The sequence below is a fragment of the Perna viridis genome, chromosome 4 (assembly GCF_037379345.1).
Source record: "Perna viridis isolate PV_CMFRI_1.1 ecotype Kerala chromosome 4, ASM3737934v1, whole genome shotgun sequence".
Taxonomy (NCBI): Eukaryota; Metazoa; Mollusca; class Bivalvia; order Mytilida; family Mytilidae; genus Perna; species Perna viridis.
In genome coordinates this window covers 9,668,285-9,812,463 of record NC_142448.1, presented here as the reverse complement: position 1 = coordinate 9,812,463, position 144,179 = coordinate 9,668,285, and the positions used below count along the sequence as shown (strand labels likewise).

General features: G+C 32.9%; 6 protein-coding genes across 12 annotated transcripts; 2 read left to right on the top strand and 4 right to left on the bottom strand.

The window, feature by feature from the left end:
• Window positions 1-29,626: 29,626 nt before the first annotated feature.
• LOC148618774 (uncharacterized) lies at window positions 29,627-56,286 on the bottom strand. Of its 2 annotated transcripts, none has more exons than XM_088577971.1 (2): window positions 56,191-56,286; window positions 29,627-31,642 (listed from the first exon to the last, which is right to left on the bottom strand). In XM_088577971.1, the coding sequence occupies exons 1-2, from the start codon at window positions 56,206-56,208 to the stop codon at window positions 29,840-29,842; spliced, it is 1,821 nt and encodes a 606-aa protein (XP_088434097.1). In that variant the 5' UTR covers window positions 56,209-56,286; the 3' UTR covers window positions 29,627-29,839. The 2 variants fall into 2 exon arrangements, with proteins under 2 accessions (XP_088434097.1, XP_088434098.1); XM_088577972.1 differs by lacking the exon at window positions 56,191-56,286 and adding an exon at window positions 33,210-33,300.
• On the bottom strand, window positions 39,094-41,123 carry LOC148618775 (uncharacterized). Its single transcript, XM_088577969.1, has 2 exons — window positions 41,048-41,123; window positions 39,094-40,393 (listed from the first exon to the last, which is right to left on the bottom strand). The coding sequence occupies exon 2, from the start codon at window positions 40,281-40,283 to the stop codon at window positions 39,510-39,512; it is 774 nt and encodes a 257-aa protein (XP_088434095.1). The 5' UTR covers window positions 40,284-40,393; window positions 41,048-41,123; the 3' UTR covers window positions 39,094-39,509.
• On the top strand, window positions 55,564-80,163 carry LOC148618773 (uncharacterized). The gene is made up of 12 exons (XM_088577970.1): window positions 55,564-55,698; window positions 60,462-61,143; window positions 61,565-61,678; window positions 61,927-62,014; window positions 62,442-62,562; window positions 63,083-63,332; window positions 63,686-63,809; window positions 65,797-66,013; window positions 66,191-66,355; window positions 67,960-68,092; window positions 69,974-70,052; window positions 76,796-80,163. The coding sequence occupies exons 2-12, from the start codon at window positions 60,476-60,478 to the stop codon at window positions 78,245-78,247; spliced, it is 3,411 nt and encodes a 1,136-aa protein (XP_088434096.1). The 5' UTR covers window positions 55,564-55,698; window positions 60,462-60,475; the 3' UTR covers window positions 78,248-80,163.
• LOC148618772 (uncharacterized) lies at window positions 71,393-99,595 on the bottom strand. 5 transcript variants are annotated; one of them, XR_015921441.1, is made up of 14 exons: window positions 99,541-99,595; window positions 98,840-98,935; window positions 97,364-97,412; window positions 96,125-96,180; window positions 95,360-95,438; window positions 94,929-95,052; window positions 93,797-93,972; window positions 91,854-92,072; window positions 91,456-91,644; window positions 89,862-90,023; window positions 89,286-89,388; window positions 86,556-86,742; window positions 75,665-75,732; window positions 71,393-71,705 (listed from the first exon to the last, which is right to left on the bottom strand). XR_015921441.1 is itself a non-coding variant. In XM_088577976.1 (13 exons), exons 2-13 carry the CDS (start codon window positions 98,918-98,920, stop codon window positions 71,697-71,699), a joined length of 1,434 nt encoding a protein of 477 aa, XP_088434102.1. In that variant the 5' UTR covers window positions 98,921-98,935; window positions 99,541-99,595; the 3' UTR covers window positions 71,393-71,696. The 5 variants fall into 5 exon arrangements, 3 of the variants coding, with proteins under 3 accessions (XP_088434102.1, XP_088434100.1, XP_088434101.1); XR_015921440.1 differs by lacking the exons at window positions 71,393-71,705; window positions 75,665-75,732 and adding exons at window positions 84,077-84,213; window positions 86,078-86,178; XM_088577976.1 differs by lacking the exon at window positions 75,665-75,732.
• A 14,990-nt stretch (window positions 99,596-114,585) lies between these two features.
• LOC148618771 (eukaryotic translation initiation factor 3 subunit D-like) lies at window positions 114,586-133,693 on the bottom strand. Its single transcript, XM_088577968.1, has 14 exons — window positions 133,503-133,693; window positions 128,964-129,009; window positions 125,352-125,491; window positions 124,248-124,333; window positions 123,653-123,719; window positions 122,955-123,076; window positions 121,314-121,446; window positions 120,329-120,607; window positions 119,826-119,908; window positions 119,009-119,138; window positions 118,336-118,478; window positions 117,662-117,854; window positions 116,948-117,090; window positions 114,586-114,716 (listed from the first exon to the last, which is right to left on the bottom strand). Exons 1-13 carry the CDS (start codon window positions 133,623-133,625, stop codon window positions 116,968-116,970), a joined length of 1,668 nt encoding a protein of 555 aa, XP_088434094.1. The 5' UTR covers window positions 133,626-133,693; the 3' UTR covers window positions 114,586-114,716; window positions 116,948-116,967.
• A 250-nt stretch (window positions 133,694-133,943) lies between these two features.
• Window positions 133,944-142,843, top strand: LOC148618770 (uncharacterized). 2 transcript variants are annotated; one of them, XM_088577966.1, is made up of 5 exons: window positions 133,944-134,090; window positions 137,202-137,295; window positions 138,348-138,507; window positions 138,945-139,085; window positions 140,514-142,843. In XM_088577966.1, the coding sequence occupies exons 1-5, from the start codon at window positions 133,969-133,971 to the stop codon at window positions 140,657-140,659; spliced, it is 663 nt and encodes a 220-aa protein (XP_088434092.1). In that variant the 5' UTR covers window positions 133,944-133,968; the 3' UTR covers window positions 140,660-142,843. The 2 variants fall into 2 exon arrangements, with proteins under 2 accessions (XP_088434092.1, XP_088434093.1); XM_088577967.1 differs by lacking the exon at window positions 133,944-134,090 and adding an exon at window positions 136,569-136,672 and having other exon boundaries at window positions 140,514-140,808.
• Window positions 142,844-144,179: the final 1,336 nt, after the last annotated feature.

The window sequence follows — 144,179 nt, the reverse complement described above, 5'->3', positions numbered from 1 at the left end:
AGATTATCCAACAAATTCTATGGAGTTGGAGTTTACCTTGGATTATACCCAGGTGTTTAATGGAGTCCTTGCTTCCCATGTGATTTCCTTCAGTTTCTTACACTCTTTGCTGCCATTAATTCTTTTTAATTACCCTTTATTTCTTTGATGTTAAAATTAAAAAAAAAAGTTTTCAGTGTAGTTACTTAGATATAACTTGATCAATATGAGCGAGATTGTTCAGCATTGTCGTGCTTAACATTTTTTTTATCCAAAACATGAGATGCCGATTTCGCAAGTTAACGATTGCCAGAATTGGCTATTTTGATCACAATTTGTGGGGAACTTCTTGTGTCAAATACATGTTTAATGCACATTATAGTACAATCTATTTGTAGGTGTACCGTTGTTGATTGTATTGTTTGCGTTAAGACTTAAATTTTAAGGTTTAAATTTTGTAAATCAATTATAAGAGGTTCAAGATCGGTATATTTCTCATAATCAATTTACGCAATTTATTTTGTAAATAAGAATTTAATAACCACTTGCCAATAATACTATACAATGGATTTAAATTACAGAATTTTCCGGATGTTCAGTTCCGTATAAACACAAAAACGCTAATTATCTTTATTTAGTATAGTTTAACTATAGATTTCGCTTATATTTCATTGAAACAATTATTTATGTTTTTGGTTCTCTGTACAGTCCAGATTCAAGTCTCCTTCTTATTGACAAATAATCTTTATTATCTGATAGGCTTACTTTAGATTGTTAAGATTGGCGATAACATTTTTTCATCGCATTGGCATAAAGTCTTACAGACATTTCTTTTCAGAAAAGAAAACCATTAAAAGGATGTCGTTATTTTAATGTTTTTTTTTCTAATAAAGGCCTTACTCTCACAAAATATTCAACTATATTTAAAATATAACACGCATTTTCAAGATGTGAATAAAGAACTGATTGACATTTTGAAAAACTTGAAGATTGATAATGTTAATTAATCCCATAGTTCCTGGTTACAATAATTCATTGTACAGAGCGTATCTTATATAATTTGAATTGACAGTTGATTCTGATTTTATCATATGAACTTAAATGTGAAAAGAACCTATTTATATCTTTGTAAACTGTTTTCATCTATTTCATTTTTTCAATGGGTACATATTGTGCTCCTCTATTCGCTGACTTATTCCTTCACTCTTCTGAGGCTGACTTTATTGCTGATTTGATCCAAAGGAAGGAACATCTTTTAGACAGTGTCTTTGATCTCAGCTTCCGCTGTATAAATGACGTATTATCGTTAAACAAAACCAGTTTTTTTGGATTTTATACATCGCATTTACCCCAAAGAACTTAAAGGGTACTACAGACACTGTGAAGTCAGCCTCATATATTGACCTACACTTAGAAATTGATGGTAAAGGAAAACTATGATGACATTTCATTCCGTATTTTCATCTTTTATCTTTGGCAACATCACTTCAGCACCTGCGTATGCTACGTTATGTCAGAGTCTGCCGTAACTACGCAGGCTTTTTATAATGATCAGATTTCTTACCATTTGGCTGCTGAAACAGGGTTATGTTGCTAAAAGTACAGAAGGTTTATGGTCGTCAACACGAACTTGTGGATCGTTACGGAGTATCCATCTGCACCGTGCGATTTGTTCAATGTATAATAGTTTTCTTTTCACTTTCGTCTACCATGGACTTGACATTTTATAAGCAACTCGGCGGGTGTTTCTAGAAAAGCAGAGGACACTTACCCTACCGGTGCACCTGGCCATCCTCCTAGTTTTTAGTGGAGTCCGAGTTGTTGCTCATTTACTTTTGTTTCTTTGTACGTATTAAATTGGTTATTTTCAACTCCTTGTTGTGTGTCTGTTTTCTTGTCTGGTCTTTGTCCCTAAATTGTTTTTTTCCTGATTTCCACCAGTATCTTGGTTCCCTTGATTACTCTTTCAATGCTGTAGTCTTTAGGATTGTATGTGCTTAGAGCACCAAACTTTCTACCTAAAGAGATATTTAATTTTCTCACTAGGGTATGGAATAGTCGTACAGGCAGGGTAGGCATCATTGTTATGTATAGATACAACCAATCATTCAAGACCGCTGACCTGGGTTAGAAATCCTTGACAAATTGGACATATACATCCTCATATGTCCTAAATGTAAGGATAGACAAACCGAATCGTTCGACAAAATTGCGGTGATGGCTATATAATTTTTGTCATTTTTTGTTTCAGTCATGTGGAATAAACCTTGATTTATGATAATCCTTATATATATATATATAGTTCCCTCCGCGGGATTCGAACTCATACCGCTGGACTTAGTGCAGGCGGTGTTGCCATAGATGTCACAGAGGTACGAGTTCGAGTCCCGCGGAGGGAACGACCAAAAATGTGCATCGCAAATTTGACAGTTCCAACAACGTTGGGAATTTTTCAGACCTTTCTATAAATTCACATATCTTCCCTGTATCAATTTGATCCGATGGAGCAGTGTAGCAAATAGAGTTGTCACATTCTGAGACGTTTATATATATATTGCGTTGGAATATCATTTCATTCTCCTTTTTTCTGTTTTCTGTATTATTGATTTAGATTTAATACACATCATGAAAATATTGCTTCGTGTAGAATAATTATTCTTTCTGATTAAGTTTAAGTGCAGAACGTTAGTGAAATAGTATTTGTTTGAAACAATTGACCTCTTTAGACTTAGCATTGATTGTTACTTCAAACTTGACGGATAACAAGTAAGGCATCTTAAGCAAAACGCACGTAACTTAATATTCTTCATATTCTTTTTTTCTATTAAGAATTGAATTTTCCACTGAAGTACAAGTCCAACTAACAATGATGCGCAGCATGCAAAAAAATTCATTCTTATCTTTGCACAAAATATTTTGGCTGGAAAACTTTCAGAATGCCTAATAGACACTAATTTCAAAAATGGCAAAGCAAATTAGATTTGGGACGTATAGAGAAAAAAAAACACGCAAAAAGCATAAGATTTTAAATTGAAATTTAACAAGACTCTTAAATGATTATGTATTCATTTTTTTGTGACACTGTGTAAGTTTAGTTTATCTTTAGCCAATTTGTACGCAATTATTAAAGAGAAACCGACGACAATATCCCTTTTTCTCTGCTATGATAATAAAATCCCGGTCGTTACGCAATTACACGTGCTCTCCCATCGACTGACAACTTTTACTGATCAATAGTGACGTGATATGCCTTTTAATTCTAAAAATTAATTCACAAAAAAGCTACAGACCAACAGAATCAAGTTAGAAACATTCCTAACCAAATTAATTGGATTATTTAGAGTTTTTAAAATTCTTAAACTAACTCAAGATGCTGTTGGCAGAATAATGATGTTTTAAAGATTTGAGTGGGTTGTGATGAATACAGTTTATTAGATTAATAATGTTCACACGAAAAAAAAAATGAACATTTCTTGTATTAAAGGAGAAGACTATGTTATTGTGTATATAAATATCGAAACTAATCTGTTAAATGTTCATGAAAATTAAATTGAAACAAAGTAATTTCCTTTTGTTAACTAATTAATCGCGATTTGTAATAAAGGAATTTGAATTTCCCGCGCCTAATGGGCGCCACCATGACCGGATGAGCTGTGACGTCACGAAATCGGTTTGTAAAATGAAAGTATCTAGGTAATTGATTACGATGTCCGATGAAATTGCAAATTTGGGACTTTTCCCCTATAATTTCAACCCAAATAAACAGAAGAAGATATTGAGACACAACATATGAGCAAATGTCAGACAAAATTGCCGAACAACGGGATTTGCAGCTAGAAGACCAGGAAAATAATCTGATGGCTACCTCCGAAGAATGTTCGTGTTGCCGGTCAAAAAACTTTTAGAATATTCCTCTGTTATCATTCCTGCAATCGTAAGCTTAACAAGACAACATATTTTAGTGATTAGATAACCAGGATCGTAGAAATATTTATGGAATATTCTTTGTTTACACATTATTTGAAGTACTTGTATCAGTACCAAACCGACTTAGTGACGTTACGAGCCAATCGGAAGCTATCGGTAAAAATCATTAAAGTCTGCTTATGATCTTCCCTCAGATAGAAGAGTTCTGCAAGATGGCTATCAACATAGATTTCGAATTTTGCATAGCCCCGAGCAGTTCATAAAAGGGTATTTTGCATTAAAGGTCATTTAAGGTCACAGCGGTACGAGTTCGAGTCCCGCGGAGGGAACGACCACAAATTTTCATCGCAAATTTGACAGTTCTAACATCCGGGAATTTTTCAGACCTTTCTCTCTCTATATATATGGAGCAATGTAGTGAATAGAGTCGTCACATTCTGAGACGTTTGTATAATATTGATTTGTTGTGACATGCATCATTAATTTGATCCTCTATCCTACATAATAACATCTAAATGCACTGTCCCGTACTACCATACATCGTGTATTAAGTTACAGCCCCAGATTAATCCTACAAAGAGCAATGACCTGGCCAGCGAAAGCTATATTTTTCTATAGCCTAGCTGGCCGAGTGGTCTAGGGCGCTGGACTTTGTGTAGGCGGTGTTGCCATAGATGTCACAGCGGTACGAGTTCGAGTCCCGCGGAGGGAAAGACCAAAAATTTGCATCGCAAATTTGACAGTTCTAACATCGTTGGGAATTATATATATATATATATAATATATATATGTAAACAAAGAAAAAAATGACAATAAACAGTGCCAATAAAAGTAGACCAGAAATTATGCGCTTGGTCCATATAAATACCAAGAATACATATTTTATTGGGGGTTTTTAACGACCTTGAATACCAAAACAGGCCTCTCACGGTCGATGTTAGTGGGTTAGTAAGTAGAACCAACTACTGTTGGTGGAGGAGCCCAGCCTTCGGGATACCTGATCGAACAACTCTGTCTGAGTATGTCCTACTAGCGGCTGGGCTGCTGTGTAGACGCTCTGGGCTACTCCCAGACGTCACGTGAGTCTGGGAGCGTTTCTCCACTCTAACTGTCTTGGAAGAACGTCTACGGAAAAGTGATGTTTTATTGACTCATTTAACATCATTTATAAAGCTGATTATCCAATGAGAGAAGCATACGATATTTGAGTATTCCATATATAGTAAATGTAATTATCTTATGAATTTACATTTTAGGATAAAATCGCATATGTCAATGAGACGCAACGATCATATTTAGAATAAAGAGAGATTCACAATTTCATTATCATCCTAATTTTAAACAGCAGGGATGTATCATCTAACCCTGGGCCTGTAAGATTCCCTTATGAGACATGTATGAAACCTGTGGGGGGGATCAGAAATTTATTTTTTGCGATGGATGTGAAATATGGTTCCATCTCAAAAGTACGTTACTGTGGGAAACTGAGTACATAAGTTTATCAGATTCTGAGATTTCGATGATGAATGGTATTGCCGAAGTTGCTATATAGCAAATTGCTCGGACTTTTACTTTGACAACGAAACCATGGAAACGGAAAGTTCCTCGAGCAGTGATTATCTCCCCTTAGAAGAATATTTCTCATCATTTTAGAAGAAACTGAGTATTTTTCAACCAAAGACTGATATCTTAAACATGATTTGGTAAGAGACCTTTAGAGACGGGTTTCCAAATACCCCTGATCCAGGAGTCTGTTACGCAGATATTTATGCCGTTCAAGGAAATCAGATTAGTTAGTACTTGCTGTAATATAGCGAATCAATTGTCAAATATAAACACCATATGCAGGAGATGAAGGTATATAGCTGCACATGCTAGAAAAATTTATAATGTCAAAATTAAAGCCGTCTCTTTCATCATAAATCTTAGTGTTGGGATGACCATGTTGCCAAATTCGAGATGTAGGTCCAAAACAAATGCAGAACAAGCTGTTTCTGTCGTCTCCTTTATCTCGAGCTCTGGTGGATATGTTGAAGGTAACCATTTATCAAAAGAAGGGTTGTTGATGGACAATACATCATCAATATATCTGTATTTCAAGTTAAAAGATTGAACGTCTTTTTTATTTTTATTATTTACGCGATTCTGAAAATATTCAGTCTCGTATGAAATCAAGCATATCGCAAACCTGCTTTTCTGTGTAGCACACTGTGCCTTTCTGTGGAGTTTTAGTAAAATATGTGGATTTGTAACCAAGAACAACGTAATTTTTCGAAACAGTAAAAGGTTTACGAATATTAGTACGAGATTTCAATTCATCATGTGGCAACGTAGTGTAAAGAGCTGAGAAGTCACAAATTTGGAGAGAACTAATTTCCGAAAGCTGCGGGATTTTAGTTTTTGAATTAAATCTCTTTAGAATGTTTAAGTATCCACAGATGATTCATGCTACTTCGAGAGTAGGTGGTATTGCGGCTAGCCGATTGTTCATCCTTCACTGTGGCCAATATTTTTGTAAGGTGAATGTACATCTCCTTCGTGGAGCAAGATGAAGATCCAGCTATATACCTTTCTTCGTATGGACTCTCATGACGTTTGGGAATCCAATACAAGAGATGTAAGTCTTCACACTTTGTTTATATGTTGAGGGAAGACATGAGGGACTTATGGTTGTTTAGGTTTTTATCTTTGCCAAAAGTAGTGTGTTTGTATGTGGGATGTTACTATCAATGCTGAATTTATTAATAAGGCAATTGAGGCAATACAATGTTATTTGTCTGCTTGGACGATAAAATATTTCTTATGTAGTGAGGAAAATGATTCAAGTGTTTCACGATCGTTCAGTACGGACTTTTATTGACACATTTCTTGAGATTATCAATACGATTCCGTACGAACAATTGGATGATGCGTATCGAATCTGACAAGGATTCGATTTCTGTTTTTGGTTCTATTCTATCTTTATCCATGATCTAGCATAATTTGCAAGATCCATTATGGTTTTGAAATTAGGTTCCCAGTTGAGGTGCTATCATTCTCTGAGTTTTTACCATGAGAAACTACCTTACGTTACGGAGTTCATACTCAATAATATTCAAATCGCCTGTAATGACATGACCAGAAGGACTGTAATTAAAGAGAAACGAAGCACAGTCGCATGTCAGAGAGGACTTTAAGTATTCCTCAATGTTTTGGTTCTGCAAATGTCTTTTTATGGTTGAAAATATTACTACTTATTGTGGTATGGGAGCTGTAAGAGACAATAGGAACAGATTGATTTTTTGAAATATGGTGGAATTTTGGAAATTACCTTTTTACGATCATGAATATTTCTGATATTGATAGCACCAATTTCCATATTAGAAAACAAATAAATTTCCTATTGTCATCGTGAAGAGGCCAAGGTTTAACAGGTTTAAAAAGACGAACTTTGAAATATTCTATGAATAAATATAGTCATACTACATAATCATAACTTTGTAAATAGGAACTTACCGTTATATCTTCTTATATGTTCTCATTACTATATACTGATATATATCTGTTCGAATTGCCACGAACGTATGGAATACTTTAAGTCGTTAGGAAGATCTATTAGACAAGGATGGTTTCCGTCACCAACTTAATGACTTATCCATACTCCTTGCAATTAAACTTGTATTTATGCATTATTTTTGTCCTGATCAATGATAAAGAAATAATTTATGGTTAAATAAGAAGTTTTAATGAGTGTATTTCTAAGCTGGATTTTCTGATAATCAGGAAAAAAATAGTCTTGTTTAAATGATAATGAAATTAGATAGAAGCAAAGTCCAAGAAGGGATTTCAGCGACAATAAAAAACTAAAATGTTTTCTGCAAGAAGAAGAAGCTCCTCAATTACTTGAAATAATCGTCGGTTTTGGTTGTCGTCTGTGTTGCTGTTTTCACTGTGTACTTTTAAGTACCTTTGTATTATTAGACTCGTTTTCCTCTTTTGGTGTTCAAGGCTTTGTTTTGTATTCCACAGTGTGGACAATTAGTATTTTCACCTCTACTTCTTATTCTTTTTATTAATAAGGCATCTGGAACAGAGTTATGCAGCTACAGGATTAAAGTCATCACTACAAAACTATTATAGTCGTCATAATTAACTCGTGGACTATTATCAAAATGTATATCCATAAGCCCATGGTAATCTTTACTGTATCATGGTTTTCCTTTTTCGTCAACCGGATGTTATATTTTTGTACATTTCATGTTCTCTGTGTGTGTGTGTGTGTGTGTGTGTGTGTGTGTGTGTGTGTGTTTATGTGTGTGTTTTCTTTGTCTTGTAGTTATCATTGGATTATAATGTTCTATAACGGTTTAGTGACGATTTTTACGATAAAGCAAGCTTACGCCAAAAAGAACAATGCGTCCAATACGGGAATACTGACGTAAAACATTGAACTATAGTTTCTGGATGGTTTTGATGAGGTAAACCAAAGACATATTACAAGCTCTCTACAGTTATGGCGTTGCGTAATTGTAATGATAAAAAGCTTCGATAGTAAAAACATTCAATATCACAATTTTGCAACAGATATACAATAGCCAAAACAAACCAAAAGTAAGAGAGAAAAAAAAAACAAAAAACAAATCCATCCCTTGAAATTCCCATACATGTCATTATCATTATTTCTTAATACACGTTTATGTATTTGCCGTAAATAAGTTATTCAGTTTGTTACATACTTAGGAACAATAAATAAAAAAGTTTTGAAAATTTTAATGATGTTCTTCTAAATGCAGGTATTACTCTATCATCAAATTTAGGTATTAGGTGGAACTATACCTTGACGATTAAAAGCTCAAACGAAACAGTGTTGGAAATCAATTGTGTTATGCAGCCTTGTATACAATATAAGGAAAAATGGATATGTTGAATATGTCAAAAAGACAACAACCCCACCGGGACGAAAAGTGTCAGCTTAAGGCCAACCATGGGTCTTCATTCAAGACAAAAAAAACCCTCACCCTACTGTTCAGGCTGCAGCATGCAAACAATGACATCACCAATATCGGAATTTTTATTGTTTATAACTTCTCAAAGTATTTTTAAGGACGTTCGAGGCTGTAAAGTGTAAAAGATATGCTTTTTTATTTCTTGAATTGAGAAGATCGATATAATAAAACTACGGTGTCACAGTTCCTTCAGGAGCATAATAGGCATTCAAAATTAGGAGGAGCTTTTGCTTGTTTTACAAAGGAATAAATAGAGAAATTAAGTCTTGACATATCTATATATAATAAAGTAATCAATGGAATCAAGATCGTAGCGGAAATAAAAAAATGTAATCCAGGGAAAAAGACCAGACATGAAAAACAGACATATACAACAAAGAACATAAAATAACCAAAATAATACATAAAAAGTAACAAAAAGTAATGAGCAACTCGGACTGCACAAAAAACTGGGACCAGGTGCACCGGTAGGGTAAGCGTCCTCTGCTTTTCTATAAACACCCACCGAGTTTCTCATAAAAAAACAAATCCAGGGAAGACGAAAGAAGAAAGGAAAACTATGACAAGTTGAACAAATCAGTTTCTATGGCGCAAATGGATACATCGTAATGATCCACGAGTTCATGATGACGACCATAAAAACGTCTATAGTGATGACTTCAATCTTGTGGCAACCTAACCCTCTTCAAGCAGCTTAATTTTAAGAAGTCTAGGGTGATATAAAAGTCTGCGTAGTTACGAACAGCTCTGACATAGCGTACACTTTGGTCAATAGTTTCCCATGTCTAAGTGTAGGTCAAGATATGAGTCTGACTTTACTTACAGTGTCTGTAGTATCCTTTTTTTCAAATTCTTTGGGGCAGAAGTGCTATATCAAATCCCCGAAATTAGGACTGTTCAACGATAATACGTCATCTGTATAGCGGAATTTGAGTTTAAAGGATCTAGCTAAACGATGTTCCGTCTTTTAGATCAGATCAGCTTCATAAGAGTTATATGTTAGCAAGCACAATTTATTCCCTTAGGAATGGCGAGAGTTTGTTGAAAAACGCGTCCACCACACTGAAGATATATGGTTGTCGACTATTTTTTCTTCGAAGAGTGTGGTAGCAGTGTAGGTCTTATTACTGCTATTATTGTGTACGTCTACCTCTGATAATAAACAAACGATGTAATACGTTTTGCAGACAAATAAAATGTTTTGGGTTTTGTTCGCTGGTATGACAACATATTTGTTATATAGACAATATATGTAGACAATGTTTTTGCTACATCGGAGTCTTTGAAAATTTATGTAGCATTGACACTCATTTATCTTCTTTAAACTTTCATTCGTTCAAAATTAAAGACCTCACAGCCTTTACCCACACTCTGACAGAGAATCATTGTCGTCTTGTTCTCGTTTTATCCAATTTGCGTAGTTCTCTATCAGAACTTTAAAGTTATAATTTCAAATTGTAGCGTGGTTTACGGTACTTGGGATTTTAGGAAGGAACTTACGTTGTGATTCGTTTCCAATGATGTTTAAATCGCCAGTAATGACGTGACTGGAAAAACCATATTTGAATGGAGAGTTTTTGCAAGAACAGTCAGGTGTTTTAACCTTGAAGTCCTTAATCTAAAGGTCCTGCTATAGCCTTTTATAAATTGATAATTTTGGATGCAATAGGTGAAGTATAGGAATAATGAAATAATCGGTATTGATTTGTGTTTGAAATAGGATGGAGTTTTGTTCTTGACGTTTCTGTGATTGAGGATGTTACCCAAATTAATTGCATCTGTTGACAAACGGTAGTGGAAGAAATGATCGCTTTTCTTCATCTTGATCTATTTTTACAAACTGGTTTAAAAAGTCTGTGAAAAGCAAAATGATAGATACAGAAACAGGAGTGTCAAGACTGGTTTTGTTAAGGGAGTAGTAATATGAGAGGTATAGAATAGAGTTTAATCCGAATGTGTTGAAGTCCAAGAAGTTTTTGTAAGAAAGGAACGAGACCAGTTATGAAGACATCATGCATCTTAGGTGATGTATTGTAGCGATGGCCATGACTCGTTACCCGTCTTGGATTTTTGTCAAATGAATTACATTCATGTGATTGTTTTTCTCAAGTATTGGCTTGAAAGGTTTCCTATACTTTTGATGTTTCCATTGCACTCGTAAGGTATTGCAGTACCTAGTCTGCGTATCCAGTATTCTTTTCTTTCCCTACTGTGTATTTTCCTTAGGACAGGACTGTTTGTTGGATGGTATATTTGTTCAAGAATACGAATTTTCATTGAGACGATTGAATGATTCTGTTTATTAAAATGTTGATAAACTGTCGGGAATTTAGTGGTGTTAATTCCCGAACGATTACTGCACATTTGTTTAATTGTTCTAATTACAGATGCAATTTATGTACGATTTTGTTTGCATTTGTTTTACAAGCACAAATAGACTCAACATATTCATCTTCAAAACGCATAGGTCACCGACGATAAAAGAAAGATGTTTCGCATTTACTTATTCGTATCATCTTTTGGTGGACAAGGGATAATTTTATAACAACATACAACATGAAACTAAGCTTCATATTCAACTACAACTACAAGTATATCTGTGGGTATTGTTTTTGTTTAAGGTTATACCATGTCAGATCTCAGGGGGTGTTACAATTGTGACATTTTGTGTAAAAAGGAAGGTTGTACCATATTGATAATGGATAAAAATAAAATGATGCATAACAATATTGTGATAATTTGCACAATTAATTTCTAAGCAGAGATGTTTAAGAAAATAAAATAGTTGAAAAATAATTTGACACCATGGATAGAGAGGAAATCTAAAAAACAAATTTGCCGTCTTTGATTGTGTTCTATAAACGAGGTATTTACAGGAATTAAGTATTAACATCAAAGTCCAATGAAGCTATACATCTTTAACCTAAACTTTTGGTAAAACATGATGATACCAGAGCAATAGCTTTGTAAAATGAAAGAAAATAGGATATCATCTCATTATGACCATAACATAACTATAAGGTAATTTTGATCTGTAACCATGATAACCAGAATAGATCTTTTTTTCAAGTATAACTTGCGGTGAATGCCAAAAAATGAAACTTTCCATGTGAATTGAATGATATTAACATGATGAAAGATAAGCAACGTAGAAGATTAAAATAAAATAAAAACTAAGCTTTTCGTAAAAGGCGACTTAACACTGCTTAGAACCCTGGCCAGGGGCTATGGCGCTCTACCCACAGAGCAACTTGCTTGTGTGCCCCAGGTGATGGAGTGTAGTACCCTTGGCATGTTACATAGTGGTGCAACGTGTTGGGAAAGATGCCACGTACTTGACGTTATTTTTCCAAATCCAGGTTATACGCTGGTGCTTTTGTTGCGTTTCATCATATCCGTTCTTATTTTACTACACCAAATTGCTTTAAAAATATATTGAATTAAAAAAGCTTTCTGCTGAGAGTTTACAAATAATTGAAGTGACATGTATTTTCTTCAACGATTACATGTATAGATAAGCAATTATTTTAATGTTGAAATGTACTTAAAAATGTGCAAAAGCAGATGTAAAATATCGCAAACGCAATCTAATTAAAATTAGACCTATCAATCATTTCATTCAATCGAACAGAAATAAGAATGGATTATTGATAGATTCTACATGCAGTGACTGAATGGAACAGTTAATGGATCTGATTTTAATCAGATTGCCTAAAACGTAACATTTAAAGAGTAATCAAAGGAACCAAGGTACTAGTGGTAATCAAAAGAATGTAATCCAGAGACAAAGACCAGACATGGAAAACAGATATACACAACATAAAGTAACTAAATAATACATACAAAGTAACAAATGCAAATGAGCAACCACTAAAAACTGGAAGCATGGACCCGGTGCACTGGTATTGTAAGCGTCCATTGCTTTTCTAGAAACACCCGCCGAGTCGCTCATAAAAAGTCAAGTCCTGGAATATGGTTGGGAAAAAAGCATTCATTAACTAAAAGTTAAATGACGATTTCCGCCGGCACCGATAAAGTTAGTTTCATCCGCCGATTTGTTTGTTCAATATATCACTCTGCATTAATAAATGTTGTAAATGAAAATTAATCAAAATGTTTTCAATATATGTATAATCTTAAATCATTACGAGTACTTAAAGCATTCAAACATAATTTGCAGTCAACTTTAACAGAAACATGGCTTACAACATGCTCAGCAAGTATCGAAGAGCTTAACAACCATAAGTAGGTGCAAGTTTCTAATACCACTAACCTAATAGTTTCAACAAAGTAAATATATATTATATATACTGAGAAATATAGCTTAACACTGTACTAAATATAAAACAAGGCGAAAACTAGGCGAAAAATTTTTGGCTACTCAGGGCTATAAAAATCAAGTACAGAAAATATTTAAAACACATACTGCACATATTATAACACAAATTACTTCTCTTGATTCTTTATATGTGGCATTTCTTTTATAAAATAGCGGCAATGAAATATATTCAATAGAAAGCTTTAATTTCATTTTGTGATTTTTCTTTGGATAAAAGAAATGACAAGTTTTATATTGTTTTGGCATATTTGGAGTTGGATAATGTGTTTTGTTTTCAGTTTACAATCGCATTCTACCGACATGACATAACGATATTTGAATTATGTTTCATACATTTTGCCACATGATTAACTTATTTTTTTCTATAAAAAATAAAAAGTGAGTACTTCTTTTGTATTTAGAAATATTACTTCTATGGCTAATACAAACAATTTGTTCATTGAAAGAGTAATCAAGGGAACCAAGGTTATCCAAGGTAATCAAAAGAATGTAATCCAGGGACAAAGACCAGACATGGAAAACAGACACACACAACAAAGAACATAAAGTAACTAAAATCATACATACAAAGTAACAAAAGCAAATGAGTAACTCGGACTCCACTAAAATCTGGAAACACAAATTTTAAAAAGTACAATTTCAGAATGATATCAAATATTAAAGCTTCTTAAATGAGTCGTCTAGAGGCAATTATACATCCTGAAGCAACTGGGTCTTATGTAATCCAACAATGAATATTTCTTTAAATGCAAAGCATATGACACTTTGAATTTATACAGCATTACTATTGTTTTGAACCATACTCAGCATTACTGTTAATGTTTTTCCCCTACACAGCTAAAACTGTAAAGACTTTGACAAATTGATTATAAATTATAGCTCTTTCAAAGTCATAGTTTCTTAAGATGAACTCTTAACTTAAGAGGAATATTTTATATATGTTATATGAACCAGACCAATTTAAACCTACAAAAAGCTATGTCCTCATCGTATGTAATACGAATCCCGATTCTTTCCATGCGGGGTTGAGAACTACGGTACATCATGAGAATACAATAACTACACACCCCGTGTCATACCGAAAACTGCTTTTTAAATATAGCGTATTGGTTTTATGTTGAGACCCTTTGCGATAATCAATGTAATTACAAAAACAATAGTTTTCTTTAACGATTTAACAAAAATATCAGAGCCACATCCCGGTTTAGTCAACTAATTGGTTGAGTATTTAGCTTTACGCGCTTTGTGAAGAAAATTATCATAAAATATGGATTGGGAGTTACCCGCACGAGTTAATCGTTTATAAGTACATCTGTATTTGAGAATAAGTTCCTTGTGTCTGTTGAAAACATTTGTGAATGTCTTTACAAGCTTGTGAAATCTAAAACTTTGATGTAGTAAATTTTCGGTTGTATAAGAATTTATTTCTTTAAAATTAAAATCTAAAACATTGAAATAAATACGAGCAAATCGAACCAATTGTGATATGTAAACGCAAAATGAAGGTGACATGGGGACGTCACATCTCAAAACGGATTGTTAACAATGGGGAATTAAAAAATCTACTTTTAGCTTAAATTTTAGTATTGAGTTTTATACTGTGTAATGAATACTAAGATCAAGAAACGGACATTCTTTATTATAAATATTTGCTTTGTTCTAGGAAAGTTCTGCAGGATACACAAGAATGAATATTGAAGTTGTCGTTGTTAAGAGGCATACTGTGGAAGTACTATTGTTCATGGGGTACCAATATTCGTGGTTTTCGTTGGAAGATCAATCCACGAAATTTGGTTCCCATCGAATAGAGATTTCCATTGATGTGTATACTGAAAATCCCAGAACCACGAATGCAAGAATCTTGCGTTTCATCCCTTATCAACGAAAATTGGTATCCAAGAATTAAAGTACTTTCACAATATCTGATTTTTTCTACCAAATGTTGATTGGGTAGGTCTTTATCCAATTTACCCATAAAGTGTGATTCGTAACAATACAAAAAGGTTCGCAAAAAGTAGTGCATAATTAGTCCCTATGAGAATTCCAATACTTTGACAATAAACGTTACAACATGTTTCGCCCAAGCGAGCGAAAATGTTGTATTCTGTTCTTTGTTCTGACATAGGGGCATTTACTGTTTCCTTTTTATTCTTTTTTTTTTGTTTATTTGTTTGTTGTTGTTGTTTTTTTTTGTTGTTGTTGTTTTTTTTGTGTTTTGTGTTTTTTGTGTTTTTTGTTTTTTTGTTTTTTTTTGTTTTTAAGTCTTGATCCTTGTGTCATTTTCTGTTTGTTTTACGTATGTGTATGTGGTATCATATAGCTTCAATGTCGAATGATAATTTTTTAAATTGTGCTATCTTCCCACGCTAAAATGTCCTTAGATGTCCTCCTTTGCTAACATTTCCTTTACACGCGCTTAACCTCTAATACCATAGACAAGTAGAACTGCTCGAATGCTTAAAAAGCAAAAAAAAAAAACACAGAAGATTGGGTTAGAATAATAGGTTTTAGTTTTAGTAAAACCGCCCCCAACAAGCGCTATTAGATTGTTCTTTCAAATGCAGAGTTGAGTTTTGACGTTTTGAGTTTTTAACTATTGTAATCATTATGATTCTATATATGCTACTTCATTTCGGGCTTGTTTCATCAGAAATTCACCATTCACATCTACTCGCGAATTAGACTGGGTCTTCGATTTTATGAAGTCATTGATGACTTCGAATTTATAAATCCAAATAAGGAAATTAAGTGCTTAGATATTTTCATACTTGAATGTATTGCAAATTAAGTATCGAATAAAATCCGTAATAATCCTCACAGCAAAATATCATTCATATCCATTGAAGAGTCTCAAACTTTATTCGCCAATTAATTGTTATGAACACATATCACTGACATTAATGAAGTGGGTAATTGCATGGATCATGCATGGAAAATTCAATTAAGTCTGATAATTGAAATGCATATTAAGGTTAATTGAGATTATATCTGAGCTGCACAGTGCGTGGTTTTCCGTGACAGTGATCAGTTTGTACTTTATCGCTGTCATGTCATTGTTATTACAATGCTTTGTTTGTAGTACTTTAACGTGGATTGATCTTTGTTCATTAATATGTTTTTTCATCAATTTCATTTTGTCTTATTAATATTGTATAATCTGAATTTATTTTTCTGTTTTGTTATCATTATTTTTTTTGTTTATTTGCATATTTTGTAATGTATTATTTACTCTTTGTTTTGTTTATTGGTTGTTTCTGCAATAAGTCAAATAGAAAAAAAAACGGGTATGATGAAACGTAACAAATCCACCAACGTATAACCTAAATATACAATAGTAAAAACATTCAAACCTTTAGGTAAGCTGTGAAATGCCCGACATCAAAAGTAATAAAATCCACAGTAACATATCATTGACATTTCCTCAAAATCAAACTACAAAATAATAAAACACAAAGGCACATTAATGATCAACATCTCAGGACTCTAGACAGGCACATGAAATCTGCGGTGGGAATAAACTAGTTTTTATAACGCTTTGAATATCTCTTTTTAAATGTAAGGTCAAGCTTGAACTGAAACAACAAACAAACAAACATTAAAATTAACTCAATAATACACACAATTCTCTACATCGGATACCTTAACATACACCATATAGACATAAGATATCCGTTAACTACAACTACAATACAAACTATTAAAAGTACACCAATACGGGATTTAATGATCCTCAACTAGAAATATTGAACTTCGGCTACGTCTCAGTCCAATATGTCTAGCCTTGGACCAATAACTCAGCCAGTATGGAAAATCTTACGCAACAATACTATAAATATTCCATTACGAAAAAGGGTCCATCGTAGAAATGTTTTACAGTAAGAACTTATTGTTTCAAAAACAAGATATTTAACAATGACAATATGCCGATATTTATAAATAAATAAATAAATAAATAAATGTAACTATACTTTTAAAACATCTATTTTATCGATGTCTTTCCGTAGTCATATATTTATTACCGATCTAGAACTTTCCCCAATGCCAGACAACTTACTGTATATATGTGAAAGATTTGAAATTGTAAACAAAACACGTAATAAAGAAACGAAATAGCTTTTAAAATCAAGTTCTAGTATTCAAGAAAGACGTCCTTAAATTGTTAGCCTAGTAATTTAAGAACACAAAATATTGAGTTTAATTGACTTGCGGGGCAAACCAATAAGACAAAGTTTTACCAATAAGTATACTCATTTTGTAGCTGATGACATCTTTATTGGATTTAAATGAATGAATTGAAAGCATGATTTGTTGTTAAAGGAACGATGGATCTGATTCACATTCTAGATTGAAATATAAGATATGTCGAAACTGCAATTACGACATTGATTTTTTTCTGAAACATTGTCAGTTACAATGTTTTGAGAAGGTATGAAGGCCGTTTTAGCATGTCGTAGATAGAAAGTGATAAATTCGGAAGTCTAGAACTTATAAAGTACGCCATAAAGAACAGTGATTGAAACGAAGATATAGTGGATAATGCATATTAATATAAAGTAAAGCAAGGTATTAATTTGAGCTTAATTGAAAAATAAATTCCCTTTGTGCATTGAGCTCGGTTATTAGATTTCCCCTTGCCATTCTCAACTTAGTAAAAACCTATGTTACTTTATTTGTTCGCGCTTCGTCAAAAGTGACCCCAGTTGTTAAAATTGACCCTTGTTGAAAATTGAGAACCCCGCGGATATAATTGCTACTGATCGATAAAAGACAATTCTTTACCAGGATAAAAATATCTGAGATCAATAATTTTCATAAATCCTGTTTTTTTTTTAAATGCAAGCATGATGGACTTTTTTTCTCGACAACATATTTGTCCTGTGTGGCGTTTTTATTTCATATTCCTATATTTCACCCATAGCATCCAAAATTTTCAATTATAAAAGGCTATTGCAGTACCTCGAGATTGAGGACTTCAGGGATAAACTACCTCACTGTTCTTGCAAAAACTCTCCATTCAAATATGGTCCTTCTGGTCATGTCGTTACGGGAGATTTAATCATCATAGAAAACAAATCTCTGTGTAATATCCTTTCTAAAAGTCCAATGTACCGTGAACCACGCTCCATGAATTGGAATTTATAACTTCAAAGTTCTTATGGATGCCGTGTTGGTCTATGCAAGAAAATGGATACAACGAGAACGAGAAGACATTGATTCTGTGTCAGTGGTTAAATGTCGTGAGGTCTTTAATGTTGAAACGAATGAAAGTTTTAAGTAGGTCAATAAGTGCCAAGGTTACATAAGTTTTCAAAGAACCCGATGTACCAAAAACACTGTCTACTATACATGACAAATATGGTGTCGCACCAGCAGACAAAGCCCAAAACAACATTGCTTTTGTCAGCAAAACGTTTTACATCCAATGTTTATTATCAAGGGTAGACGTAGGAAATAATAGCAGTGATCATACCTATACTGCTACCGCACTCTCCATAGAAGAGATTGTGGAAAACCATAAATCTGTGCTATCCTCGTTTAGTCTCTCTGCCAAGGATGATGATTGTGATTTACCGTCTATGTACTGGATTCCTAAACTCCTCAAGAATCCATACAATTACGTTTCATAGCTGGATCTGCAAAATGAGCCACCAAACCTCTTTCAAAACTTTGACTTCTATACTCACAACTGTCAAAGAGGGTCTGCAGTCCTACCACAACACTTGTTACTCCCGTAGTGGTATTAATTCAATGTGTATCCTGAAAAATTCGAAAGATCTTTTGGAGAAAATCAGTTCAAGATTACTATCCGAAGATAACAGCATTAAAACCTATGATTTTTCAACACTGCATACTTCTATCCCCATACTCAGTTAAAATCCCGACTTAAAAACATTATACATCGTTGTTTTTCCAAAAAGATGGTACATCTAGATACAAATATATCGTTCTAGGTAGAGGTTCCTCATACATAAGAAATAATTCTAAATCATCTTCTAAATATACAGAGGAAGATGTTAACAAAATGCTGGAATTTTTAATCGACATTTTTGTCCAGCGTGGTGGACACATTTTTCAACAAACGGTCGGCATACTTATGGGAACAAAATGTGCTCCTCTTCTTGCTGACCTATTCCTTCATCCTTATGAGGCTGACTTTATAGCTGATCTGATCCGAAAGAAAGAATATCGTTTGGCGAGATCCTTCAATCTCAGTTTCCGCTATATAGATGACGTAATATCGTTAAACAATCCTAATTTCGGGGATTTGATACATCGCATCTACCCCAAAGAACTTGAGATAAAGAATACTGCAGACACTGTGAAGTCAGCCTCATATCTTGATCTACACTAAGAAATCGATGGTAAAGCAAAACTATTGACCAAACTTTCCGACCAACGTGATGACTTTTCATTCAGAATTGTCAACTTACCTTTCATCTGTGGCAACATCCCTTCAGCACCTGCGTATGGAGTGTTCATATCACAACTCATACGTTATGCCAGAGCTTGCCGAAACTACGCAGACCTTTTGTATCGCGCTAGAACTCTAACAAATAGGCTTCTGGAACAGGGTTATGTTGCTACAAGATTGAAGTCATCACTACAGAAGTTTTATGGTCGTCATCATGAACTCGTGGATCGTTATGATGTATCCATCAGCACCATGAAAACTGATTTATTCAACGGGTCATATTTTCCCTTCCCTCGTTTGTCTACCCCGGATTTAACTTTTCATGAGCAACTCGGCAGGTGTTTCTAGAAAAGCAGAGGACGCTTACCCTGCCGGTGCACCTGGTCCATGCTCCCAGTTTTTAGTGGAGTCCGAGTTGCTCATTTACTTGTGTTACTTTGTATGTATTATTTTCATTACTTTATCTTCTATGTTGTGTTTTTTTTCTGTTTTCCATGTCTGGTCTTTGTCCCTGGATTACATTCTTTTGATTACCCTATAACCTTGGTTCCCTTGATTACTCTTTAAGGATTGTTTCAAATAAAATGCCAATATATTGTATACTGGTAGAATCGTGACATACTTTAACATGTATTTTATAATGCTTTAAATGACAGATATGTCCTTTGCCTTGAAACACGTTTGATAATAAAAGTACTTTTTAATGTCATACCAACCTTTTTTACCTGTTTTTTTTTTATATTTATTTTCACTCTTTCTTATGTTTTCATGTTTTTACTTACGAGAGTGCAAGTCCTCTATTGTTCAAGAAATATGATAATATTTTTAATCAAAAATATTTATTTAAGTGTTCCCTTGTCGTATTAAAGTACTCACTATTGATACACTGCATCTTCAACATTAACAGAAAATACAGAAAATTACCAAGGAAGTGATTTTTTAAAAACAGGTGAAAAAGGACTAAAAGAGCTCTAAATGAATGAGGAAGTAATAAGTACAATTACACTTAGTCTTTGAATTTCTACTTTAATCTATGTAATGTGCATGACAATATATTCTTCCTAATGTTTTACTAATATATATTTGTTACCATAAGTCGATGATGGCATTGCATTGGTATAATATGTCATTTCCTTATACAATTAGCGTTTGTTCGCATTTGTGTGTCATGTATCCAAAATGAAGTATGGAAATTCCAGGTTTTTAGTGAATATCTTACAGCTTTCCTTAATGATATCGTTCAAGGTTTATGTTTGCATAATCCAAAGGTATCTTTTTTATCCCAATATTTATACAATTGTGAAACCATTGACATCTCTCTTTAAAAATCATATTCTTTTTATAAAGAATCATTAATCTTATTTTAATATATAAATTTGGGGAAAAAATCCAGATGAATTTAATACATTTTTTAAATAAATTTTAAATGCTTTCTGCATTTTTGGGTCGCTAATAGAATTAAATTCATAGATATTTAAATGTACGTTGCTTTCTTAAATTAAAGATTTTTTTTATTTTAAAGAATATTATTTTTATGAAGGTAGTCCGCGCAAAAATCAGGCAGTGGGTGGCACATGACCAATTGTGTTTATGTTCATCCATTTCATATCGCAAATGGTTTTGATTACCTGCAACAGTTAAAGAGAAATAAATTACATAGAAAGCATTTAATTTCATAAGAAAGGGAGATAACTCAATTTGTGCAAAATGTTGTTGCTTTCTTAGGGAATATTAAAATCTTTTTCTGAGCCATCCATTGTCGATTAAAAAAAAAATTCTTTGCACTATATGATTTTAATATTACATTGGAATGGAAAATTCAGTGGAACAAACTTTACCCTGTGACACCCATATCATAGAATATGCCTTAATGCCTTACCTATACATGGACAGCCTCTTTATATTTAAATTAGAATGTAAATACGACAATGCTAGAGTGGTTGTATTCAGCAAATTTTAATGTATGGTCATGTTAATGTTAATAGCTGCCACACGTAGTGATAGCGTAAATGTAATACCGTCAGTTTCCATTGAAAGCAGTCAGTCCACATGTCGGTTCGGGTTTTTAAGTGGTGATTTCTAGATAACAGATTTTCTGTAAAATTTTGTACAGTTGTTAAGAACTTTACATTACTTAAACATATTTCATGTTGGAATATGCTAGCCAGTTCAAAGGAATTTTTCAAAGTTTTACACAATTGTTGAGAGTTTTTAAAAAAGTACAGATCAAGTTAAATCTTATGCTGTTTCAATTTTTTTAAAAAACTGCTTTACTGTTGTTTTTGTTTTTGTTTTTTGTATTTTTTTTTTTGTTTTAGATTGAATAAGCATCGTCATGAAATGTCCACGTTTCGTATTGAGTGTTGTGAACTTATTTTTATGCTTAAGTGCCACATGTTGTTTGTTTTGACAGTGAGAAACAACGCGAACAGAGCTTGGCTTTTAAATATGTCGCTTACTTTAACCGTGAGCATGTTTTTGGTGCATATCATCTATATCACCTATGTAGGTATTCTCTCCTGAGTTTTTATGATTTCTATATTATCACATAACTTTGTAGACAGTCCTTTAAAGTTATCCATTAGCATAAGTTTTTATGCAGACTAACTTAACGAGGCGTACAAGGTTGCAATTAATTTCGCCTTTTGTATTGTATATTATTGTTCTCTTTTATTTCTATAATTGATCTCCTTTGTCCATTTGACATCAAAGTGTTTAAAGTAATAGCTTTTAATTCAGTTCTGAAGAAACTGGGACTAATTTATAGAATGAAGACCAACACTAACAAATATGACTGATTTTGAGACAATCGTTATCACGAGGAATCCAATTACACAGAGAAAATAGAATTGCTGATTCTATTTACTGTTCATTCTTAGTTGTCAGGCATACTAAATAGCTGAATATACTAACTTTATAACTGTTTTGCATTTCGTATTTTGCGTTTATCGACAGAAATATGAATATATGGTTAAAGACCAAAACGTTAAACTAATGTAAATGAAAGGATAGCTACAGCGCTGATTCATCACCCAATTGTAACGACATCACTTTGAACTTTAAATCAGGACCATTCATTGTTTGTACCTTTATTTACCTCTTTGTCACTATTTTCTAACGACTGTTGATTTTTTTTTTAAGTTTCAGGTTTTAATAATTGCATAGTGTGGACACAAATTAGGTGTAAGACGGTTCTTGTGTATTCAAATGCAAATAAGGAGATCCAGGATTCGTACAATAATCAAAAAGAAAATAAGAACAACGAATTTGTGAACGATAGCCACGTTTAAAAGGTAAAAAAGGAACTAAATACAACTAAAATATGAATAAAACGTAAAAACAAATTGATAATTGTGAGCTCAAATTTTCGGCCTTGCGGCACACAACAAAGAACATGAAATAACAAAATTAACACATACATAAAATTATCATAATCCGCATTGGTAGTGCGTAAACAGGGGTCGAGTGAACGTGTTGGATATTTTGGTGTTTGTTTTTGTTTTTGTTTTTGTTCTTGTTTTTGCTTCTTTTTTTATTTGTAAAAGGCCTCTATTACTATAACAAATTTATCTACTGTCTATGAACGTATGATTACGTCTCTGTTTTCTATTCATGTACGTGGATTTCAAAGTATTTGGATTGTCTTATATGTTTTATGCTCCGGTGATTTTGACGATATTTAATTTACAAAGCATGAGCAATAACAATTGTGTTTTGTGAGTGAAAGTATCATTACACCGCCATTCGATAGATCAAGGAGAAAAAAAAATAGGCAAATTGTTTAACAAAACAATCCTACAGATAGTCGTGGGAAAGCCTTTGAATATGACAACTGTGAAGTCTTTTGAAATAGTAAAGTAAGAAAATTAAGCTTAATTTACTTCAATGAGATATCATCGTCTATGAATACCAATATCATTAAGAAAACAAAGGATAGAGAAAACGTGATGTGTGTATGTATTGAACAAGAGTATGATTCTCATTAAAACTAGTACCTTCGTTTGGCTGATAATAATTCAGTGTAATTTAATTTCTTGGACAATGACAGTTGGGCAGTTGGTACTAAAGTCTTCAAATTTATGAACGTACTTTTATTTTAATATCAATATTATCTAACCATGACATTATTGTGAAAGGCAACATATTGATGTCAATGTTTTTTTTATCTCCTCTTCCTTCTTCTTTTTTAATAATGATTTTTTAAAGTAATGTCATGCTCTGTAATGAAAACATTGATATTAAGATCTTCTTTGTAAATATTACAAACATGCGGCCGAAAAAACGAAAGATCAACCAAGAACAGGAAACAAATGTATTCTTTGTTGAAACGTCTAACGTCAGTGTAGAAAAAAAATATAAGGAACAACGTCAAAAAATTAACTTCAATTTGATAAGTCTGATGATTGATGGGTTTTCTTCGGGAAAGCCTTTTTGTTTTGTATAACCGGTTTGGAACTGAAACGTCATTTCCGTTTTTTTTTTTGCTTTAGTTTTTTTATGTTACGTTTTGTTTTCCTTATATTAAGTTTTTTATATGTAATCTATTTTATTTGGATCCCTACTTTGTGTATGTAAATCGTCTTCGTTTCCAGTTCAAGCATATAACGTATTTGAATTGTCCAATTGTTTACGCTTCGGTAGTTTTTTACCGATTTTATTTCGATTGGTCAGATACATGTATAACAAAATAATTAAGTTTGGACAGTTTACAATCATAAGCCAGGAAACGGTTTGCAAAACGTCTTAACTTTGAACCAGATTATTTCGTGAAACCTGTTCAAAAACTAAATTAACTACTACCAATGATTAAAGAAATTCCGATCTCAATAAGAATTGATTTTTGATCAATGCAGTAAAATCGATGGCTGCGAAATATTACTCACATATTTCAATAAACATAGTAAGCAATTCTGAATAAAACCTTAATACTTTGTCTTTTCATCCTGATTTCTCCTTTGTATCCTATTTAAACATACTGAGTATTTATGCTTTCCCCAAAAAAGTTCATTTGGGCAATATATGTTTGTGTCGATTGGCTGAAGATCCCCTTTGTAAACGTAGCCGTATATGTACAATGATATTCAAGTCTAAACGCTGTCCAAGAGTCTTTTTCACTTCTTGTCATTGAGTTTGGTGATTTTCAATGAATATGTTTTAATATGTTTTTGGTAAACTGATTCAGTGCAATGTCATTTGGAGCAACTGTTGTCATGTCTGACATTTATTAAGAAAATAATAAAAACCATGTTGATTGTTGTGCAGGGAATATCAAATATCTCCACAACACCCAAGCATATTTTACTCTCTTTGTCTAATATCGCTATCAAGTATATCTTTTCTTTTGTCAACTGTTTGATTTTGCAAACTAAGTTTCAATACTTACAATCTACTTGACATGCATTTCTGTCTCCTAAAGACCTGTCACAAATAACCGATAATTTCGCCATTTTTTTTTACTATGGCTCTATTTTTCTGATGACGTCGAGCAAGTCTGTCGTGATAGCAAGATATCAAAAATTCTTGCGTTTGATAAACTCTCCTAATGATATCAAGTAATATACAATTAAACTTTCCGATCTTTTTCTTTTTTTTTTTTATCTTAACCTGATTTTATCCCTTGACTTGGCTTTTTAAATTAAGTTATCCAATAAGTGACTGTTTAAATGTACCGTCTGCAATAAAATACAAAGCAATACGAATAGGAATGACTAGTTCAGAACGTGTCACGTGATTGGTATAAATACAATTAATTCTACATTTAGTATTTAAATATTAAAAACAAATTTGTACATGGGACTTTTTTCGTTATATGATACCAAGTTCGTGACGGTTTTCCTAATCTGGTATTGTAAAAATTAAACCTTGAATTTATTTATCATTGTAAGATATGATTAGGGTGACCGAGGATATCTTTCAATTATATCGAATATATAAACATGACAATTCAGAAGAACCACAACCATTCGATCATCATAGTTTAAATCTCATATTTTGTTCGATCTTCATATTTTTAATCTCAGATGTTGAATTCATTCAAGAAGTATCAATAATTCATTCTAAAGCAAATAGAAGTGTGCATTTTAGTTGACCCAACGTCAAGTTCTTATTAAATTTCGTCGTGAACACTGCCCATGTATGTTAAGAGTTTGGAGAATAACGTGTAGTTCTATGTTTAACTGTGTTAACCCGTATATTGATAAAAGGTTTACTGAATGAATTAAAAACAGTATCAAATCAACAGAGGCAATCAAAAGAAAAAAGGAAATTGTGCTAGTTTTGTCATCTTTGTACATATTTACTTTGATATCATTTATCTTTTCAGCGTCTTTGTGTGTAGAGTACGGGCGTTTTGCATTTGCACTGATTTGCATTATACCTGCGCCGATTTTTTTCCATTACATGTAATGTACTGTTAAATAATTTTTATGATATTTTGCTTTTGAAGCAATGCAGACCTTTTTTTATATATTTTGTCAGAAAAAAATAATGCCCTATATATATGGAGTGTTCCCTTGAGTATGAAACACTAGGACATATAATAACAATATTCATCATGCATGTATTCTACAAATACGAAAATGGTAGGACCAAAATGCTGTTGACTATCCATTTAATTTGCAATGTAAACTTTATTGACTTATCATATAATTATGTTTGTTTTCACCACCTATTCACATATAGGTAGTGCCCCCCTCCCCCTCACACACACACACCTCCATGGAAATAGCTGACCCATTGTTTATGATAACTTACACCATATTTATATCATTTAACGTAGATGCACTCATTATTGTAAACCGTATCATTTTACTCGAAGTTAGTTAAAGCGAAAAAGTACATACGGTCTCAGTATCGTATTAATTTTCCCATAGACTTCTATAGTGAAGTGCATATTTTTAGGATTTAAAAAAAAATATATGTAAATTGAATCAATAAAGCTTTCACTTATGTAGCATTTCTAAGGACATGTGAAAAAATAATTTCCCGCAAAGAAAATAGGGTGAGTCCACGAAGATTGGACAGAAAAGTAGCATTGAACTATAAATAGCCATTTTCCCTACTTTCACTTTCGTTTTGCACTCACCAAACCAACCTTTTCAGTGGAACATTTTTATGTTATTATGTTAGATCTTCTTTTAAAAAAGTTCTTCATCTTACAGTGTGATGTTTGCTCTATTTTATAAGTAATTGTTCATATCTTTTGACAAAACATTAGTTTGTAGAGAGGCAAAAAGAAAATGCACTATATTTTTATAGCATCCATGCTTTGATGTACACCCGCTCAGGGATATGCAATACGATACTGGTACCATAACACACCACACAAAATGCAGTTATCTCCCTTGCAGCAGATCAGTGGTCGAGTTAAATCTTTTAAAGATCGTAGAAGATAGATAGAGTTTATTTTCACAATTTTCCTGGCGAAAGCAGGATATTTTTATCTAATTTTGAATGTGTCAGAGTTAAATAACATAAGAATGATATATTGAGATGTAGTTGGAATTCAAGATTTAGAATGTCTCTCTCTGTAATGTTAATGGTTTTTAAGACATATTGAATGGAACCTTCTAAAAACCTGTCATTTATAACGCGTATTGTATTGCAATATATTTTATCTTTTACACTGATGAATAAATGGAGTTCTTAATGCAAAAATTATTCACGTCTTTCTTTTAATCAAAGAATCGTATCGGCCTGGATTATTTCACTTGCTGACAAATTGGACATTGTTTTAAAAGACATTTTGTGAAATTAATTTTAAATGTCAACAGATCAAGGTCCATCGAGGAAATGCTACATATGTTTGGTATTTTGTTATTATATGGACAGAAGAAACCCAAATAAGATAAAAACTTGGGAACTTGGGAACAATCTCGATTTTATTCTACTGAAGTTATACTATTTCTTTGTTGATGTTTTCTATTTGGAGATAAGGTTAACTTTCAAACTATCATATTAACCTATACTTTAGTAAAATTTGATTTACAGACCAACGTTGTAGGAATTTGGCTTAAATGTGTGTCTATTTTTAATTCTAAAGTCTTGTATGAATATAATTGCAAGTATGTAACTGAACATTAACTACCTCTGTTGTAGCAGCTTGTGTATTTATTTAAAACATTAACAATTGAAGCATCTTTTCCAAACATTCCAAAACTGACTAAATCAACTTCAAAACTGAAAAACAATATTACAATGTAGTCTAAACACAATTCATTAAATAACAAGAAAAAAATGAATATATCGGCTTCGTTTTAGAGGTAGACGAAAAGTAAAGTAAAAATGCAGTATTTAAGGGAGTGTAAATATAGTCTGTCCTCACGAACGTAGTCTAAAATCACTATGAATGATTTCGGATGTACGCTTATTATATTCTCTGTTAGCCACTACATAACATAGTAACAAATGTAGGATTATTGCTAATCTTGACCTCACTTTAAAAGTCTCAACCTTGCAGTACGAAAGTTGTTGAACTACATTGTATGATAGTTTCGTATTTACTGCATCCATATAATAGTCCTAAAAATGATAATGTCGGATGTGTACTAAAGGTAAACGAAAAGTACAAATTGTAGTACGTCATATGCTGTGGTAACGTGCCTTCGAGTTCGAAGTTTTACTATCATTGTTTCGGATGTACAGAATACATCGTCGTTAATACAATGCATTCAGTTTGTTTTGTTTGTTTGTTTGTTGGTGTTTAACGTCAAAGCAGAAATATTTCTGCTATATTCAGACGATGAACATGAAATTGATGATAAAATGAACATGAAATGATGATGAAATGAAAAAGGGATGGGACACAATGGGGTTGAAAAATTTTGATTGCCACTGGAAATAGGGAGAGATGGGTAGGGTCGGGCTTTAGCCTCCTGTGGCGGAGCCCTATGATTCCTACTCCGGGAGAATACCACAGTAGGGTTCTTTAACGTGCGAGGAACGTGGCATCTTTCCCAATACGGTGCACCACTATGGTTTGCGGTCAGGTTTTCCGTATTATAGCCTGACAACCCCAGGATGTAACACGCCAGGGGTACCCCATTCTACCACCTGGGGCACACATCCCAGTTGCTCTGTGGGCAGAGCGCCCTAGCCCCCAGCTAGGGTTCTGAGCACTATTTAGTCGCCTTTTACGACAAGCTTAGCGCTGCTGTAGGCCTATTCTTTTAACACCCGGACCTGCACGGGGCCAATGCATTCAGAGCGAAAGGGGTGAGGTTGTGCTGAGATAATGAGAAGTAGTTGACCAGAACGGTGTTTTCTTCTGATCAACGTAGATCTTAGAAAATTTATTCTTTTTCCTTCCTTTCTTTCCTTTGGTGAGGTAAGCTCATCTGGATGTCTTCCGCCTCTTTCCCAGAAGATGGCCAAATAAATGCTCGTTCGAATCGAGTCCATTTGAAGTGTTCATGACAGAGGCGGATCCAGACACTTTGAAAAGGATGGGTGTTAGCCGGGGTTCCTCAGAAAACCGGGGGTTCTAGGACATCATTTGCAATTATATTTACATACACATATTCCTAATTGTAATTCCTACAGTGGATATAACCATACAGTTTTTTATGAAGCCCGGTATGAGAACAACTTATTTATAACAATTTGCATATCCAAATGATTCTGTAAACTAATTTGCATATAAAATAGACTTTTGTGTCAAAATTGAATTTTGTCACACAATATTGGGTTTTGTGATACAAAATTGAATTTTTTCTCACAAAAGTCAATTTTGTAACACAAAATTGACTTTTGTGATACAAAATTGAAAATTTGTAGTATGTTATAAATTTCGTTAATCAAAATTAATTTTTGTTGAACAAAATTCACTTTGTACAAAATTGAATTTTGAGTACAAAACCACAAGAGTCCCAAGCCATAAAAAGAATGGTTCAATGACACTAGCGAAAAAAAAAAAACAAAATTGTGAACCCCTGCTCACACAGAGAGGACCGAGGATGTAGCTGAAATAAATGAACAGTGGCCAAGAAAGAAGAACAAAAAAGTATTACATTGGGACTCGTCAAATAAATGTAGATGTTGGGATATACAGAGTAGTCAAATTGTGATTTCCAAACAAAAATGTTAATGTTATAGCCTTCAAAATTTGCCATATGACACAATACTTTGACGAAAACGACCGAGACAGGCATGTTTCATTGTATTATGAGTCGTAGAGCTACAAGTACGGTATCAACATTCTTATTCTTTGCATGCTGTTGGGTACAAAGTCCCTCCTCCAAAACTCTCAGTTTTTAATGATAACGCATCAATTTCAACACCATATTGATCTGTTTTAAGAGCCTCTATGTCAATTTTATACTCTCCTTTATTTAGGAAGACACCAGTGTTAAGCTTATAAGTTTGTATAACGTTCCAACCCTCTCCGCCTCGGAAACTTTCTGTCGTATTCATTGTTTCAATGGTTAAAGATTGCACCTTAACGGCAATCGAGTCCACTTTGCCATCGTTGGATATCATTATATTGTTCAATGAAAGCTTTACTTTGCCAGTGACACAGATAGTCTGTGTAATTTTGTTCCCTGTTGTAAGATTAACCGTCTTCTTTCCTGAAGCCTGTGATCTATCTTTTGTTCCCTGTGATGATTTAAGCTGGAAATGTTCAGCTTCCATTAAAAAGATCTTTTGAATAGGGCAGTTCCACCAGTTGAGAAGAGGACTTTTGAAATTAAAATTCAGTCCAAGTTTGTCTATTTCAACACCATAGAAGTCTGATTCGGTGGCTTTTAAACTAATTTTGTGTTTCCCTGTATTTAAAGCTGTCGTTGAGCTTAAGCTAATGGTCTTAAAGATGTTCCAGTTACGTCCTCCGTTAAAGCTCGTTTGTGTATTTATTGACGCCCGAGGAATATTGTCTAATGAAACGGCAATTGTATCACCTTTGCCGTCATTTGAATAGACCAATTTATTCAGACTAACAGAAGTATCGACGGCAAAGCAAATGCCTTTCTCTACACTCTCATTTTTATCTAAGTGTACAGTACGCCCATTGGAAGCCGATGATCTCATTTTGGTGTTCACATTCTCAAACTGTTCAGCTTCTATCTCTACATCAACTCCGCATTGCAAGGGATTTCGTTTGGTTGAAAATCCAATTATATTTAACGAGAAATAATCAAGCTCTACTCCAAATGCGTCTGCGTCTACTACCCGTAATGATAGTTTATGTTTTCCAGGTGTAAAGCGAATAGTTTTACCTATCGGTCCGACAGAACGGAAAACATCCCAGAAAAGGCCAGCACTACTTTCACCAACAGTATTGAAATCTCCGACTTTATTCCCATTAACGTCTATTCGGATGACATCGGAAGCACCATCGTTACTGTAGACTACCTTGTCAATAGTCATGTTTATAGGAGTGTCAATACAGATATCATAGGTTACTGACTCGCCTTTGTGAACGAGAACAGATTTCTTATTGGAAGCATTCGAACGCCACGAAAACCGGCTGTTTGTCAATTGTTCAACTTCAACAATATGTGAATTTCGTATTGTTTCGTACTTGGAGCACAAAACATTTTCTCGTATTGGCATATCCGGACAAGAAAGTTTAACGTAATCTATTTTAAAGTCACTCAAACTTTTGTCTTCAAATTGAAGAGTTAAGGTATATCTACCATTCATTAGATATAATTCTGTGCTACTATCCACAAAATTGTTTGGTCCTTGGGTATCCGAAGTTTTATGTATTGAAGCTATATTCCTATCGATGAAAACTTTGACATTCACTTCATTATTTATTTCCTTCGAGTAACGAAATCCAAGATCAAAATGCATTGGTTTGTCAATGCATATGTCATATTGTAGCGTTGAGTAGTCAGGCATGTGCAGAGCTAATCCATTTGATGCCCCGGACATCTGCTGGATTCTGGAACTTTCAGCTAAAGGAAATGTCTCTGCTTGTATGTATACTTGGGCAAGTATAAAGGTAAGATGGAGAAGAAGGATTTTAAGTGTCAGTAAATACTGCATGTTGACTGTTAGCTGAAACATAAAATGACACTGTAATTTACTTATAAGATATTTTTTTTTAAATTGTTATCTTATTCGATACACATGTGCAATGCAACAGGTTTTCACTGACGCATCATAATAGACATTTTACATATTATAAACTTGTCTTTGATCATGTAACATTAGGTGTGTAAGTTTTTAATAAGATGAAAGGTTTGGGTCAATTGATTAAAATAACTTTATATTGTGTCTTGAAACTTTACATTTGGTTTAAAAAGGCAAATTAAGCAAGTCTATTAATTGCAACGAATACTTCATGAGACTATTGATTGAACAATTCACATTTAATACCTTCTACAGCAACCTCGAGGTATATGTTGAACTGTCAAGTTAATTAGTTATATAAACAACTCGGAACACATAAAAAAAACACATCAAATTCGGCGTTTCCCTGAATGTTTCCAACAAGGCCTCCCCGCCCCTTCCCGTGTTTATAACTCTTATTTTACTTCACCGTGAGTATAATTTCAAATTTAATTGAATTAAACGATAGTTGATGCATAATCTTCAAGAAAGTTTTTTGAAGAAGACAAAATGACACGACCCAATATGAAAACAAATTTAACAAAAACATACTTACAATTTCACATGACGAAGTACACAAAACTTAACATATTTTCTTTGTAATAAAGGTAAACGAACTATATAAAACAAATCATTCCTGGGTTACCGAAATTGACTAATTACATTTTTATTATTGACATGGAAAACATATTAGGTTGGGCGCCTGATCAGTAACAGTACATGTTAAACAATAGACAAATAAAGAAAAAAAAGAATAATTCAACGTTATTTCCGGGAAAATTTTATTTGCTGCTAAATCACTTGCTTATAGAATTAAGAAGGTTACAATGCAGCTGGTCGCATGTTAAATTTCTCTCAATATTGCCCGAAGTTTAACTCTACACCGGATAAACTTGTGTCGTAGTTCATATGATCTAACAATAGACTGACACCAGATATATATTTCTTAGAGATGACAAGAACATTGTTTGACATGCTATCTTAAGTTAGACAATTATATCTTACTGTTTTAACTAATGTTGTGGATCGTCTAAATATAGCTAAAATATTGCTGCTCGGACGTTAAACCCCAACAAACAAACAAACAAACAAACAAACTGTCATCGCTGTGTGCAGCTCATTTAGCCATAAATACATTTTAAATACGTTTGTAAAAAGTTTAACGAAGACAGATTAGAATTGCGTCATTTTACTGCTTTTCATATTAAATATATTGTGTGACACGTTTTATCATAGGTATTTCTCTTCTAAGTAATAGATTGAATACCTACAACAGAGAATGTCTTACACGTGTCCAAGTGTGATGGTCAAACACTATTGGTATAGATAGGATTCACCCATCTATCCCCCCTACCAAATATTTACATGTGTATTGTTCCATGATAATGATAGAGAAACAATTACTCCTTCATTTAGAAATATGTCCAGGTATAATGGGGAATGCTCCGACATTAAACTGTGCCTATCAGGCTCTCAATAATCCCTCAAAAGATTGTGTTTACTAGTACCTTACCTGCCTGTACAATAAGAACGTAATAATCTTACAGTAAATGAATTCGGTTTAACTATTTAATTTGGTTGATAATCGTGATCGATGGATGTTTTTCCGCCGTGTTAAAAAAAGGGTGTAACACTGTCATCTAAACCAACATCACACCCTTTTTTAAACATACCTTACACAACGAAACCACATTAACCATCGTGTTACAATAAAATCCGTGTAGGTGACCGTGACGTCATTACAATCAAAGCCAATTAATGATTCCTATAAACGTTGACATAATCATGAAGGACATTTGAAGTGAATTTATATAAAAAAAATTTCTATTTCAAAATATTTGATATTCAAATAAATTGACATGTCTGTCTGTCTGTCTGTCTTTCCTTCTAGAACACACGAGCTTTAAATATTTAACTTCATTTTGGGAGGATTTAAAAAAAATCAGTTTGAAGACCTTTTCGGTGATTTACACTAATTTCATGTTTTAATCAGTTCTTATTTATTTATTATTTGAAAAAAAATATTGGAAGTATAAAACTATTATCATGTTTATTTGATAAAGTTCTGTAGGTTCCTTTTTAACATTGCATTATAACCGGTTTCAGAAAGTCATAACTGAGTTTTAAAAATATAATTTCGTATTGCTTCATGGGTTATATATAGCACTTAAGTTTCATACCTCTTGCGGACAACTTTTCATTCCATACCACTAGCAAAATCTCAATGTCCCTTAAATTTGCCGTACATTAAAAAAAACTGTGAACCCCAAATTCATCTACATTAATCATTGACTTGTATTTCTGCATGAACTTAATACCTTAATGTCCGCGGTCTTCAAGAAGATATTATCAACTTCAAAAAGACTGCATTATTACAAAATACTTCGATAGACTACCAATCGTAATTTGCACGACCTTTAAAACATAAAATTTACGAAGATTTGCTTTATCACCTACTACTATTATTACAGAATACCTTTTTGCATTCATATACCACAAGTCATTGTGTGTTTATATAAAAACAGGCAGCACTTGACTCGATCAAGTATATATGTAACTAATTAAAGGTACGCATTACACAGTAACGTTTTTGTTTGTCTACCCCGGACTTGACTTTTTATTAGCAACTCGGCGGGTGTTTCTAGAAAAGCAGAGGACGCTTACCCTACCGGTGTACCTGGTCCATGCTCCCAGTTTTTAGTGGAGTCCGAGTTGCTCATTTACTTTTGTTACTTTGTATGTATGATTTTAGTTACTTTATGTTCTTTGTTGTGTGTGTCTGTTTTCCGTGTCTGGTCTTTGTCCCTGGATTACATTCTTTTGATTGCCGCTATAACCTTGGTTCCCTTGATTACTCTTTCTCACAGGCGATACCACTCGGGGTGGGGGAGACGACGCCCCTTTTGCTCTACAATTTCCATTGAAAAACTTGAAATCACTCTTGCAACCCCTAACCCATTTATGGATCCCTTTATGCTTCTTGAATTATAAAAAAGACAACTACTGCATCATCAATCTCTGATTTCATTATTGGCTCATCAATCTGAATATCCGAATACTAGTAATTAATTTTTGAGTATACGAAATTCTTCTAGACAAAATAGAGAAATTGATGTTATTCACAAATTTTATGACATATGTTTCCTGATTATTACATGTAACCTGCTGAAAGGTAACATGACATATTGGAAAAGGTAGAATAACGAATTGGACGAGGTAACGTGACATATTGGACAAGGCACCATGACGAATTGGACTAAGTAATATGACTATTGGATTAGGTTGCATGACGAATTTGACCAGGTAAAGGTGCACTATACTGTTACATTAAGGCGCACTGTTTCGCACACCAAGTTACCGTGGTCAAATTTTGTAAAACTTTAAATAAAAAGTTGAAATTTGGTGGATATATTGTTTAAATGTATTTAAGCATTTATACATAGACAGATGTAATATATATAATGGTAAACAGGTGTAATTTAAAGGAAGAATGGTATCCGGAACGTTTCAGTTCCCTGCCGTATTAGGTTCTCTCCTCAGCATCAGATGGATGATTTTCAAAATACCTTATTTCGCACGAACTTTAGAACTAAAATTGTGAGAGAATGAATCGGAAAGGGTCTTATTATTTTTACCCTTTTTCCCTATCATCCTGTGGTAGTGTCTAAGTGCCTGCTATTTTATGAAAGAGTAATCAAGGGAACCACGGTTATAGCGGTAATCAAAAGAATGTGATCCAGGGACAAAGACCAGACATGGAAAACAGACATACACAACAAAGAACATAAAGTAACTAAAATCATACATACAAAGTAACAAAATTAAATGAGCAACTCGGACTCCACTAAAAACTGGGAGCATGGACCAGGTACACCGGTAGGGTAAGCGCCCTCTGCTTTTCTAGAAACACCCGCTGAGTTGCTAATAAAAAGTCAAATCCGGGGTAGACAAACGAGGAAAGGAAAACCATGACCCGTTGAATACATCAGTTTTCATGGTGCTGATGGATACACCATAACGATCCACGAGTTCATGATGACGACCATAAAACTTCTGTGGTGATGACTTCAATCTTGTAGCAACATAACCCTGTTCCAGAAGCCTATTTGTTAGAGTTCTAGTGCGATACAAAAAGTCTGCGTAGTTTCGGCAAGCTCTGGCATAATGTATTAGTTGTGATATGAACAATCCATACGCAGGAGCCGAAGGGATGTTGCCACAGATGAAAGGAAAGTTGACAATTCTGAATGAAAAGTCATCACGTTTGTCGTAAAGTTTGGTCAATTGTTTTCCTTTACCATCGATTTCTACGTGTAGGCAAGATATGAGGCTGACTTCACAGTGTCTGTAATATCCTTTATCTCAAGTTCTTTTGGGTAGATGCGATGTATCAAATCCCCGAAATTGGGATTGTTTAAAGATAATACGTCATCTATATAGCGGAAACTGAGATTGAAGGATCTAGCCAAACGATATTCAGCTATAAAGTCAGCCTCATAAGAATGAAGGAATATGTCAGCAAGTAAAGGAGCACAATTTGTTCCCATTGGAATGCCGACCGTTTGTTGAAAACACGTTCACCACACTGGACAAACATGTTGTCGATTAAAAATTCCAGCATTTTGTAAACATCTTCCTCTGTATATTTGGAAGATGATTTGGAATTATTTCTTACAAAGTATGAGGAATCTCTACCAAGAACTATATATTTGTATCTATGTGTACCATCTTGTTATGGAAAAACAACGATGTATAATGTTTTTAAGTCGGGATTTTAACTGGGTATGGGGAATAGAAGTATACAGTGTTGAAGAATCACAGGTTTTGATGCTATTATATTCAGATAATAGTCTTGAACTGATTGTCTCCATTAGATCGTTCGAATTTTTCAGGATCCACATTGAATTAATACCACTACGGGAGTAATAAGTGTTGTGGTAGGACTGTAGACCCTCTTTGACAGTTGTGAGTATAGAAGTAAAAAGTTTTGAAAGAGGTTTGGTGGTACATTTTGCAGATCCAGCTATAAAACGTTGTTTGTATGGATTCTTGTGAAGTTTAGGAATCCAGTACATAGACGGTAAATCACAATCTTCGTCCTTGGTAGAGAGACCAAAAGAGGATAGCACAGATTTATGGTTTTCCACAATCTCTTCTTTGGAGAGAGTGGTAGAAGTGTAGATCCTATCACTGCTATTATTTTCTACGTCTACCTCTGATAATAAACATTGGATATTGAACGTTTTGCAGACAAAAACAATGTTGTTTTGGGCTTTGTCTGCATATTTGTCATGTATAGTAGACATTGTTTTTGCTACATCGGGGTCTTGGAAAACTGATGTAGCCTTGGCACTCATTGACCTACTTAAAACTTTCATTCGTTTCAAAATTAAAGACCTCACGGCCTTTAACCACTCTGACAGAGAATCAATGTCTTCTTGTTCTCGTTTTATCCATTTTCTTGCATAGTCCTCGACGGCATTCATAAGAATTTTAAAGTTATAATTCCAATTTATGGAGCGTGGTTCACGGTACTTGGGACCTTCAGAAAGGATACCACGCAGAGATTCGTTTTCGATAATGGTTAAATCTCCCGTAACGACGTGACCAGAAGGACCATATTTGAATGGAGAGGTTTTGCAAGAACAGTCAGGTGGTTTGGCCTTGAAGTCCTCAATCTCGAGGTTCTGCAATAGCCTTTTATAATTGAAAATTTTGGATTTGATGGGTGAAGTATAGGAATATGAAATAATTGATATGGATTTGTCTTTGAAATATGGGGGAATTTGTTGGTAACGTTTTTGTGATGGAGGATGTTAGCCAAATTAATTGCATCTATACCTTTGTTGACAAACTGTAGTGGAAGAAATGATCGTTTTTCTTCATCTTGACTTTTCACACAAACTGGTTTAAAGGGTCTGTGGAAACCAATATCCAAAATGATGGAAACAAGTCTATATAATGATGAAGTGGGGTCAGAAACAGGAGTGTCAAGACTTTTTTTGTAAAGGGAGTGTAGTAGAGTGAGAGGTATAGAATAAAGTTTAGTTCTAATGTGATGAAGTCCAAGAGGTTTTTGTATGAAAGGAAGGAGACCATCTATGGAGACATCATGTAACTTAGGTGGCGTATAGTGGCGATGGCCATGACTCCTTTCCCGTCTTGGATTTTTGTCAAATGAATTCATCACATTTATGTTATTGTTATATTGGCTTGAAAGGTTTCCTTTAATAGTAATTGGCGGTTAGTTTTGGAAAGGCACTTCTGATTTGTACTAAAACTCAGTAATAATTTTTTTCAGTATGTTACCATGGCTACTGAATTTTATAACAAAATAATCACTAAATTACTTATAAATGACTTGAACCTCCACACACCAAGGATGTAAAAAATATGCACTTTTTTATGACAAAACACAATAAATTTTTGTGCGGACTGCCTCAAAACAGCTTTATTTCAACAAAATGAGACCAAATATTCAGAAATGACCTAACTGTATTGTACTACCTAACATGACATATTGATTAAGGTAACATGGCGAATTGGACTAGGTAACATGACAAATTGGACTAAAGAACATGACATACTAATATTGGACTAAGTAGCATGACAAATTGGACCAGGTAGAATGGCGAATTGGACCAGGTAACATGACAAATTGGACTAAAGAACATGACATACTAATATTGGACTAAGTAGCATGACAAATTGGACCAGGTAGAATGGCGAATTGGACCAGGTAACATGACAAATTGGATCAGCTAACATGACATGACAAAACCAATAACGTGGAACAAAGCATTTCATATTGACTGACGTTCAATTACTAGCCTAAATATGATCAAAACTGCCAATACGATGCAAAATACAAAAGTGGGTCAATACGGAATTTAGTCGTCCAATACGTCATATTGGCCTGGTTAAAATCCATATTGACCAATATGACGTATTGGAATAGTTAGTCAATAAAGACATAATTAGTCTCGTCTAGCAATATTGGACTTCGGCTATGCCTCAGGCCATTAACTAAGAGTGAAACCTCAGTAAATATGGCTAGCCTCGGGACAATAAATAAGTCAATATGGAAAACCTTACGCAGTAATACTATAAAGTTACAGCTATATATAGCTACTATATAACTTCAGGTCATCATTCATCCTTATCAGTTTTTCAATGGAATTTATTTTGGTGTCGCCTGTGAGAAAACATACAAAAAGATATTTTGAAACGGAAAACAATATCTGGATTCATAAACGGTAGATTTACATACTCTTAAAGATATTAATAAATCACTGTCACAGTTTCACAAAGCAATTTAACATTCTTGTCCTTTTTTTTGCTCAGAAAACATAATTGTACGATATATGACCGCAACGTGTCAATCAATTATAAATTCGTTTCATAAGAATTTAATTTAGTTTATTCTGTTGTCATTTAAAAATTCACAAAATTAACAATGAGTCTGACCTTTTCGCTGTATTAAGCAGTGCCAATGTAAGGCCAAAACCGATTTATTACAGAGTACAAACTACTAATTCAACAACTCACAGTCAGAGTTCAGGAGATGTTATACGACATTATAGCTTATAATTCTCTATTGCTGACACTGCTGTGGATTTACACACAATTTGTATAATTAAGGGTTGGATGTTATAAAAAAAATGAAAAAGAGAAAAATGTTATCCAAATTAAGGAATAAATAAGCAGAGGAAACAAAATAAAATAGAGAAAATATACTTCGAAGCGACACTTTCTCAATTTCTCCTGTTATAACTTAACGTACGTGTATTTGAAGTTATACACTTAAACCCGCTTATAAAATGTTATACAGTATGGCAGTTCCTCCCCATGAATTTGCTACAAGAAGACACTGTCTTGCCCTATCATAATGAATTGCTTCCGGGTAGTTTAAGCCATCACTTTGTCGGAGGATAACTTTCCTTTTCTTTCCATCACGACTTATTGAGACGACGTTATGAGATTCATAGCCAACCACAAAAATGTCCCCTTCGTTTAGACTCGAAATGGTGCAAGGAGAGGCTAGAATATCATCGTTGAATTGCCAAATTGGGCTCCCATCGAGATCACAGCAATTTACGACTCCCCAAAAGTTTCCAGTGTAATAAATTCGGTCTCGGTCTACAGTACAGTAACACCCCTTTTCTATAAGGACATCTACCTTAATTGTCCTAATGTGCATTCCAAAAAGATTTAAAACTTCTATTCCCTTCTGGAATAGGACGACATATAGTTTCCCGTCTGAATAAGAGACGCCCCAACAACTTTTATTGAACTTAATATCGTGGCAAAGTGTATGTTCGTTCATGTCAAAGATCTGAAGAGCCCGATATTTTCCAAAGGTTACAGCATACATCTCCGGTTTAATAACGGCAATATCGAAAGGTGTATATTGCAGTCTGATGTCTCGATCAAACGCTCCGGTCATGTGATGAAGAACCACGCGGTTATTCCCTTGGTCTACAAAAAGTAATTTTCCATTTGGCAGTGTTGCACAACTTTTTATCCACAAGTCTTCGGAACCCCTTTGAATCTGTACGATTTTCTTCTGCATCCAATTTGTATCCATTGTTGGGCGTACAAGTAGCGAATGCTTTGCGAGATTAATTCATTTTTATTAGAAATTTGCAAATTCACTCGGATAATATACATTCACTCGGATAATTCGCGATTATTTGCCTGGAATAAAAAAAAATATGATAGTTTCTTTTTTATTGGTAATCAAAATATGCTGCACTTAAAATTTTTCAAATAATTATTAATAATTTACCGTTTACATGTCATTCAGTGGCGAATCCAGGGTGATCGCACGGCGCAATTGTTTCAAGGTGGCCTTTGCAGTAACTGTTTCTCTTTTAATTTTTCATCATAATATTTCGATCTTTTTTCATCAAAATATCTTATAGACATGTTTCATGCAAACGACCGGCTTTAAAAAATGTTGGTGAAAGGGCACCCAATTTTTTTAATGTGATGGAAAATGGATTAAAAAAATTCAGAAAAATCTTTAAATCATGTCTTCTGCTATTATGTTGCTGTGCTTAAAATAAGTGACATTGTTTGTTACATTAATTAAATTCCTTGCATTTTTACTTCAACTAGGTCGATCATCGATTCCTAATGCGATTTTTGACCATTCCCCAAAACTATTTATTTGCATGAGAATTGTTTAAACATAATACGTTAACTGCTTTGATGTCGATAATTTATCCCTAATGAATGCTGATAGAATGTTCCAAACCATGAATACACGGTATAAGTGTTGACAAAAATTGAGATTAGACCTGATTCTTTCCCCTAGAGTAAACGAAATAGTAAAATTATCATACTTACTTTTTGAAATTTTCAAACCGAGGCCAAGTAGACTTATAATACAGTATGGTTAAGTATAAACGTAGGTAAGAGAAATGGTTGGTCGCATTCAATTGATCTCAGACAATGGGTTTAACCTTCTGTTTTTAGATAAGTTTAAATCCAGAGCAAAATGTTATATTCGGCTCGAATTTCGAAATAAAGGTGTAGAGTATAACGTGAAGTTACAAAACTGACCGAACTTAAATTATTACTAACTAGCAATTTATTCGGTATTTGCAGCATAAAAATATAAGTTAAAAATAAATTGATTAATTTTGAAAACTATTAATTGGAGAAAGCACTCAGCATGAACTACATCAAAAGACAACAAAATGTATATATATATTATATATGAGCCTATGTTGAATGTTTTGTAACTGACAACATCTTTAAGAATTTATATAAGTATTATAAATATATTTTATTGATGATTAACATGCATATACAAATAAGCTTTGGTAAGCTTATATTAATTGTCTCCCTAAAAGGCAAATATACACATTTAGAGAAGAGAAAAAAAAATAGATCTACATCAATAATTACTTATAGTTTAGTTAAAAAAAATATTGTATCAAGAATTTCTGTATGAATGTACACTCTCTAAACAAAAACAAAAACAAAAAACAAACAAACAAACACACAAACAAAAACAAACAAAAACAAATGATGACATCAACAGTTATATAGTTTATATACAAAATATTTGCCAAATTTCTGTATAAATGTGATTCGCCTCACCAACGCAATGTAAGTACATATTCTTTGAAAACTGTGGAAGGATGAAACACTGTCTTAAGTTTCGGGGATTCGTGTACCCATGCAGATGGCTCAAAGTTGCATAGCGATTGTTTGTTCGGCAAGTACAAGTGATAGGCGGTTGGCGCAACCAACGTTGAACCAACCGTTAATATCAACAGGACCAATCGTTATCGTTCCTACATAAACCTGCCGTTGGTTCATCATTGTAGCCAAGTGCATGTTGGGTTTACAATGCAACAATGATCAACAGTGCTTGAAAGAGTGCAAGATCTCGCCGACTAATTGCATATATTAATTTATATTTTCAAATATCATCTTTAGAAACATCGTATGAAAATTGATTGTATAATGGTGACTCATCTTTGGTACAGTTTTGTGTAACCTGGTAGCATCGCTAATGAAATAACCATGGTCACCAAAAGAAAACGAACTTGAACAGCAATCAGTAAAATTCACATTCAAGTGTTCTTTATCAATACATAATAAAATACAATTTCTGACACCTGCAAGGGCCGGTCATTCTAGAAAGAAATGTCGCAAACCTTCCGTTTGCAGGCCAGAAGAGAGTTTGCAATCAACATTATCCTTTAAACGAAATGGATTTAAGTAGTTAATTAAGCATAATGCATTAGTACGACACAAAAACTTCAACCTTGAACATTCGAAATTCCAACTTGAGAGATATCGCTGTTGTCCCCTTTGTCTGTAAAAATACATATATTCAGACATGGTAGACTTAGTAGATCCATCTCGTATCAACTCAGAAATCGAATACTGGCCACTAAAAACATTGACGTTACCTATATTTAAGTTATCCGTACCGAAACAATAGTCAAGTCCAACGTCTTCAAAAGCAGATATTTGGTGTTGGGAAAGTAAGATCATTCGACAGAGGAAGTATGGTGCAGCTCATTAAACACTACTTTACACAGTCTCCCCTCCGGAGCGTTGAGTAAATACTGATAGTACGATACGCGTTGCCAATATAGGTTCCCAGCCTAATTCTAGGAGAACGGACGATTCAGACATTTTCACATTTTTTTGCCGCTCGGTATTGTATACTAGGTATTCTTTCTTCAGATCATTATTTCTTTACTTGTTTATATCCGCCATTTGTTTTTCTCTGAACATGTTCTGTGTTTTATTCATTGTTTTTTTGAAATTTTTTAACTTTACCTTTTTTTTTTACTTTTTAAAATTTTTTTACTGGATCTTATTTCTTAATAGACTTTATACGTTTACGTTTGACAAAAAAAGACATTCAAGATTTCGTTCCTGATCTATATAGACTTTCACTAAATACTAAACTTAGACCAGTATTTTAGTGAATATATTATTACAAAATTCTTTCCTAGTAAGTTGACTAGGAAAAGGATAGTTAGTTCCTCAATTTCAACAATGGTAATAAGTGAACGCAAAGCCCGGATGAACTCTGACAATGACTTCTTTCGCTTTAAACAAATACACACTGTCGGTACTTTCTCAGGTTGGAGAAACAGCTGAACTTCAAATATGTTTTTCCTGTCTAAACTACTAACGTGTTCCTCAAACCAAAACGACTGTTTGTACAAGATGTAACGCACACTATGTTGACACTATTACTCACTTTGCATTGGAATGCTTTCGTACTGCTGATATTCGGGACAAATTTTAGACTGCTGTTTTGAACACTTTCGGTGTTTATACTTACCTGTTTCGGTACAGTTTTAACTCCAACGAAAGACTATTACAAATACTGTTAGGAAACTCAACTGACCTTAAGGAACTTTGTTGTGACAATGAAATATGTAACTTTATAAACATTGCTGCCAAACTCTTGCGAGACACTGCTAGAATATTCTTCTGTTGCTGTGAACATACGGCTAAAGATTAATCACTTTGCCAACTGTTTAAGTAAACTAGTAAAGTTTAACGTTTGATTTTGATACAACCCTGTATATATGTTCCAGACGGAAACGTTCAGATTTATAACCAACATGATATAGAATATATTGTTTTTTCCTTGATTCTGATGGTGCAAATAGGTCAAATTCGACTTTTTTCATACCATGATTCACCCACTGCCAAAAAACAAAAAATGATATCAACAGTTACTTATTTAGATTATATACAAAATATTTGCGGAATTTCTGTATAAATGTGATTCGTCTCACCAACGCAATGTAAGTACATGTTCTTTGAAAATTGTGGAAGAATGAGATCTTAAGTTTCGGGGATTCGTGTACCCATGCAGATGGCTCAAAGTTGCACAGCGATTGTTTGGCAAGTACAAGTGATAAGCTGTTGGCACAACCAACGTTGAACCAACCGTTAATATCAACAGGACCAACCTTTATCGTTCCTACATAAACCTGCCGTTGGTTCATCATTGTGGCCAGGTGCATGTTGGGTTTACAATGCAACAATGATCAACAGTGTTTGAAAGAGTGCAAGATCTCGCCAACTGATTGCATATATTAATTTTTATCCTGCAATGAGGTTATTTGTTAAACGAATAAAGGTATACGGTTATTTTTTGCTGTATCCGTACATTAGCAGGTTATCGACTTTCTGACTCCTCCCACTCGCGTGATCGGCGGAACTGCTTTTTTCTGGTATGCGTAAATTAGTCATGGCCGCCACCTTAGATACGATATAAGCAAATTGCGATTGCGTATCCGGTTAATCTTTTTTTTTTGCTGTTTTGTTTCGTTTTCACTTGAATGAAATAAAAGATTTTATGTAAACCAAATAATGATTTCACCGTCATATATATATATATGGCAAATCCCAAATCTCGTTCAGATTTGATTCATTATCAGTTTGCAGACGACTTCCTCTGTCATTTCAGTCATGTCGGACTCGGAGCCAGACTGTCCGTCACAATTTAACATAAACTGTTTCCCACTTAAAGAAATTGAAGCATTACTATATGACAAAACTCTTGAAGAGACAAATGACAAGGAAACTGTTATGGTCTTGGATTTATTACTGCCTAAACCCCAAGATAATGAATGAGAGGAACACTACATTATAGATCTGCCCATACAACTGCCTCCTCTTCTTCAGAAATCTCAAACAAATATTTCAAATCCCAAAGAAACTAGTGCACAAATTTCACCCCTGAACTCTACTGCCATATACCAAACAGAAACAAATCGGCTTCCACCTTCCTCGCGAAAATTCAAAACTTTAATGTTCTTAAAATCGACTTTACAAAATTCAAAATATTTGTATTTATTGTTCATTTTACTTATTGGTCTCTTGGAATTAAATAAATGTTGATACATTGCTCATTTTCTTAAAAGAGCTTTGACGGATTATATGGTGCGGATTGAATTTCAATGTTTACTGAGTCAAGCGCCATGTGTATTAATTTTTTTCTTCGGGTTTAACGATCGGGGCTCCTCAGGGGATATGCATTTTAAAATTTTATTTTAAAAATGTACACACGCACAAAACTATTAATATAACAGGATAAAAACAATATAGGTACATTGTATATATATTTTCAAAAATTATCTTTAGAAGTATCGTATGAAAATTGATTGTATAATTGTGACTCAACTTTGGTACAGCTTTGTGTAACTAGATTTGTTTATACAGTTGCGATCACTTCTAACCTATCCTAAATTCAGTCAAAATCTGTCAGGATTTCCGTTGTACGACAGCAGACAGAACAGCAATCCTGACAGATCCTGACAGAGGCTGTCCTGGGTTAGGACACATTTTGCCCAATTCTCTGACAGATCCTTACAGAAACTGTCCTGGGTCGTGACAAAGAAAATACGAAAAGCTGTTCTAAACTGTCATACCCCTGAACAGTTCCTGATACTAAATCTTTCTATTCTGTGTGACGTAATTTAGAACAGGAAGTCCGCGATTAATAAATGAAACTGTGTGACTAATGTAAATTAGCAAATCCGATTAGGAAAAACATTATGATTTCAAAATTTACATTGAATTTCCTCTTATTTATATAGAGATCGTCGTGATCATCATCCCACAATCATCAAATTCTATTGTTCATGTTCCAATTTTCGTCGATTACGGTCCAGTCACTCATCGTTCAAAAATTATCATTGTTTACATGTATATTTTTTTTATATTCTGTCATACACCTGTGATGTTAATTAGATTAAATTAATTAATTATAAAATTAAAGGTCTGTGTTTCTGTTTTAAATGTAAAAATGGTAACAGATAACTTTCAGATGTTTGGTAATTCTCACGAAGTTCAAGATTGACAAAGTACTTTTTGCATGAAAGATACTTTTAATAACATAAGGGTCACAAATCTTCTAAAAAATATTAAAATTAACAATTTTAACATTAGATAGGTGACTGATACCTAAATATTTCGATCAAAATTCTTCACAATGCCACTTTTAGCAACGAATATGAGTGTGAACGCTTCCAATTTACCTACATGGCCTTATATGTATAGAAAATGTAGAAATTAAAAATGTTAGTTTCATATTAGTGACTGTGACACCAGTATTTAAGAAAAATTCTAAAAATTCTGCAAAATTTATGAGTGGGAGCAGTGTTAATTTTCATAATGGTCTAAAACTATAAAATGCTTATTTTTTCAATATAACTATCATGGGAGACGTTAAGAGACATGCAGACGGACAATCCACAAGCTTATTCTTTTCCATAATATGGTCAACCATAATACTCCAGCATATCTTTGTAATTTAGTACCAGTCCCATTTGCTCGTGTACATGATTATGGAACTCGCAATGCCAACAATTTGGTCAATACACCTACGCGAACGAGTTACTATCATAACAGTTTTCTTCCCTCAACCATTAGACTGTGGAATCAACTACCACTTCAAGTTAGACGCTCCTCCCTATATTGTTTTAAGAAATATCTGAGAAAAACTAGTCCGGTTCCAAAGTATTATTATGTCGGTAAGAGAATTGGTCAAATTCTTTATACGAGAATAAAAATGCAAAGTAGCAGCTTAAACGAACATTTACATAGGAAAAGCTTAGTCGATGATCCATCTTGCGTATGTAAACAAGTTGAGACCTCTGAACACTTCTTTTTGTATGTTCTAGATTTGACGTACAGAGACGTAGCATACTTGATCGTCTGACATATCACCCTGTTACTATTGATAAATTATAATATGGTGATGCCTCTTTGTCAGAGAATGAGAACTCTGAAAACTTTCTGATCATGCATGAGTTTATAATAAACTCAAAAAGGTTTGGTTGATATCATTGTCATTTATTATATATGGTCTTGTGTATCTAAATATTTGTCTCTATAGTTGGTAATTAGTAGTTGGTCATCTCTATTTTTTTATTGTATTTATGATTTATATTTACATTATCATTTTTGTGTCTATTACCGTATCTTACATTGTATTACGGGAATCTGCGAATCTGCTGCGTCATTTGTTTCCAATCCTCGCTATGTTTATTATCATGTTAACATATTCTTTCTTTAACAAAATACTGTTTACACTAAAGTCTTCAAAAATGTCATATTCTTGCAAGATGTATGAGTGTGTACACTTTTTATTTCCATGAGGGTATAAAATAAATGACTGAAATGCTTAATTTTCAATATAAATATCATGTCGTGACTGTGACACATTAACTTGAGTCAAACCCCTTTAAAAATGTCATATTCTTGCAAAATGTGTGAGTGTGCACACTTTTAATTTCCATGAGGGTCTGAAATTAATTATTTTAAATGCTAAATTTTTCAATATAATTATCATGTGGGTGGTTGTGACACATTTCTTCATGTCAAAATTCTTTAAAAATGTCATATTTTTGCAAAATGTTTGAGTGCGCTCACTTTTAATTTGCTTGAGGGTCTAAAATTTTTGACTAAAATGCTAATTATTTCAATATAACTATCTTAGAGGGGCTACGACATATTGATTTGAGTTAAAATTCTTCAAAAATGTCATATTCTTGCAAAATGTATGAGTGCGAGCACCTTTTATTTCCATGAGAGTCTAAAATTATTGACTAAAATGCTATTTATTTGTAATATAACTACCATGTGGGTGACTGCGACTTCAAAATAGTTATATATTTAAGTCAAAATTCTTCAAACTTGTCATATTCTTTCAAAGTGTACATGTATGAGTGTGAACACTTTAAAGTTCCATAAAGGTCTAAAATTTCTGTATAAACTGTTTAAAATTGTCAATATATATATATATATATAGAAGGGTCTGAAAAATTCCCAACGATGTTAGAACTGTCAAATTTGCCTCGTTCCCTCCGCGGGACTCGAACTAGTACCGCTGTGACATCTATGGCATCACCGCTTGCACTAAGTCCAGCGCCCTAGACCACTCGGCCAGCTAGGCTATATAAAAAATATAGCTTTCGCTGGCCGGGTCATTCCTCCTCGTAGGATTAGTCTAGGGCTGTAACTTAGTACACGATGCATGGTAGTACGGGACAGTTCATCTAGGTGTTATTATGTAGGATAGAGGATCAAATTAACGATGCATGTCACAACAAATCAATATTATATAACGTCTCAGAATGTGACGACTCCATTCGATACACTGCTCCATTGGATCAAATTGATACAGGGAAGATAACGTAAACTTATAGAAGGGTCTGAAAAATTCCCAACGATGTAAGAACTGTCAAATTTGCGAAGCAAATTTTTGGTCGTTCCCTTCGCGGGACTCGAACTCGTACCGCTGTGACATCTATGTCAACACCGCTTGCACTAAGTCCAGCGCCCTAGACCACTCGGCCAGCTAGGCTATATAGAAAATATAGCTTTCGCTGTCCGGGTCATTCCTCCTCGTAGGATTAATCTAGGGCTGTAACTTAGTACACGATGTATGGTAGTACGGGACAGTTCATCTGGGTGTTATTATGTAGGAGATATATATAGGTACTCTGTATCATACCGGTGTCTAGATCTGCAACCAAAAGAATTCAGTCCAAAGTCTTTAAAGTCAGGGGCATAGCAGGTACGGCAAGCAATATTTTTTGTTGGTACTGCATGCCATCGGGATTCGGGTACTACGCTTTTTTCGAAATCACGTACATGTACTGTATGTAATTCAGTCAAAGACATATTCTCGAGCTTATGACTGTCAGAATCTGCCAGGAACTCTTCTAATCCACGTATCTGTTCTACCTAGAACAGTTCCTGACAGGAGGGTGTCAGGACCAATGACAAATTATGACAGAGCTTGTCCAAAGCCCTGACAGACCCTGACAAGGTGTGTCGCGGGTCAGAACAGTTTCTGACAGTTTAGAACTGTTCTATGACAGGATCGAAGAGAGGTTAGAAGTGATCGCAACTGTATTTATCCCCTCCCGCCGCGAATAAAGATTTGGTATATAGGAATCACTCCGTATATCTGTCTATCCGTGTTCTTTATCAACACATAATAAAATACAATTTCTGACACCTGCAAGGGCCGGACATTCTAGATAGAAATGTCGAAAACCTTCCGTTTGCTGGCCAGAAGAGAGTTCGCAATCAACATTATCCTTCAAACGAAATAGATTTAAGTAGTTAATTAAACATAATGCATTAGTGCGGCACAAAAACTTCAACCTTGAACATTCGAAATTCCAACTTGCGAGATATCGCTGTTGTCCCCTTTGTCTGTTAAAATACTTATATTCAGACATGGTAGACTTAGTAGATCCATCTCGTAGCAGCTCAGAATTCGAATAATGGCCAATAAAAACATTGAAGTTACTTATATTAAAGTTATCCGTACCGAAACAATACTCAAGTCCAACGTTCAAGATTTGATGTAGGGAAGTAAGGCTATTCGACAGAGGAAGTACGACACAGCTCCTTAAACACTACTTTATAATGAGATCTACTTGTAGTTAAATTTTCGTTTTAATCTGTGTTGCCATGTTGGAGTTACTGCCTTCTTTTAACTTATTTGGTCTTTTTAATGTTTTCTCTTTCATAAATCTTCCCCTCTGACATTACTTGACCAATTTGAACCAAATTTGATTTGAATGTTCCTTAGGATATTTTGCATCGAACTAATGTGGGGATTTTTGATCCGTCGAAAATCATGGCCGCTTTTACTAAAAATAGAATAAAACAACATTAAGTTTAGCCAAATTCTTTAAATTGCCGAAATGATCCTCATTATAAGGCCTACAAAAGTCTGAAAGGAATCAAAGTTGTCGGACAACTAATTGGAATAGCCATTGTGCTTGGAAAGCGAAAAATTCTGTTTTTAGCAGTTTTAAGTCAATATCTTGAAAACTATAATAGATAGAAACTTTTCAATTAATGAAATGCTTCTTTTAATTAGTCCAACCAAAGCCACAATAACTCAGAAAAACTGCCTAACTGCCTCCAATTTTTGTGTCACTTTTGGTAATTTTTTTTTTTTGACAGATGTTATCTACTTACAATTTTCATTAAATTCTGATTTTCTGTGTTCGGACACTATTACTCAATAACCAATGCAGCAATTTAATATACAGTAGTCCATTTCTTTTATGGCTACCCATATTGCAATCCAAAACTGGACACATAAGAGAGATGGCCTCTCATAAGAGGTTTAGCCAATTTCTGCATTTTCTTTTGTTTATATGTATGTTTACTTGTGTTATATGTACATTGTTATGTACAAGCTACACAAATTATAAAGTTTTGTTTCATGTTTGTTATATATGTGTGATTTATTTTTTTAAGTAAAATGGCAATGGACTTTTGAATAAATTTTTGCTTATATTTACCATATTATTCAGACTAAAAGTCATGGTTTTTTTCAGCAAGTCGTCAGCTCGACTTGGACTTACACATTCGCACATGGCGCTAACTAAAATCAATCAAAAGTGTAACCTTAATGGCCAATTGCAACCAGATTATAAGGTGACAACTCTTGTTAGTAATTTAAAATACCTGGTCATATTTTTATTAGCTCACCTGGCTAAAGGCCATGTGACCAATTGCCATCACTTGGCATCCGTCCTCGTCCGTCCTTGTTCGTCCTGGTTAACAATTTTTTCCCTCTGACACAGCTGTACCAATTAGAACCAAACATGGTATGAATGCATGTTTCATGGGTAGTTCTATAATATAAAACCACGCATTTTTTTGTTTATTTTCAATGTTTTCATCGAATATTTTCATTTTTGGTTCACCTGGCGGTGGTGGAAGGCCATGATTGAACTATTGCCACTCGTCTGTCGTCGTCCGTCGTCGTTAACAACTTGACCAATTGGAACCAAACTTGGTATGAATATTCCTTGGGGTACGCTCCATAGAACTAATATAGATATTTTTCATCCGTCCAACAACATGGCCGCTGTTACTCAAAATAAAGCATAGGGGTCAGACAGAGGTTTTTGGCATATGTCTCCAAAACCGTTAGGTTAAGCTATATTTTGACAGATTATAAATCTTTAGCATGATGAGATCTATCTGTGGTCAAATTGTCGTTTTAATCCATATTGGAATTATTGCCCCTTTTCTCGTATTTTTTTGGTTGCTATTTTAATGTTATTTCTTCCAAAATCCAAAAAACCGCCGTTACTAAAATAGAACATAGGGGATGGACAGTAGTTGCTCGCATACATCTCCAAAAACCGTTAAGTTTAGCCAAATTCTTTCAATTGCTGAAATGATCCTTATTATAAGGGGCATACAAAAGTCTCCAGGGATAAAAGTTGTCAGACGACTCTTTGTATGAGTCATGGCCATTAAAATGGGAAAATGACCTGTTTTTTTGTTGTTTTTTTTTTTACAACGTTCAGGCAATATCTTGAAAACTATGTTAGATAGAAAGAAACTTTCAGTTGCTGAAATGATCCTTATGATGAGTTCTAACAAAGTCTTGAGTCAAAATTGTTGGACATCTTCTTGAAATTTATTGCAAAACTCAATCAGGTGAGCGATCGATTCGGGCTCCTTTGAGTCTCTTGTTTGTATATACATGTAGTCAAAATCGAATTTTGACTATAAATAAAGTGAAAATATCCGATGAAAACTTGAAAGATGAACAAAAAATGAGTGGTTTTATGTTATAGAAATAGTTCCTATACATAGAACTGATGTGGGAATTTTTTTATCCGTTGAAAACATGGACACTGTTACTAAAAATAGAACATAGGGATCAGACAAGTTTTTCGCATGTTTCTCCAAAACCGTTAGATTTAGCAAAATTTGACAAGGGTAGAAGTATTCAGCATGATAAGATCTATCTAACTTCAAATTTGATTTAATCTGTGAAGCTAAGTTGGAGTTATTGCCCTTTTTCAACGCGTTTTTGCCCTATTTTCAAATTTACTCCTCTGGAACTACCAGACCAATAAGAACCAAACATTAGTTTTAGTCTACCCAAGAGGGGGAAAACAAAATTTAATTTTTTGCAAGCATTTTTTATTTTAATTCATTTAAATTTTGTAATGTATTATATTACAGAATTATAGTGAAGCGGACCATTTAAATAAACCCAGGTTCCTTCCCGAACCGCTAACGGGCCGGAAATCATATAATACGATACCGTCTTGTTTTTAGAAAAAAACCCATATAGGAACATTTAAAAAAGTGAATATTTTGGTAAATATTTAAAGCATAGTATCGATATGGAAAATATTCACATTCCTCTTATTTCCAATAAATAAAGACTATATGCTGCTATTCTACAATCTTTTATTTTAAATTTTGTATATCACTCATCTAATCCATGCAGTGGTTTTTACAAGCACTCTTGGCAAAGTTACCCTGTTGATTTTCAACTGAGAAATTTGAGAAAATTGGCTAACAAACAGCCAAATAGGAACGGCAGTGTTCTATATTGATTATTACAAGTGATTTCTCTCCCTAATATATACTTTCTGTTTAAAAATAGAAATTTATGTCCATTGTGGCTTGCCATAAATACCCGCCGAACTTTCTCCTTAGTTCGTACATGGTACAGCGTTAAGACACACCATTAACACCCGAAGTTATAAAATGCATGTGCCAAATATTATATAATATTACTACTTTAAAATGACTGGTAGGACATGTCCACTTCAATAAATATATTCAATATTCAATGATTTTGAGATTCGTGCAAATTCTTTAAAATGTGATCCACCCCCAAAAAGGCTATTCATTTTTATTTGTGTTATTAAGTTGCTTTATTTTGAGTTCTATTTGATGAAATAGATAATTATTCTTTCCAATTTATCTGCTCTTAGGCACCGACCTTGAAGAAAAATATATGTCAATAAATATAAATGAAGTTCCACAATGGTAAAAAATAAATAATGTTGTATTCTGTTTTCGTCAAAAAAGTTTACTTAGAAAAAAAAAGGGAAAAAAAGAAAAAGAGGGGAGAGGAATAACGTGTACATATAGCGAATGTATTATAAACTGCCATTCAACATGTTAAATTCTGTAAGATATATCTTAAAAACGGCATTAAGATTTTACGGTTTACAGTAGCAAAATTCATATGTTATAACGAGCAGCTTAATGAATATCAAAATCAAGAAACTTTTGTTTTATATTAATCCTGTATTTTAAATAAACTATTAGAAAGATTAAAAATTTCTCAGATTGAACACCCATTAGACAAAGATTCGAATGAAAAAAAAGACGAAGTACTAGTATTTTTTGAACATGGGTTTAACAGGGATAATTTAAAAATAACAAATGTGGTAGCCAATTTAGATTTTATCTCCAGCAGACAAGAGATAAAAATATCAAGTCGTCCAATTATTTCTCAGTGTGGTTCTCCACATTGTTTTGTATTTTTTGCTACCTATAGTTAAACACCAAGGAACATATGTACGCAACAGCTCGGAACTTTACAGTTTCTCAATGACTACAAATTTCCTGTTTTTTATGATATAACAAGCATGTACACAAACACGTTTAGTCATGAACTACATGAAATAAAGGCACCAAAGTAGCACAGGAATGTTTTTGAAATATTTTGAAATTTTTTTTAAATGGATTGAAAACATCTTTTCAAAACGTATATTTTTACGTGATTCTGCATGGTCTCAGAAATATTTTTAAAATGTTCCTTTTAAAAAATTTTCATAAATGTGTAAGTAACGTTTTCAAAATATGTGCAATAAAAATGTTTCAAAAACATTTCTTTAAAGCATTTTTGAAACGTTTTACTCTCTTGTGTTTTTAATGTTTTAAAGAAATGTCACTTCAAAGTTTTTTGACCTGTAATTAAAACATATTTTAGGTATAACATATTATGTTAATGTGTGTATCCATTTTGCAGTATTGTTTCACTGATTGATGTTCAGCTTTTCTCTATTCAGATGATTCATCTTCCTGATTAGTAACATGAACATTGCAGTCAGTGTTGTGATATCTTTAATATTCATACATTTTGCATAACGTAATGTTTGTCTACAATTCCTTTGTTAATAAACCTAACGCATCCCTTATTGGGAATTCTTTTGGATATACGGCATCCTTTTCCTCCTTTCATTTGCTTTTCCTTCTACAAAATAATTAGTGAATCTATACAGTGGGGTAATAGGGTTAAAATTATTTCGTTCCCAAAATTGTGGTAACCTCGATACAAAATCAAAGGTCCTACTGTGCAAATAAATATTAACCAGTTGAAAAGAATCCTATCACTAGAACTAAGGTTCAAGAATAGATAACAAAACATAGGTGATAAAATGTATTGTTGCATTTGTCATTCATGGTTCGACTAATACCCCCCCCCCCTCCCCCGAAGCTCCGCGGAGATAGCGTTTTAGAGCATCATTTATGCCTCTCCTAGATGTATTTTATCTAAAAAAAAAAAACATGGCAAAATTTAGTGCAGGCAAAAGTTTTGCCTAACGGCAGCTACGCGCCTGAGAACAAACAAGTTTGAAAGTATTTCTATCTATTCATATCGCAGATGTTGTACAAACATTGTATATCACTTTTAAGTAACAGTTTTTAATCCCGGTTTTTCAAAATTTGTATAACGTACATGTAGATTATGACAACAAAACGATATTATTATTCCATTCATATGAAAACATAAAGTGCATCACGACCGGTCCGTGAAATATACTTGTGATATGTGTATATACATTACAAAATACATTCAATTTTTAATAAACTATAATTGCAAAACAATCATGAAGTTATTCATAAGTTATAATGTTATATATATATTTGCACTATAGAACAAATATAGGTGAACAAGAATTTTAATTGATATTTATGTAATATTTTCCATTTATTGCTTATAGTAAAATTTTTGCAATCATTTTTCATCAAAAGTACAGAGTAAATATCAAGCTATGACACAACAAACTTGTGTATGAAGAAGACAGTATTTTCATGAAAAATAATGCTTCGTGAATGGGTCTATTTCATGAACTCCAAGTATACGAAAAAATGAAATTAGAAGAAGTCTATTTTTAGTTCGACCTGTTCTGGTGTACCAAAGTTCGTGCCTTTTTTCTAAAATGGACTTTCATTTTTTTTTAAATCATGAAAATTTGCGGTTTACTATAGAAATCAATAGGAAAAAGAATACAAGACTGAGACCAATTGTATTTTACGGACATTTACAGCGTTTTCTCCCTTAATTTTGAATTATACAATACATTCATATATAATTTCTGTCTCATAAGAACAGGAGTTATATGAAAGTTCACATATTAATTTCTGATAACTATAACATTTTAAACAAAATATCAAAAATGAAAATATGTCGGCTTTTCAAACATGTATAACAATTTGCATGATTCTTAGTTCGAGTGCTACTTAATTAACAGGAAACAAGATTTCCCACACAAGAGACATAACTCTGTACTACCGACGCCATGTTGAAACAATGAACTTGTATGGCCTCGTGAAAGATGAAATAACCTTTAACATCGTGCCAAACGCAATAATTCACAGGCAAAATATTTAAGAACTACAAGTATCAAACAGTACTACAAGTAGGTATTCTCTATTGCACTGTTCTATAGAAAGGTTGCCCACGATCCGCGTTTCATGATTGGTTCGAACTTTCGTTTTGCTAAAGCCTTAAGGTTCCACTATATAAATGCTACATCCCGAAAAGTTTAACCCGTACCAACTTTTCCCCGTACCCGAATACTATTTTGCAGATTTCTTCATTATTTTATTGACATTTCCAGCTGATAATTTGTCAACATTTACAAAATAATAATGTGACCCTAGTTCTATTATCTATAACATAAAATCACGCATTTTATGCTTATCTTTAGTGTTTTCATTGGATATTTTCATTTTTTGTTTGTAGTCAAAATGGGAGGTTTTATCATTGGACGCCATTTTGCGGTATTAATATTCTGGGAAATTGACTTGCGGGATGTTTTTGTCTAGATATAACGTAATATCAAATATAAATATTTAAGAACGATCGAAGTACAAAGTTAAAAGACAAGGCTGTAAAATGAATTTCTTACCAGATGCAGAAATCCCATTAAAAATATCCAAATTTGCTTTTAAATCAGCACATGTACAATGTAAGATTCTACAAACACCAGAATCGATAAGTACCGAGAAGCACATTTCCGAATAACGATCAGCAAATATTTAGGATTTTTAATGGCACAACAAAATTTGTTCACACATCATTTTGTCAAAGATAAAATATATTTGAAAATCTTGTGGGGAGTATGAAAATAATATACATGTAATAAAATTTAAAAAAAAATGGAAGATTTTTATCATTTTTTGTGATCATTGCTTTTGGAATGAGAAAAGAAAACTTAACCTTTAAATGATAAAGATTCGTTCTACCATATGAATACGAAAATTCAGCCAACCACAACATAACAAGATGTCAGCTGCTAGGCTGGATCACCTTGTGTTTTAATTCGGGAATATTATCTTCCAAACAAGGTTTGTTGGGGCAAATTTGACTAAATCCGGGCTGTTTCACCCTAATTCCGGTTCACACCTGAGTGGTTTTGCCCTACTACCGGTTCGCCCTGCGTTGTTTTGCCCTGATTTTTGTATATCAAAATAAAATAGTGAATTTAAGGATTTAGCGATCTCAGATGCTTTATTAATAAAAAAAAATGCATGTTATTATCCATATCAAAAAATATTCTTGATTTTTTTTTATTGAATTTATTCACTATAATTATTCTACGTCTCTTGTGAAAAATTGGTAAGCCTATGCAATTTGTGTGTAAATAAACTAAGTCAAAGTAAAACTGCACAACCAATTAATATCTACCAAATAATGGAAGACTAGAAATGTAAGCATGTCCTGCTCTGGGCGGTGTCTTGTTTTTTTTTCTTGTTCTTTTGCTGTTTCTTTTTTTTTTTTTTTTTGGTTTATTTTGTCTTTTTTTATGTTGTCTTGTTTTTAGTTGTTTTTGTTGAACTCTTTATATGTTTTTACTCTTATAACTCATCAATTTATAAACTGTTGCTGAAGTCTTTCCTAGTTTTTTTTTAATGTGTAGCTGCATTATATATATGTATATATATACTTGCTGTCTTCAGTTGGACTGGTACTTGGTAATTAATTGCATACAAATGACAAAACAAAAGTTTTGATTTATTTATTTATTAAGAATATTTATCATTATGTATCATACAACATAAATTCAGGTTAATTGAATAAGTAGAAAGAAAATGATAAAATTTGATTATAACTTTTATACTTTAATATAAGAAATAAAGAAATACTTTAAATAAATGTATCCCCATGCAGGTCCAGGTGTTAAAAGAATAGGCCTGCAGCAGCGCTAAGCTTGTCGTATAAGGCGACTAAATAGTGCTCAGAAACCTAGCCGGGGGCTAGGTGCTCTGCCCACAGAGCAACTGGGATGTGTGCCCCAGGTGGTGGAATGGGGTACCCCTGGCGTGTTACATGCTAGGGTTGTCAGGCTATAATACGGAAAACCTGACCGCAAACCATAGTAATGCACCGTGTTGGAAAAGATATCACGTTCCTCGCACGTTAAACAACCCTGCTGTGGTATTCGATAGGAGTAGGAACCTTTGTGCTCCGCCACACCGACCTTACCCATCCCCCCTTTTTCCAGTGGCAATCAAAATTTGTCGACCCTATTATCCTTGTGACCCATCCTTTTTTTTTCATTTCATGTTCATTTTATCATCCATTTCATGTTCATTGTCTGAATATAGCTGAAATATTGCTGCTCGGACGTTTAACCCCAACAAACAAACAAACAATAAATAAATGTAATTATTTTTAACAATGTACATTTTCTATATCAATTATTAAATAAATAATTCAATTGAATAAGTAAAAAAATAAATGAAAAAATATGAATGAAATTTTTGTACTTTTATTTATATTAGAAATTCAAATAAAAACTTTAAATAAATGTAACTTTTCTATAAGAATTTTAAATAATTACTTTAACTAAATGATTAAAAGAAAATTGTTGAAAGGCTATGAAAGAAATTTGATGTAAGAATTTTAGATTTTTAAAAAATAAAAAAATGATATTCTGAATTAGATAAAGCATTTCCTACCTGTATCACATGTACTGTGCTGCCATCTGTTACATGCATCACAAGTGATGGCATGTTGACAAGGTCGGACTGTCTGGTTACAAATAATACACAAGTTGTCTGCCATAAGGATATGTCAAGATACGGTTTCAAGAATGAATATGCCAGTTTGAACTTATGTCTTTTATACATTTTCGACAATTGCTTGAAGATCGAAAGGTTGCAAGCTGAGTTAAAGCTGAAAATAACATCTATTGTCAATTACTGTTTGCAGAATATTTCTGTAATAACAATGTCCGTTATATTTTCTTAAAAATTGAAAAACCAATCAAAATTTCAATAAAATGCCTAATTGCTCCTTAATTAGGATTAATTACTTCTTTTCTGCAGATGTTTTTTTAACGAGTTCTTTTATTTTTCTTTAGAGTACTAATTAGTTTATCATGAATAACAATACCTTTTATTTATTAAAACATCAATCATTTACCTGTTAAATTGATAAGGGCGAAACCACTCACCGATCAGGGCGAAACAACTCAGGGCGAACATGTAACTAGGATGAAACCACCCGATACCAATATGACTTATTTTTCTTGTAATTGTATAGTTTTGTTAAAAAAATATTCTTAAAATGTCTGAATTTAAAGTTGATTTTTACACTTTGAAATTAACATCCAATGATAAAACCTCACATTTTCACTATAAACAAAAAATGAAAAATGAAAATATCCGATGAAAGCATGAAAAGTAAACATGAAATGTGTGGTTTTATGTTATAAAACTATGCTAGAGCCTAGAATCAATGATTTTTAGCTCACCTGGCCGAAGGCCATGTGAGCTATTGCCATCACTGGTCGTCATCGTCCGTCTTCGTCGTGTTAACAATTTTTCAAAACTCTTTTCCTCTTAAACTACTTGACCAATCAGAACCAAACTTGGTATGAATGTTCCTTGGAGTATCCTGCATAGAATTGATGTGGAGATTTTTGATCCGTCGAAAAACATGGCGCCACTACTAAAAATAGAACATAGGGGTCAGACAGTAGTTTTTCGCATATATCTCCAAAATGGTTTGGTTAAGCCCAGTCTTGATTTGGTAAAAGTGTTCAGCATGATGAGATCTATCTGCGGTAAAATTTTCTTCTTAATCTATTAAGCAATGTTGGAGTTATTACCCTTTTTCAAAGTTTTTTACTTTTTTTTAATGTTACTTCTTTCAAAAATCTTCTCCTCTGACACTGTTTTACCAATTGAAATAATTTGGGTATAAGTGTTTCTTGGGTATATCCTGCATAGAATTGAATAGGGGTTTTTTGATCCGTGGAAAAACATGGCCACTGTTACTAAAAATAGAACATAGGGGTCAGACAGTAGTTTTTCGCATATATCTCCAAAACTGTTAGGTTTAGCCAAATTCTTTCAATAGCTGAAATGATCCTTATTTTTAGGACTACAAAAGTCTTCAGGCATAAAATTTTTCAGACGCCTTCTTATAAGAGTTTTTTTTTTAGTTTTCAGCCAATGTCTTGAAAACTATGATAGATTTAGACTTTCATTTACTGAAATGATCCTGATAATTCCTATCAAAGTTTTCTTGAGTCAAAATTGTTGGACAACTCCTTGTTTAATTTATTGCCCTTGAAAGGCAAAATTCAACAAGGTGAGTGATTCAGGCTCCTGGGAGCCTCTTGTTTGCCTTACTTGATCAAAAGATTAGACTGTGTTAGCGATCACTCTGCATGTGTTGTTTTCTTTATAAACAAATGTTTTCTCTTTGGAAATTACTAGATGGAATGGTTTAAAAAATTATCTGATTTAACTTTAGACTTTCTAGATTTAAAAATTGTTTTTTTTATATGTACATGTATCAACAAAAAAACAAGAGCCTCTTGTTAAATTATTTTTTGAAAATTCTTTAGTTGATTTTCAATTTACTAAAGTACGGAAAGGCGTTACCCAAAATTGCCATCCCAAAATCAGTCCCGTGGTTTTGTTATTTGTACAATTTTATTATGTTGGAATTAGGAAGAAAATTGCCTAAATGGGAAATACCAATTTAAACTGGTGTATTGGGGAATTTTGCATGATTTTTAAATACTTTTTCTAGGGGAAACAGTCAGTATTAGGAGGAAAGTTCTGAGTAACAAAATTACTGACAAGGCATTAACACATGTAGATGTAAAAAATCTTGCTTAACTTGCTTATGATGGCAATAATTTAATGTGTAATTACTTTCCAGATCAAAAATTCAATATGAATCAATATCCCGGTGGTTATTTACCAATGATGATGCCACAACCATACATGGTGGCAGTGAGGCTTCCCCCTGGTGTACAGCAGCCACAAAGAGCTCAGACTGCTGGGGCCGTTCTACCAGCTGGAGTTGCAGGACTAGGTGCAGCAGCTACCAGACTTGCTGCCCCTCCTCCACCCACTTCACCATCATCATCAACAGCTGCAACTGGACTTGTATCGTCTCAAGCCTTAGCTGCATCTCCAGCTCTTGCAGCTTCACCTGCTTTGATGGGAACACCGGCTATAGCATCTCCTGGATTATGTTCGCAACCTTACGGTGGTCAGGGGATCATGTCACAAGGTTTGATGACCCAGGCTTTAGGACAACCATCTCATGCATCTTTAGCTTCTGGGTTTGCAGCTCAGCAATATGCTGCTCAAGGTCTAACAGGTATGACAGCACAGGGGTTAACTGGACTAACAGCACAGCAATTTGCAGCTCAAGGATTAGCAGCACAAGGATATCCTGCTGGTGGTCTTGCAGCACAAGGATTAGCTGCTCAAGGTTTTCCTGGTGTTGTTACTCAGCCAATGGCAGCATATGGTGCCCCGGCAGGTCTTGCTTTTGCTAACCCAGCAGGTGTTCAAGGGTTGCAGTATGCTTATGCTGATCCATCTTTAGCTGGGTATGTTATGTTTTAAATTGTTTTTTAATTGTCTAGTCTCTAGACTACTATTTCAGACTCACCAGAGAATATTCTTTCGTTTTAGAGCTCAACTTCCATTTTAATGTTATTTTTGTATTGGCTATAGTAACTTTTTCTGGAAAAAAACAAGGGGACTAACAAATTTCTTATCAGCATTAAATTTCTATCACTCCTGGTGCCCACAAGTCTACTTATAGTAAGTAATTTGATCAGACTTATGTAAGGATAAAAGCACCAACATCTTTCATTCTAATGTTATAGTATACATTACTCCTTGAATATCAGTTACATATTTATTTATACAGACTTTTGTTTGCAACTTTTTAAGTTTTTGTTGTGGATTGTTGCTTGTAAAAGTACTTTACTGGTACTAATTCTTTTATTAATATTTGATTTTTAGTATGACAGGATTAATACAGGAGGTACCAGTACAAGAAGAAGTTATACCGGAATCTACAAATGTTTGTTTAGATGACTTTAACTCAGATCTTCATCTGACAATAGATTCTGATGGGTAAGTCCTTTAACTAACTACTTGGTCCAAGAGCAGTAGAATTGAAACTCTAATGATATGTCATATTATCATTCATTATTAAATTATATATAGGGTTTTGTCAGTTCTGGCTTTGTTGGCCTCATTAAACAGAGTCTGTAGTTAACTGGTACATTTATTTGAGTGTGTGTGGTAGGAATTAAGTAACCACTTCTTGTATGTGTCCTAAATATAATTTTTTTTTTCAAGATGTGTATTTTCTATCTTAGGTATGGGGCACAACCTTTGGTAAATCCTCCAGGCTTTAATTTTTGTTGGTCTGGTGCAAGGGCTACACATGGAGCAACATCGGGAAAGGTATGTATTCAAATTAAGTTTGATATTAATTTTTTTTGTTTATACAGGAATTTCATTGGTTAACTTGAAGGCAGTTAATTTATTATTAATGTTGGAAACAAGCACTTAAATATACAATGTACATGCAGTAAATCATTTTGTCTACATTCGTTTATATCTATTGGAACTCATAAGCCTGCCATTTTTTATTCCTGAAGATTTCAAGAACTATTTAAAAAAAATTGTTGTAAAAAATTAAAAAGTTTTGAAATGTTTATGATAGTTGTTTCCAACCTACCAAACTGCTTCTGAATTCATGAATTGGAATGGAAATATTTATGTCATTCTGGACCTGATTTCACAACCAAAAAGTTTTAGATGAACAGTGATGAACTGTTTCACTTTAATCTACATGTATATATATATGTATACTGTTTATCTATTGAAGTTGTATTATGAAGTCCAAGTAGTAGAACATTTACCAACTAACTTCGGGGATGATCATCAAGAAACTAATCCACATGTACTAAGAATAGGATGGTCTATGGATGAAACATCATTCCAATTAGGTATGTGACTAGGACATTACAACTAATGATTAGTTGAAACACATTTTTCTTATAAACGAATCTTGACAAGTATTTATAATAGATTCAAAAATATATATAGAAAAAAATGACTGAAATAAAATGGTTTGCAGTATCATGATAAACTTAAGCACATACTGACTATCGTTGAAGTGGGATATATTTCATCTAATTGAAAGTATTTTGTAATATTTTTATAACAACACATGCCTTTAAAATACATACATCATACATTTCAACATTTTGTAGGTTTTGCTTTAAACATTTTACCCTTGTCATTTGTCTAAGTTAAATAAATCTAAATGAAAAATATCTCTGAATGGAATTAAGTGTGAAGATTGAGGTCATGAATGATTTGTTTAAGTGGTAAACTGAAACAATGCATGCTAGTGTAAACATTTACATTTTACCTTGATGTATGGAGAAGATTTCCAGATATACTGACAACTAGAAATATAGGACAACTGGAATTCAATGTAAATTATGCCATATGTATATTTAGGTGAAGAGCCATTTTCCTATGGATATGGTGGAACAGGAAAGTTCTCTAAAAATTGTAAATTTTCAAACTATGGTGAGCCATATGGTGAAGGGGATGTCGTAGGTGCTCTTCTTGATTTGGATGCAAAGCCTCCAAGCATGTCATTTACTAAGAATGGAAAGTGGTTGGGTGTAGCAGATAACATTTCTGGCTTCCAACCAGGAGTTCGAGAGAAAGCTTTGTTTCCACATATTCTCAGCAAAAACACTAAGTAAGATATAGCAAGTTGATAACATTGTTTATATCTTAAACTGTTTACCTTGAAATATGTTAATTAATGGTATTTAATGATAATTCATTTTGTTTTAGAAAAATTATTTGTAATTAAACCCATATAGACATTTTCATTAAAACTATATGAAGTCTGAATTACTGGAGCAAAAATGTAAAGGAAGTTTTGAGAGACAGAAATCACATTTTTACCTGATTTTAAGGAATAATATTAAAAGCACAGCCTAAATGAATCTAAGAAACCTTCATATTAACCACATTAACAACAGATGTTCTTTTAGACACACATGATATTTTTAAATGATTTCAAATATAATTTTAAAATCTTTGCAGGTTTGTTGTGAACTTTGGTCAGAGGGAATCATGGTATTCTCCACCACAAGGGTTTAACTATATTATCCAACAACCTGGTCTTGTCAGAGGGATGGAGGCACCCACCAAAAAGTCTGACTGTGAGGTAAGCTTTTATATGAAATTGCTTTGAATAGTAGCTAAATTTCTAATTGAATTTATCATATTAATTTGGTGATGTACAGCAAACAGGCAGTTGCCAAAACTAGTTCATGTTGTAATGTATTTGGCCATTTATAGAATCTTTTCAAAGGCAAGTATGTTGTTATCAAAGACATAGGAGGTTTGAATTGATTTTCATAATTTTAGCTAGTAAGTATTTTGAGTTGAAGACCTATTTATAGTGGGCATAGTGGAAAAAGTATGACTTTTCTGGAAAAATCCACAGGAAAGTCCAGTTTGCTGTCCATTTTACATCCACTTGCTTATGTAATATTCAAGAATACTTAGTTTAGTAAAACCATTGCCTCCCATTTATTTCTAATAGTTACCACTAAGAACTGAAGTTAGGAAATTTCAATTTACTTTAATTTTCATGTTCCAAGTCCGACTTGTTGTGTTTTCCATTAGGAAGTACAGAGTGGGCCACACCCTGAAAAATTTGAATTTTATATCTGGTCCTAATTTGAAAAATTCTTTTTTATTGGAGGTCTCGTGAAAATTCAAGAACTGTATTTTTAAAATTGTTCATATGACTTTAATGATACTCTTATTGCAAATTGCTCCTCTTTACAAGAGCTTCTAGAAGAATGCTAACAAATTTACTCTTGTCATTAATCGTTTTTATGTTAATTGGGTACAAAGTCATCCATGAAAGTATTCTGAAAGCAGAACTATATACCTACCATATATACTTGAGTATAAGTCGATCCGCCTATAAGTCAGACCCCCTTTTCGGTCCAAAGTTTTTGGAACCTAGCCTTGACCCACTTATAAGTTGGACTGATTTCTGACAGCTGTATCGCTAACATTCCTTATACAATGCCTGCTTGCTTTGATAACTTCAATAAATGTTGAAATAAATCATTACAAGCCAGCCTGGAGTTGTGTTTATAGCAACAATTAATTTACAAGCTCTTGACAAGCCATTTGAATTGTTTTTATACTGCCATTTTTTTCATTCATTCTAATTTTGGTACAGCCAAGAACCCTAATTAAAATCATATATACAGGAAATAACAAAGAACAAAACAGAAAGTTAATACTACTCTAACAACTCATTTTTGAAGATATTTCAGTAAGTTGAGAGGTTTAATCTTAAGAAGAAATTCGTAAAAAATTGGCATAAACAACTAAAATATTTATTACTTTTATTATGAATTATGGTACACTATTGGGTCATGTTTTTATTAGACCTTTGGGTTTTAAGCTGTAGAAGTGTACAAAGGTACTCTTACATCATAAAAGGTCAGTATTGTGACAAAAATAAAGACTAATCAGTAAATAATCCAATACTGCATCATAATTTAGCTGTCAAAGGTACATGTAGAAGATGAAGACAGTTTTCCTAAAACTGATGTTTACAATTTAATTATTGGGGTAAACAGCACCAGTGTGGTTGTTCAATTTTGGTTGTCATGCTCATGTTATTATTAAGCTTTTGACATTTTCAAGCTAAAAATTTTAGTTAGAAGCTAAATCGCGTCTAAAAGTTGGAACCTTTCCCAGCAGTTAAAAATTTAATCTAAAAAATCTGACTTACAGGCAAATATTTACGGTAAATTGAATCTCAAAATATTGTGCAATATTGTATCCAAAGCTGTTGTTGTATCCATAATGAACTGTATATTTAAGTGTGTCAAAAACTAATGTTAGGTCCACACTTGCCCATTGTGAGCAGACTTCAACTGGTTGCAGTCATATCGTGCTGCACTCAGCTAAGCTTTTTATTTGTGTTTATGTTTGACCAGTATATGATTTTCTGGACATATCTCTATGAACTTAGTTTCAATTTTAGCCTTACATTTGATCTCTTAGTTTAAATATTGATGAGACCAGACTTGAGTTAATATGACAAGTTTGAAGGTAATGGCTAAGTTAGGATGTCAGGATTACATTTACTTTTCTGACTTGAATTATATTTTTTATTACAGATGGTTATGATCATTGGCCTCCCTGGTGCAGGTAAAACCACATGGGGAATCATGCACCAAAAACAACATCCAGAAAAACGTTACAATATAATAGGAACTGACACACTGATAGACAAGATGAAAGTGATGGGCTTACCGAGAAAGAAGAATTACCATGGGAGATGGGATGTGTTGATTGATAAGGCAACAAAGTGCTTAAACAAATTGTTTGAAATAGGTATGATGTGATTAGGTTTGCTGTAGTGTGAATTCCCTGTTAAACAAAATGAAGGAAGCATGCCAACACGTTTGACAATGTGTATAAATAATTTACAGTAATTTGTAAAAGTATCACTAATCTTACATGTAATTCTCTTGTGTTTATTGGCTAAGTGCTAACTTATATTCCTTACAGCTCAAAAGAAACACAGGAATTTCATACTTGACCAGACAAATGTATATCCATCTGCAAGGAAAAGAAAGATGAAAAATTTCAGTGGATTCTTTAGACGTGCCGTAGTTATCCAACCTGATGATTCCGAACTTCAGAGACGATCAGAGGAAAGGACTGTGCAGGATGGTATTGTCTTTGTTTAATTTGTATGAATTCTAGATAAAAAGATAAATAGTTCAAACATGTTTGAAAAGGGGGGAAAATCTGTTGCTTTTATTGATAGATGATCTTTTAAAAATCCCTGCAATATTCAAATTAGATACATTATTTCCCCAAGCAATTCAGAACCCTGTGGGGTCATTGCAGTTGTTTATTTGTGTACTTGAAGTTTCATACTTATTTTAAAATTTTGTTGAACTAGTAAAAGAAATTATAATGAACCTGTCAGTGTTTGCTTGGTGGGGCCTTATTATTTTAATTTATAATTTAATTTACTTCATTCAACTAAATATAAAGTATTTGTGTCCTTATATGCTACCATTTTTTCATGTTCACTACAATTCACAAAAACAAAACTAGCTCAATATCAGGACTCCAGCTACTTGAGAGAAAAAAGGAGAGGTGACTTTTCTCTCAGGGAGTCTCTAGGGAGAAGTGGGGAGTGGTCAGGGAGAAGTGAACACATAGATGCATTAATCACCAATGCTTTTTTCAAAATTAATGTGTTAATTGTTGCTTGCACACACATAGTATAAGCTGGCATTTTTATATTTTGATTATCTTTTATTGCGATGAATGTTACTTTTTTCTTTTAAGTACATACATGCAAGTAATTAATATTTTGGACAAAGTGAAATCAGCCTGCCGACTGAATGATTGACTGTTTTATGTATTCATGAATTTGGATTTCTGTTCCTGTACCCCTTACCAAATTTATTGTAGCAAAATTAAAATATGATTGAGTAAAACAAAGCTTCTTGCAATGCATTGTCCTACTGATTTTGTCTTTTTTAGCAGCAGTGGAATAGAAAATATCAGGCAGTGACATTCTGTTGAAATTTTCATTTTGTTTTTTTTTTGTTTCCCTGGTCCCACTTCATCCATAATGATTGTTGTCCGAATATCCAGTCTCTCAAGAGTATCAATAATCATGTTCAAAATTTATCACTGACAAATCAAGACTGAAACTATATTGACACATACTGTACGATCTTGTCTCAAGTTTAAGAAATGTTCCATTGAAATGGAGAATATACTGTTCAACTATGAAAAAAAGAAGATCGAAAGAAACGCTTTGGGTTATCTACCAAATTATCTATTGAGATAAATTTAACCTAAGTCCCAAGAAACCACAACACAAATTTGCACATTTTGTAATAAAATATGAATGAAAATTCAGGAAGGGTCTAAAATATGTAACCCTCACCCATTATCACTTTTCCCTGTACCCAAATAATGCTTTGCTAAAATATTAATTATTACGGTTTGTTAAGAATTAAAAATTGCACAAGATGTGCAAAAGTCAACTAACTGGTTCAGATATACAAGTATTTATAGAACATAATTCATCTGCTAAATCCTACATGTACATGAACTATTAGTATCATTATTAGATGTTTCAATAGTGATTTACACAGATGATGACATTTGTTAGATAGTTTAATATTCTCATGATGTTGTTTTTTTTTTTCAAGGATAATGTTATGAACATGGTATTTATTACATATTTACATTTTACCAAAATAATGTATATTACCCCAATAAAAAACAAACTTCTTTTAATATTCCAGGCAAATTTGTTCCTGAATCAGCTGTTATGGAAATGAAATCAAATTTCAAACTACCTGATGTAAATGATCATTTATTTGACAAGATTGACTATGTTGAGTTAAATAGAGATGCCTGTCTCAAACTGGTTGAAAGGTATGTACATTATGAATTGTCATCTGAACGAAAAGCTGTTAGGTAACCAAAGTTTTTTTTTCCAATGTCAAAATAAGTCTCAAGTATATATTTAGTTTGTTGAGACTGTTCCAGAAATAATTGCATTGGGGATAGGAAGGCACATTTTATTTGACCCCACCATGCATACAATATTTATTAGTTCTTACATTGTTAAGGATCTTTAAATAAACAATCAACCATCAAGTTTTGCCTTTGGACCACAGCACACAATTCTGGACTGCCCTTAGTAAAAATTTAAATCTCTACAGCTTTGAGACTATCTACAGGTCGAAATTTTAGTTGGTAGGCTGAAAGTGAAAACTTGACATATACATATATTTATAGAATCTTTACATCTTGTGGTATGTAATTATTGCAGTTTCTTTTAACATAAGATTAATTAGATAGTGCTGATGTTGTTACTATTGGTAATGATGGTATCATAAGATAGATGATGCCATTGGTCCTTGTAAACTTTGGATGACTTTGTTTGTGGCCTAATTTTGTCATATTTCAAACTTCCATACTGTGGCCCAGTTGTGTCATATTTCAATTTTCTGTATAACACAATTCATGAACAGCTGAGATGTTAACTTCCTGGAACAGGGATGTTTCTAATGTAAACAATGAATGAAGTAATTGCTTACACACAGGGCTATGGTTTTTTTTTTTCAATGAAAATCAATTGTTCCAATTCTTTGTTAAAACTTAAATCAGTATTTTCTTTTTAATGAAGAAGATACAAAACTATAAAAAATCCAGTATACTGTTTGTGTTCTGATTGGAACTATTCGGCCATTTGGCTGCACTTAATTCAGAAATTTTGAAGAATTCTACAGGAAGTAACTTCCTTCCAGACTGAAATCAGACTCTTTAGTGCTTCCTCAGCTATACCTAAATGCATATTGGATACCATTATGACGACCCATTCTCAATTTTTTGTTTTATTAACTTCCATGTCAACTGTGACTATCATAATTTGACATCACAGTATTAATATGATGAAGGTGAAACCTTTTAACGCTCCCGAAAAAAAACAAATGATTGTAAACAACTTTGATAATTTTTGTCAGCTCTGATTTGATATTTTGTACTTATAACCTTCAAGTATGGCAAATTTTGTGATGATATATATATTTATCCGAAAGCATTATAGTGATTGTTGTAGTCTGATATATCTATTGGGCGAAATGTCCGGCATTCATAAGGAATTATTTGTTGTCATGGTCCGAAATGTCTTTGGGTCTAATTGTCCAGCACTGGTTAACATTATGGTTCTTATATTTGTGAAACGTCTTCAAAGATTTCTTTTGTTGCATTTAGTTTTGCTTCATTCTGTTCCATTTTGTAAAGTTAAATTATCTTTTTATAAAGATTTGATTTATTTTATCGAATTGATTTGTTTCGATTCTTTCTTTTATCGATTATTTTCTTTTCGTTTTCATTTCACAATTTTTATGACCCGAGAATTATGGGTAATATTGATTATGTAATTTTCGTAAACATCTGGACGCCATACTGCAGACTATAATGCCAACCCTATCTTGGAAAATCTATGATTCGATTTGTATTTAATTATCGAAACTAGCAAATATTTTCTGAGACTGGTTTGGCTCTCAATCACACATTTACAAGTATACGCAAATGAAACAGCCATTATGCTGTTTTTTTTTCGGCTCCTGAAGATGCAGGTACAACCTGGATATTGATTTTTCTTGCCATAAGTATACAGAACCAAGTTGATAGTACAACCTGAAGGGAGCGTAATAAAATAACTGGTTTGTTATTATCTTTATTGACAAAATGAAATAGAATTAATGCCTTTTAAGAAATATTTATTTAAAGCTACACACATTTCAGGTATAACAATGAAGGCAAACATGGTGGGCAGCCTAGAGGTCAAAGTCAACCTTTCCAACCACCAGCAGATTTACGACAGGTAAGTTGTACAGGTATGTCATCAAACAACATGGAAATTTTTGGGGGATTTTATGTGCTGGCAGAAAATTGATATATTAAAACAATGATTTAGTTATAGAAAATGATATAGTCAATGCTTTAAGATCTTGTGTTATTTTTTGGATTGGAATGAATCTGTAATTGTTATAATGTTAATTGTCCTTTGTAAAGCAAGTTTGACTTTGATTTGAAAAGGTGATGGCTGAAAAAAATTTCCATGTTCAATATACACTGTGTGTAATGTTATTGTATAGTAGTTTAAACCATCAGAATGGATGTATGTACTTGTTTTATAAATATTTGCTATACCTTTAGTATATTACAGATACCAAGTAAGGTATTGATTTACTTTATACTTTATTACATTGGTTAATAGCTACAATATGTCTTATTTGTAATGAAAATATGGTCCTAGTAAAAATTCACATAGTTACAACTATAGGTTAATAAAATAAAAACTTTCTGAAGTGAATGATTAATGACGGATCTAAAAGTAAAAAATTAGAATGAATTGGATATAATTGAATAGATGTTATAATGACAGGATACTTTTTTGACTCGTTCATATTGTTTAGGCTTGTCATCTTTTTTAACAGATTTGAATACTGTCATGAAGGTATTACCAAAAACATCTTTTTCTTCATTAAGCTGCTAAAGTGGAACTTTTAGCTGCATTTCCTTATCAGTAAAGTGAATTGAAAAAACATGGATAGTAGTGATTTATTAAGGCAATGATTAACATGTTAAAATGTCCATCAAAATTTATTCCAAGTCCATGATTCCATTGATTTTTCTTACAATAAAAGTGTATAGGATTCGTTTGATTGTGGAAATGGTTTTGATTTGATAATTTCAATTTGCATTGTTCTAAGATTAAAGATTTTTTAACGTTTAAACTTCAGTTAGAAATATGTATTTAAATATCTTTCCTAATGAGTAGAAGGGTTTTTAGCACCAAGTTTATTACTTAATAATACAATATATTATTGATATATCAAGCTTCTGTGTAAAGTAGTTGCATGTTTTTTTTCCATGATTTTAGATATTAAGGGAATATTAAGTTTGACATTTTGTGTCAGCCAATAATTAACAGAAAGGAGTAATGTGATTATATATTGACAATCTGTGAAATGAAAATGTTTTAGCAGTTGGATAGAATATGAGCAATGAAAACTGATTCCTTTTTTATGATATTCAATAAAGAAATGGTTAAAGGGTGACCACCCAAATGACATGATTTCAATCACCAGCCAATACAGTTGAAATAAAAATGACCCAGGCATGCACTCTCAATTTTATTGGAGTAAAGTTTTGAAGTTTATATTCAAGACATGCAACAATTCACCAGTTATCAAGTATATTTTATTAGTAATGAAAGAAACGTACATTAAACGTTGCTTACAGAGAAAGCATGATGAAAAAACTTCATACTGTGTTTGATGTTTGAACAGCACACTATGTATGCTTTCTGCACATTTCTAGTAGCTTCCAGTTATGGAACCTGAAGAGTGAATTCTGCTGATTAAGCTGATTATAGTGCTCTAACAAAGAATATGTTCTTCAATAACAAATATGTCCAAATTGATTGTAGGTCTCATGTCTGATATGTATACCTCTAAGCTGCTTATGATTTCTGTGAAATAAATAGGATAGAATTTTTATAGTTCCCCTCTAAAAACTTAGATTCACCTTTGAAAGTGAACTTAAGAAATTGAATGTCTTACAGAGTTATTTCAGTTCCAGTGGCACCAGTCCTGTATTTTATTTTTCTAACCCTTCTTTTGATGTGATGTTCTGTGTTATGTGTTTATTATTTATATACATAAATTAAAAGGAACATTTTGCAACAAGTTATTTTTATAAAAATGTAATTGAGAGTTTTTATTCTTGTTTTTCACAGAAGGAACATACTAATTGTAGCTGAGTGTTTTCTTAAAATAATCTTCATTTTAAAAAACCATTGCATACCTCACTGCCAAAATGAGTTAACAGTATTGGATCACAAATCTTTTTTTTTCATATTTAAGACAGTTTTAAAGTGCACATCTATTTAAGGAATGATAAATATATTGAAACAAGCAATATATTATGTTAATGTGATTCATAAATATATTATTCATCACATTCCAAAATGAGCTTTCTCTCAGGAGTATTTTATCATAATAATAAGAATGTACAATATATCTGGTCCATCAGTATAAGCTGTCACAAACAATAAGTAACTTTGTCTAGCTAGTAATGATAACACATTGATTATTGTCTTCGATTATCACATACTCCTGTATGCTAGTTCTCCTTGAACACTAACCAACTGACACAACACACTTCTACTTTTGATTTAATCTTAGAATATGATTAATGAGTTTTATATTTTATTATTGTGTATTCAAAAATACATTCATACTTAAATCTATGAATTTTATGAAAACAATTTTAATTCTCCTCTGTTCTTCTGTCTGTATGTAAATATTCTGGTAGTTTTCTACAACAGAACTAAAATGTATATACCTTTAGCGTGTAGGATGGTGATATTGCTTGTAAGGACAGAATAGTGTATTTACAACAGAAAAAAAATATCTCTTTTGATCTTTAAGTCTTGTAATGAAATTTGAACTCAAGTCAATTTTAAGACATGATTTTTATTACATCATACTAGAAAGTCAGAATCATATGCTTCTGGTTCAGTTGTATTCTGAAAGTGAAGAAAATTAAGACAGAACAACACTAAGCAAAATGTAGCTTACATTTATTTATCTTAAAACCCATTCATATAGGACTAAATGTGTTATAATTGGAAGATTCTCATGAGTTTGTTCTGCATGACAGTAGAATATTGTCTTACAATTGAAGACCTAATTAGCTAATTTAAGGGGTGGGTTTTGGATTTTAGATCTTCTGAATGTGCCCACCAAATCATGTGTATTACTAGTGTCTCATATAAGAATTTATTCTTAGTAAACAAGGTGAATAGTTGATAAATACACATAGAAATAAAGTTCTATCAAAATACAGCTAACAACTGAATTCCAGTGTAATTGTCAAGTATCTGCTATCCATATAATGATAACTAACAGTGAAGAATATATAATATCAAGTTTTACTTTGAAAATGCAAAAAAGAAAATAATGATAGAATGACTTCATTTTGTGTGCTTTTTAATGATTTAAACTAGGTTTCATGTAATAAGTCAGGCTTTTTATTTATAGATCTCAATGATGTATTAAGTTTTCATTAAATTATTTTTTGTTTGAATTATATTCTACATAGAATTATTTAAAGGATATTTTATGTTCCATATTTATGCAAATTAGTTTGAATTTAAGTGTTTCAGTGCTTTTTACGTTTAACATAACTTACAAGAAAACAAACAGCAATTTGTAACAGACAGAAATTTCTTCTTAGCCAATAATTCAGTGGTAGATTAATGTATTGTTGCAAAAATTCATTCTAACCAAAATGTCAACAGTGTCTGCAATTTCCTTCCCAAAATATAATACTCTAGTCATATATATTTTTCTATTTTACCAGTTTCAGATGGGAAATTAAGGAACCCTGAATTTGTTTAAGGCTTAAGTTGTTGATGAGGATTACAACTTCTATGTATTAGAAGATTTAGCATGGAAGACTCTCTCTTGTTTAAGTGTTGTTTAATCTGTGTTTGCTGTTACCATTATAGTTCTTGTTTCAGTAATTTCACCCCCTTTATTTGGTTCATTCACCTTTCATAGGCTACTTAGTACATATATTAATTAATGTATAAACAATTAATGGTCTTCTTCTAGAGGGAGAAAGGCAGTTGTATCATTTTAAACATGACTTTCCTTAACACTGTATATTTGAAGTGATATTGATGCTACACCATGATCTATTGCATGATCAAATCTATATTGTACTTCTGGGATTTGGTTTATTGAAGGATATTTCCAACTAAATTTTGACATGTATATTTTACAATCTTATTATATAAATTGCTTTGGTTATCATGGTCCTTACACCTATTTAGCTAAATAGTAGCCCAGTTAAAAAAGTTCAGAAGATATTGTGCATTGCAGTTTTTTTTAATCCTGAGCCTGCCTGCTATTGAGAAATACTAAAAAGATAATAACAGTAATAATTTTGTCTGAAAATCTTATTTAGGGAATTTGCTATGTTGAAAGTACTTTTGTTTTTCATGCAGTTTTTATCTCTGTTTAGGTATGCAAAACCAAATTTTCTCTTATCACTGTCATTGTGTAAGAGTGAATGTTGCAGAAAATTACTAACTTTCTATTTGATTTCATATAAATATTAATATTCCAATACTTTCACTAAGAATAGATTAGTCTTATGAGATAAAGAATACCATATGCAAATAACTAACAGTATTTGCCTTCAAACTTCTAGGTTTTACTTCAGTTGAACTGATTCATGTTTGTTTTAACATATATTTAGTTAATTTCAGTATTTTGCAGAATTGAAAATAGATTTTAATTTTATTTTATTCATATAAGTGATGTATTCCTCAGCTATATACTTGTGGCATAACCAGCTGAGATCTTAATTATTGTGCAATAGAACTTAAGTTTACTTCTTGACTGTTAAATATCTTATTTTACATCTTATACCGCACCAGCGAGGACAGCTTTTATTAACAAAATAGTCCGGGTGAATTTGAATATCACCACTACCATTGCTGTCTTACAAGATTTTGCCTATCTGTCCTTTCTTTCTGTTAATATGTAATGCACTTCCTTTGCCTAATGAATTGCAAAATGTTTCTTGTGTAAAGCTCCTTTCAAATGAATAATACTATTCTAGACAGAGTTTATTTCAAAGAGTTGTGTATACCGTAGTTACAGTAGATCCTCATCACATCTTCATATATCCTAAATGTTATAATTCAAGTGAACTCCATCCATTTTTATGTTCAACTGCATGTTAATACTAACAGTTGACTGCATTAAACATGCATTCCTTCACATTTCATGCAATTTTGCATTTTTCAGCATTTTAATATTAATTACAACTGACTGTTATCCTAATGATATGACATATTGGTTATAAGTGGGAATACATCTTGTCTTATATATTGATAACATAGCAGCTGTCTGTTTGTTGAAGTGTTGTTTCGGAACTGTGTTTAATTGTCGATTGTTTTTGAAGAAGGTCTGCATGATGGTGGGGGCTCTTAGTAGATTAGTTCTCAGAATGGCTTTAATATTTAAAACCAGAATCACACTCATTGCATATTTTAGAAAAGCTAAGAAGTGCTGTGGCACTTTTTTTTATTGAAGCAGTATTGCATTAGTTGTATATACTGGTTGCTATTTTATTATTTATAAAGAAATTAGATGCTTTAAACTTGTAGACAGATTTAGTTACCTCAAATAGTTGTATGGACATATATGAAACATTGAATATGAAATGAAAATTTTCTTTAATTGAAAACCTAGAGATTATGTTTGACAATATCAGAAAGTGTTGAAAATATAATATATATATATAAATGATAAAAAACACCAATTTAAGTGCTTCCTTAGGAACACTACTTGTTACTTTAAAATAGCAGTTGTATGCAAGTCTAAGTCAATAGTATTAACTAATTATACAAACCATTGGAAAATGTCTCTGTTCCTTGATTTTATCTAAATGACATGGATTTCAGCATTTTATATTTCTTTCTACAAAGCAAAAAAGTTTAAGTGATCTTCTATTAAAATCTCTTAGTTTTCCCCACACTTAACAATCAGTGTTCAGGTTTTGTGTCCAATGTACAGAACAGTTCAAATAATAATATTTGAAAAAAAACATTTTTAACAAGTTAAAAATAAAAACAAGTATTTATCTGTTGACAGCCTAAAACTTTATCAGTCAGAACTAAATATATTAAAGAAACGAATGTTTTTTCTGAGGGGGTCTGCCATAACTCGATTGTGTAACTGGTGCTAAGTATATAGATAAGGTATAGCAATTTAACAGGTGGTCAATATAATTTCCTTAGGTGGATACTATACAGTACATGTTTAAGAGTTCTATAAGTACTTAATTTCAAACTTTTTTGATTTAGAACAAATCTTCAGAGCTGGAAACATGATTTTTCAAGAAGGAAAATTGAAGAAAACCAACTTGTGCTTCCTAAAAATAATAGTTATTTGGAGCCAGTTAGCTGTATTAAGCATCCCATTTATGTAATGAATTTGGTGTTTGTACACTTCTGGCCGGATATGATTTGTCATGTCAGAGATCAACTCTGACAATTTATTTGCTTCTTAAAACATCTCTTGTTGTTTTGACTAATGTGCAGTACTCTTGTAAATTGTATATGGTTACTTTATGCATATACATTAATGTTAATTATACTTTTCTAATTTATTTCACACATGTCTATAAATTGTATTTATTACATGAATATAAAGTCAAGTTTTTAATAACTTTTTACTCCAGTTATCCAATTTTGTCTTTTGTTAAAAGTTTCTAAATTATGTGGTCTGTATTTCATTTACATGAATTTGCTACAATTCGATTTTAATTATCAGTTTAAGAAACATTTTCATTATTTCACTGAAATCTCTGCAATGATTGTTTTACTTTTAAATTTTTAAGTTAAGACAATACATAGTTCAGGTTTCGGATTACCAAGTTAGTTGTGTGAAGAAAACAAACATATACATGCACATTGGTCAAGACATGAGAGCATTTGCTTGTGTTATGTTCATTACTATTTTTGTCTTTTGATTTTCATAGGGACAGCCGTTCTATCAGCAAATGCCAGGACAAGGATTAAGACCATTGACCCCACAAGGGCAAGGATTTGGACAAGCTGGTATGGGATATAGACCACCAGAGCCTGCTGGTGGTGGTTTTGGTGACAGATTGCCTTCACATGATAGAAATGAAGAACCTTCACAGAAAAAGGCACGATATGAAGCTGCAAACTCCAGTGCTAGTGCACTAGATTTCATTAAACAGGAATATAGTGGTGGTGATGAAGAACAAAAACAAGGTCAAAAGAGGGTGAAAAAAGAACCTCAGTGGAATCAAATAGCATATGGAGGGGGCGCTCAAAGTCTTCAGGGTGCTGCTGTTCAAGGAGCACAGTTTCAGCAAGGAAATCCAATGTATTTTCAACCTCCTCCTCCACCGCCTGATGCTATTAAAGCAGCTCAGGGTCAAAACTGGCAGCAACAAGCACAAGCTGAGCTGTTTGGAAATCAACAAGCCTTCCAACAGCAAGGGGGCACAGCAAGTTCTTTACCAAATATAGCAGCCCCTCCTCCAAACTTTCAAGGAGGACAACAGTTTAGTCAACAGAAACCTCCTCAAGGAGGTGGATTTGGGGGTCCGCGAATGCAACAAGCTGTCAAATCTGAACCACAGTCATTTGGATTTGCAGGTCAATTCGGCAAATCTCCTACATCAAACATACAACAAGGTCATGGTCAATCCCCTGGTGCTGATTCTAAATCTTCTTCTGGGGATGATAAACCTAAGAGGGAAAGACGTCGACCAAGTAAATGGGATACACCCTCTGATGATAATTCACAAGGTGAAGCAAGTTATAGTGCTGAGGTTCAAAACCACATAGCCGCTGCCGAGGCTGCTTATCAAGCAATGGGTGATGATCCAAATCAAACCAAACAGGAGTCTGATGCTGGAAATGGGTCATCTCGAGGAAATAGACCAAAACCTAGTGAACAGTTTAATCAAGGGCATAGGTCTAATGACCAAGGCAGCCAGAATAGACCACACAAAAATTTTGGTGGTCCAAATCAATTTGGTCCTGGAATGGGAATGAAGCAGGAGCAAGATCAGTTTGATGGTGACCAGGGTGGATTTGGTGGGCCACCAGGACCAGGTTTTGGTGATGGCATGAGAATGCATGGACCTCCTCATGGTAGAGGTGGATTTGGTGGCAGACCACCAAGACCTTTGATGGGACGTGGAGGGCCTCCAAATAGACCTCCTTTTAGAGGGCCACCTCCTGGTGGACCACAAGGATTTCCAGGCCCAGGTAGAGGCCCACCCCCAGGTGGACCAGGTGGTCCACCACGGGGTCCATTTAGACCCAGAGGACCTCCTGATCAAGGGTTTGGAGGGCGAGGATTTGGCCCAAGGCAGGGACCACCTCCTTTTGGTCCTAGAGGAATGAGAGGACCCCCTCCAAGAGGTGGGCCAAGGGGTCCTAGACCCTGGTAAATCAATTACAGATTTTGTTGTGCTTATATTCAGAATCTCTCCTTTATACATTTCTATTGGAAACACTTAATTTTATTGGTTTTAATCATGCTTGTAAAATTTGTAAATAAATGAATTGTGACTCTCTTTTATATATCTATTGACAGTCATCAATACTTCAAGCTTTTCTTTGGAAATATTTTAGCTTCATTTCACATGCCTCTTCAAGTTACAAGGAGAATTAGTATATTTTTATTAATGCGTTCAATTGTTACCATGATCAGTTTTGTCAAAGATCTTGAATTAGTTAACAGTTTACCCAACCAATTTTGTTTGCAGAGGATAATTTAAAATGTGAAGTAATATTTGCTTTTAAACAAAATGGCTGTAAGGTCTAGATTTTCTTCCCAGACTGGCAGACTTATCTGGTGTTCTTAAGACCTGAAGATGTCAAGATCATTAATTTTAGATACATTCATAGGCCTTATCATTTTACATCCCAACTAATTAAAGCGGTTGCTATAATAGCATGCTTCATTTGTGTATATATATATAGTACAATTTTAGGTTGAAATATCGGTATCATGGCTTGTCTTATAACAATTGTAGAATTCGTGTATCAACATTGTTGTATATTTGCCATGTTTTTCAGCTTTGTATTTCAGGTTCTTTTATTGTTTCAGGAAGTCCAATTAATCTCATATCTTTCTCGAACATTGTTTACCAGAATGTTTTAACAATCCCTTTTCATTATTGCATGAAAATTGCTGTAAATTAGCTATAAATTATTCTTTTGTTTTGTTAAATAGCTAATTGGATAATGATATAAACTAAAATGGTACGAAGGATGATTCTAGTTCTCCTTGTACAGTGTCTGCCTACACTGTAGCTTCTGTCTCTTAATTTCAAAGTTTTTTTAGTGAATATTTTTACAGGTGTTACTGTTAAAACCCATAGGTGCACTTAGCTAGTTTTATTAACTAATATTTGCAGCAAAATAGTATCAGTATCAATAACACGTTCAAGTACTATTTGATTCATGTTTGAAGTACAAATTTCAGGCTCAAGTGAACTAGTTTTGAAGTACCAAAAGTTTTATTCATGAAGCAAATTGATTCAAATTTTTCAATGAAAATTTGTTTTATCATAATTGAGATTTATTAATTTTGTGTTTTTTTAAAAATAAATTTGCCATGCACTTATTATTAGGAATATTCTACTCTCTTAGTTTTTTTTAACTACATTGCTGTTGAATAAAAGAATGATTTTACGTTGAATGAATTGAGATGATGTCACCAGTTTGAATATCAGTTCCATTTTTTATATCTTGAAATACATTATAGAACTTCACGTTTCATATCTGATTGATGTTAACAACTGAATTTCATTGCTGCATGCGATGCGTGTTTAAATATTGTCATATTATCGAATACTGTGTCATTACGTCTTGTGTAGTTTTGTGTAGAAAAAAAATTAATTTCAGCATTTTCAGATTATTGATGAGATATGAAGCAGTGCAGGAAGTTACGTAGAAATGAAATAGGAATCAAATGTGATATTTTGTTCCTTTTTTCTGTTGACATTCTATTTTATTTCAGCAATTACATTACAGAAAAAACAATATTGCACACATCTGAGAGTACGCGTTTCAAATTGTTAATACTTGCGCAAGAAAAAAAAATATACATATAATCAATTGCATCACAGATCAATCTTTATGGTGCCCCGTTAATTCATTATTCATTTCAAATATAAATTCGTGAGAAAGGAAATTTTCAAGGGAAAAAAGTCTGCAAAACATACTCAAATTTTTTTTTCCTGTTTTAGGGGATGGGATACGTTTTGTTCGGAATGCAATTCTTTAAAGTAACTGCTACTGTAATTGTTGTATGTTTTGAACGATGATTTAAAAATGACTATTAAATCAGTTATCCATACATTGTGTTTTTTTTCTTTTTAATATATTTGTAATTTTGGACGTGCCTCTATTTACAACCAGTCAAACAAAAGTTTTCTTTTCAAGCTAGGTTAATGCGAAAAGTTTTATCGGAAGAAAAGAGTTCATGGTAAAGCGCAGTCGTTATCCGCATAAAATTTATTGTAAAACTTCAGTATCGGGAAATCCCATCTTGATAAAAAAAATTTCCCCAATGAAACTGGTTCCTAATCACGCGAAAAGGGTATATTGATTATTGGAGGTTGCGGTCACTACTGTATATTTACGACTGTGTGTTTAATGCTGTCGTCCGTAGATATTTCGTTTCCGGAATTATACATGGATAATAACGTTAGTATGAGACTTATAAGTGTACAAGATGTTAATGGAATGGTACCACTAAGTGTCATAACACAAAAAGAAGGTTGTTCGAATAATAACAGACAATAATTGAATGGAATCACAAAGTGTCATACTACCACAGGCAGTTCAGGTATAATCTTGGGGAATTTATTTAGAGGTGTTCAGAAATAAGGGTCCAGAAACAGCATTTTCCTGTTGATTGGAAAATAACGATTGTGAGTGAATAGGTCTGAACTCATACCACAACAGAAAGGGTATATCAAATTCTGGGTTCGCGTCGTTTTCGAAGCACTTCCATAATGCCCGGACAGTAACTTTAAGTAAGGCAATTTATCTGAAATTATGTCGCGAGATGCAGTGCCATGCATTGGTTTTGGGGCTGTTTTTAGAGCTGTTTACGAACAGCATATCCATGTTGTCTAGGTAATAACTTTGCTATTCATTGATAGATCTCTTTAAAATTGCGCCACATGGTGACTTATCAGAAAAGAAAGCCTGGTGTTGGTTTTGTTTTTGACAAGAACCGTTTAGGTATTTAGGATCAGAAATCAATATTTTTATTTTCATTAATATGCCGGACAATAACTTAATGGAATGAATCTCTTCAAAATTTTGTAATACGTTGCCAAACAAGTAACTTTTACGATTTTAGAAAGAGTGTCTAGAAACAAACATGGAATAGATCTTTATGACGTTAAACCATAAGGAGCCATACTACCATTGGGCCACTGGGGATGTACCTTTGACAATTGTGGAATTGGGAATCAGGAACAAACATCTTCATTATGTCTTTGACTAGGTATATAGATCTGATTGCATTTCAAATTCACCACTGGGTTAGTTATTTTAGCAGTAAATAAATTGAAGGCCAGAAACCAGTATTTTCACTGAATGGTCAAAAGTTGACTAAACGTGAATTAATCTATTTGAAATTGTACCACAAAGGGAAAGCTGGAAATAACGTTGAAAGTTGTGGCGATAACTGTTGCCATGAACCAGTATTTGATAACGTCCACAGCAAGTGAGATCACTAGATGTCGTACTATCTCCGGTTGTTCAGTATTAATTTTCGGAAAGATGCTAGAGCTGTTTACTAATGAGGTTCCAGAAAAGAATTTTCCTGTTGATTGGGCACTAACTTAACTATTAAAATCCAATAAAAGCCAAACCACAACAAGAAGACTGTGATTGATTTTCGGGTTGTGCCTTAACAGTTTAGGAATAAGGAGAAAACGAGTATGTTCATTTTTGACTAAGTGTTTAGATCTATATGGAGTTGCATACTACATGTGGGCGATTCGGATGTAACTTAGTTTATAGGGAATAAGAAGCTAGAAACAAGCAATTTAATACGTCTGTACAATAAGAATAGATCTATTGAAATTGTACAAGATGCCAAATCACCAAACAAAGGTTGGGAGTGATTTGGAAAAAGGGGAAGCTGTCATGAGATCAAGCTGTTAAAGAATTAGGGACCAGAAACAGCATTTCCATGTTGATTGGATAACAATTTGTATATAAGTAAATATATAATTTTAAAATTGTGCTTCTAGATGTCATACCTGTAAAAGAAAAGAGTTGGATTGATTTTTGTACCACCGTAAAAGATTTGCAGTTCAAGTATAACGGAATTGTGCTCGCGTTGTCAGCATTTTGCCCAGACAATAACTTTAGTTTTAATTGTATATTTCAATATAAAATCATACATTATGCCATATAACCAAAGGAAATCCTGAATCTATATTGGATGGCATTATGGTGGAGGAGTTGGGGACCAGTCCAGGCATTTTTATTGTGCCCGGCCAACAACTTTACTGCTAGTCAATGAATCTCGGGTTTGAATTGTTACCTCTAGGTATAAAACCACCGTAAAGAGCTGGGATTGATTTACATGGTTGTGACTTGAATCTTAATCGTTAATGATTAAGTTGCCGAAGCACAAAAGTGGGCTGGGATCTATCCATATATGGCTTAACATATAATCGTAGTTTGGTTGATTGATGATTGATTGTTGGGGTTTAACGCCCGAGCAGCAATATTTCAGCTATATTCAGGCAATGAACATGAAATGAAAAATGGGATTGGACACAAGGACAATTATGTCGACAAATTTTGATTGCCACCTGAAATAGGGAGAGATGGGTAGGGTCGGACAATTTAGCCTCCTGTGGCGGAGCGCTATGGTTCAAACTCCGGGAGAATACTACAGAAGGGTTTTTTAACGTGCTAGGAACGTAACATCTTTCCCAACACGTTGCACCACTATTGTTTGCGGTCAGGTTTTCCGTATTATGGTCTGACGTCCCCAGCATGTAACATGCCAGGATTACCCCATTCCACCACCTGGGGCACATAACCCAGTTGCTCTGTGGGCAAAGCACTTTACCTCCTGGCCAGGGTTCTGAGCACTATTTAGTCGCCTTTTACGACTAGCTTAGTGCTGCTCTGGGCCTATTCTTTTGACACCCGGACCCGCTAGAACAGCTATTGATGGCTAAATTTACGATCTACTCAATACGTGGTGTCGACGTCGAAGAGAAAACAGTCAAGTTTAGTGTGCTAAGTAAATGTTAACTTTTTTTAACAATTTACGTTGGTTATATATACCAAGCATTACAATTATTATTTTGTTTGTTTTGTCACATGACACATTTTAACCGTAATTTGTACCGTGGGTTTTCCGACTCTATTCCCAAAGTTTATTTGTAAGAAGTTTAGCATGCTACAAAAAATCTGGGATTCTTCGGTGGGCTTTGACATAACGTACGAGCTCGTTAATGGCAAGTGCTACTTTCTTATCCTTGCATAGAAAATATAGTGTTCTGCATTCATTATAATAATGTGTCTGCAGATAAAATATTTTTTCTTATCAAATATTGCATTGCGAGACTATTAGTAGAAGTACAAAAAGATTTTGCGAAAAGTTTATGTATACAAGAAGATTCGAATTGTATATCCATACTGTTTTGTTTTTGTTTTTTGTTTTGTTTTACAAATTCGAAATAAGCGTTTTTCCTCTAAAGTCATATAACTTGTACTATCGAGAAACTAATGTTTCTTAATAAAATATATTGGTTTGACTATAATTCATTAGCCGATTTTCCATACAAACACAAATATTGGTGCAACATTCCAGTGTTAAAAATTTTAAAAAGTAAACAAAAAGTGCGCAAAATAGTTAGTTGTAAAATTCCGTTGAATTCCAATCATAGCCCGTACTGTCAGGTAAATTTGTAAAATAAAGTCATAATACTAGTAGATACAAATAACAGATGTTTGTTCAAAAGATTTTTATTAACAGAAAATGATCATTTTAAAACAAATATAAAAAAAAATAAAAAAAAAAAATAAATAAATAAATAAATAAAAAAAAATTAAAAAAAATTAAAAAAAAAACATGGGAGACGAACAATAAATTACAAATTATAAAACCTTGTAACCAATGCAAATATATTAAGTCAATTACAGACACACAGTGCATTATGCATCATTGGAAGTTTTGAGAATGGTTTTATATGCCCATTCATCCCATTGTACCAGGTACCAATGATTTCTCCTCTTTATCGGAATGATAGCTCAGATATCGAATGTTATCTTTCATTTGAAGGCAATTGGCTATTAAAACGTCATCAACTGCCACATCACTAAGCCATGATGGGCCACGTGTCGCTTGAATGACTATGTCCATCTGCAAAATATGCAAAATGATGTAGATATACGAAATTCACTTAGTGATTTTCAGTAACATATCTATACAACTAACTGTTCTTTTGATTCAATATAATGTTAAATGTCAATATCGAGACAACTTGCGATAGGATTTATGTATGATTCAAAGTACTGAAGCACTGAGTCAATGAAGCCTTAATATTTTGCCCTGTTTCTTACTACACAATCACATTTCTAATCATAAAAAAGGATTGTAATATTTTAAACTAGGGAAAGTAATATTTTTTACCATTCTTTCTTTTAGAAGAATTTGTTTTCAAAGACCGTTTATTAGCTGAGCAGCCACGGCTTCTTGAGTTGACAAGACGAATGTGGGAAAATGACTCGCAACCTTTTCTTACTTTTCACACACACAGATTTGACGATACACATTTAAAATATACATGTTAATTCACTCTTTCTTATTTTTACTTCACTACATGGCTTTTGCTTTTACTTATCATAGAATTGAAGCAAATATTTATACAGCTCCAAGTTCTCCCTTAGTCATACATGGACAAAGACTCTTTAGTAAAACCATTGTTGAATCCTGTGTTCTGGTGTCAAAGCATATAAATTTGCCATTTTTGGTGTCTAATTACTTTCAAAATGAATTATGACCATACAATCAGACCAAAGCATCAACATAGTAGTTCACTCAAAACCAAGGTTCTTTCACCTCTACTAAATAGAGTTACTAACAGTCATAAAATGGAGCAGTCCTGAGAGACGCAAAAAGGGTATTCAAGACTGCGATAGAAACAATCTGTATTTTCATGTCATTCAAACAACTTGTATCATTCAGTACTATTGGACCCCATATAATTTAATGTTTAATGGCTAAATCGTATAACTAGCAAGTCCCATCCCTATTAAATGCAATGCTGTCGAAATATTCTAAATAAACAGAAACTGAAAACTTTTGGTAAATAACATTTTTACTATCTATTCTAAACGTAGACAAAAACAAGTACGTTACACAGTTTTCAACATATGTTGTTAATTGTAAATATGTGTATATGTATTAAGATGACGAACAATGATATGAATACATCACTTGAAACTAGGTTTTGTACTGTTTACAAGTAACACATTGCAAACAAGTCATATTTTTCAAAAAAGATAGCCAACGCAGTAAAATTTGTACTTTTATAATTTTCTACAGTTCATTCTGGAAATAACTGCGTCGGAAAAAGAATACATGTTACAAGTATTTATTGGTACACATAATGTAGGTATAGCATGCACTACCTATACTTTGCTGTTGCATAACTATAAATTGATTCAAAAAGTTCAAACCTTCATAAGTTTGTAACATGAATATAATCATGCATTATACAGCAAAAAAGGGTAAATTATCAGGACTATGAGCTCATGATAGATTCATACTTATTTATAAACTAACACAGTACAAAGAATATTTTATAAATATTGTATATCAATGCTATAAAAAAAATTAAATAGGATTAATACAGAAGATTTGACATGATGCTCGTCTGTTGAGATGCATGCGGGGTGACGCGAAAGTACTGTACTAACGGGTAGACTGGCAAAAAAAAGGATACATTTTCCCTTCAAAATTAAAATATATAAAACTTTATCTTTCAAATACTATTTTCAACTATTTGAAGTCTACATCTAAACATTGTCAGGCAAATTAAAGAATATATTTAGATTTGTCATGATGCTCAAATGGAGAAATCCAAGAGGGTACTAGCGGGGGCTACAGATACAGAAAAAAATATCCATTCTTTCCCTCAAGATACTCAAAACTTGTTGGCAAATAGTATCTGTAATGAAAGAATTGTGTCTACATTAGGGAGTGATTTCGTGCAGTAACCCACCTTATTTAATCAAACTATTTCCCGTTTGGCGTCCCCTTCAGCTTCAGAAACTTTTCTTCTAAGGTCACGTGAGATATTCATACGCATGAGATGGCCGGTGACTGTAACAATTTTTCACCACGTGATCAACAATCCGAAGAAACAAGTCATTCAATAGTGCGTAAATATTACACGGATTTCTAAATAAAATGGAAGATGCGAAATTTCCCTTGCATGCTGTTTGCTTAACTATCAATTTCATGGTTATTTTATTCCTTCCCATTTGAGTTACACTCTTCCATTCACAATGGTATTGATCGCGGATGCATGTGAGTGCTATCGCAAATTATAATATTTAGCAAGATTTTCATATGATGCCTAGGTCAATTTCAGGCACTGTTGTGGCCTCATTGACAAAAAACATTTACTGAATCTGTTTACATCAAATTATTTCAGAAGAGTGCGCGTATTTTATGTTTCAAGGGTATTTTAAACATACCGTTTTACTGTATGATGAGGTTGTAATTGGATCGAGAATGGTTTGTAAAGTCCAGTTCTGACTTCCTGTACCACTATCTATCCATATAGGAGTTTTATTTCTAGTCTCAAAATGTTCCCCTGGTAATACTGCAAACACTTTTAAAGACCCTGGAACGATACCGTCGCCAAACATGTTTGTGTAAAACCTAAAAAAACATTTAGAACAAAAAACCAAAAAATAACAACACAAAAGCAATCAAAAACAGACAAACAAAAAAAAAAAAAACAACAAAAAACAAAAAACAAAACAAAAAGAAAAAAATCAAAAATCAAACTAACTTATCATAAATTTAAGAAAAATGTCCAAAAAAAAAAAAACAACAAAAAACAAAAACAAAAAACAGAGATCAAAATTCGCTTCACTGAAAAGAAATGTATATTTTTCAAGACAACACGCTTATTTGGATCCATATACAGCCCAGGCACCTCCTATGGTAGAGGCGATATATTGTGTTGAAAACTGAAACACATCAAACAAAGGAAGTTGTGATATATTTTTTACACAGTGATAGTTCTTTCTATATTCAGATCTGTATTTTTTATTAGAAAACATTGCATTCGTATCAAACAAAATCAACGTAATCAGACTAAATCAAGAACGATAACTATTTAAAAAATTAATTTCATACATTTTATCTCAAAAGTGCCACAATCGAATGACCAGCTAAGACTAGTTATTTTGTCTACTTTTCAGAATCAGAAATACAAAAGGATTAGGTGGGTTATTGATATGCATGAATCACATTCCTATCGGATAAAGATTGAAAAGGACCAAGAACCAGAAATCGAGTCTTTGTCAGATTAGTTACGTATCATCCGATCGTCGGTACGGAATTGTATTGACAATCTCAAGTAATATGTCAATAAAAGACCTAAATCCGTATTCAACGATCATGAGGCACTTGAATGCCTTTCCTCACTACATGAGAAATATGTCATCATCACTGCGGACGAAGCTTCAAACAATAACGTCTTTGTTTGAAAAGCCTCAATTGCTTTATTAAGGAATTGGACATTGGTAGTAACATCCCAGGTAATGCCACATACAAACGCACTATTGTTGATATCAAGATGAAATCCTAGACAACCCCAAGTCTTGCATGTCTACTCTCAACAAAGAAACAAAATGTGAGGACTTACCTCACTTGTATTGGATTCCCAAACCTCATAAGAGTACACACAAAGAAAGGTATATAACTGGAGCTTTATATTGCTCCACGAAGTAGACGCAATTCATCTTACAAAGATAATATCCACAGTGAAAGATGGACGGCAAGCTAGTTGCAATACCACCTACTCTCGAAGTGATATTAATCATATGTGGATTCTTAAAAATTCTAAAGATTTACTTCAAAACCTGAAATCCCGCAGATTTTCGGAAATCAGTTCTCTCCAAATTTTTGACTTCTGAACTCTTTACTCTACGTTGCCATATGATAAATTGAAATCTCGTTTGAAAGGACTTGTTCGTAAATCTTTTGCTGTTTGAAAAAATATGTTGTTCTTGGTTACCAATCTACATGTTTTTTTTTCTAAAACATCGCATAAGGGCAAAGTGTGCTGCACAGAAAAGCAGGCTTGCTTGATGCTTGATTTCCTCATTAATAACAAATTTGTCGCATTTGGAGGAGCTATTTTTCAGATATATTGATGATGTATGGTCCATCAACAACCCTTCTTCCGGTAAATGGTTACCTTGAATATATACTCCAGAGCTCGAGATAAAGGAGACTACAGAAACAGCTTGTTCTGCTTTTTGGACCTACATCTCGAATTTGACAACAGTGGTCATCTCAGCACTAAGATTTATGATAAAAGAGATGGTTTTAATTTCAATATCATCAATTTGCCTTGCCTGTGCAGCTATATACTTTCATCTCCTGCATAATGGTGTTTATATTTCACAATTGATTCGCTACGCTACAACAAGTATTAACTACTTTGATTTCCTTGAAACGCCATGAAAATCTGCGTAACAGACTCTGAATCAGGGGTGTGAGGAAATGCGTCTCAAAAGGTCTATTACCAAAGTCTTTTTTTAGATATCAGTGCTTGGTTAAAAATACGTAATGATTGTTTTTTGTAAATTGTTCTTCATGTGTTGTGATCGCCGATTTGCTGATTATGACACAATAGCATGCAAATGTCATGTTAATCAACACTAGTATGTCCACGCCGCAACGGAAGAGGGAAGTTTATCGTGCTGTTAAACCTAGATTTAACCCACAATTTCGTTTGAAATTCCTATGCCAAGCCAGGACCATTACGGTACCAGCTTCTCCAGTGGTATATTATCTATTTTGCCAGGTTTTGACTTCGACTTGACTTGATTATGGATCGATAATGTTGTTCTTACCCTTATCTGTTACTTATAAAGACTGCTACTTAAATACAAGTCAATACCTAACATCAGACAATTCTTTCGTAATGGTTTGGTGACTTGATATTATGTATCGAGTGCTCCTATATATTTTGATTGAAGAACAATTTAAACAATTTTACAGTGTGCTGGGAAGTTAGGTCTTGGTGTATTGGTGATGTGTAGGAATGAGATTTACAAGAGAGATGTATTTTTAATGGATTTTTAAGAGCTACCAATACAGCGTTTAACACGAGGTTTACCACTATTTTCTAGTTTTGTAATAAGATTTTTTAATCAAATTTTGCCTGTGTTAATATTCATACATACGACATGCATACTCCATGTGGACTTTGTGGAATATTTGAAAGTCTCATTCGAAACTCGGTCCCATTTGTCGCTGGTGATGAACTCTCAGTATACATGAAATTTCCTAAAATGAAAAAGGAAACAAGTCAGTTCATTTTTCTAACTTTCCAAAATGGAATACTATTGTCAGCTGTCTTGAAACCCCTACAATGTATAAAATCGTGTGATAAGAAATATTAAGTTAATGTAAATGATCTTTTTCTGGTAAATTTAATCTGTTTAAATTATTTTCTTACTCATTATGTAATTGTATGCAAGGTATGGGATAATTATGATTAATTTCGAAGAAATTGAATACTCTTACTCAAATAATTATTTTAATATATTTATATAGATATGTAAATATGTAAATCGAACTGGGGAACACCTCCTATATATGTTTTAGCGGTATGAAAAAAAATCAAAACTATGGTAATAGATCTCTTTTTGTCAGAGAAAACAAGAGCGCCCTAGGTAAACGAGATATTTTGTAATCATATGAAGATGTCTCGATTTAAAAATGTTTATCTCAGTCCTGATAAACATAATTATACGTACCATCAGAGGTTTCGCGTGTATGATCGAAAACAGGACCAGTTTTATCAGTTGGTGTTGTGCCTGACTTCTTTGTCCATTTGAAATAATTTTGATCCGTTTTCCACTGATTTGTGCATTCGTTTGGTGTTTCAAAACTACAGAATCTAAGTGTAGAGTCAATAACTGAAAGGCAAAATATTGAAAGGATTCCAAAATAAGTGCAATATAAAACTACAAAATATAACTAATACAGAGAGAATTACCTTATCTTTGGGAGTAACAAACCTATTGTCTGGTATACTGACAATTCAGTGGATAAAGGATAAGGTGAACAAAATATCATGTATATCATTCTTTAGTCGGTATAGCAAAGCAGGTTAGTCTAGACTTACTAATTAAGATCTACGAAAGAGTAAGACAAATATCGAAACTTTTCGACAAACGTGATGACGTCTCATGTAAAACTGTCATAGTTCCAAATGCCTGTGGCAACATTTCGTCGGCCCATGCACATTGAGATTTTATATCCCAGCTCATTTGTTATGACAGAGCAGACCATTAGCCATGCAGGCTTTTGTACTGTGGTAAAAGTCTTGCAAATAAGCTTTTGACACAAAGTTATATAACCACAAAACTTTAATTATCATTTAAAACGTTTAACGATCAGCACCATGACCTTGTTGATCATCCTTGAAGTAAAACTGGAAAACTGTTAGTCGTTACTTGAAAAGCAGATGACTTATCTGTGTACACAGTTAATATCCCAGTGGAGTTGCTCCTTTATTCGTTACTTTGTGTGCGTGTTGTGTTATTTACTGTGTTTCGCCCGTTTCATTGGTCAACTCAAAAAGCACCTTTATTATTAGTGTCATGTTCATTGTTCTAATCATGGTCTGATTGTTTTCAGTTTTGCATATATTATGTAATGACAAACTTACATGCAACATGATTTAATGTAGTGCATCCTTAAAGGACATGTAAAAATTATGTCTTCGAACGTATTTATCCAGTGTTGTTGACATGTTTTGCAAAACAGTCGGTATGCCAAGGCAATTAATTGTGTCCCATTGATTGCCAGTCTGTTCCTTCACTCTTACGGGGCAGACAAATGCTGTTCTATTAATGCTTATTATATAGATAGCAGTGTTTTATCGAATGTTCCCAGTGTAATAAATTTCCATAATTCACACTACTATGAAATAAATTCGGTAATTTCACTCTCCGGCTTTCTCCCGTCAAAACGTAACAACTTTGATATAAAACCGCTGTTCACAAAATTTGAAATTTATGTTGAAAATAGCAACGAATAATCGAGGATATATATATATAATAGCATAATCATTGGTTATCGTGAATAACCAAAATATGATCACTCATGCCAAGAACGCATTAAAATTTAACTCGTGCGCGGAACAATTTCCGCACACTCGTTAAATCTAGGCATTCTTCGGCACTCATGATCATATTTTGGTTATTCACTCCTTCTTATTAATTATCCTATTATTATTTTCTTTTGATATCAAATTCGAACATTTTGTACAAAATCAAGTTATCAATTCATAGGTTTGAAGAATATAATTATTACTTACAAAACTTTTTTTACTGTTATATTTACCTGGTATACACATTGGTTCATCTCCTGACCACCTGTTGTCATTTCTACAAAATCGCACTGATGGACCAACAAGTTGCGTGCCTTTTTTACATGCATAACTTATTTGTGATCCTGGTTCATTGTTGTCTGATAGTTTTGTTATTATGCCATCTCTAATTTGTGGTGGATCCGAACACTTCGCCGGCTTGTCTACAAAAAGTGAATTGATCTATTAATGACTTGGCAAACGAATACAAAAAGACATTTCATTTATTTAATGGACAGAAATCGATTCATCGTCAAATCATTTACCTTTGTTGTTCTGACTATACAAAATACAAATTGAGGCACTATAATTTAACTTTTCCTCAAACATTTAGTATAGGGAACATAAAAACGAATTTATGTTCTGAACTTACCACATTTATATACTGTTTTAATATTATGTACATCTTTTTCTGATAAATCAGTTCTTTGTCCAATCCTTGTTGTGTCCACACCCGGCTTAGGTTTAAACGTTGGAAGATCATTGTTAATTGCAAACGTTCTCATTGAGTAATGCATTATTGAATAATAATCGTAACTTCCTGATAAAGTTACTGTTTCTGGTGACATTTTGGAGTAGTCTGGTAAGTGTGCTAAAATGTAAACGCATCCATTGTTGAATAAAACAAAACTAAAAGCGAAAGGAAGTGCACCGTTTTCATAACACGTTTATAGTGAAATTCCTCCGTTCTATTTTATATAAGTAGCAAAATGATGATAGAGAAAACATAATTGTGGTTGTGATTTTTGTTTGAGCCGAAATGTTGTCGTCTTCCACTACATTTTCAAACCATTGATATACTTCATCTGTCCTTGCTTTACAATTACCCTCTCCGATACCGATAGTCACTTTCAGTTTTCGTGACATTTCACAATACAATGACGTAGACAAAATCACCCAAATGTGTAATTGCTGCAAGACATATTTACAATTTTAACGTTTACCTTTTGAAAGAGTAATCAAGGGAACCAAGGTTATAGCGGTAATCAAAAAATGTAATCCAGGGACAAACACCAGACATGGAAAACAGACATACACAACAAAGAACATAAAGTAACTAAAATCATACATACAAAGTAACAAAACCAAACGAGCAACTCGGACTCCACTAAAAACTGGGAGCATGGACCAGGTGCACCGGTAGGGTAAGCGTCCTCTGCTTTTCTAGAAACAAAACACCGAGTTGCTCATAAAAAGTCAAGTCCGGGGTAGACAAACGAGGAAAGGAAAACTATGACCCGTTGAATCAATCGGTTTTCATGGTGCAGATGGATACACCATAACGATCCACGAGTTTATGATGACGACCATATAACTTCTGTAGTGATGACTTCAATCTTGTAGCAGAAAAACCCTGTTCCAGAAGCCTATTTGCTAGAGTTCTAGCGCGATACAAAAATTCTGCGTAGTTTCGGCAAGCTCTGGCATAACGTATGAGTTGTGATATGAACACTCCATACGCAGAAGCCGAAGGGATGTTGTCACAGATGAAATGAAAATTGACAATTCTGAATGAAAAGTCATCATGTTTGTCGTAAAGTTTGGTCAATAGTTTTCCTTTATCATCGCTTTCTATGTGTAGGTCAAGATTTGAGGCTGACTTCACAGTGTCTGTAGTATCTTTTATCTCAAGTTCTTTTGGGTAGATGCGATGTATCAAATCCCCGAAATTAGGATTGTTTAAAGATAATACGTCATCTATATAGCGGAAACTGAGATTAAAGGATCTAGCCAAACGGTATTCTTTCTTTCTGATCAGATCAGCTATAAAGTCAGCCTCATAATAGTGCAGGAATAGGTCAGCAAGTAAAGGAGCACAATTTGTGCCCATTGGAATGCCACTGTTTGTTGAAAAACACTTCTACCACACTGGACAAATATGTTGTCGATTAAAAATTCCAGCATTTTGCAGCTCTGTATATTTGGAGGATGATTTGGAATTATTTCTTACTAAGTATGAGGAATCTCTACCAAGAACTATATATTTGTATTTTTGTGTACCATCTTTTTGGAAAAACAATGATGTATAATGTTTTTAAGTCGGGATTTTAACTGAGTATGAGAAATAGTATACAGTGGTGAAAAAGCATAGGTTTTAATGCTATTATATTCAGATAATAGTCTTGAACTGATTGTCTCCAGAAGATCTTTCGAAGTTTTCAGGATCCACATTTAATTACTACCACTACGGAAAATCCCTATATAAAATTTAAAATATTATCCTTTTAGTTTTCCCTTTAAAATGTTATATATTCGACGATTTTCGACGATATTAGTATTTTTGCTTATGTTAAATTGTATTCGTATGTAAGTTACCTGCAATGATATTCGATTCAATAACTGTAATGAATTCATCTCTGTCTGGTCTTGTATGTTCATGCCAGAAACCTAAGCTGTGCATTATTTCATGCATGATTGTTCCAGGATAAAAACATGTATTTCCAATATTCAATGTTTGTGCTCCGCCAATCCGGCCAACTTCGCTATAGCATCTACAATAGTATTAAAGTGACAGTTACAGGTATGTGTTTGTATTTATAAAATTCAAAGTATGCAACGACAACATTTGTGTCAATCTGAAATTGCACTAAAAGTTACTTTGAAGGGAGGTTGATACAAAGTTTTCTTTAATATTTTCTGTGAATTAACTACATGCATACGGTTAAATTTAATAAAGAAGGCCATAAAATAACTGATTAAGATATGTAGAATAATATAAAAGCTGTATTGGCTCTCATTTTTGTTACTGTTGAAATATACCTTAACTTTGAATTATTTCTACTAAATTGTATAATTTCATTTCATATCCACAAATAAAATGCATTAAATATATAAAATAGGAGTCTATATATTTATTGTCTTGCAAGACAAAAAATCGACCTAGATAAATTCGTATGCATGTGACTTCTGGTGACCTTAATCCGCGCATGTGCTGTAAGGGTCGCTTCTTTAATAATAAATCTGATTGCAAAGCGAAAGTGGTTATTCAACGGCAAGGAAAACCGATGGACTCCAGCCGTAAAAGAAAAAAAAGTTCGAATATAACGCAAGATCATTTGAAATTTACGTATTGTGATATAATGTGGCTCAAATATGGTCATTATTTATTTGAAAACTAAATAAGAAATAGATGAAATGAAATGAAAACAAGACACGTGCTTACGTGTGTATCCGTTATTGTTATTGTTTTCACCAAGATTAAAGTATTTTTAACCCAAGTGTATATCTTGTCGGCAATCTTCGGAAGTAATTGCGAAAAATAATTAAATCAGAGCTATCGATCTTCTATAATAAAAAAAACCGTTGTTTTCACAATATTCTGTAGGTATTATCGACATTTATTGCTTCAATTGCATTACTACAAACTTATTTCATTGAATCAGCAAAACTCAGTAGAACCAAAACTGAACAAATTTGGCAGCTAATGCAGCCTAAATGGAGAACGTACCCTGAATCTCTTTGTATATGAACATAGTCCTTCTCCTCCTTCCTGGGAACGAATTTAACACACTGGTCTGTTCTTTTCATGATATAAGCAAACACGTTCTCTACCAAACGTTGTTCATCTGGACCTAAGAAATTCAAATCATGTTATAAATATAATTGACATAATAGAATAAGGTTTATGTGAAAAAGTCCTGCTTTTTCTGATCATCTTAGTAATTAAGTCCCCTATTTCATTTTTTTCTCTTTCTTTGTAAAGCTTAAAACGGATATCGGTCATTTTTTCTTGATCATTATGACTGCATTTTCAGTTCAAATTTGAACTGTTTTATCGGTTTCAATACCAGTTTGCTACTTTGTCGTTAACTTCATATCTAGAAAGTTTATTTTATTTTATTTATTCATTATTTTATTTGATTGTTTTAATAAACTTACTATATGCTCCATCTTGAAAGGAATAAGGAATAATGTTAGTAGTCCATGTTTGCTGATAGTTTCGAACTGCTTGACGAATCTGGAATAAAATATTATAAAAAAAAAACTGTTTTTGTAACTTTTTTTCCAAAATACATTCAAACTTTCGTGAATGTCAACTGCAAAAATTAAACAAGAGGCTCACAGGAGCCTGAATAGATCACCTTGGTAAAGTTTGTCTTTAAAGAGCAATAAATTTAACAATTTTTACACAAGAAAACTATGGTAGGACTATCATGAGGATCATTTCAGCGATAGAAAGTTTCTATCTATTATAGTTTTCAGGATATTGGCTGAAAACTGTAAAATTCATCTTTCAAGAGCAATAACTCTTACAAGGAGCCACCTGACAACTCTGATCCCTGAAGACTTTTGAATGCCTATTAATAAGGGTCATTTCAGCTATAGAAATAATTTTGCTAAACCTAACGGTTTTGGAGATATATGTGAAAAACTACTGTCTGACCCCTTTGTTCTATTTAAGTAACGGCGACCGATCAAAAATACATAAGTCAGTTCTATGCACGATAACCAAAGATATATTCATACCAAGTTTGGTTCCAATTGGTCAAGTAGTGTCAGAGGAAACAAATAACAAATAAGACAAAATCATTATAACAAGAAAAATAACAGGCATATGAACGTGAAATATGAAATAAAGTATACAATCTAATTATAAGTGCACTGGTATATCTTTTCAAATGACTGTAACTTCTAAATACTTACATCGTGATCTCTTCGTACTATTACATCGCCTTCCATCAAACCATATATATTTTTACCTAAAAAAGATAAAGTTAAAGTACCTAAATGTATACCATTTATAATATTTAGCTGATTCATAATTGGAATAATTTTTTTTATGTTTCCTTGCAGGCACATGACTGTTTTGTTCACCCCTCGTGTATGTAGGATAAAAGAATAATCAAGGGAACCAAGGTTATATCGGTAATCAAAAGAATGTAATCCAGGGACAAAGACCAGACATGGAAAACAGACATACACAACAATTTTTGTCTTATAATGAAATGTATGTTATTATATATATTAAAAAAAAGGAATGCGGTTTGTGCAATGACTTCTTCACACGCGTTATAAGGAGAAGGATAAGATTGTCCCACCTTTTTAACACGTAAATGGAGAGAAGGAGAAGATTGTCCAACTTTTTTTAACACGTACAGTACTTTATCTGTTGTTACTTTGATAAGGTCGCATGTTAAGTTAGTAACTGCTACTGCACTTATCCTGTCCGACACATCGAGTTTTCAGTTCATCTTTTACTTAGTTTGTGATATATAAAGTGTTTCTTCGTCTACTAATTGTACCCGGATTATGGATGTTCTGTTCCTCGTTCTGATGATCTTGAGATACTTTAAACCAATAGTGATAAAGGCGAGAGTTTTGATTAATAACCTACCACCAAAAGTGATTAAGACGAAAGTAGTAATTATTAACTAACCACCAATAATGATAAAGGCGAGGATAGTTATTATTTACATACCACCAATAGTGATTAAGACGAGAGTGGTGATTAGTAACTTACCACATATAGTGATAAAGATGAGAGTAGTGATTATTAACTTAAACCAATTCTGATTAAGGCAAGAGTAGTGATTGTAAACCTACCACCAATAGTGATTAAGGCGAGAATAGTGATAATTAACATACCACCAATAGTAATTAGGGCGAGAGTACTGAATATTAAACTACCTCAAATACTGATTAAGGCGAGAGTAGTGAATATTAATCTACCTCAAAGACTGATTAAGGCGACAGTAGTGATTATTAACCTACCATCAATAGTGATTAAAGCGAGAGTAGTGATTTACTACCCTACCACTAGTAGTGATTAAGGCGAGAATAGTGATTATTAGCCTACCACCAATTGTGATTAAGGCGTGAGGAGTGATTATAAAACTTCTACCAACAATAGTGAATTAAAAGGAGAGAGGAATATTATCTTACCATAGTTGTGTTCCGCTAGCGTGGGATCATTCATGTGATTTTTGTAGTACTGCAAAACAATAAACAAGTTCGGTTTGATTAATTAAACGATTAATTAAAATGATTTATACCGTATATAAAATTTTAAAGATTACATTAGCCTACCATATGAGTAAAAACAATAAAAGCAAAATATGTATGCATTGTTAGAGTCAAGTACAGAGATCGTGAATCGGTAATTATATAATATCGTATTACATAATACCATTAGTATTCGAATGTATACAGAAGATATGTATTGCAATTTATCAATCATAGTGGGAATGGTTTGATTTGGCAATCCCGGACCCGGATTGCCAAATAAATGTAGGCTGTGTAAAGTCAACATTTGTTTGGCATTTTGATAGTGCTTTTTGTACGTAAACATATTTCAAATTGATTGTAATAATATTCCATCTACGTTGCGGAAATATAAGCCGTTATGATAATCTAGAACCTCAAATTTCGCAAGTAAAAAGAAATGACTTGTGTATTCTGTTTTAAACATTTCTTTCAATGAAAATTTGTTTCAGTGATAATTGGTGTTAAAGTTGTTGAAATGCAAAATAAGTGCAAAAGGATGCAAACAAACAATTGTCTTGTTTCGTAAAATAGAACTGAAATTATCTTTTAATAACTAGAACTGACAAAAAGTGACAAAACTTAAAATATTATTGAAATGGAAAAACATAGATTAAGACCGAGATATGGAATAACTAAATATCAGGAGCAAACAAAAAAAATCTACTGCTGAATAATCTAAAATAGAAAAGTCTTAATTTTTTTCTAATTTATTCGATAGAAAAATAACAATAGTTTGTCATACAAATAATTATTCAACCTTTTTTCTCTCTATTTGGCCAACCTTGATTTGACATGAAAACATTTGCATTTAGGAGCAAGTATTATGTTCTGAAATAATTAAAAAAAAAAAAACGATGGGAGATTTTTAAAGTTGCATAGAATATTCCTACAATGGCGATAAATTATAATACTACTGGATGTTTATCAGGTACTGACAGTACTTAAAGCTTCCCATGGACCTAACAAGAAATTTCTAATGGAAGCATACTGCAATCTTAATGATATACGAGAAGATCAGATGGATTATTTTTATGTGCATGTTTTTTGACAAATCATTTCATCACAATAAATATTTTTGGCTTTTGCAGTTCTTTAATACGGTCATTCACTTTAGACTGTTTTACTGAAACTACTACATTTTTTCAATTTTCGTATAACCTAATATTTTAAATGACACACATTTAAGTACCTGAAATGTAAGTATTTTTTTATATCACGAAACAAACTCCATTCATTTCGAAACCTTGAAATATACTGCCAGCAAACATATTTATTTGAATACGTAAATATGGAAATGAAAAAAAAAAAAAAAATGACACAACAGTTTTTTCAAACATAAAGTTATGAACACCTCACTGAAAATAAAATTCATACCTCTAGCACTGTTGGACGGCTATAGCTATTAACAATACATATCATCAGAACAATCACTACTTTCTCCGTCGCCTTTTCCATCGTTCAAGACACTGTCTATCAAAATAAGGAAGAAGATTTGATTTATATAAAAACAATCTAGGACAAGATAAAAAGAATGTCCCATAAAATCCGTAGCCTACATAATGGAATTCCATGTCAGTCAGCAACACAGATAGTGATATTCCATAGTTCGCATTTTACCCTATCAAAACAAACACTCAAATTTTCGACCAAGGCATTGATCGTGTTAATCTCCTAATTGGGGTTTAGGGTTAAACGTATGACTGGGTCAAACCTGTAATCTCTGTTAAGCGCCCTATATGTATTTAATTAAACAGTGGTCACTTCACAATTCCAAAAAGGGCAAAGAAAACGCAAATAGACAAGCGATTAGAGATGTCTTATGACAAAATAATTCATGTTACAATATCCATATAGACACTATACTGAAATTTTTCTCATAAAAATTGACTAAAACAGAAAAATAAAAGCGCTGTTTGTTTTCTTTCGCAAAGTAAAGTGCTAAGCATCTTTAGTTTGATATTTCTCAGTTTTCATTGGCTGAATTTAAATATATCCTTTAATTTACACAACGTTAACAGTTAGCATTTAACATATGATGATTACAGAAATTGAAAAAAGATTCATAAATAACTTACATTGAACCTAGAAAAAGTAGCAAGAATATAAGGAATAAATGCAGATACAAAAATTGGAAAATTCGTATTTATTTGTGTTTGACCAAAACATATCGATAACACACGCTTTCACGTGTTAAATGGGCGGACGTTTTCTAAAAGAAGAAACCAATACGAGCAAACTTAACGCGAATTATTAAACATAGTGGAGACCTAATAAACATGGGTTTATCAGTGACTGCTATACAAACCTACTTTATCACAACTTTTGTGTGAAATACATCAAATTTTTAAACTGTCAATTGGTAGTCTGGCTCTCTACCATGGAAATAAATCTCTATTATCTATATAACTTGTATAATAGTAGGTGGGTTCAAATCGTTTGTTAAAATACTTCTTGATAGTGAAAAATTTACGTTTGCCTTCAAATGCTCAATCAAATTCAATCTTCATCAAGTGTTGTATTGCAATAATGAACAATTTAGTTTTCCATTCATCGGGAAAGTAAGACTTTGTTTATTGCATACAGCTATAGAATCAAGTACAAGTGCGAAATGTGAGGTCCATTTTCTTTAATAACTGACAAGGTTGTGCCGACATACGGTTTATAAACTGAATAAACAATTGAATACGTTTTCAATTATGTTTGAATTCGGGTAAGCTTAATAATGATTTATATGCATGATACTATCATAAAAGAAATACACATTTAAAACAATTCGTGAAGTTACAGGAATTGACCAGAAACTGATAGTAATGAATAATGCACACGAGACAACAGCCCCAAAAGTCACATTCTGGTAAAAGAAAAACCACAACGGGATAACACCTATCATTAAACGCGGAATGTGAGGTCCAGTTTGTATTCAACAAACTCCCAAAAAATAAGCAAAATAAAAATGAAATGCGATATTGAGGATACAACAAATTTCACAAACTCATAAAATGGGAAAGACTGCCATCGACTTCACAAAAAAAGTCGGAAATGTATGTAATTTCTGTCATGACTTCATTACTAACGACCAATTTTACACTTCTGTCTGTCAGTAAAATTGACTGAAGTCATGAGACAAGCTTTAAAAATTAAAGTCAATTAACGTATTTCTTTTGTCTCTAACTTCACATTGGCAAGGCATATACATACCACAAGAAAAATTTCAACTAAAGTAATCAGTATGAAAAGGTAATTGATTCCCAGCTGTTGCTTTGTAACGAATTCGTTAGTGTGTTCAGTATGTAGCTAATCTTTAGAACTACTACGATATGTATTTGTTAAAAAAATGCCTTGAAGTTATTGCAAACAAAACCTGCAAAACTGTGACTGTATTGGTTCGAAAGGAATACCAATATGATACTGTATTTAATAACTGTAAAATATCACAAATTATTTTCCTGTAGAATATTTAACGATTGCTTTACTTTATTTCGACCTATTAGCAATAAGTACAGGACAACTAACAATTTCGATGCACACTAAACGACGCTTCACAAGTATATTGAAACGAAATGCAAAATAATAATAATAATAATAATAATAATAAAATAAAAATAAATTTAAAAAAAATAAGGGATTTTATGAAAGCAGAATAACTTATGAACTTGATATTCATTGTATTATAGTTGATTCTTCCTCAGATTTTTTTCCATATAAGTTTAAATCTTTTTCACATGTCACACTGGTCCAAAATGAAAGTCTGATAATGTTATAAACTGATTAAGTAGTATTAAGGCTAACTCGACCATCGATAGAGGTGAATGCAAAAATAAATGATAAAAGGTTCTAGTCATAGACACCGATAAATTTCGATTGTTGTTTACCAGGCTAAACAAAGGTGTAAAAATAAAAGACACCAAACGTTACAATATGTGGGGACAGTTGTTTGTGTATTTTAGGCAAATCTAAAATGGGATTATTTCAAATTACCATTTTTCTTGAAGACGACTGAAATCTTACTAACACAAACGAGTTTTATAGAAAGATACCATTATAACAAAATTATTGATTGTAATAAAGAATCGTAACAAGAAATATATGAACTATGCCCGGAATGCATGTCAATGCAAAGGTTATATTTGTCCTTACAAAAGCACCATTATAGCGTATTATTTTTTTAACTATCCATGTATCAAAGGTGAACTGAAAAATAGCTCTAAATCTGGTGTATTAGACCCAATAAGTGCTTATTATAGAGACAACTAACATATATGATATACTTAAATTGTTCGCTTTAATTTATATACACCTTTTATAGACAGTTAGTCAAGTAAATAAGTGGACATGGTGCACTTAAATGATCTTTCATCTAAAGATGCACTCGAAACGTTGATGTATTACCAACATTATATGACCTTTGCTCAGCACATTCCACCTAGGTGCTTCTTTTGCTAGTCATAAACATACATTAAATTTCCAATTTTGATGAGTTGACGTCCTGATGATTCAGGTTTCAATATTGTAAAAAATGTGGAGGGTCCATTATCATCATTTTAGTTCATTATCAAGCAACAAAATTTTGGAGATTGTGTATGTCCGCCTAACAAGATATTTCCCCTTCTTTTTCAATAGTATCCTGCAGCGAAGTGATCAATCGTAAATGATGACTAGCTTCTTCTTTTACAAATAACAACCTCAAGTATTTGATGTAGATATGTGAACAAGTTAAATACTAGCAATTGTACACTCGTACAAATAGTGTGGCAGGAAAAAGGTCAATATTGTATCGGTTTCCACGTTCTTCTTTATAATTACAATATAAAAGATAATTCAACTTATTGAATGCATAATAAAATGCATAGTAGATAAGTTAAAAGAAATCGGATATTGATGGATCGTTCGTTGTGCCATTCAAGTCTTATGTCAGTGTTTTAAGTGCAAAGGTATAAATTTAACAGCGCACACAGCAGGTCGCTCTCGATTTCTCTGATGTCCCCAGTGCCGGTTAACCGTTCTCTTTAACCTTTTCCAAATATTGTCATTTTGAATTTCGTCCCACCCAAATACGTTTATATGGCTTTACATTGAAAGAGAATGTATGACTCTATAAAACTCTATAAAACTGTAAACTTATAATTGTCATTATATCATCGAGTTATAAAACACCTTTTGATATCTTAAACAACGTCAAAGATGAATTTAATGTCATATTTCAATTTATAAACATAATAGAATTATAGATTTAGAACATGATGATTCAATAAAGTACCGCGACAACAACGATGTTCTGTCTTAATATGTACAACTGACTTGTTTTTGTTTTTAGGGGGAAAACCATTAATGGCCGTCTGTATGACGACTTTTTTCATGAAACTATTCTTTTAATATTAAATACTTAACTTTCGTGATACATTTGCTATAAGCGTCAATTTAAAATGTCCCATTAACGAGATATGCAGTTTTATAATTCGCTTTTATAAAGCATAGTAGTATTCTGCAGTTTTGTATTGATTTACTGTCTAAAACTTTCTAGACTTGTAAATCTATGTGCATATTTAATCTATATCGAATCTTCATTTGTCGAGGCACAAGTTTATACAAATCCAAAACGTGGTTTGGCTTTTACTGGCTTAAACAATATTTGCTGCAAGTTATTATTTTAGTGAGTTTTGTAAGCATATATATTTATTGTAGAACTTGGTTAAGTTGTGTCTGACAAACCAAGGAAGCAATTTATTTAAATAAGTGTTAATTCTTAACATTCTTTGTATCGTTTCCATTTTTTTTCAAAAGTAAAATTTGATACGAAAGCATGCTTAATCTTACTTTTATGGAAGAAGTTTCTTGTATTTCCTGGAAGAGTAATCAAGGGAATCAAGGCTATAGCGGTATCAAAAAATGTAATCCAGGGACAAAGTCCAGACATGGAAAACAGACATACACAACAAAGAACATAAAGTAACTAAAATCATACATACAACAAAGTAATAAAAGCAAATGAGCAACTCGGTCTCAACTAAAAACTGGGAGGATGGACCAGGTGCACCGGTAGGGTAAGCGTCCTCTGCTTTTCTAGAAACACCCGCCGAGTTGCTCATAAAAAGTCAAGTCCGGGGTAGACAAATGAGGAAAGGAAAACTATTCACTTTTGTTTCAACTGACAAATCGGATCATCAGTAATTTAGCAACACCTAGACTATTTGTTTATTTTTCTTATTTTGTTTAGTTGCTTGCTTTTAAATAATTATTGTAACTATATTAAAAGAAAATTGAACTGTTCAGAACTTTACACGTTTTATTTTCTAGTACAAATTTATCAATTTGACCTTCTGCAAAGAACTATAGAAGTAGTTAAATAACTGTAAAAAATCATTTACACTAACAAAACAATTATGGTTGCAGATTTCTTCATTATTGTTTTAACTTTAATTGTGATCAGATAGATGTATATTCAAGTATCTAGGGAAAATAGAATTTTGTTAATTTACTTACCACATTTACAGATTTTTCCAATTTGTTGTGAAGCATTTTCAATATTTCTGCTTCGTCACGATTTGACCAGTCAATTAAGTAACACAGTGTGAACAACAAAACAATAAATTAACCTTCTTCTCTATGTATCCATGAAGAATAAAACGCACACGAGTATCTCTTCTATTTTATTTAAACACTGTAACAGTTTTTTCGAGTCCTATGTCTAGTTAATATTATGTTTTCTATTTTGCAACTTGAGAACATGTAGTTTAATCCCCAAGTCAACAAATAATCAAATGAGAATGAAGACATTGTCATAAATTTAGTTATAACTATGCCTTACTTCGTATACACTCCTAACAAATATCAATCATCTCAACACCATACTTTGTTCCAATCCAGCCAGCAGGGTATAAATTATAAGAAGTGCCAAGAGGTGTTCTGTTCTTTCATACATGAGAATATCATACTTGTCCAGATAAATATGTATTCAAAATGTCTAAGCAGAATAATTAAGAAATATAGGATACTAAAAGAAAACAAAATGTCTTAGCATAATAATTAAGAAATATAGGATACTAAAAGATCACATTTCAAATTGATGGTCTGAAAATTTATACATAAGTAAATGACCTATTTGGTTAAACTCATTATTGTTATAATTGCCTTTCTTTTCATCAACGCAGTTTAATAGAGAGTAAGTATATAAAAGAGTAAAATTTAAAAAATCACGCATAATTATACATTTAACGATTCTTCTTACATTGATGTCCTATAAAACCAACATTCTGAATGCAATTACGTGATAACAAAATTTGCAAATGAGCTAAAAATAGAGTTCCAGACTCGGAACACCGTATGATTTCCACATTTTACAATCATCTCTTGTGAAATGAATATAAATATGAAAGTAGAAAAAAACGCATACAATTGATATCAGTAAGAAGCGTTAATTATTTCCTAATAAAGACTATTGTCGACCACTTCAAACTAGTTAAGGTTGGTGACATATGTCAAAAACTTGTTTCAATCGAGTTTCAAAATCTTGACATGTACATGTATTAACAGATGATTTCTTTAAACATATTAAACTTTGAGATACAAGAGACTACCATCCCAATGTTGGTTTCTACTATTAAAGAGAAGGGGCAATAAATGCTATCATTGGCCTGAAATACAACTGAAATTAATCCTAAAGTATTGAAAGATTTAATTTAAGCAATCCGTCATAAATGAGAAAACACAGAGTAATAATTATTGCAGGTAAGGATAAACGAATTGCTTGAAGTTTACAAGCATTAAGATATTCTGTGAATATTGTACGTTTCTGACAAGGAAACGGTGTTCACACCCAAGAAACTACTTTATATTTAGCGAATACATTCGTTATTACATAGAATATCACATATGTGAAAATATAAAGATTTTTTAGGGCGTGGACATAGTTTTCTGGATGTAAATACTTCCGACAAAAAAACAAAAACAAAAACAAAAACAAAAAAATAAAATTTAAAATCACTGCAGTCTTTGTTAAATGGCGTATAATTGTGGCACCATTATGACGTCGTTGCAACGAAGTAATGCTACAAAACATTCTTTTCCTTATATTTATATATTTTAATATGTTATGAACAACTTTAATATCTTTACAACAAAATTGATATTTTAAGGTATTATTCATAACCTACACCTTTAACCTAATCCATAGTTAAAGTTTCAATAACGTTAATCTTTTATCCTTTCGTCTTCATTCTGAAATGTTGTTTCTTGATTATAGTTTTCATATACATCCATTTCTAAGCACCACTGCCGTTACAATTCGTTGTCTTAGTTACTACATTTGTTTGCTTACACGCATTTTTTGTAGCCATAACCTTTTTGTAGTGTTCATTTCCCTCTACTCTTTTATTGAATATTTACAGAAAAATTCTACTTGAAATTACGTCATAGATTTCTGCTGGAAATAGAAGAATAATTTTTTTTTCAGATCTATATTAACTAACATTTATTTTTCTTAATAAATTGAGAATTTCTTTTTAGGTGTAAGCAATGACTTTGAACATTTTGCATTTGTTTTTTCAACTAGTAAAAATTTGTATTAATTACCGTTATGATGACTTCGTCGTCTATTATTTTTGTTTTTGTGTTTGTTGTTGTTGTGTGTTTTTTTTTGTCCAAATTATTGTATTTTGATTTGTGTTAAGTTTGTATGTTTGTTGCATCCCGTTCTCATTTTTGTACTAAGCTGTGTTTTGAATAGCAGTTGTAAATTGGTAAATAGTGCATAATTGTCCATAAAAAGTACTGATAAAAAACGCCAGGATATTGATGTGGTCATACCGATAATGCTAACTGTATTACTGAAAGTGATATGGGAATTTGATATTGATGGTTATCATTCTCAACCCATCGTCTTTTGAAATTTGTGAATGTAACGGTTGGCAATAGGGGGAAATTAAATAAATCATTTTTTCAACAATGAAACTTTTGTCATAATTAATGATATTGTCGTGAAATCAAATTCCGAACTACCACTGTGCCAACAAAAATAAATCATATTCTTATGAGCCGCTTATAATACAGTTTGAAATTACGAAATCAGTTAAATCTTCATATGCAAAGTTGAGATAAAGAAAAGATAAAAATAATATATTTTAATACGTGTCAAAAACGTTATACTTCAATACATGTCGGATAAACCCTACAATAAAAGTTAAATATTTCATCCATGAATATATTTCCTTACTTTGCTCAGTTGTTTCATATATTTCAAAATTGTGTGTAATTATTAAATTGATAAAGTTGGCCCTTTCCATCTTCTTAAAAGAGTTTACAGAGCCCTGGGTACCTGAGACACCATCAAAAAGCGTTGCATTTCAAACAAAACAAAACGCTTTCATTTCAATACTTGTGTTAAAAAAGCAACATTCAAAATGATAGATTATTTATTACTATTTCTACACGAGAAACTATTGATACGTTAATGTTCAAATGTGATGTTATATATAATGATACGTATAAAGTTTCGGGTGGTCCAATTAGTGAGAAAGAAAATAACATACATGATATAATCAGTCCAAACTGAAAGTGCCGTTTAAATGAAGATTATAGGTCTGCTATAGGAAATATATATTCATCATGTGTAAATATATATTTAAAACTCAAAGATACTGCGACGGTGTTATATTACAAAATACTTCAAATAACTTCTATATGAAATACTCTTTGTCCAAAAATGTGCCATTTTTGTATAATAGTGTCCATAACTTTATCAATGTTAACCAGGATCTTTCACGCGTCGGCTTGATATGAAATTCATCTTCTACTCTAATGAATTTTCGAAAGTTATTAAAATGTGGGTAAATTTCAGAAAAGAGAAATAGTCTGACGAATAACGGTGAATCATATTTGCGAGTATACATAAATCCATCCACTTTTAATTAGTATAGATTGGGTTTCAAAAATTTGTTCTTTTTTCTTCAGATTATACATATGTTCTGTGTATAACAAAGGACCAGACACAAAATATTGAAAAATTCAAAAGGTCTTATGGAAACCCTCAATTCAAGATTATTATGAGAACACAATATCATTAAGACCTTTTAATACTTCTATTCCCAATACTCAGTTAAAATCTCGACTCAAAAACATTATACATCGTTGTTACTCTAAATAAGACGGCACAACTAGACACTGATATGTGGTACTTGGTTGAGATTTCTCATACTTTGTAAAAACGATACCAAATCATCTACCGAAAAAGATGTTTTCAAAATGCTAGAATGTTTTATCGACAACATATTTGTTCAGTTTGGTGGACACGTTTATACAAATGGTCGGCATTCCAATAGGAACAAATTGTGCTCCTCTACTGATTGTCCTTTTCCTCACTCTTATGAGATCGACTTTATAGCTGATCTGATCCAAAGGAAAGAACTTGAGATAAAGGCTACTATAGACAATGTGAAGCCTCATATCTGCACCATGAGAACACATGTGTTCAACTTGTCATAGTTATCCTTGCCGCTTTCGTCAACCCCGGACTTTACTTTTACTCGTAGGGTGTTTCAAGAAAAACAGAGGAAGTTTATCCTACCGGTGCACCTGGTCCATGCTCACAGTTCTTTGTGCAGTCCGAGTTGCTCATTTACATTTGCTACTTTGTACGTATGCTTTCGGTTATTTTATGTTATTTGTTTATGTTTTCCCGCCTGGTTTTTACTTTCATATGATTTCCGCTAAAATATTGGTTCCCTTGATTACTGTTTCAAACTTTGTCATAAAAAGAACGTTCCGTTATTTTTTGTCGTTGGGTGGATTTAGTCTAATTTACTGTCAGATTTATGACATACTACCAAAGATACTTTATCGTTCTTGAACTGTCTTTATTCTCCTGGAAGTCAGCTGTATGAACCAGGCCTCCATTAATATAATTTTATAGTTTAGTACCAAACGAATTATAATTTGGGACAGATATATTTTCTCCGTGTACACATTGCTTTAGTGCATTTTAATTTCTAGTCCATTCTTTCACAATATGGATTACCTATAATCTTACTTGTCCGTTTTCGTCAATGTTTTTTTTAGGGAATTTCTTAATCTAGGCCTTATTACTGAAATGCATGAAGAGAATTCTGATAAATAGATTTGTTTAGTGACAGTTTGCAAATACAAACGGTCTACATTTTGTATATGTAAATAAGACCTTGTCAAAGATACCGGTGTCTGGTTAAAACAATTGCATTACACTTTTGACCTGAAATCCGGTTAATATTTGGTTGTTTAAAAAAAAAAAGCTAGATAATTTCAATTTGTGATTTGGTGTTCATATGGATTCAGACAGGGGTCGAATTTGTTATTCCGGAGTATGTTTTAATTTTTCAATTGTTTCTAATATGACCAAATATACAAATACGTTGTTATGGTAAGATATTATCCGTGTAATTTCGTAAAATAACGATTCCATATATTCATCTTCTAAATGTACCGAAGAAGATGTTGTCCAAATGCTGGATTTTTTTTATCTACAACAAATTTCTCTAGTGTGGTAGACGCGTTTTGTAACAGACAGTCGACATTCTAGTGGGAATAAGTGGGTGCTGTGGTACTTATTGACCTATTCCTCTACTCCTATGAGTCTCACTTTATATCTGATCATAGCAAATAGCTAAGACCACACTGTGTAGCTGAATATTTTGATCTCAGTTTCCGCTATATAGACGATGTATTGTCTTTAAATAATCCTACATTCAGGAATTTTATCACATCAAAGAACTTGACATTAAGGACACTACATACACTATTAAGTCAGTTTAAAATATTGACCAACCCTTAGAGATCGATGGAAAGGGAACATACACGACAAACGCGATGACTTTCCCTTCCGTATTGTCAACTTTCCTTTAATATGTGGTAATATCCTTTCAGTACCTCCGTATGGAATTTCCATAACAAAACTCACTCGTTTTCACATAGCTTGACGAAACTACACGGATTTTTTGTACCGAGCTTAACTTTTCATATTTAGACTTCTGAAATAGGGTTAGGTTGCTCCAAGATCAAAATCATTATTTTAAAAGTTTTATAATTGTTATTGTGTATCCATCTACATCACGAGAATTAACCGATTTGTTCAACGTCATAATTTTCCTTTCCCCTTTCGTCTACCCTCGTCGTGACATTTTATAAGCAACTCGGTAAGTATTCTTAGAAAAATAGAAACAGCTTACCTCCACGGTGCACCTGGTCCATGCTCCCAGTTTTCAGTGGAGTCAGGGTTGCTCATTTATTTTTATTCCTAAATATTTTGCCTATTATATGTTCTTTTTGTGTGTAGCTTCTTATTCTCCGACAAAAGCAATGAACAATAGATTAAGAGATATGGATTATCCTGAAATACCATGAGATAAAAGCAGAGGAACCTAGAGATACCACAGTCACTTTTATTTTTACACCACTTACTTTTTCTTTTCCGTGAGCATTGAGGTAAATCCAAATGTCACAAATGTTAAATATACATATATATCAAAAGGGGCAGTTGTTACGTATAGAGAAAATAAGAAAAAACAACAAAAAGTCGACAAAAACATAAAAACTGAAAGTTTGCACTGCAAGCTTAGAGTTCTTCGCAGTTCCAGAACCACTCTTTAAATTCAAAAGATTACCATAGAAACGTAAAATGTTTTCATAAGGGATTGGGTCTGTATAGGGCTACTCAAGGTGAGCAGCGACAACACGGCGTCGTATACATAATGCCAACCACATTTTTTCTACAGTAGGTCATCTACGGGAAGAAAACAACTATGATTTGGTTTTTATATTTTTTTTGTAAATTGAAACTTACAAAGAACAAAAAATACGCCTTAACTGTGCATTCTTTCTATTTAAAGTTTGATTGACATGTACTTATAACACCAACGCAGACATTTGTGGACCAACTAGCTGTCACCAGCCGTCTGGTCTATTATATTCGTCCTTAAGTCTTAAACTATGAAAGAGATTTCCACGGTGTGTAAGACTGTGGTAAACAAATAAAAAAAACATTGTCATTCTTACCTTATCATATCTGAATTTTTGTATCGAGATTAATCACCATTTAGATTTGGCATATATAGTCACTAACATTTGGAAATGCTAAGAAAATTAGAGATGATCAGTAACAGTGTACTAGTATCCAATCTCATTTCAAATAAAGTAACTTATTTACTGTTCATTCATGATCTTTTAATAAGTCAAAATAGATTTCTTCAAAGAATACAATTACATACATATACTTTGTATTGAACTTGATCAGCTCTCTTTCTTTTGATAGGTGACGTTTATTGTATTAAAAGACCGTTTCAACCCTGTACCATAACAAGCCTAGCATAACTTAAATATACTATTAACAAACTGGAGAAACTGACAAGGGACAACCTAATACGCACAGTTCTTGTTTGACACCATATCATAAACAAATTTCAGTAATCGACCAAATTCATTCTGAAGTGTTAGAGATCTGTTCCTATTATACCTAACACCTATTTTGTGCAGTTTTATGACAAACTTTATGAATTATTTTTGATAGGTCGTACGTAGGTCGCACTTGCAGTTTCTGTATGTGCCAAGTACAGCCTCGCCTTGTGTCAATACTTTGTACTGTTGGGTCAGTGGTACTCTCTCATTAGTTTGTACATCAACGGCTATAAAATACTAGAAATGGTCACAGGTAAGCACACTGAACAGGGAAATCCTGCGAGAAAGCACAAATAGAAGTGTGAATTTTCGGAGCCTTATTTCATATGATTGCTTAATTGAAAATATTTTTGCATCATCTTTATTGTGTTAGTCCTTTCACGCAAAGGAAAATAGAATTTAAGTATATGAAATTCAACTATATATTCACCATTTCAGGATTTTATACCGGTATGTCTAAACTGTGAACTAATACTAGCATTAGAATAATAGTTAGCGGGAAAGGTAATTATAAATGATGAAAAGATTATTGGAGTAACTAAAATTGTTAACACTGGATTTTATATACGACAAACTCGTTATATACCATGTAGTATTCTACAATGGCATATTAACGGAAATATTTGTCTACAGTCGTCAAATAATATACGTGTGTCTGGATATATTCAATGAAAACTCTAATTCACATAATAAATTGGATGTATTTAAAAAAAAGTTGAGAGAAACTTGATAGTTGAGGGTATGGACATTGTGAATAGCGAGGACACCCTGCAGGAAAAAAAAGTTTTGTCAAAGTATTCAACTTGAGATAAAAACGATGAGAATGGAGAATTTCGGCACGTTTTGTACCGATCCGACCTTCATAACATAATTATTCTCGCTGATGGAATTAATACCGTGTTTAACTTCATGTGTTAAAAAACGTACGAAAGTATCGAGTTAAATTGATGTAATTAAAATTGGAAATGTGTTCAAATAGACTTAAAAAGACAGATGAACTTTGTTAAGCATATCAAAAAATTGAAATGGGACTCGGCCAAATATACCTGATTAAACATGACATTTGCGACTGCTTTTCAGAATGATCAAAAACATTGTGAAACTTCACTTACCCATCATAAGTTACTTTGAAGGAAAGATTAAGATCTTATTTGCTTTTAAAAGTTTGAAGAGATTATAAAATAAAAATAAAAAGGACACAAAGATTTTGGTTCAAATCCATCAACTGAATTTGACCTTCAATCCTTTGGTTTAATGTAAAAACTACTGTCTATATTCCACGTCGGAGGGGGTATAGTCATTTCGAAAAGTATGAATCGCTAATCTATACGCGGATGTTCAAGTTAAGATTGAGTTTGACATAATTAAGACACGCCTCCTATGTATGAAGTATGAAATTCAAAAGTGTTTTGAAAATTTGATTGATTCGAAGTGTAGTCCTTAAGTACTTTAAATAAGATATATATGAATGGTCATTCAAATATCAATATTTATCAATATTTGTTGGGTGTGAGATTGTCAAACCAAGGGGGTATTTATATTATTAATGTCTGATATTGATCCTTTTATCACGACAAATGAACTTGATAGTGATCAACCAGTATTTGCATATACCAAAACTAAGCGAAAGGGGATTACAAACATCGTGGCCTTATTTTGAAAGTAAAGTAATTCTATGAACACTATTTCCTGTGCTTATTTCGGGATTTTACTGCGTGCGTCAGCGAATTTATAATTAATGTTTTATTGACAATAGTGTACTTTACCTGCATGGACTACTATCGAGTGGCATTCGTGTAGAAACGCTCAGCATTGCACCATTTTCAATTTTTATAGTTGAAAAAGTAATCAAGGGAACCAAAATTCTGGGGGAAATCAAAAGAATGTAATAAAGACCAGACATGGAAAACACACACACACACACACAACAAAGAACACAAAATAACTAACGTGTACGTACAAAGCAACAAAAATAAATGAGCAACTCGGACTGTTCATTGTCGGGGAATAAGAAACTAAACACAACAAAGAACGTGTAATAAGCAAAATATATAGGAATAAAAGTAAGTAATCAACTGGAAGCATGGACTGAGTGCACCGGTAGGGTAAGCCTCCTCTGCATAATTATCTAGAAACACCCGCAGAGTTGCTCATAAAAAGTAGAGTCCAGGGTAGACGAGAGAGGAAAGGAAAACTATGACACATTGAACAAATCGGTTCTCATGGTGCAGATGATAGGTCTCAACGATCCAAGAGTTCGTGATAGCGACCATAAAACTTCTGTATAGTGACTCGAGTGGCTGTCTATGCGAAATCTGTAAAATGTGATACACCCAAAATAGGCTACATATTTTATTTTTGTAATTAAGTTGTTTTATGGGTCTATATTATGAAATCTGTAATTATTCATTCCAATCTGCCTGCTCTTTGGAGATAACCAACATTGAAAATCCAATATATTCTTTTGTAAAATACATAAAAAATGAATAGCGGAACAAAACACACACTTGACCTGTAACTTATCATGGTGAACTTATTTACCGAAAATCATGTCCTAATCTGCAAGGGTTTAGAAAAAAAGTTTTAAAAACGGTTATCTCTGTAAATTTAGCTAAGTAAAAGGCCCGTAATTTCGGGCGGAACCAACTACAAATCTGACCTGTAACTTATCACGGTGAATTTATATACTAAAAATTTTGTCAATATCTGCAAACGTTCAGAAAAGAAGTCTGGAAAACTGTAATTTCTGTGAATTTTGCTAAGTTCAAGACCGGTCATTTCGGTGAAAATCGAAGGCAGAACGAAACATAAACTTGACTTGTAACTTATCATTGTGAACTTACAAACCAAAAATCATGTCAATATCTGCAGGTGTTTAAAAAAAAGTTCGGAAAACTGAAGATGGACTGATGGTTATATCCCTGGCAACTTGGTTGCATGGGGTTTAATCATAAACAAAATAAACAGTTATCAAAGAGATGTCTCACCAGGTGTACATGGATTCTGAAGGTGACAATGTTACTATTCTATATATTAATATTATGTCAATACAATCATCTGACACCACTTATGAGGACAGATTCCTCAGATATAGTATATCATTTGCATATATGGAACTGTGATGAAGTGATGTTTTAGTAATGTAAAATTTTGAAGTCAATAGATTGTGATTGTGGGGACTTATGCATAAACTGGATACAGAATTGTGGTATTGTGATGCTAATGCAACTGCATATCAAATATAACTGACCTAAGTGGTTCATATCAAATTAACCTAAACAGATACTTAAGCAATACTCAAGCTACGAATCATGCAAAATGTGATACACTGCTGGAAAGTCTTCACATTTTTATTTGAATATTTTGTTTAAAATGTTAAAGTAAAAGAAATTAGCACGTGGCTTTTCATACAACTCTGCTCTTGAGAAATAAAAATCATATAAAATGTATTGTAGAATTCATAATCAAAGGCAAAAACTCTGAAAATGACACTGAAATACAACTTAATAACAAAATGTGTAACCTTTTTTCAGGTGTGTAACATATTACTGTATTTGCACGATTCTAACAGAGAGTAGTACTTAAAATGAAAATCTTAAATGTGGATGCCAACACCAACACTGACAGGGGAAAGGTACTACCTTATTTTTGCCTGTTGAACAAAAAAAGGCACATTTCATAGGAGGAAAAATACAGACAAGATATCTTCTTCATAAAAGATCTTTTCATTTTTTATTTACTCTTAAATAAATTAATTCTTCTTTCCAAGTCAATCAAGTTTCATAGCACTTTTCATTGAATTTGATGTCCACTGTACATTTATCCTAAACTGTACCTGAAATAGAAAACAAGTATTTAAATAAAATAGGAAATCATGATCAGCTTAATCTATGAACGAAATATCCTATGGAAGTAGTTGTTTATCAATCTACTATAGATGGAACAACACTACTAAAAGATGGCTTAGTTCAACATGCTAAAAATGTAGGGAAAAAAATATCAACAATAAAAGGTGTACCACATCAATATGTATATAAACATGGTGCAAAGTTTAAATCATATTATTTATTGGTTGAACGCTTCATGAATAACAGATTACACGAACAAAGTAAGTACCAACCACAACATACAGTGACAAAAATTGTCCAAGTTCAACATGCTGAAATTGAAGGATTTTTTTTTATTTTAATTTCTCAGTAAAATGAGGTGGACATCTTCAAAATATATATATCAATCCAAAAATATAAAAATATAAAAATTCCCAACGATGTTAGAACTGCCAAATTTGCGAAGCAAATTTTTGGTCGTTCCCTCCGTGGGACTCTAACTTGTACCGCTGTGACATCTATGGCAACACCGCCTGCACTAAGTCCAGCGCCCTAGACCACTCGGCCAGTTAGGCTATATAAAAATATAGCTTTCACTGGCCAGGTCATTTCTCCTCGTACGATTAATCTAGGGCTGTATCTTAGGGTCTGTGGCATTGGACTTTGTATAGGCGGTATTGTATAAACACTGCACAGATTGAATAATATTTGTTGAATAGGGTTTGTAAGTCTCGTTCTGTTTTCAGTTTCCCCATCTGGAATTTCCAATATAGAACGTATTGAAATCCAAAGACAGATCTGTATTATTGTTTACTTCCGGGAAATTGAAATGCTGCATCACAATGCAAATTCTTCTATTTTATGCTTTTTTAACACTTTTATCCTGTAGAACTAGTTATTTGTCATTTTTTATCAGCATTTTTACACAAAAGGATATTGTTCTTTTAATATTGAACAAAATGACATGTTTTTGATGAATCTCCATGCATTTGAATGGTAGACGAGGACCCATTCTCATGAAACCACAGTCACGTGACAAGACTTACATACCCTATGAAAGATTGCACTAAGTAACTACCCCTAAGTGTGATGAACGAACGAAAGAACAGACGGGCAGAGTTGAGCCATCATTAGACCTGCTTTCATCATAGGTGATGCAGATAAAAACAAGTATGAATTTAACTTGAATTAGAGACCAAATACATGTATATCAAGAATATGTTCAAGCTAAAGGGAGTGTGAATGTAAATGCGAAAAAAATATTTACTGCTAGCAATTTTCCCTATCAGTAGGAGATATGATACATGGTCACAAAGACACCTCCATTGAGCATTAGTGTAGTATGTGAAATTTACCTCAGATAAAGGGATCAATTTTCCTCAATTTTTACCACTTGCTAAAATAAGCAAGGGCTGATTTTTTCTACTTTCTAAAATAAATTGTCACTTGCTAATTTTTTTAATATGTAATTAAACAATTTAAACAGCAAAAAATGAACCAAAACACAATTAACAGCTATTGGTTAGAGCCATCATGGACAGTATCTGGTCTCTTTGTTTTCTGTCCATTTTACCACTAGCGTGTAACAAATGGCTTGGCTCAATTCAAGCATGCATAATAAATATTAACCTAACAAGGTCATTTAATTATCTTGTATATGGTTCTCCAACAGGAAGGTAGCTGCCATGCTACCCCGGGTCAGTAGAACGCTTTAAATAAACGCAGGATAAACAACACTCGTATGAAGCATTTAATGATCCTGATGCTTGAAAGTGAAACTAGGCAATAAAAAAAAAAAAAAACTCGCTACAATTTCTGGCATGATGTAGCATTAACTGGCTATACTGAAATTCCCCTCGCATTTAGCAAGCATTTCCAGTAAAATTTGATCCTTGAGAAACAGAAAAAACAAACAAAAAACAAAAAACACTGTACAAGTCATAAAAATTAAATAGTCTACCATTTGTTTTGTTTAATCATTAATTTCAAGTCCTGGGTTTTCATATTTTGTATGACAAACGAGGAGCTAGGACAAATAGTAAGGGTAAAAATTTCAACCAGTAAAACAATAATTTTAGAGTCGGATAGGTTAAATTACGGATATATTTTTCCGCCTTGCGCCTTCAAGGTTTTTCTTTTGTAGAAAGGCTGAGGAGCTCGATTAGTACTTATTTATAGTTAAAGTACAACCATTATCATAGTATTAAACTTTTTAAGTACAGTTCATCTTTATACAAACCATTCTATTGTTCCATAATTCTATTTATCATCATCACTTTCATCTGCATCACTATCATCATCATCGTCATCATCATCATCATCATCATTATCCTCATCAGATTCAAAAGTGTCATCAGGAATATCATAAATTCTAATAACAGGCTGAAATAAACATGGTAATTTTATTTTTGTTACTATGGAAATCATATTAAGTTCACTGAGCAGAGGTTTATTATTAAGCGGTTTTCAATACATCAGTCTTAGAGAAAATTTTATGGTAAATATTACTATTAACACTTTTTTTAAATTCACCAAAAGCTTATATATTAATATTTGTGTTAAACATTTTTTTCATACATGTAAAGCATGATGCAGAAAGTATGAATATAAATAATCAGTATCACAGCCACTAGCCAAATAGATAATAATACCAGTTTACTGTCACCTGTGACAAGTTCATGTTTTGTGTGGGGAAACTTGTTTATAATGGTCCATTTTCCCTTTGGCAAATAGAAAACTTTTATTTATGAAAGGGTGTGCTAAATTGATAAAACACACTTTAATTGTGGGAAATTTAATAGGAGTTTAACTATGGAAACCTTAAATTTTCAAAAATCCTAGAATAAAACTACTTCTTTTAGCATTTCCACAGGCATTTATAAAATGTCTGATGAGTTACAGTCAGAGACCAATGTAACAACAGTGAAAAATGTTCCACTACAGGATAGAGTACCTTATTGGGATCTTTCATGATGAGATATTTTCCTTGTTTCAGCTTCATACAGGTATCAATAATACATCTTAGAATTCCCCAGGCATTATCCATATTAAGATTAATCTGGTTGGCAAACTCGGTAGGTTTAAATTGCTGGGTACCCAAGATAACATGCTTAGATGTATCTCGTATACTGGCTCTAGAAACGTATCTGAATAGACAAAAATTACCATTATTTTATTTCTCAAAATGAAAACTGTTCCCATTATATATTTAAATATTACAAAATTTACCTGCAAAAATAGCTTGATCTCAGAAATAAACACAGCAAATAACTTCTTAATTTACAGCAGGATATGAAACTCAATCAAATTCTAGCCAGTCCTGAATGCAATTTACTATACAGTTATATAGATTTTTGCTAAAATTAGCCAGCCCTGCCAAAAAATAGCCAGTTTTGGGCTGGCCAGCAGGTCAATATATCAACTCTAGTTACAAGGTTCATCTATTTACTTGAAAAAGTAAAGTATGACTGATTAGGTATTGTAAGACCTCTTAGAAGTATTTATGGGAACTCCCACTGCAAGTTTAAAAACTTTTTTTTTCAGTTACAACATTTTTTGCAATAGTCAAAAGCATAAAAAATATCACTAAATGATAAGATAAGAATTCAGTGAACTCTGAAGCCTTACCCAAACTTAATTTGGTCAGATCCTGCCAGCATGGCACATACTGTCCACTTTGCCAGTTTACAGCTATTGTTTTTCAACTCAGTGGCCAGCACAGCACCTCTCTGTGTGTCCAACTTACTTCTCCAATCTACACCTCCAGAGTACTATGAAAATTGATGTCATAAATGTTAATAAATCACACCAGATATTAATTAACATGTATTTTAAGTATGTTGAATAAATATTGCAATTTTGTCCTTGTCTTCTAATATTTTGTAAAATGGATAGACATCCCATTTCAAAATTTTCAGTTTTAATTCTTGTGGTTACAGCAGATTCATGAATAAATACAAACACTGCAGTATTTATCTTATTAACAATATGTGTATATTATCTGACCCAAAGTCTGAAAGTATTTGCCATGGTTAGCAAACTTGTTAATCTCGAAAAATAGGTATGAGGAAGATCTCTCACATTTCCATTTAAACTGGGAGATTTTGTGTGACTTTTTCACACTAAAACTATAAAATACATTTTTTTCAAAATCATAAAACATAAAAATAAAGGATTTTTCATGCCAGTGCACAAAATGTCTGGCAGCACTATAATGACTAGGGAGTTTTTAGTCTCATACTCTGGACCCATACTCTTTGTGGGAGGGTAATGGGCATGACTAGTAATTGACAAAACTCACCCGAGAATCCCATTCATTCAATGTTTTGATGTTACAGAACTGAACTTCTCCTGAAGTACCAGTCATCACAGCATCATGCTCACACCGACATATCAGTTCTATATCATTTCCTAGCTTAAAATTCCTATATCTGTAGCAGGAAAAAAGAAGCAAATTCCAATTAAAAGTAAATGACATTTAAACTTCTTAAATTCTGATTACATTGGATCAATGCACAATTTTAGGACTATCAATCTAATAACTGATGGTCCTCAAATTTAAGAAATAGTTTCTATCCACATTCAATAATTAATTTCATGAATACAAACTTTTTTTTAAGAACATTAAGTTAAATGTATTATATATAAATATTTGAAAGGTATTAGGTGGTCACAAATGTACATGAACAGACTCCACTGATAGAGAGCCTGCAAACTCATGATTTCAAGACCATCAGATTTTCAACTGACCATTCTAAATCCTCAAATACAACACAGTTATCTCTGAAATACTAAATACTTTTTAAGAAGTGTAAAAGAGTACAAGGTCAGTGCAGCATATTATTGATTATTGAGAACCTAAAATCGTTGTTTATTTTAGTAATGTAAAAAGAGTTCTTTGTTTAATACTGTAAAAACCAATAAAATATGATCTTGAAAATCTGTTACTATAATAACAACATCCAATTGTATATCATAATCTAAGTAATAACTTTCTGTATTAGCTATAATGGGATTTTTCTCTGTTCTTCCACATTTTTGTCCTCATTCCATATCGTACATCAAAGACTCAAATACTGATTAAACCAATTTAGTACAGTCAAATAACACTAACTAACCTATATCCAACAGATGCTACATTACCATCCTCATCTGACTGAATGAATGGATTGGAGTTCTCAAATACATGCTTCTCTTCTCCCTATACAATACAAAATACATGTCTATATTGCGAGCCAATTCTTTTTTGCCTTTACAGATAACAAGTCAATTTGATTCTGCACCAGACCAATTTCACAAAAAAAAAAATAAAAAAAATAAAAAAATAAAACAATAAAAAAACAAAAAACAAAACAAAAAAACACTACCTTAAAAACATAATGCCAAGTATTCAATTGTGGGATGTCCAAAACTCTTAAGTTTGTGGAATTTTGAACTGGTTGATTTCAGCAGAACCTCTACTGTAAAATTTTTAATGACAGTTATTCATTTTGTTTGTAAACTTAATTTGTGATGTAAATGAACCAAAAAATCTTGATACCTCTTCCAGAGTATATTGGTACCTGAAGAAAACAATTGATAATGAAGGACAGTTAACATGATACATTATCAATAAACATACCTGCTTCAGTACTTGTTGGGAGAAATTATGGTTAATAAATGTTGCTTCCAAAGCAAGATTTCGAGGTGTGTTAATGCTATTCCCTTCATCCTGAGGTGGTTCTGTTGCAGTCTCACTCACAGAAAGCAGGTCAAATTCTGAGTCATCACGTTTGTCAAAGAAAAGTTTTTTGCCGACTCTTTGTACAATAATATCCCAGGAGTAGACTGATCTTGTGCAGCACATTAGAGTAGCAAGGATGGCATCAGTAGCAAAAACATTGCCTTTAGTCTTGGCCAACTGAAAAATAAATGAATTATTACAAATTTCACAAATATCTTCCTATTGTAACCATGTTTTCACTACTTTATATTAATGGACCTATAGTTTCCAATTAACTTTTAAGGTACTTAAATATCCATACCTTATTGACCTAGAGAAAAACTGCTAAACACTCTTCAGTTCTCATGTTTAATTAATAAACACAAAAAAAACAAGGCAATGAGTTTCAAGAATTGGGCTTCAGTTAGTAACATTTTTAGGTCTTAATGGTTAGTGCCTTTTATACGTCCTAAAATTTCTTACTAGGACACATTTTTGTTGAATTTGAAGTTGCACATGTTGCTGTTCTAGGCACATCCCTAATCCTAAAGAAAATTAATAACAGAAAGCAACCAAAATTGCAAACAATATATGTCCCATCTTCATGAAGCCACACACCAAATTTGAAATCAATCCATCTACTAGGAGCAAAGATACTTCCAACGAAACTTGAAAAAATGCACAGAATAATAGACTGACAAGGTGATTTCAATATACCACACATTAATTGATTGGGAATATAATAAGTAAGAATGTGAATGCCATGTTGTTAATTGAAAAGTCAACTTACCTGTAACTATCGATAGATAATTTATTGAGATCAATTTACCACCAAATGTTACTTCTATCAAGATGATTTCTATTACCCTAGTTACAAGAGGCAACAGAAAACATCCATACAAACCTGTCTAATGATAGGATCATCTGTGGTCGTAACTTTGTGGAATATCCTATCAATTCTCTTTAATTTCTTCTCATTCTTAGTTGTAACTCTGTCATACACTTTGTCATAATATTCCATCTTACCACATTTTACCCTGGAAATAAACAGGAATATATATCATTTCAAGGGATCATGATGTTTAAAAAAAAATGCTCACATCCATTTTACAAATTTATCATTCACAAAAAAACAATGTTCCAATTCACTGTATACAAGTCACCACAAGATTGCCCACATTTCTATTAAACCTTTCAACATGGCAGATTATAAAGGGCAAGTTCTTGTTGAAGCTACTAGGAATACAAGTACACTAAAATATGTAAGGTTGTACTAGGATACTACTGAACATTTAAAAATTATTGTAAGCATATGTTATTTAGTATGGTAATATCAGATGAAAATCTGGCCTAATTTCATTTTAATTTCTAACATAGCATGACATATTTCCTTTTAGAAGTCTCTAAATATTGTAAAACCCTCCTCACAATCTTTGTAATCAAGGGTCACTTTCCAATGTATTCAACGAATGTCACCATTTACTAATCATGAAAGCAACAAAGTCAATGATACTTATCAAGAAATGACTTTATTCTATAACGATCTCTGTATATTATATAAGAACATATCAATGTGTTTAAAATACCAGTTAGCTGTATGATGCATGTAAAATGACTGTTTCATCACATTGATTTTGTCCAAGCATTGGACGACATGATCATGTTAGCAAATCAACACTGAAATGTTATTCACAAAAATTGAAATGTGTTTCAAGGACCTTGATTTGTAAATATTTTGTTAGACTAACCTTAGCGACATAGATCATCATTTCCACCTTGATCAAATGACCTATATCTATGACTCATGATATGACGTCATGACATGATTCTGTTAGTTTATTTATTTGTAAATGTTACTTCTTATTATAATATATTATATTATATATATATTTCACAGTGTGAATTATCATGAATAATCGAAATTTATTATAATGGGAACATTCAATAAAACACTGCTATCTACATTATCATGAAAATATAGTGCCTATCCATGTTAAAATGAGCATATAAAATCCAGCATCCAGGAATTATTGCTTAATCCTAAAATTTCAGTGTATGAGATTAAAAATGGGTTAAAGACAAATATGGCAGAATTGAACGGGAATAAGTTGTCCTACAGGCCTGAAATTGAATTCCATGATATGAGAGCAGTGCCTAATGCTGGATACCAAATATTAAGACACTGGGATTTAGACTAGTTGCTGAAAAAAAGTGTAACAAAAATAATTTCCCAACCCACCAGCCTGACATTCACCATTTCACATGTGAAACTGGCCAAAAACTAAATGCGAGTTTTAATTTTTGAGATTTTGAGCTAGTTGCAAATTTCTAGATATTAAAAGATGGCTAAAATTCTTTATGTTACAATGACTCAAAACAACCACTTCCATGAAACAATTCTCACATGACTAACACTGATTATGACTGACAGCTATTCGAACTTGAAAGACAAGTGTAAAAAAAATCTCTCAGATGTTTACATTGGTAGAATATAGGGCAAATTTCTACTTAGATTACTCAGCAACCTAACGTCATTGACACTCACAAGTCTTCAGGTTCATCTAGGGTAGGCAAACTTAGTTTGGTCAGTCTTGGAAAGTCCATGTCCTCTACAACAGCCCAGTCATCCTTCACTTGGACCGAGGCATCTCTGTGTTTTATAGGAGCCTAAAATAAAATAAGATCACTTGTTATGTTAAAAAACAACTTACACTGTATCAGCAAAACATATTACAACAATGTTTTAGAAAATAAATAATGTATTAGTAGTTTATAACTGACTACTTTATTCTGGATGTTTACCAATGCCTTTAACTTTTTATCAACAGACATAGAACCTAGTTGAAAATACAACTGGAAATGAGTGAGTCTATTATTTATCACATGACTAAAGCAATGACCCCTAGAAGGTAAAGAAATAAGAAAATTTGTCAAATCTAAAGCAGGCAAGTTTTGCCAAAACTGAACTACCTGGAAGTAAATTTACTTGCCTTAATGATATGCTGAATATCCAAAAATAAATTGCCCAATGGGCAAGCTCTGGTTGCCTTTGGCTTACCAGCAATAAAATAAGCTTTCCATGACAAGTGGGAGAGTGCTCATTTTTTTCTTGAATCTCTTCTTTTTTTCAGTGTGATGTGAAGAGCTTAGAGTTCATAAGATATAGGGTATGACACATTAACATCGAAGGAAAACTCATGCTGGTCTATCAGCTTCATTCAAATTAGTATTAAAAGTAATAACCTTCTGACGATTTTCTTGCTGTTTACCAAACTGCTTCTGCCACTTCCTAAGTAATCTCTGACGATCCCTAAAAACCATCACAATTATTTTATTATGATATAAAAGTAATGCAGATAAAAAGGGAAAAAAAACAAATACAAAAAAAAACAACCTTCTAATAGACCCTTTTGTGGTAAGTTGGTGAGCATGCTCAATGTACACTTCCGCGAGGTAGGGCTTGGTAGAACAAAAGAATTTCCCTTGCGGAAGTGTATATTGAGTATGCTTTATGCATGCTCATCGACTATCCTACAGTTAGCACAAAAGGGTCTATACTTCTAGAATAACACAGATTTGATGATACATTAAATCCATCCATTATAACAGGTAATAGTATGAAATTGCATTTGAGACACTTATGTATGCAGTCCATTTATTATCACTATTTAAATAACACTATAACAATAAAGTTGAAAAAGATAGTACTTTCTGTACATGTATGTTTGTTACACCCAGCATTTCGTGTGTTATAGAACTAGGATATCGTTACTTATAGCAGATAGTTTGACTGTCTCTTTGGTCACAAATACACATATATATATATATGATATATCACCTTTCTCTACTTTTCTGTGTCTTTGAAAGGACTTGCATGCTAGCCTGAGCCTGTTGTCTCCTCTCCCTTTCTCTTCTTTGTTTATTCTGGAAGAAAAGAAATGAAACTTGTGTTGTATTTACAGTCGAACTTCCCTCGCTTGAACTCAGATGGCTCAAACATCTACGATTTCTCGAACACAATTCAAAGTACACAACTTTCCTCCTATATAATCAATATAAATAGTCTTTGATTTCCTGAACACTCAAACTCACTAGTCGGTCTGTATGGTAGTCAAACTTGGAGAATAAGTCACTAACTCACACTCATCAACCATTGTGTTAGGCTGGGTTATAAGAGGTGAGAAAAACTGAAGCCTTATTATTAATCAAAGTCATTTTAGGTCATTACAGGTTATATGAATGCAATTACTAATTACAATGTATTAGTCTGAATTTAACATACAGTAATGATTGGAATTCAAGAATGTTCTGAAGTCGATAAGATGTAAGCATCAAAGAAAATGAAAAAAAATAATTGACAACAAACTCACACTTCAAAACTTGTTAAAAGCAAAGGCAGTAGTTTTTTGTCTACAAATCAACATAACCATCTGAAAGCAATTGAAAACTGTCTAAAAAGTAATATAACTTTGTTGAAAGTAAGCAATTTCCAACAATTAAATTCTCTAACTCCCGAGGTTTGACTGAATTAATTAAAAAATAAAACAAAAGCTGAAAAGGAAAAAATTTAGATTCTATCTCCAATACAATACTGTTTGACCACTGTCAATTTTCATATATACACCCCAAACATACAATGTAGGAGGATCATGTTTTAATTTTTTTTTTTATATATAGTAAGAGTAATTTCTTACAATTATGTATGAATTTTTGTAGTGTGTATCTATAATTCAGCTTTGCTTAAGAGGTAGCCATGTCTAAGCAGGGTATTACATGAAAAATACTGGAATTATTTGGGATTTTAGAAATGATTTATTCAGTAACACCCTCCACCCGTTAACTAAGGTGGTTAATATAAACCATGTGATCATTACTAAGGGCTTAGCTTGGTTGGATCTGAAAAAGCAGAAAACTGAATTTCTAAAATACAAATGTATCCAACCTGTTGAAATACTCTTCTTCCTCTCTGGTAGACAGGTTTCTGTACTCGGGCAGTATCAACAAGCTGGAAGCTGTTCTCATCCTCCTCATGGTAGTAAGCATACTGACTACCTAATCCACCAAATGCAGAGCTGTATTTTCCTAACAAAAAAAAAATAAAGTAACATGACCTGTATTTTATAGTCCTAGAAATTGTACAAAGTTTAAAAAATCATTGATCTATAATCAAGTTATTATCTGGAAACTGTCAGAGGATGGATGGACACAAAACGTTTTGGATGGTGTCACCTAGTACCTTGGCACTTTGTGCAACTGGGTACAAAAATTATAGTTTCTTTTTCAAATTCCCCTTTCCCTGATGATTAAATAAAGAACAATTTGAGGCTGAAAAGAATCACAGCTTGAAAAAATTAGAAAAATAGCAGAAATATTGTTTTATCAAGCAAAAGAAAAAGTATATCATTTATTGAGGTTCATCCTTACACAATTTCTGTCAAGTTTGCTTAGCCTAGGTTAAGTAATTAGCAAAATACATTTCCCCAACAAGTGTCAATCACAAATCTAAGTAGTTGCAGCCAGCTTCTAAGCCACATGAACCACAAAACAAGTGGATAATTTGTAGAGGGCATGGAGGCCAACAACCCAATAAAGCTTTTAAAACATTGGCACTGCATTGCAGAAAAGGAACATGATTTAAAATTGCATTTGAATAAAGTTGAGTTTATGGCCTGAAAATGTTACACTTATTCCCTGAATTAAGTTATTTCTATCAATTTCACAATTTTATGATTTTAACAAAGCAATTTTCAAACCCCCATGTTGGGGCCAAATTTGAGCCCCATTCCTATAGAGAAATATGCTCCAAAATTTAGCAGTGAACTTCCCAATTGCGACTTGAATCATTGTCTCAAGATTTGTGTAATGAATTTTTATTAAATTGGAGACTTGTGAGAAGTGCAAAATTCTCACTTCTCTCTAACGTATCAACTTTATTATCCATAAGTCACCTCATGGACTTCATCATGCTCATCAAGGATTTTAATAAAAATATTTCTTTCAACATTATATAAAATTCCTTCCCTCATAAACAAGTATATCGATTATTTCCCTAATTAGCTAATTATGCTGTTTTTTTCCAATTACATGGGCCACAAGCCCCTTTGCCAAAACAGTAGGAAAATCGCTGAATCATTATGGTATAAATATCTAAAACATGGGTCAACTAAACCGCTGGCCTGTTGCCAGTGAAACTAATTATGGGCCAATTGTTTTTGAAGTACAGCTGCCTGCCAGGCCAGACACTTTCATCGGGCCAATAGGGCAAGAGAAAAAAGTGTGGTCATGCCAGAGGGACCCATTGATTTTGTTTGTCTGGCTGGTTAACATGCTTTCATTTTTGTTTTAATACATGTAATAATACTGTTAAAACAAACCCAGCAATAAATACAGTCAACCAATTGAACAATCTGATTAATTTTATAGCCAATCAGAATTCACAGCAATGAGTGGTTATTGCATGACCAAGAATATGCAAGGTTTCAGTATCAAAAAAGAACAGAGTTGCAATGTCCCCTGTGAAAAAAAATGAAGAAAACTTTAAAGTCAAAGGACCATCAACCAACCATAGTGCTTTCATAAAGTGCCAATGCCCTGGTACTTTTACCCGGCTACGGTAGCATCTGGTACCGACAGAATAAAGTAAAAGCAAATAAAATCATAAGGAAAAATCTAGTTTATAGATATCTAAGATCGTTCTGTCTGAAGACTATGTCTCCAAAATCGTGATCTTTAGTGTTTATTATTGTTTATATTGGTGTCTTCGTCAAGGTCAGCGTTGGAATCTAATCGGTAAAGCGATTTAACCTATGACAATTTAACGTACAGTGTCCATTTGTAGAAAACATGTGGTGACTTAACCATTTCAAAGCAATCACCAATTATTTTGTGCTGAACAAAAAGCTAAACACAGGTGAAGATTCTATGAAAATGTGAAAGAACATGTCTGGCCTTTGCTCAAAAGAATATAAAAAAAAATACTGGATCCGAGATTCAACACTGCTATAGATAATAATAGAAAATAAATACATTGTAATGTTAAAAAAATACTGTCCGTCTAAAAGTCAACCAGACTAAAACTGCCAGCCTTGTTCTTTTTCAGACTATGATTTTCAGACCAACATTTCACAATAAGACACATGCAATTGCTCTACATGTCAAAGTAATAATTAGGCAATAAACAACAACGAAATTTTATTATGAAAATAATTTAATCAGCACTAGGAACCACGTTACGGAATTTCATTTAATAAATGTTTAGTTTTGTTCCTATGCTTTTATTTGCATGTGTTAGTGGTCAAAAAGTAAATAAAAGCCTAAGAACAAAATATGACATTTATCAAAATTTCATATAAAATGGCATAGTATTAAACAGTCAACAAAGTTTATCAGCATTAGTCTAGAAACGGATCTGGTGGGAATCATGGGGAGCTCCTGGATTTCAGGGTTTTGAGACTAAATCAGCTATAATTCATCATATATCTTGATTTCAATTTCGTATACTTTAAAAAAACTGAAGCAAATATTGCAGACTTAATCCCATATTTTCAAGTCAAAATTTACATCTCAAAAAGGCTAACATCCGAGAGCTCCCCCCCCCCCCCCCGGGATCCCCCACCAAGGTGATGCCCTGGACCCACTGGTTGCCTTAAGTGGCCCCTTGCCCAATTTATCTGGTACCTCCTACTTTCTGTAAAGTACCACCTGCCTGAAAAATTAATAAAACCCCTGCTGAACCGTAACCAAAGTCAAACTTAATCTATAACTTCTCATAGTAAGACTACATACAAAATATAAAATCAATTGGTAAAAGCATTACAAAAAAAGTGTGGAAAACTGTAAATTCACTGAAATTTTTTAAGTCCAAGCGCCACAACTTCCCTAAAAATCATTCAACCATAACCAAACTCGTACTTAATCTGTAACTTCTCATAATAAGGCAACATATCTAAAAGAAACTTATTTGGTAAAAGCATTACAAAAAAAGTGTGGAAATTGTGGGCAGACGGACAGACGCCCGGCATTTCTATGTCCCATTGCAACACATCGCGGGGGACAAAAATGGCATCATCACATGTGATGGATCGTTTCTTGACAAACAGGTACTTTTTACTTGAGGCCTAAAATAATGTGTGTGTTTCCTAATATTCTTTTGAGTAGGTGGTCATGTAGGTAAGGTACTTTTTTTTTTATTAAACATTTTTTAAGTCCTGGGGAGAAACTTTCTGACAGACATAAAGAAAAACCCTTGGGCTACACAATTCTATGCTGAACAAAAAAAAAAAAAAACACTTTCTGAGTTGGCCTGCAAAAGGATGTATTTTCTTTTCGGAGTGGCTCGGACTGCAGGGTTTTACATCTAGATTTTGTTCATTTTCTTGGGGAAGGCATCTTTAAGTTAATCCAGACAGTAAAAGTTATTATACAGGCAAGGAAGGATATTTTTTGTAAACTTTATTCATTAAAACAAAGTGATGCATGTTCAGCTTTACTTAATGACTAATCTGAAAGGATCAAAGAGTTTTTATTCTGTCAATGATTCATACAAATAACATACCTAAGTATCTTTTGTCTTGGTAAGTTGCTCCAGTCCAATCAGACACCTGCAAAATAAGAACAATTTACTAGACATATATCTGTATGATTAATATTCCTTTTTTTCTGGCACAAATGTATCAATTCATCTGGTTACCTATAAAAAATTTTATGATGGTGCAGCATACATGTAAGTATTGAGTGGCTTTGCCCTATATCATGTACATGCTCACTTAAACTGGGTTGTTATGCAGGAGTAATTTAATACTAAAGCAAAAAACATGTATCTAAAGCATATATAGAAGTTTTACTGATATTATTCCCAATTACTTTCAATGACATCACAATCGCTTAAGTGTAAATTTTTGTAAGACTCAGGCAAAATGGGAAAAATCAGAAACATGCAGGTCAAAACCTACCCATCTGACAATATAATTTTACTCAAGGATGTTTTCTCTATTTGAAAAGACTATCCTTTGATCTCTGCATCACTGGATTTGCTCAGAAAGTTTTTAATAGAATGTTAGAAAAATGAGGTTTTTGACAGTTATATACCCTTGAAATGCTCATTTTCAATGCATTTCAATGCAATGTAATTCAATTTACAAAAGTGATATGGAGGCTCTTTTCTTTTTTCCTTGATTCTGATGGTACAAAATAAAGTCAAATTCAAATTTCTAAATGGTGTTTTTTAATACCATGTTTCACCTACTGTCTGATTCTTACAAAGACTGATTCTTAGAAATCATTACACATTATTACCAATCACCCCATACCTGCTTTTTGTTTTAAGGGAAAAAAATATAATAAGAAATACTTTACAATAATGCAATAATTTGATGACAAATAAATTTCATATGAAATGATAAGGAAACTTGCAACCAATGCTGCAACAAAGACCAATCCAAAAAGTCAGAACATGATAAAAACAATTAATGACAAAATGCACAAGCAACATTACTGTCTCCTTCAGAAAATATTTCAATTATTTTAAGTGTAATAACTACACAGAAATATGAAATTCTAACCCACCCAGAGTTTACAAGGAATATAGTGAACCACCTAGGGCAAACCACTCTGGTGTGAAACGATTTAATTTCAGAAGTAACAAACTTTCTGATTCGATAAAATTTTTTGTCTGTGATCTCATAGACCAATGTGACTGATGTCATCAACCTTTTTTTTTTTGATTTACTCATTGAATTTTGATACTAAAATTAAATTAAAAGGAATGACTATTATATTTTATCAGCTTACTTTCAATAACCTCAATGCCAGTGGTGCACACTTGAAAATAACCTGCATAGCATTGGACACAATTTTTATGGGGGACAGACTAAGCCCTTCTGACATACAATTTTGCTGCCATTTCTACATCACCAAATGCCAAACCACAATCAGTAATATTTTTTTGGACAAATCAATGATAGAATATGACTGCAAATTTACTTTATTCCAAATATGTTAATTGAACACCCCATTAAGTTTAATTGCAATCCTGCAAGTTGTTGAGGAGGAGTCGTGGACAACACATAAGACAAGTTTTGCTGAAAAAGTCCTGAACTACATGTAGTACAGTTGTCATTTCTACAATTTTCATGATCCAAACATAAATTCCTGATAATATGCACATCCTAATATTGTAATCTAACACTCCATTAAGTTTTATTTCAATAATGCTAGACATTACAGAGAAGTTGTAGATGATGCAAGAGAAAAGTTTTGCTGAAAAAAGCCTTAGTTCAACAATAGTCATTTCAGCATTTTTTATCCTAACATAAATTCCTGACAGTATGCGCATCTCTAAGTACTTATATTACATCAGGATTCTCACTTCTCCCAGAAAAAAGCAAGTCTCAGAACTCCACAAAAATGACAAGTCCTGTAAGGAATTCAGAGGGTCCCATGAAAGTGTCTTATGTTTTTGTTGTTTGTTAGTAATACTTGTACAATAGTTTATTTGTAACATGGTCCAGTTTTAAAAATCATTTCTGCTCAATTCCGTGCCAAAAGTAACAACCTCTGCCTACTCTATATTATGGTTCAAAATGTCAACAAAACAGAGTCTCTTGAGGAAAATGACCGAAACTTCAATAAAAAATGTAATTTTTGTAGCAAATTTGGTATCAGCATACAGGAAAATGATTCCAGAATCGAACTAGGTAGGTGTGACATGCACAATTTCAACTTGAAAGTCGTTTCAAGCGGTTGAAGGTCAGTATTCCTCTGTACCGCTGAATTTCCAACTTTTTGTATGGCACATCATTCTGACCCCAACCCAACACAGGGGTCGCTCTGGGCTTTGCCAATGTTGCAATTTGCGATTTTTTATTTTATCTGGCGACAAAAATAGCCAATTTTCTTGGCACCTAGGTTTTGTATATTGAAATTGACAGGAAGTTCATCAGCAACGGATATTCTCTCCAATTGAACAATTGTGTTGACACCTGGGGTGCATTACTTTTACCCGAATCTGAAACATGATTCTGAATCATTTTCATGTTTCACTGTTTCTTTTTCTTGAAACAGAAACATGATATCGAAACATCTGAAACATAAGTGATTGATGTTTCAAACTGAAACACAAACCGAAACCAGTCCCGATATTATTTTGCTTCGCTACCAAGCCATTTTGTTACTTTTGAAACATGTTTGTTTTGATAGAAACTGAAACATGTTACAGTTTCTCAAATGTTGTATTTTTAATCACTGAATCATGTTTCTGTTTTTTGAAACATTGTACTGAAACATTTTTCAGATTCAGGTAAAAGAAATGCGCCCCTGGTCAGAGTTAATTGACTATGACCAATTTACGACTGAAGGCAATTAAAGGTAATTAGACCAGGAGACTGGACTGACAATATCCTCATTGTAGGTGTCAATCAAATGTAAATATATTATTGATCCAATCAAAACTCTCATCATCTGGTCAAAGGTAAACACAATCAAGGCCATGTGCACATGGCTACACACAAGTTTCACAGCCTTATTTAACCATGTAATACAATCAGAAACAGACTTACCTAATAACAGAATAAATTAAATCCAATTAAGAATGATTATCCCATCAGGAAGTGTCCAAATACTTCGAAATGAAAGAATTGATAAAAGAAAATGAATGACATTTGTTTACACTTTTGCCATGTGACTTTTTTGGCAGAAAATCGGAAAACAAATTAGAATGGGGATTCCCAAAATCTAATTAAGGAAATGCTACTCAGATATCAAGATAATTAAACAGGGACACTATTAATGGTCCATGGTACAAACTGTAGTTTGATAGAAATTTTATCACTTGAAAAAAAGAATCGAGTTTGTTAAAAATAATTAAAAAAAAAAGTAAATTATATTGTATTAGATAAATTATATCATTAGGTGAACATGTATGTTTTAAAATCGTCAAAGTAAATTATATTGTATTAGATAAATTAGATCATTAGGTGAACATGTATGTTTTAAAATCAGGGACTGTATGAGAATAGTAATATAGTCTTTGATAGAAGTAAAATGCCTGTTTCTGGAGTAGTACTTAATATTTTATGCATATGAAAGTGACAGACTAGAGCTAAAAACCTGCTTTATACATGCATCAAGAGTGAATCTTGGGTACATGTATGTCATGAGTGGAGAGGTTATTTTGATGAATTGACAAAGGTAATTCATCAGTGAACTTAATACTGTCTTTTTTCTAAAAAGTATAACTTTTTTTGGCACCCTTTGGCTCTAATTTCTGAAAACTGGCGACAAAAAATGGCAGCTGGTGATTTTTCTGGTGACAGAATTTTGGAAGCCAGAGCAGCCCCTGCAACATATCAATATCCAAATAAAAAAGAGGAGGGTTGCAGGATCAGAGGAAATTCGGACTATGTACCATTTTGTTGAAAAGAGAATACACTAAAATTATTTTTGTCAAAAACCTTGCTATGTAATTTGTAGGAATGCACTTCAACAACTTTTCAATGGATCATGATAACTTTTGAATCCTCATTTCATTTTCATTCAGTTTGACAGCAAATTTCTAAACATTACCATTGAAAATTTCAAACATAGCTTAAAATCACATAAAAATTTTGAGTTAGTCCCTAATTTTCCTGTTCTAAAGAAAACTGACAAATAAGTGGTTTCAAAGTTTACACTTATTCCCTAGGTCAAACACAATAAATACTGAAAATGTGCATAATTCCATGTCCTTGATCTACCACATCTCAACCATACCCACATTATTGGCATACCACTATACTGTAACATATCTAGAATGTAACCACCCCCTTGCCCCCGCTTCATTGTAGGAAACATACACTGGCTACAGATGACTCGTTAATGATGGAGGTACGAAGTGTATTATAGTCAACTGTGGACATCCTACCATGAGTGGGGTGGGGGGGGGGGGGAGCATATAAATATGAAAAAAACAGAGAGAAATTAAAACACATACATGCATACACCAGACAATCACGAGATTTTAACAGTATTGACTACTGACAGAAGAATATTTTTGGTACAGTAATAGTCAGTACAGCATACAAATTATACAATATGTTTGTTGTTGTTAGGCGATTACCTTCCCAAGACGATCTCCCTTGGAGAATGGTTGATAAGGCATGTCCCGGAATTGTTCTGGGATCGCACACGGACCCCACCCATTTGGGTTGTCCTGTATTGCTGGGGGATCAAAGTGAGCCATGTGGAGACCGTTAGTTTCAGCCGGCTAACGTGACTTTCATATGGCCTCGTTCTGATGACTTTGGGATTTTCCTAAAAACCAAAGAGAGATACCCTAAAACAAAAAGAGAAAAATAAAATAAAAAACCTAACCTATAGGAAACATCTTGTTTTTGTTTGATTATAAGATTCTAGAAAAGTATTCTACTACGTTATTGTCCATTTTAATAAACGACCACTATCGAGGACATGAGACAATGAACGTGACAAGAACACGTTGTCATGCTCTGTTTGTTTTATTAACTCTTTTGGTTACTAGATACGAAATCGCTGTTGCCTCCCTTCTCTCTGAAATTGCGCGAAAAATGAATGACTTGTCTATTGATGATTGGCATTGGTTAAAAAGTAATTATTCTCAAGCACTCCAAGCGAAGTCGGAACGTCTGAACGATAAGAAGAAAAGGGAACTATATCATCTCGATTCATGGTACACAATCAAACTTTGTCTTGACCTACACTTGGAGATCGACTAAAGCCAGTAAGCCTGTCCACAGCCGGCACAGGGGCTTGCTCCCACTATCAAATATGCAGCCCCACCAGTACAGGGATCGAAAGTAGTCTTGATATTTGGTTAGACCACAGGTCTAGTAGACAATATACCTAGACCTGCAAACAAGCTACTAGACCCGATTTCATAGCCTTGATCGAAAGTTGACGAAACCTAACTGAATAATGAATTACACAAGGTGTTTTGTTTTTAATAAAAGTGGCATTTCATTAATTTTTGTAGTGGTTTTTTATTGCTTTTAAGTCTGGATGTTTTAAAAAGGTAATTTTTTAATTAAATGTATAGAAATGATGCCAGGTAATGGGCATTGGAACTTACATGTAGAAGACAACATAAAATATTATCTTAGAACTTGGAAGGCTGCAAACTTCAATTAATTAACTTGCTATGACGCAATAATTTTAACTGCAACAGTGTACATAATTTTATTATCATTTGGGTCTAGCTGAAAGTCAATATCAGATTCATATTCAGACTCATTGCTTTCATGGCATGGTAGATATCACTAGCCTTTGTGTGTTGTTTAGTCTTCTAGTGCCTGTTAAGTGTATCCTTTTTTAAGTTTTTTGTTCGGTTAGAGGTTTGCCGTCACCATCCCTACTTGCATTATCATGACAATACATCTATTCCTTTTCCAATTAGTATTGAAGCCATGTGTAGACATTTACAAAATGATTCTGAAACGTTTAGTGCCTCGTGGTCGAGTCATACACTTTATTTTGTTCCTCCATTTCATTGGAGGATCTTTTTGGAGGGGTTGGTTTAGGTACCCTTTCAATGTGTCATCAATTGTTTACTTTTTTCGGAACTACTCTTTCTCTACATTTAAATACTTACTTTTGAGTTATGAGAAAGGCTGAGAAGTTCAGATTAGGCTTACCTTGACATTGATCAATATCAATGTACATGTATGTTTGAAATATGCCTCTCAAATTCATTAAAAGTTGAAAGACTGGAATTATGAAATTACTAATTCTGGGTACATTTCCGGAAAATTCTTAAAGGATCAAGCTAAACGATATTCTTTCTTTCGGATCAGATCAGCTATAAAGTCAGGCTCATAAAGTGAAGAAATAGGTCAAAGAAAGAACATTGTTTAGCTAGATCCTTTAATCTCAGTTTCCGCTATATAGATGACATATTATCGTTAAACAATCCTCATTTTGGGGATTTGATACATCACATCTACCCCAGAGAACTTGATATAAAGGATACTACAGACACTGAAGTCAGCCTCATATATTGACCTACACTTAGAGATCTATGGTAAAGGAAAACTATCAACCAAACTTTACGGCAAACATGATGACTTCATTCTAAAGTGTCAACTTTCCTTTCATCTGTGGCAACATCCCTTCAACACCTGCCTTTGGAGTTTTCATATCAGAATTCATACATTATGCCAGAGCTTGCTGTAACTACACAGTCACAGACTTTTTGTATCGTGCTAGCCTTATAATTAGGCTTCTGGAACAGGGTTATGTTCTGGGGTTGGGCTAAAACAAATGTTTCAACTTTCAATTGGTCTTTTATTCTCTGACTAATTTACAAAAGCCCCCAAAGCCAGATAGACACTTCTTTAATTGTGTATTACATGCTCCATCACATACATATGTAGGTATTTATAGACAATGCCAGAATGTCTTGAGAAATTGACTGTGACAAAGAGGATTGAAAATGAAACTTGAGGATCAAAATTGTAATTATTATCTGGTCTTTAAAATACAAAATGGCCCAATTATGACAACTACCTGAAATGTCACCTGAAAAAAAAACGAAAAATAAACCTTTCAAGACAAAAATGTGGAATGTCAGGTATAGGACCTCCTATCTTCAACAAATGAAACTGAAACATTCTGGGTTGGACTTGAACAATGAGTCCTACTGCAGTAATGTGCTTCTATTTGTGCTATAAGACTTGACATGTTTAATTATGAAACAGTTGCAGTATTTTAAAACAAGTAAAAAATCAAGTTTTGACCTATCTAAGCAGTTCCATGTAAATGTAAATTAGCAGGAGCTATAAACATTTTGCAGGAGTTTTTCATCCTGATAATTTTTTTTTGTGCGAAAAACATTATCATGCAAAATCTCCCAAAATAAACAATTGAAATGTGGGAGATCTCAAGCATACCCACTCTCTGAGGTTAACAGGCATGCTTTACATGTTCAATGCATCTTAATTTTTTGTTTTTATATACATTTAGTATGGCTGCATATATTATAATGTGAGCAAGGCCCTTACAAGGATGACATTCCTGGTCTTGGAGCTATAACTGAAAAGGTGGTCTTCCAATGAACTACTTTTAATCTTCTTGAATTGGGCGAATATAAAGCACTGTCCCTTGATGTCCTCAGAAGTTGGATCAACCAATGATCTGCTCCTTCTACTCCAGACACAAGGATATATATGTAACAATTTGATCCTTGAAGTCCTTTGCAACTCTTAAATAGCAGTGTTCCTTTGGGTTATTTTAATACATGTAACTGAATATACACATGTAAGTAGCTAACTGTATTTTTCCTGCCTCATATCTGTTGTTCCTGATAACCCACAATTTTATATTATATTGTACTGTATGGTAAGTCAGTCATTATTGATCTTTGTTATGTGCTTAAAATGTAAGTTAACGTTATGTGATGTTATACACTTTGTATGTAATGTATCATGCCTTCACAGGCTTATTCATATTGATAATGCTAGTTATTTTTTCTCCTACAGTTATTCAAAGGGTGCCCTTATCTCAGTAAGATAACACATCAAGTTAAATACGCAACAATGTATCACACTTTTACAGATTCATTAAGAATATCGTAAAATGTCCAAAACTAGTTTGTTGCCTCCTGTCCATGTGAAATTTGTGCTTTGTGTGTATCACACATGTATGGATACACAAAATGCCTGTGTTAATTAGATAATTGAAGAAGCACAATTTATTCGAATTGTGTTACAACTTCGTATTGTATTTTGAACCAGAAAAAGTAAACTTTCGTTTGGAAACTACATAAACTAAAAATTCTATTCATTAGGTATCAGGAGGTGCTTGCTCAGTCTATTCAAGGAAGAAAAGAAAGATATATAACACACAATGAACTGTGTAAATTAATGAAATGGAAGCTTACAGTGAGTGTTTTTAAACCAAGAGTTATATTAATTTAACAAGTGCACTATTACTCATGTATTGCCAAAAATAATAAGTGCTGCTTGCTACCTTACCTACATGTATCTCATTTTTTGTGCCTAAAACATTTTGTGACCATTTTTGCTGAAGCACAATTAAAGTCTAGACTCCCCATTAACTCAACATTAAATTTTTTTTTTGAAAATAAAATAATTTCCTTACTACCTACCCTACTTTTCTCATGCTTATAGCATGAAGCAGACTTTTTTTTGGCCTGATCATTGTACATATGTAAAATGTACTGTATGATCTGTATCTAATTCTTTAGAACTGAAAAAAATATGAACAGCATACAATGTACATGTATATGTCAGCAAGATTGACAGCTGGGAAATTTCATATAATGTGCTTATCTACTTTCATGATAAAGCTAAAAACTTGGTACATCAAGTATTTCAAAAACTACTCAATCTACTGGCATATAATTATTTTCATTGCCAACATTTTTCCATTGTACCTTAATGCCTGATATTTTTTATCTTAGGGTATTGATAATAAAGAGTATTTGCAATTTCCCATGACGGCCTCACATGAAATCACAGTTGTTACATAAAAGCATTTGAACCTCTTGACAGAATATTACATCTCATCCACTGAGGCTCATTATGATGTAATAAACTGCTGCTTAATAGACCTTATGTAATGTGTAACATTCCAAATGTTTAAGACACTCAAATCACATGCACAATTAAAAGTTGCAAATCACAAGATACATGTAAGTACATGATGCTCAATCAGCATACTTTTCTTGCACTTGATTCACACAATTCAAACAGTACATGTACATAGTTCAGGAACATTAAATATATAGGCACAATTATCTCCATGTTTTCATAGGACTGCCCTTTTAATGCACAATATAATGGTTTAACTCTTTCTTAACGTAAAATTTACATTCATTGATGAAATAATTCTTAACAACATGTTTTTATCCATACATTGTACACATGGCTATCATCCGTTCATACACAAGTTATATCTTGTGTCTTTTCAGAGAGGAAAATTTCGACCAAGACTTGAACAGCTAGTGCAGACTAATTCAGAAGATGATGTCATTACAGCTAGCAGGAAGGCTTTTAAACTTTTGCCAAATTTGTCTGAGGCTATCAAGGCATTGTCAGTTCTCAAAGCAATAGGACCTGCTACTGCTTCGGGTATTACAAGTACCTTATAAATTCATTTGCATTGATGCAGACAGTGAGGAATTAGAATGCTTTTAGGGTACTGTTGGATCTACTAATTTGAAATCAAGGATATTTCTTATTATTCTCTTGGGTATCTTACAAATCTTATTAATATCTTTTTTTATGCTTTCTATGGCTTGTTTTGTAGGATTCCTGTTTCTGATTAAATGAAAATGAAATGAAGGAAACATGGTTTACTTACGTTCTTGATTTTTATTGATGTACAATGAAATCTGTCTAAACCAAAAACCTTGAATGTCAATAAACTGATGAGAAGTCCCTCTATATCAATTTCAATACATTTAAATTCAGTTTCAAGTGAACATTTGCCTAAACTCATTAATTCCCTCTGATCAAAACAGGTTTCATTTAATGTAGGTTTTACTGCACTTCATTTATCTTGACAGCTGTTCTAGCAGTTGGTGCAGCATTTATGGCAGATGAGAGTATGTTAGCATTACCAGGATTATCTCCTTTGGCATATACACCTGCTTTCTATGACAGATATATGGAGCAGGTGAAGAGCTTGGTGAAAAAGCTTAACAAAGGTATTTTTGCAGTGTAGATAACTGTTAGATCTGATGAAGTAATGTGTATTGCAGGGGTAGATCCAGACACGGGGGTTCCTCCAAGAAAGGGGGTACTAGGACATTTGCCATTTTTTGTCAATTTTACACATTAAAATGACAAATTTTCCCATAAAAAGAGGGGGTGCTAAGCACCCTACTCTGGATGGACAATTGCATTGAATGTCAGGCAAAGTACTTTGGTGGGGAAACAGTGTTTTTGTTCTGTATGTCTTTCTGTTACACTTTTGTAAGTGAAACTCCCTGGAAACTACACTGAATTTCATGAAACTGTCGGTGGTGAGGACCTGATGTGTAGTAGTGCATATTACAAAGAATTCTATATCCCTTGCATTTTTATTGGGAGTTATATGCCTTTGAACTTTAACAGGAGGAGACATACCTTTTTCAAAGGAATAACATAGTTGAATTGTTAAGTATCATTCTGTGCAAGAATCAGGCAATGAGTGGCACATCATTTTTCTCAGTTTGGTATTTTTTGCCTCAAACATATTCAGATACATCTAGAAAACAACTGAAAAGCTATTTAAATATAACCGGAAGCATTTGTGACGTTGATATTTTTTGACTGCTTATGTAAGAAAAAAGTTTGCATTTTTTCCATAGTGCATTTCACCTAAATTTGACCTATCAGTATCTTAAAAAGGCAAACTTTACAAACACTTTGACAGTAATTTTTTTTTAGGTTTTGAGAGATGAATACTTGGATAATGCAATAGAATTCTGTGTATTTTTTCTTCATGTACCACACCTTATACACCTTTGCCTGATTCTTAAATGGAGAAGTACTCACGTACTTGTAAATCTTTTTAAGAATCTGGAGTTAATGTGAAAAATCAGAAAAGGCATGTCAAAAAGCCACTGATCTGACAATATACTTTTATTCAAGGAAGTCTATGATTACTTTCATGCTATACCACCAGTCAATGAGTAGGTTCTATATTTGAATAAACTTGTCTGTCATTCACTCCATCCAACTAGGTGTGTAACTTTATTTGTTACTGAGCTTTATTTACTGTATGGCCTCATCATTGAATCCATTTAGTCTAGTGCTATCCTTGTCAAACATGTGTCTACATGTACCATGTCTGACAGCACTGTTTGCGTATGTTAGTGTGTCTTTGCTCCATGTGTGTTGTACATTGTGTGACATTTTACAATGTTTTAGTTATTATTTTAAGATGTTTTTTTTAGGAGATTTTTATCGGTATGGTTAAATGAATGTGAAAGAAAACTTATCTCATTCTTTGGAATTGATTGCAATAATTAAAAACAAGGATTTATATATCTATATTTAACTCCTTGTTAACAAGAAATTACATTATACAGTTATTATCTTTAAGAAAGAGGAAGACATTTTAGTTGCATGACAGATTGTCTCTATTTCAGAGGATGATAAGAAATGGACAGCACATGATGTTGAACTGGCCTTGTGGACTTACCAGATATTAAAGACATTAGAACCAGATGTTTTGAAAACAAATATTGGTAGTGAAGCAAGGATATCAAAGAAAAGAAAAAGAGATGTAGACTGAAATCATAGTGAATCCCTCGCAAACCATGTGATTTACAAGGGTCTAGCTAGAATTGGACTCTGAATATTGTAACTGGAAATATTCATATAGTATGTGAACCACATGTATGTGATATTTTTTTCGAAGACATGATTCAAAGGAGATGTGACACAAAAAATTATTTTTAAAAATTTTTTTATGACAACAGATATATGTACTAAAATTAAGTCTCTTACATCATTTAGTTGAAGATAAATTGATTCAAATTTGCCAGTAACCCGAGCCATACAAATTTTAAATAGCCATGTGGTCATGTGACAGTTCTCAACTCAAAAATTGAATGGTTGAAATGTGCAGAGCTGCTACATATGTTGCATGACTTCTACAGCTGAGAGTGAAAATATTGAAAATTTTGGTTTGGCAGCTAATAAATACTTACAGTTGTATCAATTTAGACTCAGCTTCTAGAAGAAAATGATAAGCACTGTAAGAAATATTAAACTATTACATGTATGACATCTAGAGTATCCACAGTGAGATGATACCAGGTCCATTTCTATAGGATGATTACATAGAAATATTTCATTATGATCTTTAATGTAAGATTGAACTATTAACAAAGAATTTCACATGGTAAGATTTTGAACTGTTCCGATCTCAATCTTTTATGAAAATATTGATTTCAACATTTTTTATGTAACGCTACTCCTGCCATGTGTAGGAATATAGAGAATTTGTGTGTTACTCCTGCTAAATGTAGGAGTATAGAGGATTTGTGTGTTACTCCTGCCAAGTGTGTAGGAGTATAGAGGATTTGTGTCTCTAATGATGACCTCTTTATTTTTATTGGTTTTTGATCATTTTATTTAATAACCCAATAGGGTCTCTTGCTGAAGCTTCTCATGTTGTAAATCTTTTTTGGTGAAATCAAATATTTTAATTGACCTATAAAAAACATTGCTCTTTTATGGCTTACCAGAAAAGCTCCCTTAAACTCACTTAGGGTCACCTATTACGTAGCCATCTTGAATTGTCCAATCCTGCACACCATTATGACAATGATAATAGGTACATACATGAATACAATTTCAGTGTTCCAGAATTGAGATAGAACACCAATGATGTAGCAATTTGATATATGGTAATTTAGTGTTAGTTCCAGTTTTCATTTATGGATATTAACTAGGTCATTGTGAAAACACAAATAAATCCTAAATTCATTTACAGCTAACATGATGAGAAAACATTTGTTACACAAGTAACTAAAGATACTGTAGTTTTATAAATATAATCATTTATAAAATGCTAATTTTTGTGTCACATCTCCTGTAAAGATGTTGATATGACTGTTATATTGAAATGACTATTGCTATGGACTCAGATATTTAATATGAACCACTTGTGTTATATTTGGTATGCAGTCGTATTAGCATTACGTTATCGCAATTGTGTATCTCTTTCATGCATATGCTCCCAGAGTCACAGTCTATAGACTCTGAAATCATCTGACATTACTGAACAACACAATTTTTTAAGATTAATATATGTAAACAGTCAACTATATCTGAGGAATATCTCCACTTAAATGGTGTCATATGGTTGTATTGGTATTACAAATTGTCCATGACATATACATGTAATAGTAGTAACAAAGTCACCATCAACCAAGTTTTGAGTAACTGCATGCATGTGTAACAGACAAGAGATATCTAGCAGTATATGTGTTGTGAAAAAATGACTGAATAGATTAGATTGATTTTAGTCTTTTATGAAATGGGTTCACTTCATTTATTTTGGGGCATTTTACAGCTTGCTTTATGGTATGGATTTTGCCCATCACTGAAGACCATTTAGTGGCCTGTAGAAGTTTAATGGTTTTGCTTGGCTTTTGGTGGATGTCTGTTTCATTGACAGTCATACCACATCTCCTATTATTATATAAAATATTGCTTTATACAGTTATCATTTTTATCAAAGAAATTATATCAAAAGGAGTTTTTTTCATCAAAAGTAGAAATCTGCTTTAAATATTTTATAGTTAGGATGATGTGGTCTATATTTTCTGCATGGAAATGTCTTATGAAATATTCTATTAATGACAGTTTGATTGAATTTTTGATAATTTATATTGTTTGTATATGATTTCTCTGCACCACAGTGACATGTATGGAAATATTTTTCAATTAAAGCCCATTCAAGTTGTAAGTGTTTTCAAATTGGTTTGAATTAGTTTATTTTTTAGGAGACCTGATTTGTTATAATTATTTAACATAGGTCGTATTATATTGCATTTACATGAACTGTTTAATCAGTAAAAGTTTTTATAATACACCTTGATTTAATTTTACTTGCAGTGTTTGTATTATCATTTGTTTTCGTAATATGGAAGAAAGGTAATTTGGTATAATACTGAAGTGTGAGTGATAATGGTGTGTATATATTGAAGAGGGTTAATCCATGGACAAAATTGTATCGGAGGACATAAACTGACATGGACAATGGACATGGCAAGTTGAATAAATCAGTTTTCATGGCGCAGATGGATACACCATAACGATCCAGGATTACTAAAAAATGCCATCAAGATATTTTAAAAATATTAAATTCAGAGAACAGATCATGTTGTGAAGGATCTTTAAGTAGTAGCCATGAACAGTGATTCGTAATAGTAGAGAAACAAATCGGCTATAAGAGGAGCACAATTAGTCCCCATTTGAATTTCAACAACCTGTCTGTTTAGAATAATACTGGTACTAAATCGAATGTAAATATTGTCCATTAAAATATTGAAAGCATTGATCATATTTACAGATTTAGTAATGGACTATTATTAGATATGACAACTTTTCTTTTATACGTTTATGTGGCAGTGTTGTAAGTAGGGTAGAAAAATCATAACTGTCAATCAACAGAATTAGACGAACCCTGACAGATATGAAGCCGATCTAATACCGCAAATGAATTTTTGACACTAAAAAAAAAGTTAACGCCATTATTTTATAACATTTATTGCAATATTTAATAAAGATTTTTTAAGTGGATAAAGTAGAGGTACTTAGAAGTAGCACAATTGCTGGAAGATAAATCAATATGTATTTTAACTTATACGATTGATTTTTTGGTTTATCTCACTGGCACTTGAGGCACGGATGGTTTCGACCATCCCCTTTTTTTATCGAGAACCAATATTTCTGTCCGATTAATTTGATTAAAATGCGTAAATATGACAAAGAAATACCAATTACCATCATCTAATAATAATTAAAAAAATTAACTCTGGAAGTAGTAAATGGATCAAAACAAATCGGACGGAAAATTAGGTTCTCGAGAAAAAGGGGGTTGGTCGAAACCATCCGTGCCCAAGTGCCTGTGGTTGGATCACTTAATTGCATGGAACTTTTCTTTTAATACTAGCAAACTTTGCATTAACGTCGTTTGGTCATTTATTTATTTGGAAGTGTATTGAGCTGAGTATTTATTTGGAAGTGTATCGAGCTGAGTTAAGTCGTTCATACATTTTGGGAAAACAGCCAGCAACAAT

What these genes read in the sequence shown, in the direction of transcription:
- LOC148618775 (XM_088577969.1), bottom strand. Translation starts at nt 40,283, where the DNA reads ATGGATACAAATTGGATGCAGAAGAAAATCGTACAGATTCAAAGGGGT.
- LOC148618772 (XM_088577974.1), bottom strand. Translation starts at nt 98,920, where the DNA reads ATGGAAAAGGCGACGGAGAAAGTAGTGATTGTTCTGATGATATGTATT. An exon ending in TGAATCGAATATCATTGCAG is followed by an intron (nt 92,073 to 93,796) that starts GTAACTTACATA and finishes TTTACATTTTAG; the next exon opens with CACACTTACCAGACTACTCC. An exon ending in TAAAACAGTATATAAATGTG is followed by an intron (nt 91,645 to 91,853) that starts GTAAGTTCAGAA and finishes CACTTTTTGTAG; the next exon opens with ACAAGCCGGCGAAGTGTTCG.
- LOC148618771 (XM_088577968.1), bottom strand. Translation starts at nt 133,625, where the DNA reads ATGGCTCACTTTGATCCCCCAGCAATACAGGACAACCCAAATGGGTGG. An exon ending in AGCAAGAAAATCGTCAGAAG is followed by an intron (nt 123,077 to 123,652) that starts GTTATTACTTTT and finishes ATTTTATTTTAG; the next exon opens with GCTCCTATAAAACACAGAGA. An exon ending in TCTGACCAAATTAAGTTTGG is followed by an intron (nt 117,855 to 118,335) that starts GTAAGGCTTCAG and finishes TTGTCTATTCAG; the next exon opens with ATACGTTTCTAGAGCCAGTA.
- LOC148618770 (XM_088577966.1), top strand. Translation starts at nt 133,969, where the DNA reads ATGAATGACTTGTCTATTGATGATTGGCATTGGTTAAAAAGTAATTAT. An exon ending in AGGACCTGCTACTGCTTCGG is followed by an intron (nt 138,508 to 138,944) that starts GTATTACAAGTA and finishes TTATCTTGACAG; the next exon opens with CTGTTCTAGCAGTTGGTGCA. An exon ending in GGTGAAAAAGCTTAACAAAG is followed by an intron (nt 139,086 to 140,513) that starts GTATTTTTGCAG and finishes TCTCTATTTCAG; the next exon opens with AGGATGATAAGAAATGGACA.
- LOC148618773 (XM_088577970.1), top strand. Translation starts at nt 60,476, where the DNA reads ATGAATCAATATCCCGGTGGTTATTTACCAATGATGATGCCACAACCA. An exon ending in TGAAACATCATTCCAATTAG is followed by an intron (nt 62,563 to 63,082) that starts GTATGTGACTAG and finishes ATGTATATTTAG; the next exon opens with GTGAAGAGCCATTTTCCTAT. An exon ending in CACCAGCAGATTTACGACAG is followed by an intron (nt 70,053 to 76,795) that starts GTAAGTTGTACA and finishes TGATTTTCATAG; the next exon opens with GGACAGCCGTTCTATCAGCA.